This window comes from Scardinius erythrophthalmus (genome assembly GCF_964197995.2).
Source record: "Scardinius erythrophthalmus genome assembly, chromosome: 25".
Taxonomy (NCBI): domain Eukaryota; kingdom Metazoa; phylum Chordata; class Actinopteri; order Cypriniformes; family Leuciscidae; genus Scardinius; species Scardinius erythrophthalmus.
The window spans coordinates 3661961-3806139 of NC_138245.1; the positions used below are offsets into that span (position 1 = coordinate 3661961).

Below are 144179 nucleotides of genomic sequence, written 5' to 3' on the forward strand. Positions count from 1 at the left end.
AAGCTTTTTTTTCATAATATGTTTATCAAAATAGAATGTTTTTGCATTTTCTTTGACTACAGCCACCATTTTGGATTTTAGTATCGCATTATCCACAGAGGACACATGCGATGCTGATTTGGAATTGCCCAAAATTATATATCTATACTGTTCGGAACAGCCATGTGAAAAGCACAGCCGTGATGCCTAAAAATGTTGCCTAGCTGGACATCTCCCTAGTCCTGACGCACTTGAAACATTGCTTGCGTGTGATAATTATTGGGAATCCAAGGTACCTGCAGAAACCAGCACCACAGCCATGAAGAGACCCATCTCATCGGCCTCCAGACCCATGTTCCCCAGCTTCTCACTGAACTCAAACATGGCGTCCAGAAGACTGCCCATGCCAAGCACTCGCAGCGATGCCAACGGGTAGGTCTGACCGTTTAGGAATGTTACAGTCCGTTCCTTGGCGTCAAACAGCGAGCAGAACCTCACCATTAGAACCTGCAATGAAAACAACGATGTTAAATAAACTGTTCGACATTGGGTCGTGTAAAGTGCATCACAATAACTCTCAAAGACTTTATTCATTGAAATATAAGTACTGGACGCTTAGGTATTGAGTGTTGAAACAAATCTGTAAAGATATTAGTCTTGCACAGTCCGTAAATAGTTGTCCGTAACACCATGTGATTGAAACTGCTAGGGATCGGATCCATGATCGAATTGTTCAGTTGAGTCAAATCTTTTCAATTAACCAATTGAACCAGTTCACAAAATCAATCTGAACCGAATCACTCCTTGGGTCCTAAATAACTGTTCTATGAGCTAAATCACAGCTCTTAGTTCACCCTCAATAATAAAACATAGTTGTATACTAATAAACATCAATATGTTTCTACATAGAAAAGGCAAAGACAGTGTGATTGGAACTGATCTGGGGACAGAAGTTGGCGTTTCTCACCTGAAAGGTCCCTGCTTTCAGCAGCATGACCTGATCATGTTGACTCAGTGCCTGAAACCCGGGAATGCTCTTGGCAAACTCAACCACTTCTTTAACAGCTGGAGTGAAGCACTGGGAGAAACTCTCCCAGACCTGTTGACTGGAGTGACTGGCTGGGGAGACGGGACATGCATTGAGAGGACATGCCTAGAGAAATACAGAAAGAGACTAAATTAATCTCATGAAAGTTTTGCGATGTGCAACAAATCATATGCCCTCATAGAAACCTACCAGAACTTTAGCGCCAGGACTCAGTCTCCAAGGACAAGACGTCTGAGTGGAATAACTGTTGTGCTTCGATGGATAGCTTTGAGAAGGTGTGGTTCCCTGACTGGGACTTGAGGATTGTGGGAAGTTATAGTGACTGTTGTCTATGACCTGGATTGTTGGTTTGTTGTCGTGGCTGGCGAACGGGCATCTGGACTGGGAGAGGCAGTTTGTTGTGGAATGTACTGGATGTTCCTGCGGTGAGACGCTTGGCTGAGGATGAGACTGGCTGTAACTGGACTCTTGCATTGGATTATGACGGAAGGAAGAAGGACTGTTGTTGCTGTCATCGTCAATCTTCACCAACACCTTCTCCCCGTTCACAAAGATGTTTCGGTAAGCTTGCGAGATCGCACCGATGGCCTCTTCTGATTGGCCGTCGCCAGGGCTGGTGGGGGTCTCGGTCGGTGAAGAACAGTTGATGTCCATGGACGCCGATTCATTAAGGCTGTTCATGTAACTCTGCATTTCGTCCAGTAGACGTTGTTTCTCACGCTTCGGAATGCGTCCAAATCGCACAGCTAGGAGAAACGGGGGATTAAATGTCACTATGTGTATAATCCAATCATACAATGCAAAGGTTTCACAAAATTTACAACTGTCAATAATGCAGTGAGGTCCGAGAGGCTGTGCTGTATTGTGAATATAGTCACGGCTAAAGGGGATTGTTAGGTCATGCACTGGAATAGCTTTATTGGTTTATCCTTATTTTACTGACAAATCAGCATTCAGGATCCATTTTATAAAAGACATGAAACAAGATTACATCACAGTGACCACTAATCGTTGATATCACATTATAACTGGTCTACAAAGCTTTGTTCTGTTCTACTTCCCCCTCCTCTTTCTCATCCGATCTCTCCCTACTCTGCCTCGCAGCTATTCATAGATCCTTCAGCTGTATAATACACCTCCCCATCCTTCTGTTCATCTCTCTCTCTCTCTCTCTCTCTCTCTCTCTGTGTCTCTCTCCCATTGGGAAGTGGGTTAGTGAGTCACCCGAAGCAGAGGTGATGTCGGAGAGGGAATGAGTGATGGAGTGATTGACAGCAGGTGAAATGATACAGTCATGAGGTCAAGGGTTAGCAGGTGACAGGTGAAAAGGGCAGAGAGATGAAGGCGTTAGAATAGTTGAGTGGTGCAACGTTGTAGGGCAGAGGAACATGATATGGTGATGAACTAGACTGATAAGGAGCACCAAGTGTTGAGCAATGTGAAGTGCCTTCAGCAAGCAAGGTTCGGTTGAAACTGCTAACACAAGCACTAATGCAAAACCAGATCTTTAGGCCTGTAATATAACAAGGCTTTGTGTGTCTTGGGGTGTCATATAGCACCCTCACGTGAAGGCGTTGACCAGTGTTAAAGGAGAAGTCAAGGTTTCTGGTGACAAGCTCAATGACATTATAAATGGAGGAAGATATACCATCTACTGTAAAGCAAGCGACATACAGTATTAGCTACGTTTTTTGGATTACAATACCCTGAGAAGTTAAATCCATAAAGGTTCTTTATACATTCATAAACTTTCAAATGAATTGGAAATCTTGTGCAATTACAGCGCGAGTTGCAACAAGGGAGGAAAACAAGGTCAAGTATGTCATGTGACGTTGAAATATGATGGTGCATGCGGTATCACTTTACTTTCCCGCTTTTTAGGTCACCTAAATATGTACACTAGCCCCAGAAAATATGATTTATTATCAGCCCAGTTTACAAAGCTCCCCAGAGACAGCAGTGTCCTGTATGGGCAAAGTGTGCTAGAGGACAAATCGAAAAGATATTTTAGTGTATTTATGCATTACATCCAACTGAAATAAATGTTCTTAGCTTCTGGGTTACAGCGACAAAGCACTTTATTAAATCCCAGCGAGCGTTTAGATCTTAATTAATCCTGCAATACAGCAAACGAAGACCTGGAAACACATTAAACTGCAGTGTACTAGGAGCTCGGTGTCCCCAATTCCCCAAATTAACCTGATTTGCAGCAGATTTTACAGTGAGCGATGACTTGTGGGATTTCGGCGTGCCCGCGCTAATAAATCAGCGGTGAAAGGAAACTGTCAGCCATAGGAGCAAACATTACAGAACAGATGGTGGATGCTGGGTTGAGGAAATAAAAAAGGAGAATCGAAAGAATGTTTTAAATGCGCTGGAAAGGTGTGATCACATTAGCGAAATTTTGGAGCAAAAAGGGCAATTGTCCATTGTCAATAGCAGTGATGCATGAAACACCACTCACCCAGAGGTCACTTTCAAACCAAGCAGCTTTCTTTTTTTGGTTGGTCAACGCATCACATTTGCGTAACAAATTTGAACCTACATGGGGACATTTTTTGCCCTTACTCGAAACGCGCAGATTCTACTTGAAACCACTGGATTATGAATGTGATACTTAGAATTGCTATGCAGTTACCAATCGACAAACTGCTAGTGTGTTGTGTGTGGTTGTTAGGTGGGTTAATACTGGACTAAGACCCTCTATATTATGGTCTCCAGATCGGTGTTAAATTGCTTAGAAAAGTGCAATTACTAGAGTCTACTTGGGGGTTGCTAGGTGGGGGTTTACTCAACCAACAGCATTCTTAACACTGTTTGGTAATACTGATGTTTCCCTCAACAAACACTTTAAATAATACAGTCATACCAAGAATAATAAGGTTTATTATTAATAACTGTATGTTTAAAGCTCTTACCATCTCTGGACATGCCGACAGAGAGGCACTTCTTAAAGCGACAGTGCTGGCAGCGATTGCGATTCATCCTCATGATCAGACAGTTTTCATTCTTCACACACATCTTATAATTGATGTTCTGCTGGATACTGCGGCGGAAGAAACCCTGAGGATAACACAAAATCAGAATGAATGTGTGTGTGAGTAAAGCAAGCAACAGGCACATGAACTGACTAGTGACTTCTGCTCAGTTTAGAGGCCAACACTAAGCACATCAGTAACGCATTTTCAGAGTGAGAAGTGTGCATTTGCGTGTCCTTACCTTGCATCCTTCACATGCATGGACACCATAGTGAAATCCTGACGCAATATCCCCACATACTTTGCAGAGCAACACCATACCTCCGGTTTCTATAACACAAATTTGAAATGAGTTAGCAGTGGTCAATGTCACAGAATTTGAGACAAAATGATCAAAAATGACTCCAATAATACTCACTAGTAAAGGTACCCGTGAATCCAATGGGTCGCCTGCCAACCATTGGGTGAGAGTAGGAGTTTTGCCCTGATGACGTTACGGTTGGTGTAACGGTGTTGACAGAGGAAACACTGCTTACTTCTGGAAATTGGAAAACCAGTTTGTTGCCCCTTGCAGAATTGCCACTGGTTCCAGCTGAGTATTTTTTAGGGGCTCCAAGATCAGTGAAGGAGACCTCCTCGGGGGATGAGGGTTGGGAGGATGGAGACTGGGTCTGGTACCCACTGGATGGGCTCCCTGGACTGGGGCTGGCACTTCCGGTTGAGCCAGCATAGTGAATCACTCCTTCACCTGCGTGTGTGTGAAGGAGAAGAGAGAAAGAGAGGGAAAAAAAAGAATATTTCATGAGGATAAGTTTGTCTTGTTATTATAAATATCTAGTTCAGTCATGAAACTCTAGATGGAGCAGATTCTTAATGCAATATGCTAGCCATCACATAGTTCACTACATGGTTCTTCAAGCTGATTGGTCTCTGGTACATCAGCAGCCAATGAGCTCGCATACTCAACATTTAAATAGTCTGGTGTAGTGTTTGCTGTACAGCAGCACCAATAAAAGTCTGCCAAGACCATATACATTAACATTGTCATATCCATTAACATACCAAACTCTCCCGAGTGTTGTCACGATAAATGAGCAGAATGGGAAGGCTTTCATTTTTAGCTTACATATCCATTGCACTCTACACAGTTTATTAAATGTGACAAATTTTGTGTATATTCACTTCAGTTTTACACAATTTGCATGTTTAAATCCATTCTGCAGGATTCAGCAAATCTGTCATTTAGCTGAGGCTTTTATGCAAATCTTAAACAAAGATAAACGTGCAACTTCTTAGTTACCAGCCACATTGTTACTCTCTGAATCAGTTAAATGTCAGCAATGAACTGAATGGTATCGTAAACTGAGTGGGTGTGGTCTATTCAGAAATGTGTGTATTTTTTTTTTTTTTTTTGTCCAGAACAGTAAAATGTTCAAAAAGCTGTCAAGCTTACATTGACTTCTATGTAAAATGTCTCACATGTTTGAACTCTTCACTACTTTCAATCTGGCTAGCTCATCCGTCATCATGAATCACATGTTTCAAGCCGCGCCAGGAGAGGGCTCAAACATGTGAGTAGTGTGCCAGACTGCCAGGATGAGCCAGACTGACTCACGTGTATAAGTGTAATGCTTGGGAATCGGATTTATTTCAGAGAGTCAGTTCACTTCAGTGATTCGATCCGTTCGTTTCTCCACAGCTTTCCAAGAATTGCATGCCGGTTTTCACGAGTTCAGTGTTGGATAAATTAATACACCTGTTTGTTAATATGATTGCGTTTTACATTTTTTGTATCTTCCAGTTTAATGTTGCCAAGTGTTTTTCTCAAGCGTGTTTTTCTTGCGTGTTGTCTGTCTCCATCGTTGCAAAGTTCTCTCTACTAACCTTCCCGAGTCTGTTAAACCGAATCATTCAAAAGAACCGACTCAAAAGAACAATTTGTTTGTGAATCATAAACTCGAAGAACTCTCACACCCCCGCCTCACGCGCTGCGCGCTCCAGAGCTGCCAGCCACCTGACCGTCGACTCACATGCACTCCTGACACAGTGAACGCCCCGAAAATACAAGCCTCTTTCCGCAGTCCCGTGTCTAAAACAGCCGCAGTACGAGAGAGAGAGAAACGCACACACTGCCAGCCTGCTGCTCACGTTTGAAGAGGACTTAAAAACAGTAACCAGGGCCAGGTTTATACGCCCGTGTTTGTAATACTTGAGTCACCGGAAACTGGAGTGCATGCATGAACGTGCACGGTCACGTTTGCTCGACATACGAACTTGTTTTTGTTTGTTTTTTAAACGCAACTCATTTCACCTCTGCTAGCTCACTTGTTTATATGAAGTGCATGGATGAAATATAGATATTAGACTACATTAACTGCTCTTCCCAATTTCATTTCATCCTAGTTAAACATTGTTTTCCACGACTATATGACATTTTGTATGACACATAATTTCCCCAAACACAAACACATTTCCTTTGTATTGTATCTCACATGCACAAGGGTGAATGAGAATAAGAGGAAGAATGAAGAAATGAATGGGTTATTGAGTTTGTGAAACCTGCTGTTCAGGAATCAAACATCCCTCTTGATGACATTCTGAATGCTGACAGGAGTGCTGTGTTTGTTTAATAAGGTAGATTTTATGTTTAATCACTTATTGACTTTAATATTTCAAAAACATTAGTAGGCTATAAATGTACACTTCATATTATACTATGTAGTATTGTATAGTAGCCTACACTGTAAACAAAAATCAACTTGGATGTTTGTCATTTCAACTTAAATTACATTAAACTGCTGTATTGCATAACTTGTTGTAATGTACTATAATAACCACTGACATTTTGTATCACCTGGAGTGTGATACTGTCAAATAAAAGAATCCTATGCTTCCCCTAGGATTATCTGAGTGTGTTTCTTATGCATTATTTATATATTCTTCATGTTAATGTTTTCTAAAGGCAGTGTTGAATAATTAACAGAAAAATGATAAACGCTAAAGGACTGAACTATATTTTAAACCAGCCGAATGATCATTAAGTTCTGTGTTGAGACTCTGTGTTGTGAGGCTTTAAAGGTTTGAAGGTTTGTTCAGAGAGCTGGATGCCCTCAGACATGCGCTGCCTGATGCTGAAAACTAGGTCAATATTACTGTATCTTTTTGGAGACAACACATATGTGCGGCACAATGTAAATGAAGACTCAGTGTGCTACAAATGAATAATTCGCTTTGTAATATATTTTATTTTTGACATAAGGAACACTCCTGGATCATGTTGTATGCGAGTTAGGCTACATATCTGAGCTTTCTGTTTTTACGTGACGAGTCAATCTCTTAGTCTGTGTCTAGGCCTGAAATGCACCAAGCATCTTCTATCACATAAGGCTGTGCTTGTTATAAGCCCGTGTGTGTTGTCTAATAGAGATCACGCAGGCAGAGAAGAACGAACGGAGCTGAAAGCTGTGCCTGTTTGACTTTGACCCAGTGACCAGCCTCCCTCCCTTCAGAGACCGGATGAGATCGCTGCCGGAACAAAAACACAGGCAAGGAGGGGGTGCGTGTGTGTGTGTGTGTGTGTGTGTGCGCGCGTGTGCCTGGGAAATCAAATCACGCGTGGCACGTGGAGTTCCGAGTTGATCCTCGTGACGGTGAAAGTGAAAGTCTGTCTGATGACAAGCAAAACGTGCAGCTGGCAAACAGAGCGCTTTCAAAGAAATCACAAGCGCCAGAATCAGAAGAATAACACACTGGCTATGACATTGACAATATGTGTTTATGTGTCAATTATAAAGGTTATTTCTAACCAATCCGAAAGTAGCACACTGATAATTGTAGTCTGTATAGTCTGTATTAATAACAACAACAATAATAATAATATGTAGGCTACAATAAATGTACATATCTGTGCATTATCATATACATGCACATATCTTATACATGTCTGTTTTAAAGTTCCCATGTATCATAATTTTACTTGCTGCCAAAAAACTACAGCGTCACAATCACACTGGGATACATTCGTTCTGACGGTAACACTTTACAATAAGGTTAATATTATTAAGTAGTATATATTATTATTAGTTAACATTAGTTAATATATTAATAACATGAACTTACAATGAGCAATACATGTTACTATATTAGTTAATCTTTGTTAATGTTAGTTAATAAAAATACAGCTGTTCATTGTTTGTTCATGTTAGTTTACAGTACATTAACTATGTTAACAAATACAACCTTTGATTTGAATAATGCATTGAAAATAATATCAACTAAGATTAATAAATTCTGCAGAAGTATTGTTCATTCTTAGTTCATGTTAACTAATGAACCTTATTGTAAAGTGTAACCGTTCTGACTTACTAATAAATATCTGATTAATCAGTAATTACTAGTAATAAGTAATTACTTTATTATGACTCTTTAATAAATGACTTCAGATTAGCCATCTAAAAACACCATTGGTTTATAAGAAAGGTCATGTGATGCCAGTAAACAAAACTCTGGTTTATTGCCTTCTGTGCAGTGTTAACTGTCAGGTTTTCCTCAGATGATGTTGACATGCACATCACGTGTTTGAGTGAATGTAAAGGAGGAGCGCTTATAGATAATGGCCAGTCACTGGCGCACGAGCGTGACTCGGTTAATGAATATAATCACACGTGTGAACACGTTCCCTGTTCGAGAGGGAAACACCTTGACAGTAGATAACCCAGTTTCCGATTTCACCCACCTCTCCACTGGAGATCACGCTACATGTAAACAAAACGCTACAGAATCGCGGCAGATAGCTTTGAAGTTTTACGATTGTAACTTTGTCATAGCAACAAGTCGTTGGTTGCTGAGGTCGTGCTGAAAAACAACTCCCGACTGATTTATGAGGATGATGTACACAGTCTGTTGGAAGAGCGCGCGAGGAGTTGCACGTGAGTTTGTTTACGCGCCACGCGAGACCGGAAACATTTGTCAAAACATCGGTATCCGTAACGCAGGCACGCGATACAGTACAGAATGTATTTCACATCAAAAACGCAGCGTGCAGGTTCAAAAACTAATCATGTCATTGTAAAGTGAAAAACATTTAAAACAATTAGGCTACAGTCCTTCCTTGGCGATATCAAACGTGAGCGTGTATTAATTTTATCTTGCAGTGCATTAAAATACCCAATGTCTCATTTTACAAAGTTCAACAAGATGTTATATCAACATTTGCTAAGATTAAACAGTGCATACAACTCTAATCGGGTGATTAAAAGATGTCTACATTAACGTAGAACAATCTAGAATAGCTAATACTTATTATAGCCAATACATCGCTTTAACTCACCTGGACTGCCGTCCATAGTGTCTGTTCCTGCTGTTGATGAAGGAAAAGCGGGATCTATTATAATATTCAGCGTGTTTCAAATTCCGTCCACACAAGTGAGAAGACAACTTCAAGAAGTATTTTAAGGAAAAGTCTCGAAAAAGAAGAAGTTGATTCTCAAAAGTCAGATGTCCTTCAGGTTAGCAGGGCAATGTGCCGTCCTCAGTGTCAGAGAGCTGAAACACTGTGTGCATTACTGTAAGAACAGGCAGAGCTAGTGACCTGGCATCAAGGCAGAGATGTGCAACTAGTTTGAGACGAGCACAAGCATCACACCAAACACGTTTTCAGGTGCTTTAGAAATGTGACTGAGCTAGCTTCCCCCCACTAGTCTCCCCCCTCCTTTCTGTGCCCTTTAAATTGTTTGTGGTATTGTGTGCCAAGGACTGTGAGTCCGTTTCACACGCCCTCTGTCCTTCCCTGTAGTAGCTGCTGTTCTCTCTCTCTCTCTCTCTCTCTCTCTCTCTCTCTCTCTCTCTCTCTCTCTCTCTCTCTCTCTCTCTGTTGTATATGACTGACTGAATGCGCGTGCACTCGGTTGACATTGGAATGCCTCATGCGCGCGCTGCATGTGAGCGCTGTCCTACTGACACAGATTTTATGCTAATGTTCGGAGAGGCGTGGGGAAGCACATGCAGAAGAGGAGGAGCGCACCGTGACTGCTGTTTGTTCCCCCCTCACAGCTTTATATTGCTCGAGTTCCTCCTCTCCACACACGCGCTGCTGATAGGCTTCGAGCCATCGAGGGTTTGCCCGAATGAACATCGCATCAAACCGCATGAACTCAGCTCGGAAAGGCATCATGTGGGTCTCACGTTTTTAGCCTGCATCACGCACTGGCTTGGATGTAGGTCATGTGCCTAAATTAGCTATACACATAATTTGGTGAAATTATGTTTGGAGAACTCTAACTAAACATTGATCGGGGTATTAATACTGATACGAAAAGCATGTCTATATAACACTGTTACTGAAGAAATGTGCATAGGCTACACGTCAAAAAATTAAGGTAAGTTTTTTTTTTTTTTTTTTTTTTTAAGAAATGTATTCTTATTATTCAGAAATAATGCGTTAAATTCACCAAAAGTGACAGTGAAGGCGTTTATACTTACATATACCTCCTGAGACCCCGAAAAAACGTTTTTTTTTTTTTTTTTTTTTTATCTAGTATTTTTCAGGTCATTACATTGAGAGCATCAAATGGAAAATAAAATATATTTACATTTTTAGGTTTCAGGATTTTTTTAACCAAAATCTGTATAAAGATGATTCCCAGCTATGTTATGAAAATATATAATGGAATGAATTGATATACCATTTTACTTTATAACTGGCCATAAATGTGCAATACAATGTATCTATATAGCCTACACTGTATCTAATTTGCATATTAATGTGTTCTTGGGCCAACATGTAATGGAAAAAGAAGTGTAATAATGGGAGTAATAATTGGCAACATTTTCATAATAATATCGTATTTCACAGGAATTTTGATATATAATTTCATTTGTAAACTAAGGCAGCAAATCAATCATTTTTTTCTGCATCTGTGTCATAGCTCCTCCCATGACAGCTACGTCATGTGATCCCATGAGCATTCCCAAAACAATATTTCATAGTGTTATGGTTTTGATGAGCAAGAGACTTCTTTCAGAAACATTAAATATCTTACTGATCCCAAACCTTTGAACAGTGTTGTACTAGTTAAACATGTGGCGTTAACTGTATCATACACCCTAATGTTCAGCCTTGCATAAGCATTTTCCATATTACACTGTTTCCTAGAATATATGGCCATGTTTTCTTTGTGTTATTTTGTTAAAAACATGAGGTCATGGTGAACAGAATGTTAGTGTAGGTCACATCAAAAACTGCTCTCTTTTATAAAATGATTATAAGCCACTTTATACAGCCATCTAGTGGTTACAGCATGGCATTTACATACGTTTTTCTCTCTTTTTTACTCCCACCAGATTTACCTTCAAAAATTGGATTTGAAATGCCTTGTCTCTATTCTAATATGGAATATTGCTTTAATGGAAAAATTATGTAAAAATATATTAGAATTGTTTTTTATTATTTTCAATGGGGGAAATAGCTCATAAAAACTGTGTAAATATTGCATAGTGTCATAAATTCAAAAAAATATTATTTAACAAAAATATATTACATTGGTTACATTTCAAGCCTTGAGTCACTTTTGACCTGGAAAGAGACGAAGAGAGCCGGAGGGTTCACATCAACAGGAGCCCAATGATCTCAGCAAGTGCCCAATGAACTCTTTCTGGTTTATAGATGTTTATATTTTCCAGGCCTCACTATTGTTGTACATCACATGACTAAAATCATGTGTGATTTATGATGGTCATTCACTAAAGAAGAGGTGTGCACACAAACACAGCGGATTGTGTTTACTGAGTCATGTTACATTTATCACCTTCATATCAAGGCTTAAAGGGATAGTCATCTACTCACCCTCATGCTGTTCCAAACCTGTATGAGTTTCTGTCTTTGTCTGAAAGCAAAAGAAGATATTTTGAAGTATGTTGGTAGCCATCCATTCGGATGGAAAATACTATAAGTGTAACTGTTTGGCTTCCAACGTTCTTCAAAATATCTTCTTATATATTCAGACAAAGAAAGAAATGACAGAATTTGAATTAGTGTTCTCAAAGCTTATTTGTTTTTTTTTTATAATGTTAGCAAGGATTAATAAATACTGTAAAAAATGTATGTATCGTTGTTAGTCAATGTTTTTATTAACAGACGTTAACTAATGAGACCTTATTGTTACCATTTGTCATATGAATCACCAACAGACTTGCATATGAGACAGTGATTCATATGTTTATGTATTCTTAAAGTAATTTCAAATATATAATTCTAATTAAAACTATAAGTAAAACTAACAAAAACATTACAATATAATTATAGACCACAAGAATCAAAATTTAATCTGATAATGATGATGGTTGGGGAGAATTATCATAATAGGCACATTTTGCTTAATCTGCTTTTTGTCCTTAATCTGACAACTGTTATTTCTCCATGGCCTTTGAATGTAATGTCGTAATATCATGTCTGCTTGGTCTTCTTTCTGTTTCTCATCTACTCTGGCTTTTTATACTGCTGTTCTGGATCATTGTATATTCTTTGGCTGTTTTGCACATTTCAATAATAAAACTGAATTTAAAAAAGGTTTTTACTCTGTTATATAAATACAGTCATTATTGAGGATTTGGAGATGTATGTATTCAGTATATAGTTATTTTAATTCGAAAGAACTTGCAGTTGTGCTCATATGAACCCCAAGATGGCGCTCTTACATCAATAAAAGATAGAAATGCCTCTATTTCAATTAATGAGTTGGAATTTTAATTGAAATGCCTGACGGGAATTTGAATTAGAATGACAGAATTAGGATTTTTTTTTATTTTTAAAATATAGGCTAATGAAACATAATTTAAATTAAGTTATTGCCAAGCCAATATTTAAAGTTTGTCTTGAAAACCTTTCCTTAAAAACATTTCTTGCGATTAAATATATATACATATATATATATATATATAGAATAGCAGAATATAGCAGACTATATAGAATATAGAATATAATATAGAATATATTATTATAAAATAGCATTGACTGTATCTACAAATACAGTATATTCAGTTGAAGAGAGAATGTCTTTTAAATACCACCTTAAGTTTGACATGAATTGAGGTGATAAACAAAATACAGAATTGCATAGTTGTAAAATAATTTGGTGGTATAATAACTAAGGTGGTATTTAAAAGACATTCTCTCTTCAACTGAATATATTTGTAGATACAGTCAATAACATTGAAATCCTAAAAATATATTTGTAATTTCTCATCTAAAGCATTATCAGAGATTTTTATTAAACACCGATCAGCCCATTTTAATGAGCATTCTGTGTATTGCTAATAGGCCTATAGTAGCCTACTGTGATCTCACAATTATAATCTTGCATAGAATCTGTTTCTACGCTTCCTCGATCCTCCTGAAATGAGGCATTTGCCTGAAGTAACTCTGGAATACAGAAGCAGGTCAGTTTCATTGTCAGTTTCTATGGTTTCTAATATAGTAACCTGATTTTTGGAACCTTAAACTGAGGTTAACACTGTTTGCAAAATATCCTTTCACTGCTCTAGGGATGAAAAGATGAGTAAGTAAAGCGGAGTTTAAAACTGACCCCTTACCGTGACTCACAATGGTATATAAGGTAATAATAATGATTATGATTTTGAGCTGTCGGATCCACTCGCGTAGCTACGGGTGGGCCTGGGTGGGCCTGGGCCCACCCACCTGTCAGTCAGGCCCATCTAGTCACTCAGTGGCCTCACAAGGTAGCCTAGGAAATTATGTTGCGATTATAACAATTTTGACCTATAAAAATAAATCTTAATGTTTCTTGATTCTTGTTTGGTTGTCATGGTGATGACGAAATGCCCGCGTAGCGCGCAGACTCGGATGATTGCGAACAGCCCATCCCCCCTTCACAACGACGAGCACATTTCACAGAGGGACACTGAAGTTTAGCTAAGGAACGTTATGTTAAACTAAAATGAAACAGAGCAACAAGTTTGTGTCAAAAAGACCACGGCCACCAGCCACCACAGGAGGAAGATAATGCAGATGTTCAGGAGAATTGAATGAATCGTTGGACTATAACGAAATCATTGCAGTGTTCAACTCTTAAGGGGGTCGCACACTGGACGCGCAGCGCCGCGTCTAGGACAACTCTCACCTGAAAATCCGAAAATGTCAGCAAATTTAATTCAAGCAGCTGATTTCTGTACATGAATATAAAACTAAACGTATATTGCAGCCCAGGGTGAAGTCAGATTCATTAACTACGATTTGAGACAAATAAATGTAAATTTAATATAAAACTATGTAAATAGCGCTCTGTGGCGCGGCAGGATTTTGAACAAGGTCCTGAGCCGTTGCTGGGCGCAGCGGACAGACACCGCCGGTGTGTGTACACTCAGAGAATAATGTGTTCGAATTTAAAACTGTGTGCGACCCCCAGCCCCATCGTCTCCTGTTATAAGCTAGTCATCAAAAGTAAGCCAATCTACGTTTATGTAGTTGCCTAGTCAATGTTGTTTATATAACGTGGTTTATGTGGCCGCTGAGCCAGACTATGACCAAGCATTGTTTTTGGTTTTTACACACTGTCCACTACTGTCCTGCTGCTGATTTGATGATGTTGTTTCGCATCTGTCAGATGCGCGTGTGTGTGTGGTGTGGCCTGGCCGCGCGCAGTGGAAATGCTGTTCTTATCGTTCTGTTCTTTATTAACACTGCTTATGATGACTTACATGCTTGTGCTCTGATTAAACTGTGGTGTATTCAAGCAGGTGTAGTTGTGTTGGCCTATTTTGATAACAGATGCATTTTAGGCTGTGCCCACCTGATTTTCTCTGGGCCCACCCACATTGTGATTCCTGGCTACGCTACTGGTCGGATCAAGCGGGAAATGTCAGAATTCTCTGCGAGTGACTTGCAGTTTTACACCTAAACCGCTAGAGGGAAGAATCTTCCGTCCTTCATCGTCTACAGTTAAACTGCTTTCTGGATCACCCCTATTCACTTTAAGATTATTTTTTTGGATAATGATGCTAGTGATGTGCAGTGTGCAACAAAAATGTAAATACATGCGTACAATATGTCTGCATGTGTTGAGGTGAAACTGTATACAGAAAGGAAGAGAGAATTAAACAAAGAGGGATCCAGAGAAGAAAAAGGGTTTTTGTCAGGACATGTTGTGATGGGCATGTTGGTAATTACAGAGTGAGCCTGGTGTTTGGAAACTCAGCATACAGCTCTGCCAACACACACTTGCAAAATACCTTGAGCCTGGAGCGTTCAACGCCCTAATTCATCCCGACACTCTTATAAACACAAGCATATGTGCATTCACACACACACATGATATCAGCATTATTGGCAAACCACGTTTAGTCAATGTATATGCAAGCACACTACAGGTTTGAACTGCCTGAATGTTGATGAATACATTCCCCCCCCCCCCCCCCCCCCCCCAAAAAAAAAAAGCTTGTATGCAATGAAAGGAAATATTATATTTTTAAAAGTGTGCATATAATACATCTGCTTTTTTATTGATTTTTTATGTTTTGATCCGGAAACATCATAAACAAAAGACTGGAGTCTGTGGTTACAGTCAGACTGTTGCTCTGGTGTATGACGGCTCACAGTTCCCCTACTTCAGTAGCTTCTGTGAACTGAGAGCTTTATCTAATGGAATGCCCACGATCCTCAGGCTAGACATGATCGGCAAATTCGTTTAAAGTTCTGTCATGAAACTCCAGATGGCGTAGGCTGATAGGTCCTCAATTCAATCTGCTTGCAATCACATCATTCTCCATAAGGCACAGCTGATTGGTTCCTGGTGTATCAGTAGCCAATGAGCTCGCTGCTCAACCCTCAGATACTGGTCAGCATTTTCTGTAGCAGTTTACAGTGTGCTTTCAGAAACCCTCCACCTTCCCCAGCTCCACCTGTATAGATCTGCTTGGGGTAATATGTGTACTCTATATACAGCATCAGCATGTCTTACTTGCTCACAGCAGTGTGTCGTGTGTGTATTAGCTGTAGCAAATCCCGTTCCTGCTCTGCAGCAACAATAACAGCAGCAGCGAAGCAGATCTAAGACCAAACATATCAACATTGTCATATCTATTACCATGCCAAACACTGCAAGAGCTGTCATGACAGAACTGCCTTAGTGACTAAATTTATTTATTTATTTTGGTGCAGATATTCAGAATGTGGAGATAATTTTAATCAAGAGATTTTCAAGGCTCAAAAAGGATCAAGTGACAGCAAAATTATGCTGAATTTATTTACCACGATTGCTTCAGAGATTGAATATTTCTGAACTTTATTTCGTTATTGGGATGGATCTGAATAAAACAGTTTCATTTAGGAGAACTGTAACATTATTTCACAATATGACCCTGTATTTTGGATGGTTTCCTGACCACCTGACCTCGTCTTGGAAATACATGTTTCACTGTAGCTCTGCAGAAGTCATCATCACAAACATGTTCATTTGTAAGTGCTTTGATGTAAACATATGCCAGAAACAGAATATTTACAAAGCAGGTATGAACAAAACACTTTAAGCACAGACTATATAGACTCAGTTTTCTTCTTAATCTCTATATCATTCTAATGATCCTTTAAATCATGTTGATCAATAAAAACAACAATAATAATAAATAAATAAAAAACACCAGTATTTGTAAAATAAATGAGTTTCTGATCAGAAGGCCTGAGGCAGTGGTTAATGGACTAATGGATTAGAGGACAGAGTCTCTCTAGTGGTGATTTTAAACTCATGCTCCTGGCAGAAACTGCAGAAATTGTACAATTGTTTCCATATGTGCATCAAACTGCTTTTCCATTATTCAAACTCCTCCTTCTCCTTTTTTGTTCTTTTTATCTTTCTCTCCCTCTCTCTGTTTTCTAATAATTTCGAGTTTTTAAAACTTTTATGATGTCTCTCTTAATCAGAACAACCTGGCACATTTTGGCATGGCTGCAAACCTATGGAAATTCAAACATTGTGAGAGAGACAGAGAAAGAGAAAAAAAATTTCACAGAGAGAGAGAGAGAGAGAGAGAGAGAGAGAGAGAGAGAGAGAGAAAAGAGCAGAGTAAAAACAGAAAGATTGCGGTAACCATCTTTCCCTTTCAGTCAGTCACTACGAGTTACGTCAGTGAATGACGAAATGGGGATTTCGCTCAGAAGCCTATCACCTTCGAGTTCTACAAAACGAGCTAATGGCAAAACAATTTGCATAGTGAAACTCCGCCTCACCTTGTGGGTATAAAAGGAGCTGCACGTGCAATCTCGCATTATGTTTCTGCTTCGGAGCCGAGTGTTACTTTACTCTCCACTGCAAAGCTGTCTACGAGTTCGAAAGACGAGACGAGCGATTCTGTTGGTGTTACGGCGTGTTCCAGCGAGATCTCATTCCTGCTGCTGGTCTGTGGAGTGATCTGCCAACAGTGTTTTCTCCCTGAGTGCTTCAGGACTGCTGTTGAGTTTTTTCCTCTCTAAAAGAGCTGCACGCGGCGCGCCTTTTTAAAGATGTCTCGCCCGTGTATTTCTGGGTGCGATAGACGGATTGATTCCGCTGATGGGCACGAGCGCTGCCTGGTGTGTTTGGGCTTAAATCATGCTCAGGCAGCATTCGTGGATGCGTCATGTTCCCATTGCGGAAACATGACCAATCCCAATGTTGTGATCGAGACTCGATGACCTCCGTAGAAGTAGAGTCCCCTCCGCCACACCCTAATCTATTCCCTCCGTGAGAGGGGATACTTTGGCTGTTGGCCAGGGTGATTTGAGGGTGACGGTGTGGAACATCCCGACGAATCTTCCTCGGGCCACACCCCCCTCTAGCACATTGGAACCTGTGAGGTTGCTGGATGAGGTCGCTAGCCAGTCTAGTGGTGGGCCCAGCGTTTCATTCGGCGCCCCAGCAGATGAAGTCATGTCTATCGCCGCATTACAAGGTGGGCTTGAGTCATCTGGAGATGAAAACTCGGCTGTGATGCCTCCTTTGGCACCCCCAGCATTGGCCGAGTCTGATCCAGAACTGACTGCCATGCTTTCCAGGGCAGTCGCGAGCATCGGGCTTGAGTGGAACCCTCCGCCATGTCCCAAGTGCTCAAGGCTTGATTATTGGTTTTTGGGGGCTTCTCTGCCCTCGATGAGACCGCGGCCAAAGGGTACACTGGGGTCCCCCCGGTGGAGCGTTCTGTGGCAATACAACTGTGTCCCCAGAGCGCCTCCACCTGGCGCGGCGACCCATAGCACCCCTCCAAGGCCTGTAGGTTTTCGTCCACTCTTGTGGCCAAAGCCTATAGAGCTATGGGGCAGGCTGCCTCCTCTTTGCATGCTATGGCCATCCTGCAAGTATATCAGGCACGGGTGCTCAGAGACATGCACGAGGGCAGGGCTGATCCAGGGCTCATGCAAGAGCTGCGTACCGCCACCGACCTCGCTCTATGGGCGACGAAGGTGACGGCACGCTCCCTGGGTCAGGTGATGTCCAGGAAAGGCAACTTTGGCTCAACCTTGCAGATATTATCTCTGAGCCCCCAGAGGCCGCGGATGACAGAGTGCGATGACCCGCCTCGCCACTCTCGTTCCCCTCTGTCACCACATCCCTGTCAGAGGAGGTTGCCGCGGAACGGTCGTCCTTCCCTGTCCTCCTCTGTCAGGGCACAGAACATGACCGCGCCCCCACTTCAGGAAGCTCCGCCTCCCACGTCTGGGCCAGTCAGTCCGCTACACTGCTCCATCGTGGGTACGCCTGTAGTTCACATGACCCCACTGGTTCAGTTTTTGGGAGCCTGGCTAGAGCTTCCCAATCTGTCCTGTTTGGCTTGAGAAAACTATCAGGCTCGGCTATGCGATTCAGTTCCTACAGTCTCCTCCCCGCTTTCGGGGAGTCCGCTATACCTTGGTGGGTGGCAATGCCCCTGACATGCGTGCGGAGGTCGCTGCCCTACTGGCGAAGGGTGCGATCGAGACCGTCCCTCCAGCCGTGATGAAGTCTGGCTTCTACAGCCCCTACTTCATTGTAGCCAAGAAGAGTGGTGGGTTACGACCAATCTTGGACCTGCGCATCATGAACCGAACCCTTTGCAGGCTTCCATTCAAGATGTTGACAGCCAAACGCATTTTCGAATGCGTTCGTCCGTTGGATTGGTTTCAAGCGATCGACCTGAAGGACACATATTTTCATGTCTCCATTCTTCCTCAACACAGATCATTTCTTTGGTTTGCATTCGAGGGGCAGGCATACCAGTACACAGTACTCCCATTTGGATTAGCCCTGTCTCCTTGCGTCTTCACGAAAGTCGTCGAGGCAGCCCTTGTGCCACTCAGGCAACACGGGGTTCACATCCTAAACTATCTTGATGACTGGCTGATTCTAGCGCACTCTCAAAAGCAGGTTTGCGAGCACAGGGACCTCGTGCTTCGGCACCTCGCCCAACTGGGCCTTCGGGTCAACTGGGAAAAGAGCAGACTCTCCCCTGTGCAAAGGATCTCTTTTCTCGGTACGGAAATTGACTCGGTTGCCATGTACGCGCAGCTTACGAGTGAGCATGCGCAGTCACTGCTGAATTGCCTGAGTCAATTCGAGGGCAAGAGTTGCGGTCCCACTGAAATTATTGTGGCAGTCACGCCACTCGGACTGCTTCACATGAGACCGCTTCAGCACTGGCTTTGCGATCGTGTCCCGAGATGGGTATGGCAACAGGGCATGCTCCGGGTACCAGTTAGAGCCCTGCACGGGCCTCAAATCTAGGCCCAAGCCCGGCCCTGGCCCGAGACGCTCAGGCCCTAGCCCGACCCGTGTCCGACAGCTCATCAGAATTATCAGCCCGAGTCCTACCCGAGCCCGTTGTGACACACAGCGGCAGCCTGCCCTATTTGCAGCCATTGATATATGTCCGTTTTGTTAGTTATGTTTCTTTTCTTTTCATTTCTTTATTAAGTTAATTTAGACAAATGTTTGGAGCATAAAAAAAAAAAAAAAAATGACGACCAAGCAGCCGAGCCGACAGCGAGTAAAACATGTTTGATCAATTTAGCCTCTCAAATCAACGCTAATACTTTACTTGGCTACAATAAAATCCATAGATATAAAACACTTCAAGCATATCACACAGACAGTTAGTTTACAGTAATGTTTATTTATTAAACCATGTGAGTCAATTTTTTTGAAATACTGAGGCAGGCTCAGGCTGCTCGCAACAGCGCTAGCAAACGAAATGAGCAATAGCCAATCTAAACAAATTAAATTAAATAAATCAAAAACAAACTTGCAGGTTATCTTACCTCAAAAATGCACCACAGAACATGGCCATTCTTTTTTCCAGTAGTTTCCAACAGTTAAACGAAAATAAAGTCCAATCAAACGAAAAGTTAGAACAGTCTCTTACAGAGCATCATGGAAAAAAAGAATAGCATCCACAGTGGAAGATTTTAACCCAGTCCTCTCTTCAATCACTCTGCGATTTTTCTCTTAATATTCTCCATTATTTGCACGAGGTGAATCGTTGGTTGCGCTGACGGGAAACCTTCTGTGTGTGTGCATGTGTGCGTGTGTGCGACTGTCATGTCAATCATATGTCAGTGTAATTATAAGATTATGAAAGTTATGAGGTTATTAAATGTCTTTCTATGTTTGTTTTTCTATCGTAGATGTCAACTTCTCATATTTTTTTAATTAATGTCTAAAAATATAAAAAGAAGGATAACCCAAAAAAGGCCCGAGGCCCGGCCCGCATGTAAACTATGACGTGAAAATTGGCCCGAAGCCCGGCCCTAGGGGCGTAAAAAAGTCAGGGCCCGTCGGGCTCGGGCTGAAATGCAGGGCTTTAGTACCAGTCACTCGGGCTTGCCATCAAACCTTTACCCCGTGGTCGAACCTCTTCTTTCTACAGGCCGGAGTGCCTTTAGAACGAGTGTCCAGGCATGTTGTTGTATCAACAGATGCCTCAGCCACGGGTTGGGGTTCCATGTGCAATAGACATACTTCCGCGGGCTCCTGGACAGGACCCCAGCACCTTTGGCATGTAAATTGCCTCGAGTTGCTGGCAGTACGCTTAGCTCTGCACCGTTTTCGGACGTTGCTCAAGGACAAGTGTAACGGAGGCCACTAGAGGCTGCAGTCTTTAGCCTCCTTGTTAGAGCGCCTGACTCTCATGCCGGAGACCCGGGTTCGAGACCCGCACGGAGAGGGGTGTGAAGGACCCGGTGAGAGGGGTTACACAAGCACGTACTAGTCAGTTTAGACAAAACGGCGACAGTAGTGTACATCAACCATCAGGGTGGTCTACGCTCCCGCCATATGTTGCAACTCGCCTGCCATCTCTTGTTATGGAGTCACAAGCGTCTGAGGTCGCTTCGTGCCATTTACATTCCGGGCGAGCTCAACTGTGCAGCTGACGAGCTCTCACGACAATGCTCATGTCCCGGGGAATGGAGACTCCATCCCCAGACAATTCAGGTGATTTGGGAACAGTTTGGTGACGCACAGGTAGATCTGTTTGCCTCCCCAGACACTTCTCATTGCCGCTGGTTTTATTCCTTGACCGAGGGGACCCTCTGCACGGACGCACTAGCGCACAGCTGGCCGTGGGGCCTCCGCAAATATGCGTCTCCCCCAGTGAGCCTTCTCACACAAATCTTGTGCAAGATCATGGAAAACGAGGAGCAGGTCCTTTTGGTTGCGCCTCATTGGCCCAGCCGGACTTGGTTCTCTGAACTGGTGCTTCTCGCTACAGCCCCTCCCTGGCCAATCCCTCTGAGGAAGGACCTCCTTTCTCAGAGACGGGGCACCCTCTGGCACCCGCTTCCCGATCTGTGGAACCTGCATGTGTGGGTTCTGGACGGGACGCAGAAGGTTTGAGTACCCTACCACCTCAGGTGTTGGCTACCATCACTTCAGCTAGAGCCTTGTCCATGAGACACGCCTACGCTCTGAAGTGGAACCTCTTCGTCACCTGGTGTACTTTTCGCCGTGAAGATCCCAGAAAATGCCAGATCGGGTCTGTGCTCTCCTTCCTCTAAGAAGGGTTGGAACGAAGGCTGTCTCCTGTGCGATCTCTGTACACCACGACCTTGTGGAGTCAAAAACGGTAGGACAGCATAACCTGGTCGCCAGGTTCCTACTCATGCCCTCTTGGGACCTCGCAGTGGTACTATCTGCGATGCAGAGAGCTCCCTTCGAGCCATTGCAATCAGTCGAGCTTAAATACCTTTCTATGAAGGTGGCGCTCCTGGAGATTCTACAGTCTCCGAGTGGAGCCAGTGTCCTCCCGTGTACTCGCTTCCAGTAACTAAGACCTGCGCGGTGTCATCGCTTGCTTCGCCATTCCACTCCATGGACTGGATACTTGCGTTATTTACTCAGGTGAGCTCTCTGTGAAGCCCTGGGCTCCTCCAGCACTGTTATGTCGACACCTGAGTGCATGCCTGTGGCAGCCCTCATGTCAGGCTAGGTGCCTCCATGTGCATGATTCCCCCGTTGGGTAACCCCCACACGTGTATTTCCATGGTAAGTCTCTTGAGCATGTGTCTTTCCCTTGGCAAGTCCACCTTACCACCCCTGGGGTTGAAACTTTCACCCTGCGGGCTCAGTGTTTTCCGTGTATTCTGTAAGACCTCCCTACGGGCAGGCATTGTGTTGCATATTTCCATGGGGATATGCGTCCCAGTGTACCTTGGTATTCCTGCATTAAGCCTAGTCCTTCATCAGTGCTAGTCGCATGACAGGGAGCTCAGACTTGCGGAGGGCACTGGAAGACAGCCGCTGTGGTGTGATTAAATAGGGACCCCCATTTCGTCAGTCACTAACATAACTCGTAGCGACTGACTGAAAGGGAACGTCTCGGTTACGTCTGTAACTCTCGTTCCCTGAAGGAGGGAACGGAGACATTACGTCCACCTGCCACAACCGCTGTACCGTTGGAACAGCCGGACGTTCAGTCTAGGTTCCTCAGCAGGTAACATAATGCGAGATTGCATGCGCAGCTCCTTTTATACCCACGAGGTGGGGCGGAGTTGCGCTATGCAAATTCCGCAGACCTATGTCATTGTTTTGCCATTGGCTCATTTTGTAGAACTCGAAGGTGATAGGCTTCTAAGCGAAATCCCCATTTCGTCGGCCACTGACATAACGTCTCCGTTCCTTCCTTCAGGGAACAAGGGATACATACGTAACCGAGACGTTCTCTCGACTGTGAGGCGACTCAAGCAAAAATAGATGTTCCATTACAGATGGAGGAGTGGAAAGTAGTGGAGGCTTAGGTGAGGGAAAATGGCAAGAAAGAAGAAGAAAAAGAATGACTGCAAAGCAGACGTGAATCTGACAGTAATGGTAGTTGACAGACGTGAGTTCATGGCAGGTTCGTGATGACATCACTGGCTAAATTGAGAAAGTTTTTTGTCTCACCAAACACATGTAGATGTACATGTAATACCAATGTTGAACTGTAAACTAGGGTGAATTCAGGGTGATTGGGAAACTTTTTGCCATTGAGGTGATTTGGAAAAAATGTCCCTATCAACCTGAATTCACCCCTTCTTTTTGTGAAGAAAATGTGAGTGGTGTTTGCCCACACAAAAACTCAACCATATGATGCCACGCTGTTGCTAGAGTGTATTTGTGGTTACTTGAACAGAGTGATTTATTTGAACGTTGCTAGAGTGTTGCCAGGTGGCTCTCTGCTCAAAAGACTAGCTTAGACCAGCATACATTTCCAGTCTAGTTTCTAATCTAGCTGGTGGATGCTTGTTTCCAGCAAAAAATAAAACTTATGGTCAACCATCATGGTATTTCTGGTGAAGCTGGTTGAGGTATTTCAGGCTCAGCAGAAACCCGGACAGGACATTAATATCCAGAACACATCAGATGCGGGTGATGACCAGCGTTTTTCAATGGATTTGCAAATCAAAAGAGCTCTCTAAAAATATTCTGGACCCTTTGGATCTCTTTCAGTGCTTATTATGGAATTCTTTCACTCATCCATCAGGAGAAAACCACCTCTAATGTTGCAAAATTTTATGGGTGACAAAGTGAGAACTTTGTCTGTGTACATGAGGGATAAACCTTCATTTTACACTTATTGGGGGGTAACAATACACAAAAATGAATGGTTAGGTAAATACTTTGGTTTTGAAGTAATATTTGGTATGTTTTCTGTATGCGGGGGGGGGGGGACAAAACATACAATACTGTCAATACAGCTGCAACACACTCTTCGTACTGTATTTTTTTAAACACTTTTTGTAATACTGGTTGAAATCCTTTTCATATCTTGAGAGCAATCAATAATAGAAGTGGTCTAAATAAAAAAATACATATCTTTAAGGACCAAAAAATGTTAGTCCAATCGTTGCATTCGGTCCGATACGATGTCCTACCCACCTAGGTGGTACAAGTAAGAGCTCTGTAAGTTCTTTACGCTCATTATTATTGTGTGCTTTGAGAAATTAGGTAATTTAATGCCATCTTTTGGGACGCTTTGCAGACTCTGCTGTGTGTTCATGTGTTTTGAAGGAGGCGTAGCTTAGGAGCGCTGTGAAGGGAGGGTGGGATTGTGTGCTTTCAAAGCTAACTTACTTTTACTAAAATCTCCAAAATTGCCTACCCTACCTCTAAAGCCCGGGACACACCAAGCCGATGTCAAATTACTAGCGGCGACCAAAGCTGACTGTGTTGTCGCCTCTCATTTGCCAAAAAGCTGCTGATAACTGTCTATATCAGCGGGCATCAATACTCTATTTGTGTCATTCAAGAAGAGAAACCGGAACTAGGACTGCAGATATAAATACAAAACATGACAAAGCAGTGCTTGCTTATCATTTTGAATGTCAATCATGCTGATCCCTTTCTTCATTCCAGTCAGCTCATGTTATTATAAAAATATTTGTGCATTCGAAAGGTCAGGTAAGATGACGAACAGCCTTCTGTCTGTGCCGTCTTGACTTCTTTTCTCGCTTTCATTACTTTCACTTTCACTCTAGAGCACTGACTCGTTCGTGAAGCTGAACAGCCAATCAGAGTTCTCTCTCTCACAGAAGGCCCGAAGCCCATTCAACATGCTGAATTGGCCGGAAAAAAACCTGATGGCGTCCGACTAGAGCCAACGGTGCGGTACAGAGCGGCAACCTTCCTGTCTCTCTCTTGAATCCAACACAGAAGTGACTTAAACTGCAATTCATCGACTGGCCATTAGAGACAGGCTGCAAAAGAGAGTCAATCCCATAGACCCCCATATTAAAATGCACAATTTTACAGCAGAAAAAAAATGTTTTTACAGCCTGGTGCAAAAAGTGGTTTTGGTCTATATAGCTAATTTTGCCCTTAATGACAACTGTGAGGGGGGTGAATTTTTTTATAACTCATCCATTTAAATTATATTAAGTCTTAAAGTTCTGCATAATTAGGGGCGTGGCCACTTGAGTGACAGATGGATTGCCACTGATGTCACTACTAGCCGTTTGTCTGCTGTCTGTTAGCGTCACGTCACCTCAGCTAATCCGCCTCGCTGCTTGTTTTCGTTTATCTGGGAGTGACGCGCTGCCAAGATGGCGACCCACTTTGGGCTTCAAAAACACTCTTCAGAAACCTATGGGTGATATCACGGACACTATGTCCATATTTTTTTACAGTCTATGTGTGGAACACACTGGTCACTCAAAAATGGCCCGAAATTCCCTTGGTGCATCCCGGACTTGCTTGCTGTCAGAATGAACCTTTATGCAAAATGTAAAATACTCATGTGAATTTCTAACATTTACAGATAAGGAGACAACCATAAGATGTAGGCTTAAGTTAAGACTACGCTGCATTTGTTCGGTAAACGTGTGCTGAACCAAAAATCAGAAACAGAATGCGTGCACCGCTCACCCCTGCGCTTACATTAGTGTATGGGACTGTGTGTGAGCACATGGCCTTGTGTCAACATGCATGCATGAAGTAATTAACGTTTTGTGTGTGTTTCCATGGCACTGGAAATGTATAAATGACTTCACATTTGGGCGTCTGCACAATGAATGTGCTCTTTCATTGGTTAGGATGTGAGCTTAACTTTATAACCCAAAACTGAAAACTCTCTCTCTCTCTCCATTTCTATCTCATTTTCTCCTCTTGTTCTTGCCAGGTCCATTTAAACGCAGCACAGTGTGCTCTTTGTGTGTTTGCCCCGACTGTGCTTTTGGACTTTTGAGTATGACACACGTTTACATTCTGCTTAAAGTCTTTGTCTATGTCTGCTTGTGTATTGTTGTCGGTGTGTTGATGCATATGCCAACAGACAGACAGACAGACAGACAGACAGACAGGCAGGCAGACACACACACACACACACACACACACACTCACACACACACACACATACACACACACACACACACACACACACACACACACACACACACACACACACACATGCACACACAGAACTTCACATGACATCAATCTGTGTGGACTGTGCAGTGATCTCATTACAGACAACTTGCTGTTGATTAAAGCCTACTGTGTCTCTCTCTCACACACACACACACACACACACACTTTTCCTCCTTCAGCCTGAGGCTCACTCCATACTGCGGTTTCTCCTCCGCTTGCTTCCAAACGGGGCCCCATTTTATGTTCTCTAAAAACTCACTCAACCGTACTTTCTTTTTTTATGTTATTTTCCTTACTTCGTTGCTCTCATGCCCTTATATATTTATTTTACTGATCTGTATAGATCTGATATATATATATATATTCTTTAATTTCATAGTTATGCCGCAAGAAATCTTTTTACTTATGATGATGTGTCCAGGAAAGCTTCTGTCATGCCCAGTTAATTCACTCTGCAAACTAGCAGGCACTGTATATGCAGAGGTCCAAACGCCTGAGACCGCTTTGAAGAAGAAGAAAAAACTAAACCTAGAAATAAAAAGAATAGTTTTGATTTTTAAAGGTAACACAAATACATTTTTTAATGTAAAATAAATAAGAAATATTTATGATTTATTGACACAAGATGGGAGTTTGACATCTATACTCCTTCTAAAACTAGTATTATGTATGTAGATTTGAAGATCATATATTGTTCAAATGACAACACGGAACACTTAATTCGACATTCAAGAAATTCATGAAACTGAAAGAAATTCAGTCACAGCATATACAATACAGTGAGGAAAATAAGTATTTGAACACCCTGCTATTTTGCAAGTTCTCCCACTTAGAAATCATGGAGGGGTCTGAAATTGTCATCGTAGGTGCATGTCCACTGTGAGAGACATAATCTAAAAAAAAAAATCCAGAAATCACTTTGTATGATTTTTTAACTATTTATTTGTATGATACAGCTGCAAATAAGTATTTGAACACCTGAGAAAATCAATGTTAATATTTGGTACAGTAGCCTTTGTTTGCAATTACAGAGGTCAAACGTTTCCTGTAGTTTTTCACCAGGTTTGCACACACTGCAGGAGGGATTTTGGCCCACTCCTCCACACAGATCTTCTCTAGATCAGTCAGGTTTCTGGGCTGTCGCTGAGAAACACAGAGTTTGAGCTCCTTCCAAAGATTCTCTATTGGGTTTAGGTCTGGAGACTGGCTAGGCCACGCCAGAACCTTGATATGCTTCTAACAGAGCCACTCCTTGGTTATCCTGGCTGTGTGCTTCGGGTCATTGTCATGTTGGAAGGCCCAGCCTCGACCCATCTTCAATGCTCTAACTGAGGGAAGGAGGTTGTTCCCCAAAATCTCGCAATACATGGCCCCGGTCATCCTCTCCTTAATACAGTGCAGTCGCCCTGTCCCATGTGCAGAAAAACACCCCCAAAGCATGATGCTACCACCCCCATGCTTCACAGTAGGGATGGTGTTCTTTGGAAAAAGTCCCATCATTCTTCTTCCTCCAAACACGTTTAGTGGAATTATGACCAAAAAGTTCTATTTTGGTCTCATCTGACCACATGACTTTCTCCCATGACTCCTCTGGATCATCCAAATGGTCATTGGCAAACTTAAGACGGGCCTTGACATGTGCTGGTTTAAGCAGGGGAACCTTCCGTGCCATGCATGATTTCGAACCATGATGTCTTAGTGTATTACCAACAGTAACCTTGGAAACGGTGGTCCCAGCTCTTTTCAGGTCATTGACCAGCTCCTCCCGTGTAGTTCTGGGCTGATTTATCACCTTTCTTAGGATCATTGAGACCCCACGAGGTGAGATCTTGCATGGAGCCCCAGTCCGAGGGAGATTGACAGTCATGTTTAGCTTCTTCCATTTTCTAATGATTGCTCCAACAGTGGACCTTTTTTCACCAAGCTGCTTGGCAATTTCCCCATAGCCCTTTCCAGCCTTGTGGAGGTGTACAATTTTGTCTCTAGTGTCTTTGGACAGCTCTTTGGTCTTGGCCATGTTAGTAGTTGGATTCTTACTGATTGTATGGGGTGGACAGGTGTCTTTATGCAGCTAACGACCTCAAACAGGTGCATCTAATTTAGGATAATAAATGGAGTGGAGGTGGACATTTTAAAGGCAGACTAACAGGTCGTTGAGGGTCAGAATTCTAGCTGATAGACAGGTGTTCAAATACTTATTTGCAGCTGTATCATACAAATAAATAGTTAAAAAATCATATATTGTGATCTCTGGATTTTTTTTTTTTTAGATTATGTCTCTCACAGTGGACATGCAGCTACGATGACAATTTCAGACCCCTCCATGATTTCCAAGTGGGAGAACTTGCAAAATAGCAGGGTGTTCAAATACTTATTTTCCTCACTGTATATATGTTCCCTTGTACAGACATTATCTGCATATGTACATTTTAATTTAAAACCATGTTGATTAAAAATGGTTCACTGACACATTATTTGTTTACTGCACATGTACAGTATAATGGAATTTTTTTTAGAAAAATGACAAATAGAAGCACAATCACTAGTAGTTTACTCCACTATATTTTCCTCTTTCATTGGCAAGAAAACCAACCTAAGATCGTACACATTTACGCTCACTGCTCTGTTTCTCTGCACACTTCTTTGACACAACACTAACAGGTCTGACCTCTGACCTCTAATACTGCTGCCTCAACCTTTCAAACACTGAACACACGCATACACAGTTACAAATGATTTCATTTTCATTGGTCACTCACATCTATTTCCTTTGATCTATTACCTTTTGTTCTGCTCTAATCGACCATGTAAGCGATTTGCACATGCAAACCATAGCCACCTTTTTAGATGTTTTAGACTGACAGAATATGCAAAGTTGAGGGAAAAGATCAAACGCTGTTTCTAACATGCAGTCTTCATGACTACTTTTTTATTTTACTCTATTCTTTTCTCTCCCTCATTCAAGCAACACACTTTTAGACTTACCAGCACTTTTCAGTTTTATATAAAGCTACTGTATCTCTTCATTCTCCCAGGTTTATGTTATTATAATAGGCATGATAGGTCATGTCTAACAGCACAGTGGTCACAGTAGTTCTCAAATCCGAACATTTTGTTTAGCCTTGTTCAGACTAATCAGTCCAAATTCGATTTTTGTGCAATTGGAATCCAAACAAATTTAGCAAGTGGGAACAGCAAAAAATATCACGTGAAATTCAATATTTACAAATCTATTTCAAACTACCTTCATATGTTCAAATCAGATTTCTGGAAATGTGCTTCAGTCTGACCGCTCTAATCGGATTTTGCTTAGCTTTTCTCATGCCATGTAAACGTTGCTGTAGAAAACATGCTGAAAGTCATTGCAATTAGAAGGTTGTGTTGTTGTGAAGTGCATTTCGAGCAGAAAATCACTGCCAGTCGGCTTAGCATACACGTCTCTTTGAATCTTGAGACCAGTGAGACGGTAATAAACCTGCTCAAGCCAGCCTACGGTCTGCCAATACAGTGTCGTTGCCATAGAAATCATGAAAATGATGAATGAAAAATGGAAAATGAACGACCGCCACGGCACACACAAATCGGACACAGTGTGGACAGTCACTCATTTAAATCAGATTCTAATCGGATACACAAATATTTGGACTGACAGTGTGAACGTAGCCTATGTCTTTCTTATCTGACACACCTCTAACGAGCTGATGATTGATAACCAATACTAGCAAGTACAATATATATATAACATTCTATAGAAAATGCACTGCCTTAAAATGCAATGCTGAAATCAATCATCTAACCAGCCACACAATCTAAAAAGTCTGAAGAGGAAAAAGGAGACAACACCAACTCATGATCAGCCTTACAAGGATATGAAAGTCATCGGTCTTTGAAACTTCTGTCAAACTGAAAAGGTTCCAGATGCTTAAATAATATAAAAGACTTCATACTTGTGTATCATATGCAAACAAGTAATTGTGTTAGTTAAGAATTAATTTTGGTACTGTAATTGCATGTGTGGGTTATAAGTAGGTATGCAAAAAAAAAAAACCTGTGTTAAACCTGATTAGGATCAGATTTGAGAACCACTGCCCTAGACAACAATCCATTACTACGTGCTGCTGAATGACAATAACCTTCAACCAAAGTTGCCTTCTGAAGACCAGAAATCCAGAGCTAGTCCTCCAGAGAGCAGAAATCAAGATCTAGTCCTCCAGAGAGCAGAAATCAAGATCTAGTCCTCCAGAGAGCAGAAATCAAGAGAGCAGAAATCAAGAGCTAGTCCTCCAGAAAGCAGAAAACAAGAGCTAGTCCTCCAGAGAGCAGAAATCAAGAGCTAGTCCTCCAGAGAGCAGAAATCAAGAGCTAGTCCTCCAGAGAGCAGAAATACAGAGCTAGTACTCCAGAGAGCAGAAATCAAGAGTTAGGGCCAATCTCATTTCTCTGTCTTACCCCTTCCCCTTTCCCTACCCCTACCCCTTTGTCTGCGTCTTCCCCTTGCCCCTCGATACCGAGTGAAGGGGGGTAGGGGGAAGAACGCTTCTCTAAGAAATGAGACACCACTCGATTACCGTTTGCGTCATCTTCCCTTTCCGCTAGCTGGCTGCTACGTCAACAGAGGCGATACGCGTTGACATAAACAAACGAAGATGCCGTCGTCTCGGGTTGTGATATCGATTGCCTGGTCTCCCTTTATCTTTGCACGCTTGTGTGCCATCAGTCAAAGACATTGTTTCATTGTATTTAACGGCGGCACCGGCGACACCATAAGCAAAACATTAGCAAACGGCAAATAGCGCATACCTGCTAGCTAGCGGTTAACTAGTGATTCAAAACAAAAACATTACAATTAAAACCGCTTGAACGTTTTATTAAAGGTATCATAAAACACAAGTGTCATTAAACTGCTGAAAATACATACATTTGTGCGACTCCTGAGAAATTCCCACCCCTCTCTTTCAAGTGTGGTCCTCCGCAGACTTCGTTTCAAGGGTTATGTAGCCCTACGCCTTGGCCCTAGCCCTTAATCAAAATGAGAATTGGGACACCACTTCCCCTCACATGTACGTGCAAAACCGAGGGGAAGGGGTAAGAGTAAGGGGTAAGACAGAGAAATGAGACCCAGCCTTAGTCCTCCAGAGAGTAGAAATCAAGATCTAGGCCTCCAGAGAGCAGACATCAAGAGCTAGTCCTCCAGGGCAGAAATCAAGAGCTAGTCCTGAGAGCAGAAATCAAGATCTAGTCCTCCAGAGAGCAGAAATCAAGAGCTAGTCCTCTAGAGAGCAGAAATCAAGAGCTAGTCCTCCAGAGACCAGAAATCAAGAGCTAGTCCTCCAGAGAGCAGAAATCAAGATCTAGTCCTCTAGAGAGCAGAAATCAAGAGCTAGTCCTCCAGAGACCAGAAATCAAGAGCTAGTCCTCCAGAAATCAGAAATCAAGAGCTAGTCCTCCAGAAATCAGAAATCAAGATCTAGTCCTCCAGAGAGCAGAAATCAAGAGCTAGTCCTCCAGAAATTAGAAATCAAGATCTAGTCCTCCAGAGAGCAGAAATCAAGAGCTAGTCCTCCAGAGAGCAGAAATCAAGAGCTAGTCCTCCAGAGAGCAGAAATACAGAGCTAGTCCTCCAGAGAGCAAAAATCAAGAGCTAGTCCTCCAGAGAGCAGAAATCAAGAGCTAGTCCTCCAGAGAGCAGAAATCAAGAGCTAGTCCTCCAGAGAGCAAAAATCAAGAGCTAGTCCTCCAGAGAGCAGAAATCAAGAGCTAGTCCTCCAGAGAGCAGAAATACAGAGCTAGTCCTCCAGAGAGCAGAAATCAGGAGTTAGTCCTCCAGAGAACAGAAATCAAGAGCTAGTCCTCCAGAGAGCAGAAATACAGAGCTAGTCCTCCAGAGAGCAAAAATCAAGAGCTAGTCCTCCAGAGAGCAGAAATCAAGAGCTAGTCCTCCAGAGAGCAGAAATACAGAGCTAGTCCTCCAGAGAGCAAAAATCAAGAGCTAGTCCTCCAGAGAGCAGAAATCAAGAGCTAGTCCTCCAGAGAGCAGAAATACAGAGCTAGTCCTCCAGAGAGCAGAAATCAAGAGTTAGTCCTCCAGAGAACAGAAATCAAGAGCTAGTCCTCCAGAGAGCAGAAATCAAGATCTAGGCCTCCAGAGAGCAGAAATCAAGAGCTAGTCCTCCAGGGCAGAAATTAAAGTGTAAGTTGCAGGTTAACCACCACAGCCAATTAATGTGTACATTAAAGTGCTCTATATGTATATATTTAATTATTTCTGTCTTAAAATGCGTTAAAATAACATTTATTAGGGTTTCTTCAAACGTAGCGTGTTTTTCAGTTACTGGGTGATGACGTCACAAGAGGAACTCGCAACCCATACTCTGCTAGATTCCTACTGTATTATGGCTATTTGGAGAACGACTGAGGATGTGGGAAACCATCAAATTCTTTATGGACCACAGCCCTACAATTTTTAACTGGTCAGGCGTGAGAGAGGGGAGCCATGGCACTCAAAGAGTTATTAATGCTTGGTGTGAGGAGAATGAGTGGAGGGTTAGCCAGGTGTCCCGGTGAGTAACGTTAGCTACGTTAGAGCAAGTCTAGCCTGGTGCAAACTTAACCCGGATAATATAACAGAACAAGCAAGTCTTTTCAAAATATTGCCGTCATGTAGAATAGCAAGGAGGGACAACGACTGAAGACATTATTTACTTACAGTAACGTTAAGTCAGTCCAAATCAGAGCTGCACGTTAGAGATGCACGTCAGGCGCAATCGCTAGTCTCATCGACGCCTCAAACGTCATGTAATACCCTTCCTCAGTCCACGCGTTATCAATTTCTCACGATTTAATTAGCGATGTTTATTGTCAGAAAAGAAAAAGAGAGATCGATGTTTAGTGGAGCAGCTCGACCCGCGACCGGCTGATCTGACGTGCCTGAACCCGTTTGTTTTGCGAATAGCTTATTCTCATTTCAGGCAGGATCACGGTCCCCTTGAAGTCAGCACACACGAGTATGTTAACAGTTGAGTTATTTTATCCATAATTTTTTTATCAAATAAAACATACAACCAACTTGTCTGTAGTTATGTAAGGCATCTATAGCTATGACTATGCCGGTAACTCTACTAGTGAGTTCCTCTTGTGACGTCACGCTCCATCTAGTGGAAGGGAGCGGGAGCGGTTAAAACCACTGTTAAAAGTGCCAACTTTTCATATTATATCAGCATTTTGGTATAAAAAACAATGGTGGGCAGTTCTTATCTTTATGTTTAATAAACACATTGCATTATCTTCGTGAAAAATTTAACCTGCAACTTACACTTTAAGAGCTAGTCCTGAGAGCAGAAATCAAGATCTAGTCCTCCAGAGAGCAGAGATCAAGAGCTAGTCCTCTAAAGAGCAGAAATCAAGAGCTAGTCCTCCAGAGACCAGAAATCAAGAGCTAGTCCTCCAGAGACCAGAAATCAAGAGCTAATCCTCCAGAAAACAGAAATCAAGATCTAGTCCTCCAGAGAGCAGAAATCAAGAGCTAGTCCTCTAGAGAGCAGAAATCAAGAGCTAGTCCTCCAGAGAGCAGAAATACAGAGCTAGTCCTCCAGAGAGCAAAAATCAAGAGCTAGTCCTCCAGAGAGCAGAAATCAAGAGCTAGTCCTCTAGAGAGCAGAAATCAAGACCTAGTCCTCCAGAGACCAGAAATCAAGAGCTAGTCCTCCAGAGACCAGAAATCAAGAGCTTGTCCTCCAGAAATCAGAAATCAAGATCTAGTCCTCCAGAGAGCAGAAATCAAGAGCTAGTCCTCCAGAGAGCAGAAATCAAGAGCTAGTCCTCCAGAGCAGAAATCAAGAGCTAGTCCTCCAGAGACCAGAAATCAAGAGCTTGTCCTCCAGAAATCAGAAATCAAGATCTAGTCCTCCAGAGAGCAGAAATCAAGATCTAGTCCTCCAGAGAGCAGAAATCAAGAGCTAGTCCTCCAGAGCAGAAATCAAGAGCTAGTCCTCCAGAGAGCAGAAATACAGAGCTAGTCCTCCAGAGAGCAAAAATCAAGAGCTAGTCCTCCAGAGAGCAGAAATCAAGAGCTAGTCCTCCAGAGAGCAGAAATCAAGAGCTAGTCCTCCAGAGAGCAGAAATCAAGATCTAGTCCTCCAGAGAGCAGAAATCAAGAGCTAGTCCTCCAGAAATAAGAAATCAAGATCTAGTCCTCCAGAGAGCAGAAATCAAGAGCTAGTCCTCCAGAGCAGAAATCAAGAGCTAGTCCTCCAGAGAGCAGAAATATGGAGATAGTCCTCCAGAGAGCAAAAATCAAGAGCTAGTCCTCCAGAGACCAGAAATCAAGAGCTAGTCCTCCAGAGAGCAGAAATCCAGATCTAGTCCTCCAGAGACCAGAAATCAAGAGCTAGGCTGTTTCTCAATTCCAAGAACGCAGAGAACGGACTTGTGTTCTCGTGGAGACCGGTCTTGCCAAGCTTCCTTGGAAGAACGAACTCGGAACCGGCCGCAATGACTTCTGGGACACCAGGCGAGTACTAGCTCAAGTCTGCATTCGATGCATCCTCGGTATCAAGAACACATCCGGGTTCTTTCATGCGTCCTCTGTACTTGCGTTCTTGAGAATTGGGTCTGAACTTCGACGGTTATGATGACGTAAAACGAGAACACAAGGACGCAAGATCGCTGAAGAACGCATATTGAGAAACACCCCTAGTCCTCCAGAGAGCAGAAATCAAGAGCTAGTCCTCTAGAGAGCAGAAATCAAGACCTAGTCCTCCAGAGACCAGAAATCAAGAGCTAGTCCTCCAGAGACCAGAAATCAAGAGCTTGTCCTCCAGAAATCAGAAATCAAGATCTAGTCCTCCAGAGAGCATAAATCAAGAGCTAGTCATGCAGAGAGCAGAAATCAATATCTAGTCCTCCAGAGAGCAGAAAAACAGAGCTAGTCCTCCAGAGAGCAGAAATCAAGAACTAGTCCTCCAGAGAGCAGAAATCAAGAGCTAGTCCTCCAGAGAGCAAAAATCAAGAGCTAGTCCTCCAGAGAGCAGAAATCAAAGGTCAGTCTTCTTAAAAACAAAACAAAAAAAACATCTGTGGAGGCAAGTGTTTGTGATGATGACATAAAGGTAATTTATGCATGTTTGTGTGTGTGATTGCATGTTTATGACCCTTCATTGCTGGTTTAGGACACCCAATTTTTATAAAACATCTGTGAAATGCAACAGCAAGGAATAAAAAAACGGTTCACAGCAAAATATTTTATTCTCCTTCATGTCATTCCAAAAGCATGACTTCATGTCATCTGTGGCACACTAAAAATCTGAAGAATTGTTCTGCGGTCTCTTGCATGGTTGTTTGACTTTCAAGATTCAAAAAGGATGCAGAACTCCATAAAAGTAACATAAAAATTGTCCTTAGGCTACATGTCACAAAATCTGCTCCAAGACACGAGAGTAGAGGATCCAAATGCAGCTTTTAATAAGGAAGGTCGTACAGGCAGGCTCAAACAGGGCAGACAGAGCAATGTAGATCAAACAGCAAGGGTAATCCAGATAACAGGCAGAATTCAGGGCAGGCAGCAATAATCAAAAGTCCAAGAACAGTCCAAGTCAGGCCAGGCAGATAACAATCATACAAATGAGGAAACAGTCCAAGATCAAAAACCAGATAAACAAAACACAGGATAAACGCTCAGAAATGCAGGGTGACACAAACAAGACTTCGCAGGGAATGATGAGGTGAACCAGGCTTATATGGGGTGAACTAAACAATATAATGAGACACAGGTGAATGTGATAATCAGGGATGATGAGTCCGGGCAGGGAATTATGGGAAATGTAGTTGTGAGTGAATAATGATAGTCTGATGTGGAGTGCCCTCTGGTGGCACTCAAGGGCACTCCAGCTGGTGACGTTACACTACAATTGTGCCATATTACAAGTCCTCTGAATAAATACAAGCTTTGTGTAAAGAACAGAACAAAACTTAAGTCTGTGAATGGATCAAATAATTAATTGAAAAGAAATGACTCAAAAGAAGAATTTGTTCATGAAATTTTGCATCAACTCTGATGAACAAGCTATAGTGGATGTTATGTTGTCCAGTGAATGATTTACATAAGCTATTATGGTTCATTTATGCTCGAAAACCTCAGTCCCCAGTAACTGTATTTGGATGGAAAAGATCAACACATTTTAAAATTTTCCTTTTGTGTTCCACATAGACGTCACACATGTTTGGGAAAACATGAAAGAATTTATATTTTGGGTGAACTACACTCTTAAAGATAAAGATTCTTTATTGGCATCGATGCCTAGAACTTTCATTCAACAAAATTAAATGTTTTGTTTTTTTTTATAGTGAAAAAATGTTCTTTAGATTTTAAAAATGTTCTTCACACTAATAATAATAATAATAAAAAAAAAGGGTTTTATTAAAGGTTCTTTGATGAACCAAAATTGGTTCTTTTTATACACTATAACCAGAATAAGTTGGCAAAACTTAAGAAATTTAAAAGTCTTAGTAAGCAGGACTTGCAGATTTTTATTTTGAACTCATACATTTTATTTGCTTAACTTGAAAATTTTTGAGTAAGCTAATTAATGCCTTTAATACGGTGGCCGGGAGAGCTCAACGCGCAGCAACTGAAGAAAACACATGCAAATAGAAAAAAACACCCGCAAATTAAGAAAACATCTTCATCAGTTTCAGCTTCATCACACATGTGTGCTCCAAATACTCACAACACAACCAAATACAGAAACACACTGCACATAACACAGACCACAACAGGTTTCCAGGGGAACCAAATAAGTGACGAACCCGGCTGGGACGTGCTTATTGCTCGTGAGCATCCCTATGCCCTGCTCCCTTCGAAGGGCAGAGCCCTTGTAGTGGGCACTTTGGAGTGAGCAGAGCACTCCTGTGGCATTATGTTTTTTTTTTTTTTACAAAAAAGCTTTTAAAATATGTGTTATATATCTGTGTGTGAGTGTCTCAACTTTAAAACTTTGGACCCTACATTACCTAACATTTCTTATGAAATTTTTCTTTATGAAAATTTAAACATAACATGAAAACATTTGTACAGTGTAACTGATGTGTAGATTAAGATGTGTAATCTTTTTTATTTATTTATTTATTTATTTATTTATTTATTTTAGTTTTCAGCTCATTGTGCTTTTCTCATTTGTATTCTGATGACATTGAACATATTGTTAATACATTTTGTATATTGTATACAAGTTGTTAGTTTTCTTCAGTTGCAGCGCGTTGAGCTCTCTCGGCCACCGTACTTTAACTTAAAATTGTCATTTAATCTCAATTGAAATATTTGTATTAGTGAAAACTTGGCTAGCTTTAACTAGTTAATTCAAAACATCAGCCGCGGCTAGTTTGTGTGGGCCAAATATTCATCCAAACATACCTCTATGCTACACTCAATTAATAATACATTATAAATGTGTTCAGCATTCGGCAACAAATATTTTTCGGATTTTCTAGACTATTTTAATTCGTAAAGTGAGCAGGATATATTTAAATGAAGCGCATTCGACAGGCAATTTACTCTTATTACAGTATAATGGTACTAAGAAGGCAGCCGGTCTCGGAGACCTCCCCAGCTCTACAGCGCCCCACACATTTCCATTGCAAATCTGTGGTGAAAAATGGAACTGCAGGAACCGTAGCGCGCTCTATTTCAGAGCCGTTAGGGCAGATTTCAGGCTGCCCGTCCCGCTTATTTTCACTAAACTAAACCTCGCTCTAGACCAAGACGACATCAGTCCGCTTCAGATATGTTTCTTCATCAGGTCAGTAACTAGTTGGCATGTCTGTCTGTTCTTCCTATGTATGTGGACTGTGGAGTAGTGTATAAAATTAATGAAAGTAGCTATAAAGCCTAACGTCATGTGAATCGGCCACTAGCCTTTATATACAGTAGTTCTGTTGTGTTTATTTTATAGACACTTGTTTTCCTCACTGGATTTCCTACACAACTCGCAATATTCTAAAACAACATTAGGACGCAATAAAAATAGCTACTACATGAAAGCAATTTTAGGCCCCGTCCACACTACTGCGTTTTAGTTTAAAAACGGAGACCTTTTGCAACGTTTGCACCTCCCGTCCACACTAAAACGGCAAAAACGGAGACCCAAAACGGAGAAGTTTAGAAACGCTGCCGACCCGTTTTTCGTTTTGAATCTCCGGAGGGCGTTTTAGTGTGGACGGGTCAAAACGGAGGACTTTAGAAACGATGACGCAGAGGCTCACACTCGGCTCTATGATTGGGTGTCATCAGTCATGGAGTACACAGGTAATATTCAGTAAACTTCACCCGCTGGAACAGTTTCTTACAGTAATAAACTGCCGCGTCTCAGGCGCGGCTCGCGCGGTAAACGCGTGCATATGTTATAAATAGAACCGACGCCTATTTTTCATGCGACACGTGTTGGAAGCGTTTCCAGGCAAAATAGAATAGGAAAATATGTAATTTTGACACAAATACATATTAATAAATGACATCTTGATGTTTGAAAGCATTTTTTTACAGTCTATGTCTGAAAGTCTCTATGTTTACACCGGCACGCGCATGCCCAGTGTTGGTGAATAGTCACGTGATCCGCGTTTTCAGTCGTTTTAATGTGGACGGAGATCAATTCTAATACGCAGCTAAAACGCTGGTGTGGACGGAGATCGTATTCGTTTTAATTCTCCGTTTCTAAACGAAAACGCAGTAGTGTGGACGGGGCCTTAGACTGCATTCAATGCGTTTGTCTTGATACTAAAGTCTGTCAATCATCATTAGAGCGCCACCCTCAGGCTGAATAACAATTCTGAATTCTGAATTCTGCCAAAAGTGTGTCTGATGTGTTCAGCGATTAGATATGAAGCTTAAAAAATGTTTATTAACTAGCGCTAAGACTCAGAATCTGCCCTACCTAAATTTACAACAGGAGCTGCTATTGCAATGAATGCTACCATGCTAATTAGTAACACAATGCTTTGATAGCATTAGCATAGCATCACTTTCTGAAGGAGTACAGCTATATAAAACACTTAACATAGGCTATATCTGTTCTCAAACTAAGCTCATGTTCCTCTTGTCATGATAATTGTTTGGAAATAGAAATCCCAGGCCAGTTTCAGTTAAATTTAAGTTTGTCTAAATTAAAAGAAAGAAGTTCATAAAACTCAAAACAATGATACAATTCAGATTACTTAAAATGTGTCAGTTTATTGAACTCAAAAGAAAAATAAATTTCTAAATACTCCAAAAGTTATTAATTGGCCCTACTCTAACCAATTAATTATTTTGAGTGTTAAGGCCTGTACACACCGGGACGAATATCGGCGCGCGTTATTCGCCAGCGTTTTTCAACGCGTTTTTTGTGTTCACACCCAAACGATTTTCGCTGACGTTGAGCCGAGTGAACATGCAAATTCATTCCCTGACATTAGATGGCGCTTAATACCACTCCATAACAGTTCTCTTTTATCGAGATTTTTGTAGTCGCTGTCGCGTTTGTCATAGTTCTTTATGTTCCGACACCAACGAGACCAGCAGCTCTACATTCATCTTGCCTTGCATCTTCCTCGTCTTATTTCTTCCCAGAAGTGTTTAGACGCTACTCGGCATATATCTTCTTCGCCGTTACGTATGTGTGCTCGGCAAGACCGTTTTGTGTTTGAGCGCCCCCAAGTTGTGTTTTACTGTAACTTCAGAAGCTCCAGACACGTGAGCAAAAGCGCCAATCTCATTGGTCGGATAGTTTTTGACGTGGCGCGTCAAAACCAAAAAAACGAACCTGAGGCATTTTTAAAAAAATGACGCTTTTACGCGTGGCGTTTTTCGCGTCGGTGTGCACACTCACATTGGCGCCCTTTGTTTAGTTACGAGGCGTTAAACGTCGGCGAATATGGCACGCGAAATTCGTCCCGGTGTGAACAGGCCTTTAGGGTTTACAGTGTGGCATCAATGTGAAAAAAACATTTTTGGAACCTTTAGTTTTAAGAGTGTAATTCTTTAAGTGGAAATAATGACATAAGAGATTTTTTAAGGATATAGAAAAGCTGTCTAGTTGTGAACCTGAAATGTATAAAAAAGAAAAGTATGATCTAAAGGAGGACAATAGGCTTAAGAGACCATGATGGCATGAGAGTCGACGGGGGGATATAATTAGGGGGAAGAGAAAAGCAGAGCAAGCAGTTTGTCGAGGAAAAGCAGAAGGAGATGGAAGGATAATGGGATGTAGAAACTGACACCCAGAAGAAAGGGCTGGAGAGAGATGCTATAGGGGGAGACATATAGACGGATACAGCAGAGAGGGGGGGCAGAGAGAGGGAAACTTAAGCTTTCTGGCCATGATTTTCCATCCCTAAAGGCATTCTGTGGTTTCTAAAAAAAGCCCTGTATATTTGAAGTATCGCGTCACGTGACCAGGGCTGTATTTATGAATCAAAGAGTATCGTGATGTTCTGAGGGAAAGAGAAAAGTAGAGACGGATACCGTACGCAAGACAACAACTGTTGTAAAGAAGACATGCATGGCAGAGAAAGTTTGATTGAAAGAGGGAGGGCAAGAATGCCAGAGAGCGAATGAGGAGGTAGAGTGAGTGAGTGAGAGGGGGGAGCGAAAGAGAAAAGGCAGAAAGCAACAGGCTCCTTTATTCACACAGAGAGACACATCTGACTTACACAAGTCAACTGAGCCGCTCTCGTTCGCTCAGTTCAACCCTTCACTCCAGACCTCCGTCAGGATCACCAGATCAGGTAAGCCTGATCTCCACAGCGCTTCAACACAACACACAGTAAAACAAGTCTTAGAAGAGTTTTCTTTCGATTCCCAGCGTTTCCCCCCAGCGTACAGCTCATAAAAGCGAAAGAGACGGTGAATGAGAAAGACATGTTAGAGCAGGAATAAATGTGTGCAATTCCTGCTTACAGTTTGAGTGTGATAGTTTTGGCGAGTTTGAATTTAAGACAAGATTAGAGGTATTGGAAGACACAGCAAAAAAATGTCCTTTTCAATGACTGGTTTCATGAGTTTGCCTTTGGTTGTGAGTCTGTAATTTTTTGTCACTCAACTGGATGTGACATCTCAATGAGGCGAGCTGGCGGCGTCTTCTTATCAGGATCATCGAGTTCAGACAGAAACGGCTTCAACCTGATGCTAGGAAATGACAGACTACTGCAGTTCTCAGAATTTCACCAGTACACTAAACATGTTGCTAAAAGGGTTTCTCTGCCTTAAAGCATTTCAATTGAATGCAACAATTCAGGCGATCTGATGAAGGCATTATTTTAGGACAGGAATATCACAAAGAGTGTTGTGCTTTTTTATGCCATGTGTTTGAGGTGACTTGTTCACATGGTGTATCACTGAAGATCTGGTCAGAAAAGAAATCTGAAGACATGAAGATTTGTTATGAAACGATTGTGTTGGCATATCCTTATCAAAACAAGCGCTGTTTCTCTTTTAATTTTGTCAAATGGTTGTTTAACCTTTACACACACTTACTATATCCACTAACAATAGGCTTCTGATGAACGCTGTGTTTCGATTTGACTGTAATGACGCAATATTCCTAATCATAGTCTCACATGCACAGACAGATTTGTGTTTGATTCTTCTGGGTGGCTGTTATAATTTAATATATATATTTCTTTGCTTGACAGCCTTTTAAACAAGCCAATCAGAGTGATAAGGGTTGTTATTTTTTGATAAATAGATGCACTGATATCACAGATGGGACCTTGTCAATAACGTTGTTGAAGGTTACGTAAACACCTTAAACTGGGTAATTATCCAAATGCAATGGAAATATTAAAATCAGCTGTTTTGAATATCATAAGTGATAAAATGTTTGTGTTGGGATTGCTGTAGCTTCCTTACTGGAAATATGTCATGTGTTTGTACAGGGAGGTCAGGAAAGAGCTACTCTATAGCCGTTCATTCAGATGGAAAGATCAGAATTGAGATCGCTTTTAAATTTCAGTTTTGTCCTAGACAACAAAGAGATAAACGGAGGCCAAAGGAAATTTTGCTCCTGTGTGTCAGATGTTTTTAACAAATGTAATTTTGAAAAGAGACCTACAAAATGGCCCAAACTGTTCTCAGATTTGCCAAAATAACTCAAATTCTTCCAAGACCAATTTTTTTAACTCTGCTATTCACATACACAGCTAACAGGAGCGTTCTAAAGTTGAACAAACATTCTTCTAGTAACAAAACATTTGTTCAAAGTTCTGGTCTTTAGTAATAATTTAGCACGTACATCGTTCATGGAACATTTTTACCTGAAACGCTCAGTTAACGTTTTTTAAATGATACTACTTGTTTCAGAACATTCAGACAACATTTAAAAGGATCAATCCCATTAATGTTTGTGCAGTATGCTAAAATAGAATGTTCCCTTTAACATTCATATAACCAGGAAAAAAACATTTTTAAAACATTAAATATTTTTCTTTTTTGAACATTCAGAAATAATGGTTCTGATAACTTAATGGGAACGTTCTCAGAACATATTTTTGTTAGCAGGGTGCTCTCTCTTACTGTATAATACAATAATACATAATGATTCATAATTGCAATCTCCAGTAAGTCTCCCAAGTTTTCACATGTGAGCAGTGAAATCTTCCCCTAGGCTCTTGAAAATGAGGATGGCAATTATCCAATGGCAGTCAGTCCAACTTTTTATTCTTTAGTTCTTTAGAAAATCATCCATGTACTAGTGCTCTAAAGTTCCCAGAAAAAAACACTAATATGAAGAAAAGGTACTTTTAGGATACATTTTATTTTTAAGAGTGCAGACTAAGCAATGTCTTATTATCATGTACCAGCCACATATTTAATGATCTCCAAAAGCATGAAGTAGGTCTTCGCTCTCAGACTCGTTCTTGTCACGGCCTGCTGTGATGTGCGCTGCTGTAACTTCTGGGTTTCATGGGTTTTCGTCAGCATTTATTTGGCTAACACACACTTTCAGAAGTTGTGCAGGGACTCTCCAGAAATGTATATATTTAGACCTGCTTAAAACCAACTTTTACTTAACAAAACTTTGGTCACCACAGTTGTATTTACATACATATAAAATCAGGTATGTGCATTCCTCGCGTTGCTGTGGTTTATATGCACACTGAAAAGATCCAAGTAAAATAGAGGAATATATCATCAAGAATTTAACATTTTGTCCACAAAATGGCATAAAACGGTATTAACCACCAGTAGTTTACATGTACATTATGGTCAATTAGACAAGTCATCCAGGCTTACACGCGTCATTATCTCAAAGGTTATACGACTACATTTCCTAAACAATATTTTTTGACGATGTGATTTACATTAAAAGTCAAGCCCTGAAACCCTTATCATTAACGTTGAGCTGACTTTAAATGTAGACATGTTCATAAATAAAGCCCATCAGTAATGCATCATGTTCGACAGTCCGCTGTAAGTGATAAACACGCCTTGTAAACTGAACATTTCTTTTAAATTGTGTTTGTGAGGAACAATAACTAGCGCATAAGTGTGTGTGTGTTTCATAGATCATCAGTCAATCTGTCGGCGCAATGTCTTGAGCTCTGCTCGTCTCACCTGTCAGGCTGGCGTTGTTGGTCTAGCCTAGTTTTCTTAAACACATTGCAGTGTTTGTGTGTGATTGACAGAGAGAAAGAGAGAGAGAGAGAGGAAGCACTGTATTTAAATACTTTAACTGCACCTCCCTCAGTTTCTCATTGTTCTCAGCTTTTTGTGAATGATAGTTCCTTCAGGCAGAGAACGCTGTCTGTCTCTCGACTTCTCACTGTCTCTGCTTCTCCATCAACATATACTGTGAACACACATATAATTACCCTAACCTTACCATAAGCACAAACCTAACCCAACACTCTTGCAAATAAAGCTTCTTAATTGGCATTTATGCTTCCATGAAGAACCTTTAACATGCATTGAAACTTTTCAATGCACACAAGTTTCTTAACAATGGAAAAGAGTTCTTCAGATTATTAAAATGTTCTTCACACTGAGAAATAAATACAAACTGTTCTCTGGAAGGTTCTTTGGGGAATAAAACAAAAGGTACTTTTATGGCATCACTGTGAAACCCCCTCCTTTTAAGAGTGTAGCCGAAGAAGAAAGCATTTCATCTTTTTAGAATAATAAATAAAAGTAAATTATGAAGATTTTTGTCTAACTTCTGGAGCCATTTTTCCCCACACAGCTCATGATGTACATGTAGCACCTGATATAGGAAACTGAGCAGGTAATACAACACTGTAAAAAAAAAACCTGTAAAAAAACGGTATTATTCCGGCAGCTGGGGCGCCAGAAAATTACCGTAAAATAACGGCAAAAAACAATCTCGTTAAAATACAGTAATTTTCCATAATTAAATAACAGATTATATCTTTAATATTACATTAAATCTTATGTAATTATTGGGATTTTTAATGTTTTAAAAAGTCATATACACCTTTAAAACAATTAAATACTGTAAATTTAAGGTTTTATAAAATTATTTTATATAATAATGCTGTCTATCTACAGTAATTTTCTTTTAATATAGTTTTTATGTGTAAAATAACAATGAAATTATGTATAAAAAATGCACACAAGTACATAAATTCAAATACAAATGTTTGTAAATTTACAGTTTTATTTTTTATTTGTACAGATCCAATTTCACAACATCTCTAATTAAGTACTTAATAATAGCAAATTTACAGCCAATTTCTTTTAAATTAACTAAATGTATGAGTACAAATTACCTGCATATTTACAGTATTAGTAATTGAACAAACACTAAACATCAAGATAAGTGATTGATAGGAAATAGAAGCTTAGTATATAATTTAGAACATGTAAAAATATCCACAATAAAAAGCAATTACCGTATACCTTTACAGTATAACTTATTTTAACATTTACAATTACATTTTATCCAAAGTGACTAACCAATTAAGATAATAATTAAAGATAATAAAAAGCAACAAGTGCAGTGACAAGTCCCAGTTAGTCAAGCACAGTACACATAGAAAGGTGTTTTTTTGTTGTTTTTTTTTTACAAAGATTTAGTATTATTGGGTGAAGTGTTTATGAAAAAGATGGATCTTTAGCAGTTTCTTGAAAATGTGTTGCGTTGCGCCGGTCATTCCACCACCAGGAAACAGTCCAGGTAAATGTCAGTGAAAGTGGTTTTGTGTCTCTTTGGGATGATGGCACCACAAGGCGCCGTTCACTTGCAGAGCACAAGCTTCTGGAGACACACAGATCTGAAGCAGTGAGTTTAGGCATAGGGCTACCTTTAAAGACAACTCTTGCTGCAGCATCTGGATCAGTTGCAGAGGTTTGACTGACACTGGAAGAGCTGCCAGGAGAGCATTACAATAGCCCAGTCTGGATAGAACAAGAGAGTTGTGTAGCTCCGATAGGAAGGGCCTGATCCTCCTAATGATAAGGCAAATCAGCAGGATCGCAGCAAGTATGTTTTGGCTGAAAGCTGAACCATAAGCAGTTCTGTCTTGGCAAGGTTGAGTTGAAGGTGAAGGTCATTCATCCAGCAAGAATTTTCCATCAGGTAGGCTGAGATGCGAGCAGCAACCGTCAGATCATCTAGCTGGATTAAAAGGTAGAGATATGTGTCATTAAGATAGTAGTGATAGGAAAAGTCATGTTTCTAAATGACAGAGCCCCACTAAGCAAAATGATGTCCGAAAGACTTCTTTTCAATGTCTTTGTTACAAAAATCAAAGGTTGAAATGCCGTCCACTGAGGAGCCAGAATGAAAGTTATGACGTCTTTTTTTGACGTGTTCTGCACGTCCGATATAGACGTTCATCGAACCTTCGTACAAGGTTAAAACTAGTTCAGATGTGGCCATTGTGGACATATTTCAACATCATTTATGGTCTCATTTAGACATAATTACTTTGATTATTGCTGTCAGATGATCTTAGTGAGAATGAACAGAGGTTTAGATGTTGATATTCGTTTAATTTGAAGTGTCACCATTGTGGCGATCCGTGTTTGCTTTAGTTGGGCTCTTGGTCACCGTTCCTTTTATTTTAACTTTTCTTTGGCTGCTGTAACAGTGTGTTTGTGTAACACAATTGTTGTGGCAGAGAAAGCCTAGAAAAAGTATGAGGTGTTGATGATGACATAATTATCACAAAATGGGCCTTTAATATTGTGTTTAAAGTTTTGTGTTTATATTTGCCATTAATAACCAACAACCTTTTGGAACTGCATTATTGGTGCCAAAAACATTAAAATGATCCCTTATTTGAAGGTGTATAAAAAGCATGTGCACATGTTTTGAGCAAGAGTATCATACAGTCACACACAGACATCAAGATTGTGCATATGATTTCCAACAATGGTGACAATTTAAAAAAAAGCTTCATGCTGCAATGCATGATGGGTAGCTTTCATAGTACAAAACTCATCCTTAATTCCCAAGCTTTTTTTGGTTGTCACCGTTGTTGTGATTCATATCCAAAATCTTGATGTCTGTGTGTGACTGTATGATACTCTTGCTCAAAACATAATGTGCACATGCTTTTTACACACCTTCAAATAAATACACCTTCACCAATAATGCAGTTCCAAAAGGTTGTTGGTTATTAATGGCAAATATAAACACAAAACTTTAAACACAATATTAAAGGCCCATTTTGTGATAATTATGTCATCATCAACATTGAACTGATAACACCTCATACTTTTTCTAGGCTTTCCCTGCCACAACAATTGTGTTACACAAACACACTGTTACAGCAGCCAAAGAAAAGCTCAAATAAAAGGAACGGTGACCAAGAGCCCAACTAAAGCAAACACGGATCGCCACAATGGTGACACTTCAAATTAAACGAATATCAACATCTAAACCTCTGTTCATTCTCACTAAGATCATCTGACAGCAATAATCAAAGTAATTATGTCTAAATGAGACCATAAATGATGTTGAAATATGTCCACAATGGCCACATCTGAACTAGTTTTAACCTTGTACGAAGGTTCGATGAACGTCTATATCGGACGTGCAGAACACGTCAAAAAAAGACGTCATAACTTTCATTCTGGCTCCTCAGTGGACGGCATTTCAACCTTTGATTTTTGTAACAAAGACATTGAAAAGAAGTCTTTCAGACATAATTTTGCTTAGTGGGTAGTTAAAAAAAAATAAAAAAAGAAAGAAAGATGGGTGGAATCTAACACAATCGTAATCTTGCTGTAGCAAATCCAAACCTTGTGCATACTTTTAGTGCAATCATATGGAATCAGAAGACTGTTATGAACATATGGAATCAGAACCGTTATGATTTTTATGTTTTAATGAATTCTTCCCATACCTTGTTTGCCATGATCATCTGCTTTCCACGTGACCTGAAATCACACACACACACACACACACACACACACACACACACACACACACACACACAAGTTATTTTAAAACTCAGTATTAGATTTACACATGTCAGAATATGTTCCATTGGGACAATGCAAAGACTCAAATGACTATGATCTTGAAGCTGAGCTGGAAAGGCTAACAGTAATATTTTGAGCTGCCATGTGATTTTAGCTAAGTTACATTTATAGAAAGTAATGTTAAATGAATATGATTTACTGTGACCTAGCTGCACACCTAGTAGGCCTATTTTTAGTAAAACTGTGGCTATTACAATGGTAAAAAATCAGCTAAAAACGTGTTTACTACAATTTTATTATAGTAAAATAAAGTATGTTTTTTAAGAGAAAAGTTTTCAGCTTCCAGACAGTGTTTCAAAATATCCCGCCATTTATTGGTTTAATGTTACTGACTATCATAACGAAGATTTTATACACAATTATGGACTTTAATATGAATAACAAGTCTACTAAAGATTGTTTTAGGTCTTTAAGTTAACAAGTAGAGATGTGGGTTGGGTTCAACTGATCTTTCTTAACACAGATCGATAATTAAAAAACGCATGCTGCATTTTCAGTGTTTTGCCCTGACCCAGTTATAACTGAACATCATTTAAGAATGCTAACGTTAGCATGGAAACTGTCTAACCACTTAACACAAATGTAATATAAAATATCGTACACACATGTAGTATGAGACTCTTACCTCAGCCGTTGATCGGTCGGGATGAGGTCCGCTGTGACGACGAACCAGGCTCACTGAAAAAGGGCGCGTTATTTCTAGACTGACTGACACCCAGACTACAAACAACTAATATGTGTTCAGCGCTCCTGCTCACGGCTGGTTGCTTCTGTCGAATACGATTATAGCTTTGATCCACTGTGATCACAATCCACGACTACTTCACGAGCGTAGACTGAAACTTCAAATCTCCCGCTTGCCCTTGACACAGATCGACGACAGAGACAGATCTGTAGGTAGCTAACTGTTGTGGGCGGGACTAGCAGCAACGAAACGTAATGGCGGATAATTTGAATCTGCGCGCGCGCGCGCGGGCACACACACACACACACACACACACATACATACATACAAACGCACACAAAGCCACGCAGATTTGGAAAAACGATTCATAAAAGACATAAAATATAGGCCTAAATGACATTTTCGGGCAAATAGCCTACAAATGATGATCAAAATGAACATCTATTTGCAAGACAAAATTAAAAGACTAAATAATTAAATAGGCTTGCCTAATGTGTGTACAAATCTTAAAACTCACTTTAACCCCCACATGCTTAATAATCTTTAAGGAAAACATGTTTAGTGACTGCTAATTTCTGCAGTTATACCTTATTTTATTTGTTTTCTAATTCCACAGAAATAATCTGTAAAATATTACTTAATTTTGTATGTAAAATTACACATAACCCTATAAAATTACAGAGAATTTCCTTTAAAAAAACGTAAAATTAATGTAAAACCAAAATAAAAGCAATTACCTGTAAATTTAATAGTGGACCTTTAAATTACAAAAAATATCTGTAAAATAACAGGTATTCACTGTATAATGACAAAACGACAAAATTCTGTTAAAAAATACAGACCGTTTCCTGTAAATTTACAGTCTTTTTTTACAGTGAATAGTGAAGCTCACTGCAGCTGGCATAATTCATGGAGAGGACATTCATAATTCATGCATAAGTTGTGTAGAAGTGTTCTCCATATGCGCTGGCAGGCTGTATGGGCCGGTGTTAATATGTTACGGCTGCCGCATCCGCAGTGCATTTGGATTGATTATTTGTGAGAAAGATGGTGAGAAATAGAGAAAAGGAAACATACAACAGTTGGTGGAGATGCCAGAAAGAACAAAGAAAGTGACTCGAACCATTCGGAATTTTAAAAACTGTTTACATCCGGCTTATTAGAGAAATATGTTGGGTTAAGACATAACAGATGACATGCTTATGAGTTAAAAACTGTCCAGACATTCTTGTTTATTTTAAGCAGAATTAAGTATTTCTATAAAAATATGTATTGTATGGTTATATTAGTGCTGTCAAATCGATTAATCGCGATTAATCACATATAAGAAAAGTTTGTAAGTATATAATATGTGTAAGTATGTATGTATATATATATATAAATGTTATACAGTATATGTACTGTATGTGTGTGTACTGTATATGTATATATACAAACTTTTAGATGCGATAAATCACGATTAATCGATTTGACAGCACTAGTTTATATGACATATTTATAAGTTACAATTTTAACATACATTTAATGATTATTAAAAACTATTCTCATGAGTGAAAATCTGAGCAGTTCTGTTTTGTTTTTCTATAAAGAAGTTAAACCTTTTTTAAGAAAAGAGCATGCGCTTAATACGTCTAACTCAAACACAATCCACACAGTAGTAAACAAAGATGTAATTTAGCCAACTATGTGTTGAGTATGTGTGAGTACCTGGCCACAATCTCAATTAGACGTGACCTCTGACCCACACTCGTTGCCTCAGGCACTAAAAGGTGACTACAGCCGTGACCTTTCCACTTCTTGGGTCAACCAACAGAATCTGCTCAATATAACGGCACCATTGTCTGGTTCATATTCAAAGCAGTTGTCATCTGTGTCAGCACTTATATAATACCAACAATTTAACTCTTTATGAATGCAAAGTGATCATTCAAAGCCCTGGTTTTGGAATTAAGCCTCTAAAAATTTCTGATCTAAAGTGAGAAATTTGATTATAGGAATAGCCAGCAAACAAAAATAGTCTAAGAACATGAAAACGTTGTTTTTTTTAATGTTCTCCCACCATTCAAAATTGCCATTGCAAATGTATTATATAGGAAACATCCCATTTTATTATTCATCAAATGTTATGGGATTGTTACTTTTGAATGTTCTCTGAAAGTTCCGAAACAAGTCGTAACATTTAAAAACTGTTAGACGAACATTTAACTAAAACATTTAAGAAAAAAGTCCCATGAATGATGTATGAATACCATGTTTTTAGAACATTATTAAAAACCAGATAATTCTATTAGTTCTATTAATGTTACTGTAAAAACTTTGAGAGAACGTTAGCTAAAGTTCGGCGAACGTTCCCTGTTGGCTGGGCAGTCGTTGCTGCAGTATCAGACATACTTTTTATGTAAGAACTCAAATGCAGATGTTAAGTAAGTACTAGGAATGCACCGATATGAAAATCTTGGCCGAACCGATAATTTGTTATATTTGAAAGCCGATAACCAATATATTGGCCTATAAATCCAAATTTTGATATAATTTTTGAGAGTCTGATTACAAAAACAAGTCTCACCATTAAAATCGCTGTACCAAGCACACAATTATAATATTCTCATTATAATTGTATGTAGCCTATATGACAGACTTGTTTGTGCATGTTGCATTTGACTGTATTTTCCTTTTTTAAAGTGATTCCAATCATATTTCAAGCAATTCAAAACCATCACGGCAAACAGCTTGCATCTGAAGTGTCTCAGCTGAAGGAAATAATCCATTATTTATCGGCTTTAATATATCAGCCAGATTTTCTTATTGGGCCGATAACGATAACATTAAAAATTAATATATGTCGGCTGATACCGATATGGTGGCCGATATATCGTGCATCCAAGTACTCAAAGGGGGCAATATAGTTATTTACAAATGACTGTGTTATTAAATAGCTAACTATATTAACATGTTGATGGTTTAAAAAGAGATACTTTGAAGATTGTTTAAGCTTTTTGAAAATACAATGAAAGTTAATGGGGTCCAAAACAGTCCCATTAATTTAGACCTCAATGACTTGAAATTGATTGAAAAGAATGTGGGTAAAAAAATAGTAAATGATGACAGAATTTTGTGCTCAGAATTTTTGGGTGAACTATGTTGTGGTTTACCCTGTTCGCTGTACCAGGACATATAATTAGAGCTCTGTAGTGTCTACTAACTGTATACAATATTGAGGCCATTAAGAATATTTACGCATATTCTGACCACTTTTTTACAACGCAGCCAATGACATAATGACGTTCATAAATTTAAGTTATTGTGCACCAACAGTGACCAAACGCATAAAAATATTTTAGAGGGAGGAAAGTCTTGTGCTCCAATTTATTAGAGGATGGAAATTTAAGCCATTACCTGCATCTGTACGTTTCTGCTTTAAGTTTGAAGCAGTGAGTGTAAAATTTAAAGCCTCAAAGAGTACACATGCTGTGAATAGAGTATAAAAACATTCATGAGCCGGCTCACACCTGCATGCACTGGCATTTAAAAATTCCGCTTTTATGAAATATGTGGCTCAGAGTCTCAGTTTTGACACATGCACGCTTGTGTACAATAATGGCCATCTGTATTTGGTGAGCCCATGTGAAAATCCCTGTCTTGCATATGTGTGTTAATATGTCTGTGTTTTAATGCACCACATCCTTTGGTTTGAAGTTCACAACCTCCCTCAAGGCACCTTGATTTATGGCTCATATTTCAGCAACGTAATTATTCCCTCTTAGTCCATGTTTTTCCAGACATGTTTTGCCTTAGTGGCTGTTCATGGTTTCTTCGGGGAACTGCAGGGCTCTGGTTGAGGTGCCAAACTCCATTCATTAGCACACATCAAAGACACGCCGTCTCCAACCTGGAGCAATGTCAGCGTGTGTCACACATGGCCATGACCAGCTGAGGTGGACCTTTGTAAAACCCACGTTCAAAGTGACATAAAGACCTTGTTTAATGTGAACGAATCATTTCATTTTGAAGTGTTGTACCCAAGAAGCACTGCTCAAATCCAAAGAGAGCAGTTCATAAATATAGTAAATTTTTTCATGTGTTCATTTACTGAGAAGTTTGCTTTGATGAATTCTCACATTCTGTGCCAGGGTATTACATACAGTGTGTTATAATGTAATATTCCACAGAAGTTCAAATTAACACATGCAGTTTATGTGTCTAAGGCAATTGCGTATTTTGTTGGCAGGGAAAGCTAATAAAATGTTATCCTAACTCTTTTATTATGCACTAGACGTGGCTGGCCGAATCCAAAATGCCATTTTTTTTACAGCTAATTGGATGTTCCTACACAAAGTCATAAATTAAGGTGATTCTATGAGGACTTCAGAGCAATTAACAGTCTGTAAAATTGGCTATGTGTTGTGTGGCTTTTGGTTTGCATTTACAGAGTGCATCACTGTTTAAAAAAAAAAAACATTTAAACTTCATTCGGCTCAAGAAATTGTTTAGTAGACCTTGGCGTGTGTGATTTCTGTGCCTCTATAGCATCACAAAATGCTAAAAGAATTACTTTTCACACAAGTTTTTCCGGCACTGCCAATGTCTTCAATTGGTCGGACAAACAGAACCTCCTACCTACAATTCACGCCATGAGCCAGTTTTGCTGTATTGGGCTGGATGCTCAAAAAACCGACCAATTTTGATATAACTGTAATATCTTTACAGTTTTCAGGATGGCACCCTACAAATGCACCCATCCATTCATATTTACATATAATGTAAAGCTGTTGATCAAAGACAATTTGTTAACTACCAGACACTTATTTTCCCCAGATATTTTTATATTACATTTGTTGTATAAAAATCATAATATACATGTTACCAAACAGTTTGGTATATTCACAAAATTATGTTTCATGGGGTGTGGTACTTTATACTTTGAATCCAAAGCACAGTTCAGATTTTAGGTAAGGAGGGATTATCTATTTAGACATGCACGCACACACACACACACACACACACACACACACACACACACACACACACACACACACACACACACACACACACACACACACACACACACATACACATACAAAGTCAAACACACACACTTAAAATTGGTCATTGAGCAAACACTTTTATCCAAAATGGTTTACAGATGCAATTCTCATGCCAACAATATTTGCTTTTTCTAATATTTTTTGCAATATCCAAGTTTCAGGAATAGTAGTACACAAGGAAGAAAGAAGAGTAGTAATTGTCTTGTTTATTTTAGCTTATTATTTGGTTTTTGATGAGGAGAGGTGGACTCATGCCACCTGCCCATGTTGGCATCTACCTGTTTTGGCGAAATTCTATCATAGTGATATTAAAGGGATGGTTCAGAGTAAAATCCCTTTAATTTGTACCCCAAAAATAGTACAAATGTATTTGAAATCCAGAACTGGAATTGATTTTCGTCTCCAACCCTACCAGAAAATGAATGCATTATCAGTATTTAAAAAATAAAAAATAAACCTAAAAGATAAATAAGGATTCATATTATGCTGGATTCTACCAATGCTGCTAACAACCTTGAATTCGCACCACTGTTGCGCCGTTATATGGCAAATGACAGACTTTCAGTAACAGTTTTGTCAGAAGGAGGTCTCAATGATTCATGTTTCAGTCAGTGTACCTGCGGTCTCCAGTAGGTCTTGATGCTTGGCTGTGTTGTCCATCTGTGTGACGTGGGTGATCATGTGAGCTTCAGTGTCTGCACTCCCATTGGTAGTTCATGTATTGAGTTGAATGAAGTTAACTTTGTGATATCGCCAACTGTCTCAGCTCCTCATGTTGCTAAGTCAAACTCTCTTTGGACATGAATGACTTTGTGTTTCTGCAAACTGCTGTCAATGTGAATGCCATAGTGACCCTTGCGTTTCATATAAAGAGGGGAACAGGTTGATGAGATGATACATTTGGTAACAGTAACAGTACACCCTTCAAAATAAAGGTTCCATAAGGGGATTTTCACAGTGATGCAACTGAAGAACTATTCTGGAACCTTTCAGTGAACAGTTCGTAAAATATGGAAGTAAAATAATGCCAAATGTTTTTGAAACAAAAAAGGCTGTTGAATTGCACTACTTTTGCATAAAACCATGCTTGCATTTTAATGCATTGTATTTTTAGGGCTTGCATTTTTATGGGCTGAAATTCAGCATGGTTGAATATTTAAGCTGTGAATATTTAAATTCAAAACATTTCAAACACACTTTCATTATAAAAAAATTCAATAATCCATATTCACCTTTCATATTTCACTTCCAAAATATTCAAACTGATTCATATTCAAACTAGACAACGATATGCTTAAAACGGAGAAGTTTTCCCTTTGAGTTTTCCACGAACAGACGATACCATTATCAAAACGTTCCCCATTCACACGGATCCGCATAAACGACCAAAATTGCTATATTCTGCTGCCAGGCCATTAGATGGCGATGAAACACTATAGACTAAACACGTACTACGCATATGCATGACGTCATAGTCTCCAGAAATTATCGTTTCCCTTTCGAGAGCGGTCACTTCTTATTGCGTAGCTAATACACAGTGGGGAAACTCCTTTCCTAGAGAAAAATTTAAGCAGCTGCACAGCGAGCACAGCAGAGCGTCTAGCTCGCCCATTGGCTGTGCTGCAGCAACTGCACACCCTATGGCGAAGCGCCTCTGACGCGCAAACCAATCAGGCGACTGCGCGCCCTATATTTCACCATGATATCAGATTTGATCTCCTTCAGCGACACTTCACGTCTCTGTCTCCTCTGAAGCCTTCACCATGGAAACAAGCAGTCTTTGGCTTCCTCACCCCGACTTGTGGGCCCTCCATGTGTGGGCCCTCAATGGGTATCCGGGGACCTCCCTGAGAAGGTCTTGAATACTTTCACTGAGGCTAGAGCTCCGTCTACTAGATGCCTCTATGCCCTAAAGTGGTCAATGTTCACCGGCTGGTGCACAGCTAGGGACTTCGAACCCCAGTCATGCGAAGTATCAGTGGTACTCTCCTTCCTACAAGAGCTGTTGGATGCGGGTCGCTCCCCATCCACGCTCAAAGTGTATGTGGCAGCCATAGAAGCCTATCATGCTCCTGTAGCTGGCCAATCACTGGGGAGAAATGACCTCGTCGTTTGTTTTCCCAAAGGAGCCAGGAGGATGAAACCCCCCAGGCCCACTTCTATACCGGCTTGGGACCTCTCCACGGTTTGAGCCGCTGCAGCCGGCTTATCTTGAGCCACTTTCGCTTAAAACTGCTCTCCTACTGGCTCTGGCATCAGTTAAGCGAGTGGGAGATCTGCAGGTGCTCTCCGTGAGCCCTTCCTGCTTGGAGTTTGGGGTTGATGACTCCAGAGTCACACTCAAGCCAAGGCATGGATATGTACTAGGGATGTCAACGATTAATCGACGATCGATTAATTGTCGATAATACATTTAATCGATAAAACTTATCGATCATCGATTAAGCAGGTCTTCATGCGCGTGTGCGCTGCTCAACCGCGAAACATGTAAAGCGAGCGCGCCGGAGTTATGTTTGGGACAATTTTACACCTTCATCATGACTATAAGTTTGCGTGTGCATTAGCAGCCTTTTGTTTTGTGCAAATGTAAGTTGTAATACTTTTAATTTTGTGTAGGCCTATCTATATCTGATTTATCTCATATTGGATGCATTTGGTTAAGAATTAACTCTGTAGTAAAGCGTCAGCTTCAGCGCGCGCAGCTCAAACGGCAGTGCACGACTAATAATGACTATTGGGACTGTAATATTACATAACATTATAAAGAGAACAATATTGTAATAAAACATTGTGAATTATTTGGGTTTAGTTGCCGTGTCGCGTTGCTCCAGGAAGCGCGCGTCCACAACATGAGTAGTTCTGAATGAATAGCACGTAACGTTAACTTAATTCAAGTTCACTTGTGCATGAATTTGCGTCATTTTGTGCAGATATAATTTGTAATATTATGTTTATTTTTAATATATCTGATTAATCTCATATAGGATGCGTTTCTTTTAGATAAATAACGTGCTAGCAAAGTGCTCCAGTTGAAACGGTAGCAGATTCATTCAGCGTGTGTAGTTGTTCCAGGAAGAGCGCGTCACACATTCTAAGCGCATATGAGGCGGCGTTGGTGACACATTGTATTAGTAGTTATATTTGATTATTAAATAATTAATTTAATTATCAATCACATCGAAACATTTTACAATCCTATTAGCCCTTTATTTATATTTAAAACCATTCTCATTGATTTGGTGAGGATTATAGCGTTCTGAGCAGCATTTGCACACCCTGTCATGCTGTTGGCCATAGCCACTGCAGTAGACGCATATCGCAGTATTACGGCTAATGATTAATCGATTAATTGATCGTTAATTTAAATGACGATCGATCATAGGAATTTGTGAAAATTGACATCCCTAAAGTGCTCTCACCTCCGTTCAGAGCAAAGGTTATTACATTATCAGCTCTTCCACCCTCGGAGAACGACGGGGAGGCTAATTTGCTCTGTCCCGTCAGAGCTCTAAATATTTACCTGGAGCGTTCTGCACTATTTAGGCAGTCAGTACAGCTCTTTGTTTGCTTCAGTGGCCACACCAATGGGTCTCCGGTCACAAAGCAGAGACTATCTAGATGGATAGTGGACGCCATCTCTCTAGCATACGCCTCTAGGCATGGCCTCTTCGTGGGCCTGGTCTAATGGTGTACCAATTCAAGACATTTGTGCGGTGGCCGGCTGGTCCTCGCCGTCCACATTTGTGAGATTTTATAACATGGAGGTTCCTTGTCTGAAGGCTCGAGTCTGATAATTAGACCCGACGGTGTCCGGTATTATCAGTCTAACATATTACTGTCCATAAGCACAATTGTCCTGGGACTCATGTTATAGAGCTAGCCTGGTTCAGGTGCTCCAGCCCCCTTATTCATGAAACCCGACTCAGGTCCGGTTACTGTCACTTATGTTGGGATTTTTATTATGGCTTGTTTCTGTGAGCTTCGGGGTGCTTCCCTAGGCTCCAGTGTATTCAGCCAGTTGCTAATAGTGTGGTGTGTTACATTGCGTCCCCCCTAGGCGTATTAGCTACGCAATACGGTGACCGTTCTAAAAAGGGAACGTACTCGGTTACTAATGTAACCTCGGTTCCCTGAGAGTAGGGAACGAGTATTGCGTAGCCTGCCGCACTATTGCAATCTGTCAAGAGTTTGTCGTTTCAGTCGATTTAAACCTGATATCATGCCGAAATATGGGCTTTTTATAGTCATAAGCCCCGCCCATTCTGGCAGGCTCTGATAGGCTTCAATATTTCTCGAGGAGTTTCCCCACTGCGTATTAGCTACGCAATACCCGTTCCCTACTCTCAGGGAACTGAGGTTACGTTAGTAACCGAGTACGTTTTGTTGTTTACACGGAGACCGTTGTCAAAAACTTGCACTTTTTCAAAAGTTTGCAGTTTCAGGCACCCAGAATGCTGTTGTCGTGTAAATGAACAGCCAAAACGCATGAAAAGTTTTACGTTTTTAGTTGAAAACGGTGTTTAATCCTTGATCTAGATCACACAACTTTATGGTGCTGCAAAGGACATTTGAAGTACCTTTATTTTTTTAAAACCGAGGCAGATTTTCCTAACATAAATAAGTAAGTAGCATTAATTGATGAATTGCAGGAAATGTTTTCAGTTTTGTCCTTTAGAATAGATCATGGATCGATCCATGTGTTACCCACACAAGATAAATTTTTCCATCATATTACCTCTGTTGACGCTGGTAAACCACAAGAGCAGACGCTGCCAGGCGCTCGTCCATGAAGGCACATGAGACAGGACACACACAGGCTCTTCTGTTGACAGTGTAAAGGTGTGCACCCTACCGAGGGCCACAGGAGACACAGACCCTACAGTCCATCTGGAGGCTTAGATGAAAAGAACACAGAAACTAGAAGCTGAGCATAATAGACCTTAATAGCTAATAAGTGTAGCCTTTGTGTGTGGAAAATGTCTTAACCAGCATTTTTTTTTTTAAGTTGCCAGCCACCGCCAGCATTTGTGATTATTTTCACAAGAATTTCATGACCCCCAGGATTTTTGTTGAATATCTGAGCAATATATCAAAAGAAAGAACAGAGCCTCCAGTTTTAAACAAAAAACTTGCTTTATTCTAACTTCATGCATTCTTTTTTATATAAACTGCCTAATTGATTTTATGGATCTTATGCCTAATTTTATGTATGTCTATTTATGCAACTGCCTACTTGAATGTGGGCCTACTCGATTTGAGCAAAAAGCAGTGAAAAATATGTTTTTGGCAAAGACTATTGGAGCGTCGCAATTCGTATACTATCTGTCCTAAATAGTATTCGAAAATAGAATTAGTACATCCCAAATAGTAGTATGTTGAAATGAGTGTTCCAAAAATACCCGGATGGTCTACTATTTCCGAAGAATCTTCGGTCAGAATCCGAAGTGCAGATCGATGCGCACTCTAACGGCTAATATTGCCCACAACCCATCGCGCGTTGGATGAGGATTCGGTTAGAACTACAAACACGAGTGAAAAGTGTTAAAAAACTACAGACATGGAGGACGCGTGAGTCCGGCGGTTATGTAGAGAGGTTTAGATAAAGGGGTTTGAGTGATTAATTATCAGTATCTAACCTGATGAAAATATATTTATTCAATGTTGTCTACATTATATTGCATCTGCATAAGCATTGTGAACTTTTGTAAAGATACGTTTAGACACTTTTTAAATGCATCATTATATTCAAATTGCAAACACATGAGGAGTCTCCTCATGAAAGACCCACGACTGGCAGATGAACGTGCAACTACATTTAAAACAGTAAGAGATTAAATTAGATTGAATGGAGGATTTTAACTGTGACAAGATGATTGACAGGGCAGTTTACGGTGACAGGATGCACGCGACAGATCCGTCCGATAAAGATGGCGAAGTAGTCTGTCCCAAAGCTTGCCTACTCTTTTGCTACACACTTCTCAAAAAGAGTACATACTTTTAGGGCGTAGTATAAGTAGGCGAACTGGGACGCAGCCTATGTGCAGTTCAGATTCAGAACGATGAAGTAAACCGAGTCCTTTAACACTCCTGTAGCTCGTCCTGGGTCGACATTTCATTTATTAGGCAGTTTTTGATTTATATGCTGTTTAATGTTGATGATTGTGTTATTTTACGTATCAATCTGCTTACAAATGCTATTTCTTGTTTCTGCTTCTTCTTCGCCTGTGTTTTGATCAGGAGATTCTGTACTCTTCTGTACATATAACAATATAAATTATGGAAATTTCCATCAATGGCGGGGAAAGAGTTGATAAAGGGGCTAAAAATGTTTTGTAACAAATATATATCCAGTCATGAAACTGTAGATTGCACAGACTGACAGGTCTTACACGTAATGACATCATTAGCGCATGGCACAAGCTGATTGGTCTCTGCTGATCCCGCAGCCAATATGATTGCTTGCTCAACATTTAAAAAGTGTGTATAATTCTTTGCTGTAAGCTAGTCCTGTTATACGCCATCAGAGTTATCTGAACGCCAATCTGAACCCCTCCACTTCCCCCAGCTCCACCTGCCTAGACCTGCTATGGTTTTTATGTATTAGGGGTGTAAGAAAAAATCGATACACTTGAGTATCGCGATATTTTATTTTGCAATACTGTATCGATTTTCAAAAACGCAATATCGATTTTTTTTTTTTTTTTTTACGTCCAAAAATATTCATGGTAAGACAGTGGTTCACGTTTATGTTGTTTAAATCCCTACCACTAGATAGCTATGCTGAGACGCACCACTAGTGTCCTCGCCAGGCTCGCCTATAACGGTGCGTGTCCACTGGACATTTTAGGATTGACAGCGGACCGGAGAATGCGTTGAGAGCGACCGAGAGCGTCAAAAAGTTGGGCAGTTCCTTTATACAAATATCAAGCGAAAAACGCAGTCGGCAGCCAATTGCTGTGAGGTTCGGGATGTGACGTCTGTCTTGAGAGTTTAAACATATGCAAATTGTGCCGGAGTTTATGCTGGATTTAGTGCGTAAATCATTTTGTTTACAAATTAGACGTTGTGCAGTTGTTATAAAGCCTATATGTTAAATATTTCATTTTGGATGTGTTTATTGTGATTATATTGGCTGGTTTTATAAAAGTTTATACAACTGAAAGGATATCTTTGCTTGGTGCATTTGGAAACAAAGCTTGTCTATTTCTAAATGTAATCGCGTGCATCGTTCACATCAAACGCGAAGAGAGCATCTGGCGCGAGTGATTGCAATGTTAAGTCAATGCAAAGACGCGTTTACGCGCGTCTGGAGGTCCTGCGGCACGAGGCGTTTAGTGCGGCGCGGTTCGCCTCATTCGCGCGTCCAGTTCTTTTAAAATCTTTTATCACATAAAACTTGATTTCAATATGACACATTTATTTTGTTCACTTTCATCCACTTTCATTCATTTTCGTCCAGTTCACGTTGTTGTTTTGTATTGTGACAGGGGCTATGTACCTATTTTCTTTTATTATGGCCTACTTGAGCATATAAACATTTGCTCACTAAGAACCTGTAAACCACAAGCCCAAACTGGCAGTTTGATTTTCTGTGTACTGAATTGTTTACCTAAAGTAAACTTCTTTGACTTTTATGCACATCATGTCTTTTTTTTTTAAATATTTTTAATATATTTTACTTTTAAAAAATCCCAATATATCGCCTTATGCACAGTATCGAAATATATTGCAATATATTGAATCGTGACCCATGTATCGTGATGCGTATCGTATCGCCAGATTCTTGCCAATACACAGCCCTATTATGTATGTATATTTATGCAGCCGCAGCGTAGCAGATCTACTCCACCAACACCAAATACATGAACATTGGCATACTCAATAACATGCTAAAACTATTCAGAGAGTTGTCATGATTGAAATGGGTTTAGGATTGGCTACTGTTGTGATATAACAATATAATTATATACATTTACATTAATTCATTTTGCAGACGCTTTTATCCAAAGCGACTTACAAATGAGGAATACACCAAGCAGTCATTTTATGATTATTGTTGTCAGCAGGATGCAGAAGTGAGCTTTCAGAGTTTTCAGCTGTTTCTTGAGTATTTTCAGGGATTCGGCTGTAATATAAAAACAAACATGTGTATACATACAATTGCATAATAGATTAAATAATGTCTTGTTAAAAAATGCTACCCAGGTTTTTATAAGGGTTAGTTTTAGGGGTTGTGTTTGGCTACGGTATAACAGATGTGATGTATGGTAGTCTGTGTGTAAATACTGGGTTCATTCTGCTGACGAGTCATTAACCCGTATAGGCAGTTCTCCTGCATTGCTGCTCATTATTTTAACATTTTACTGCTGGAAATGAAACCTTTTTATTTTATATGCTGCAGAGGCTCATTCACCACACACACACACACACACACACACACACACACACACACACACACACACACACACACACACACACACACACACACACACACTCTCTCTCTCTCTCTCTCTCTCTCTCTCTCTCTCTCTCTCTCTCTCTCTCTCTCTCTCTCTCTCTCTCTCTCTCTCTCTCTCTCTCACACACACACACACACACACACACACACACACACACACACACACACACACACACACACACACGCACGTACACTCACACCCACACGCGCACATACACACACTCACACACACTACTAGACTACTCTTCTCCTTATGCCCAATGTGTATCTAATTAATGAGCAAGTACTGCACAAGAGAGGAATGTTTCATTCCTGCCTTTGCTTTTTCCACTTTTGTTTACTCTTTCATTCTCATTTTCATCACTTTTTTGTCCTTAATTGTGAATTTGTTTGATTTTATAGTTTTACACACAATGCTCTCCCCCCAACTTCTTTCTTTCTTTCTTTCTTTCTTTCTTTCTTTCTTTCTTTCTTTCTTTCTTTCTTTCTTTCTTTCTTTCTTTCTTTCTTTCTTTCTCCAACCTTGAATTTTTTTCACTCTTTTTGAAAACACATCCTCATTGTTTTTTTTTCTTTCGTCCTCTTCTGTTTTTTTTTATGATTGTTCTTCTCATGGCTTTGTTGAAAACATCTTGAAGACTGTCATCTCGAATGAGATGAAGAAACCGCTGAAGACGAAAACATGTCAAACGGGGATTTTCAGAGGACGGCGAGTCAAAGAGGGAGCGATAGGGGAAGATTTAAGGAATTCAGTTTGGGGGAATTTGTGCCTTTAATAGATAATAAACAGGTCGTATATGCCACTCAGTAGAGCGCATGAGACGGTGAGGTGTATTTCTCTCTCTCTCTCTCTCTGTGTGTGTGTGTGTGTGTGTGTGTGTGTGTGTGTGTGTGTGTGTGTGTGTGTGTGTGTGTGTGTGTGTGTGTGTGTGATCAGAGCAGGACTGAAACATGGCCATTCTGCTCAGGCCTCACATGTGGAACAGTTTACTGAAGCTCTGCTCCAAAATGAACAGAAAGCAACAGACGGCAATTAAAAGAGAGACAGACACAAAGAGAGGGAGAAAGACTGAGAGAGAACAGTCGACTCATAAGTAGATTGAACTTGTGTCTTAGTTTAAATCGAAAAATGCAACCAGGTAATGCACCTTTAAAGTAAAAAAACAATATGGAAACTCCGAACTGAAAGCATTGTATGCAAAACAGCCGACTGTAAACGTGATTCTTTAAACATGCAATGCATTACTGTCATGTATGTGGGTTTATGAACATTTGTGTTTGCAATCTGTATGAGGATATGGAAAGTCAGCTTGCCATTTATGGTTTGTTCTCTGTAAGTTTCCATCAGTGGTGATGGAGGCAGAAGGAGGGGTTTGTGCCCTCCACCCTGGGCATGTGGCAGTCGAACAGAGGCAGCTTTATTGAGCTGTGTCTCTGATTTAAATCATATGGCATCGCCTGGAATCACTTCATGGCTTGGAGGCCGTTCAGATGAATGCCCCAACAAGAGACTCGCTCTGTTTCTCCCCCTCAGTTCATCTGTTTGTTGGCTTTCGATTTCTTTCACAGTGTTTCTCACTAAAACCAAATGGCGTCATGTCTGTTTGATTATGCTGTTTCGTCTTTATATCTCTTCAAGGTCAAATTTCTCATCTGCCAAAATCAGTCGTTCAAAATCCAAAGCAATACTTACTTTTATAATGGATGGATGCACTTTTTTGGGCTTCAAAAATCTCAGGTACCATTCACTCCCATTATGAAGCTTGGAAGAGCTAGGATATTAGTTAATATAACTCTGATTATCTTTTGCTCAAAGAAGAAAGTAATTTACACCTAGGAATGCTTGAGGGAGTAATTAATGGGATAATTTTCATTTTTGGGTGAACTAACCCTTCAAGTAATAAAACTCAGTGGTTTCTTTCCCTTATTAAAAGCATATTAATTTATGTCATGTGTCAGAAGTGATCTGTCGTAACTGGTTTAGGAGCTTCAAATGAGCCATGCACTGCGTCTGAAATCGCATACAATAATATAGTAGGTACTTCCTTAGGTTTGAAACTTACTTTAGGAGCATTTTAAAAAGTATGTATTAAGTATAAATGTGTATGAATGACAACCCGACGTACTACATTCACCATGTTGTCACGGTCATGTGACTCAGGGATGGACTGGGACACAATTTCAGGCCGGGAAATCCTACACCTATTCAGGCCATCCTATGCACCCAAATAAATTTTAGAAACACGGACAACCCTATTTTTTACTAAATTAGATTTATTGGTCTAAATCCTTAGGCTGGGGCCGTGTAAAATAATTAAAGGCTTTCTCTTGAACGGTATCCTCACTTCCCTTTTCCTTCTCTTAATTTTCTCTAATATCTCTCTGTCTCTCCCTTCCACCAGGATCATCAGCCTCATACACTAAGTAAAGTGGAGGACTGTTATATATGTATGTATGTATGTATAAAGTGTGCGTATTTTTCTTGTACCTGTCTCTTCTTCACCTGTCACTTGTTCTGGCCTCATGTTACAAACAGAACTGTCTCCACCTTGGTGTAAAACAACCACCTCTTGCCCAGAATCTACATTTATTTTAGTAAAAAATCAAAGTATTATATTTATGACAAAATGTTGTTGTTTTTATCTTAAAATTACTTAAATATCCAACATTTAGCAACACTATATGTCATACAATATGTAAAAAAAAAAAAAATTTTTTTTTTGTTGATGTCTGCACTGTCTATCACTCCTGTCTCCCTGCTCCCAGTACCACATAAATGTTAATATTTGTCTGCAAAATTACTAATGTAACTTTACACTAAATAATATTAATCTCCTTTAGCATACAGTATTTTGAGTGACGATAGTAAAAGGGGCGCTATACCGCTTACATTTGCTAGCATTTCAATACTAAGTTAACGAAGAAAAAAGTACAGTATTTACAAATGAAACTGACCTGCACTTGAAGCCATGAACAGGTCATTCATTTTGCAACATTTTGATGCTTGTTCGGGTGCTTTCTTTTTCGTTGTCCTTTCCCTCTCTGCTCCACCTGGCCGTTTTCTCTCCATCATCGGCTGCTGCTCGCATTTTCTGTTTAATCGTTTAGCTGAGGCTTAAAGTCGAATCGTAGCCTTGCCAGTCAAGACTTACAGATTCATGATTTTATTTTATAATAATAATTTTATTGAATGACAAATTCGAAAATGATCACTGGTAAATGTAGTAGTATAAAAAAAAAAGAAGGCCAAATTAGTCGCCAGGCCACCGGGAATTCTCCCGGTGCTCCCGATGGCCAGTCCGGGCCTGATGTGACTTAGGCTACTGTGTCAGTTGCGTCGTGTCACTGTCATTCATAAATCCTCTCCTGTGGCCTCATGGGATAGTAAAGTGTCCATCAGTTGCACACTTCAGAATCTCAGCAGAACTAGTTTAGTTTCATTTCATTTCATTTCATTTCATTTCTCTACTCTTTTATCATCTAAATGACCTTTTTTTTTTTATAAAAAGTCTTTCATCAGGCAGTCGGATTTTTTTTCTTTTTCTTTTCTTATCCAGATCAAATCCGTTTCGTTGTTTACAGTTTAAACAGCAGAAAACCACATGAAATATGGCTTTTAAAAACCCCACTCCAAACCACATTCATATGTGGTCTGAAATCAGATTGCAATTTCAGATTCTTGGAAATGTCTTTCGATCTGAACTGTCAGATCGGATTTTTTTCTTCTTCCCCCATTCAGTTCGCAACATCCTGCACAGTAAAGAGTGAGCAAAATATGTGTGAGTTTAGGAACAGTTGTAGATGGCATATTTTATTGGCAAATTTCTATTTTTCCAGAAATCAGCCATTTTGCACTCTGCACCGCCATCCACAAACCACTGTCAGATATAGACAGTTCAGAATCTGCATTATTCTGCTTTATATTAGCCTGACTTCGTCATACTCATATTCTAGTCAGAATGTGAGTCTGATACCGCTCCATAGAGATTTGATTATGGGGCGTGTCTCAACCGAACTAGGAAAAAAAAAACCTCTGCACTCAATTGGATAGACCTACAACCAATCAGAGCAACGGAGTAAATGACGCATGTCCTTCATTCATATTTTCAACCAACAAAATGTCGCGGGCGCGGCTTTCTGTTCCTCTTTTAAAATGAATGCGCTGTCGATATCTTCTATAACAGACGCGATGGCGGAATCTACACATGATGTTTCATAAACAAAGTTCGGGAGGAGCACGTACAAATAATCAATCCAATATCAACTTGTCATCAAACAATACCATGTCTAAGGTTACCGAGGAAGCATATTCGCTCTGTCAACTTACCTAACACTCCTTGACAGTTTTTCAGCATCCCTCCACCACCCCGAATCCTCACTCTTGTCTTGTTCTCTCACAACCAGGAACACGGGGGGAGTATGGCTACCGAGCCCACAGCCCTCTCCTCGGACAGAACGTCATATACGCATTTATTCTATCTTACTTATTTGTGTGAACTCGTGACATCTCATATAGCCTACGCATTTATTCTATCTGACTTATTTGTAAATGTGAACTCGTGAAATCTCAATTCTCCAGCTGCAGTCGTCTTTGTTGTAAACTAATTCAAATCAAGCGCTCTTTGGTGACGTAACCGCAGACCATCTGTCCATCATCGATTAAAGCCCGCCCTGGCAATTTGATTGGCTCGGCCTTCTAGGAGCCGAGCATAATTACTCCTCAATGGATCGAGTCCAGACCGAACTTCCCGACCAAAAAATATTGTGGGCGGGGTTCGGGCTGGCACCCAGGCTAGCTTTATATGTTAATAATGTCCAGTACTGTATAAGTCTTATGTTTGACGTTTGACCCTCAGGAATTTTATGAGAAGGCATTTGTGCTGAACTGTTGTAAATAGTGCATAGTGGCCAATTTACTAGATCATGCTGACAAAAAAATATGTGAACTGAAATGGGTCAGAGGTAATTAACAAGTATGTGTTAAACTATTTTTTCCCTCTTGTGTTTTTTTCCAGGCACCTGTTGGATTTTACATCAATTTTGGATCACTTGCTGAGTTCATCTTCCCTCCAAACCAGTGCTACGCAAACCAACAAAAGTGTATAATGGATTTATGGTTAGCGCATAGAGTTTAGTAAAATAATTCCTTTAATAAAAAGTGCCTGAGTGAGAAGTGAGATAGTGGTAAGAGACAGATAATTCACCACCTCAACGATAGCACCATCTTTGGACGCTGGAGGAGCGCCATCATCAAAATGGCAACCAATAGGGAGAGGCCTGTGAGTCACATGACAGGGTTCTACCCCTTTGCCTTCAGCTCAATGCGAAACCACTCCCCCTTTGATCTCCTGGCCAATGGCAGCCTCTTTGGACGATTTGGGGCGGACCTTCCCAAAGAGATGGCAGCTCTGTGTAAGTAGCTTTCAGAATAACCCCATCTTATGAACAACTACACACACAGAAACTAATAGCTTGTGTCTGCAGTAGCACAGACAATCTATTTCTTCTTTTTTATGTTGCAGATATTGTTTTCAGTGTCACATGATCCTTCAGAAATCATTCTAATATTCTGATTTGCTGCTTAAAATCAGTACATTTTCACTGTTGACAACCATTTTTTGCTGCTTAACATTTTGAAAACTGAATTTTTTGATGAAAATATTGTTCAAAAGAATATATTTTTTTTAAATATAAATATTTTCTAACAGTATAAATGTCTTTTTTTTAGGGTTATTAATTTCTTTCTTTTTTTAATTGAACTTTTTGATGGTAGTCTATCACAGTTTCTACAAAAATATTAAGCAGTAAAAACTATATATATATTATAATTATAATAAATAAATCTTGAGCAGCAAATCCTCATATTAGAATGATTTCTGAAGGATCATGTGACACTGAAGACTGGAGTAATGATGCTGAAAATGTTATAATATATTCACATAGAAAACTGTTATTTTAATATTTAAAAAAGTATTTTTTTTAAGTATTCATATTTAATATTTTTATATTTAATATTTAATGTAATAGTATTTCAGAGTGTTGCTGTTTTTACTATATTTTTTATTAAATAAATGCAGCCTTGGTGAGCAGAAGAGACTTTTTTCAGAAACATAAAAAAATCTTAATCATTCCAAACTTTTGACTTAAAGTATATAAATATGGTTTTGGTATAAGGAACAGTAGAATATATGAGGCTAATATATAAGATTCTTCCAGTAAAGTGTGATTTGAATTTGTGCAGTTTGCTTGTGTGATTCAGGGTTTGTTCTTGATGTTGGTCGTGTTCAGACACGCACATCTGCTGAATCAAGCAGACCACATGTCAGTCACCACCTCCTGGAATAATCCAGCTGAAACACGCGCACACACACACACGCGCGCACACACACACACACACACACACACACACACACACACACACACACGCACGCACACACACACACACACCCACACACACTTACACCCACACTTGCACACGCACTTGCACACGCACGCAAACACCCACACACACACACACACACACACACACACACACACACACACGCACGCACACACACACACCCACACACACTTGCACACGCACGCAAACACCCACACACACATGCACACACACACACGCACACACACACACACACACACACACACACACACACACACACACACACACACACACACACACACACACACACACACGCATGCACACAAACGCACACGCACGCACACACACACAAACACAGGCAAATTCAAGTCCTTTGAATAAACAAAAAATGTCAATTTACAGCCAGGAAAGAGTGAAAGGGCATAAACCACTAAACATCGACCTGAACAAAGATTACATTTTATTAAAAATAACACAATAAAAACACACAGGAAGTAGCGGATGTTTGACGTATCATACATGAAATACTGCTTTTGTTTTCATGATGAGAGACAAACGTATTAAAAGTAAAGTGGTTGCATCAACAGTTCTGTAAGTACCGCATGTGATTATCTCATTATGTGGTGCCTTCATACACACACGTCCATTAATATGAGATAACATCTACTCATCCCTCAATCTATCCTTTCTTCTTTCAGGGTGGGAACAGACAGAGAGACAGATGGGCTAGGCGGGCGGGACAGGCTGTTTCTTTTGCATTACACACAACAGAGTGTTTTAAAGCCTTCACCATCTTAAAAATAAGGCCAGAAGCTCATGAAAGTGTGCAATGCAGATATGAATAATGGTCCAACCCACTTTCTACCGATCTAACACTTTTAACACTGTACTCAAGAGTTAGATTCAAATGTATAGGCCACTAAACTGTGTGTTTATACAGTATCTGAATAACAACACGTTCACTGTAACTGACTTTCTCAACGTTTTTTTCAACCTGTTGCTGTATTATGACAGTAGTTGTGATGAAAAAAGTAAACTAACCATAGAAGAGGACAGTTTATGTTAATGCATGCTATAGTGCCCCTTGTGGCAGCACTAAAAATGCATCTATAGCATAATGCAACAATGTAAAAACGTCTCGGTTACTAATGTCACCCTCATTCCCTGAAGGAGGGAACGGGAGACATAACGTCAACGTGACAACGTAATTGGGGTCACTTCAGGGAGCCCTATCATCTTCGAGTGTCTACAGAACGAGCCAATGACTGTTGGTATGCGTGATTCGCGTCACGCGCCCTGCCCCGCAGTGCGGGTATAAACAGGAAGCGGGCGCACACACATATAATTTTTCGCTGAGGAGCCGTAGTGATGGCCTTCAGGGAACGAGGGTTACATAAGTAACCGAGATGTTCCCTTTCAGTCGCTCACGTTCGACGTAGTGTCGACGTGGCGACGTAATTGGGATCCCATGGAAACCGCCACGGTTGGTGCCACATCCAGCGCCCTATGCAAGACTCTCATTCTGGGACTGAAGACTGGCTGGGGCTGAAGACCTGCGTAGAGGGAGTTCGAACTGCTGTTCCGTTATAACCCACACAGTGAAACTCTTGGATAACACTGGGAAAGCGTGCCTTTCCAAGGGAGAGGTACACTGCGGAGCCACATCCTGCCACAAGGAGAGGACACATACGGATTGGCCGGTCAGGGGCAGTGCAACATATGGAATGTCACTGGGGTGGTTCCAATCTGAGAAGGGGGAGGCAACACCAGACAGTGACGGCAGAGCGGACTTTGCCAAGGGAAAGTCACGGGCTCACCGCAGGGAGCTAATCGTTGAAGAATACGCATATGGGATCGCTGCAGGGATCACCACATATGGAACCCAGCCTAGCACAAGTTACACAAGCATACGAGCACTAGGCCTGGCATTCCTTCGTAAGCCAAGGCGATGGCATCCACTAACCAGTGGGCCATCCTCTGCTTGGAGACAGCCTTTGCCTTCTGCTAGCCTCCATAACAGACGAAGAGCTGATCTGAGGTCCTGAGACTTTGCGTTCTGTCCACATACTGACGCAGAGCGCAAACGGGACAGAGAAATGCCAGGGCTGGGTCTGCCTCCTCCGAAGGCAGCGCTTGCATGTTCACTACCTGGTCCCGGAAGGGAGTGGTAGGAACTTTGGACACATATCCGGACCATGATCTCAGGATCACATGAGAGTTAGCCGGGCCGAATTCTAGGCACGATTCGTCGACCGAAAATGCATGCAGGTCCCCTACCCTCTTGATAGAGGCCAATGCAACCAGGAGTACTGTTTTACAGGACAGAATTTTTAACTCTGCTGACTGCAAAGGTTTAAAGGGTGGTCTCTGAAGTGCCGAAAGGACTAGAAACAAATCCCAAGAGGGTTTAGAGCGTGGGCGAGGTGGATTTAGTATCCAACCTGATGATCAGGTCGCGCTTTCCCAGTGACTTACCTTCAACTGCATCATGATGTGCGGCAATAGCGACAACATAAGACTTTGTACTGATATGCCCGTCCCTCGAACGCAAAACGATGAAATGGTCTGTGTCGAGGGAGAATCGAGACATGAAAGTACACGTCCTTCAGGTCGATCGCTGCAAACCAATCTTGGGTACGGATGCACTTGAAAATGCATTTCTGCATAAGCATCTTGAACGGCAGCCTGTGAAGGGACTGGTTCAGGACATGCAGGTCCAAGATTGGCCATAACCCACCACCTTTCTTGGGTACAATGATGTACGGCTGTAGAAGCCGGTCTTCATATTGGCTGGAGGGACCGGCTCGATCGCGTCCTTTGCCAGTAGGACTGCGATCTCCACCCTGAGCACAGGGACATTGTCCGCCAGAACACGGGTGAAAAGAATGCCCCTGAATGCAGGGGGACGCCAGGCGAACTGAATCGCGGAGGAGGAGCTCTGGGTCAGAGCACTATACGGTGGAGACCACGACCTGGTGAGCTCCTCGTGCACTTCCGAGAAGAAAGGCACCGGGGCGGCGCGCTGAGAACCAGCACGGGCCGCCCCGAGAAACCAAACATCCAGCCGGGAAGGTTCAGGACGTGTTGGAGGGTTCCACTCAAGCCCGACCTTCTCGGCGGCCCAGGAAAGCATAGCTGCCCACTCTGGATCGGACTCGGGCAACGCTACACTTCCCGAAGGAGGTAACGCAGCCGAATCTTCATCTCCAGAGGAGCGAAGCTCCCCCTCTGATGCTGCTATCAACATCTGGTTGTCAGGAGGAGCCCCAAAAGACACAGCTGGTCGTTCAAGAGAAGGACCATTAGGTTCTTTTGGAAGCTCCAGTGGCGGCCGCGTTTGTGATCCTCAGATCACCCTGGCTAAGCGCCGAAGTAGGCCTATTCGGGGCAGAATAGACGCTAGATCGGGGCATAGGCGAGGGGACTGCACCTCCCTTGAGGTAAGCGAGTCTCGATCTTAACGCGGTCATAGTAATATTCCCGCATTGGGAACATGAACTATTCACAAAAGCGGCCTCAGCATGCTGAATGCCCAAACATGTGAGGCAACTATTGTGGCCGTCTGCTGGCACCAGGGAATGACCGCACCCAGAAACACACAAGCGAAATGACATCCTGAAAAGGATGCAGGGTTCGCTTGTGTTGCTCTTTTGTAAAGAAAAAGAAAGAAAAGAAGAAATACACTCTTTCCGCTACTCTCACAGTGCTTAGGCATCCAGGGAATGGCCGCAGTGTACAGCAGTGCTGTAAACACTATAAGGGAAACGCCCACCGATACCGACACAGAAATAAGCTTGCTGTGAAAACAGCAGTTGTGTGAGCTTAAGCTCGCGGCCACTCGCTGATCGCACCGTCACACCAACACCGAAGAGAGAGAGTCTTGAAGGAGTCTCCAACACAGTAGCAGTCTGTAGATTTCGGAAGACAAACAGAAGCTCAGCTCCGAGGTGAAAGACGATATGTGCGTGTGCCCGCTTCCTGTTTATACCCGCGCTGCATGGCGGGGCGCGTGACGCGATTTACGCACGCCAACGGTCATTGGCTCATTCTGTAGACACTCAAAGATGATAGGGCTCCCTGAAGTGATCCCAATTACATTGTTACGTCAAACGTGAGCGACTGAAAGGGAATCCAAGTTTCCTAGCTAAAAGCTTTCATGTATTTGAGTAGCATGTTCCAGGCCTTAAGGTTGTTCAGTGGGTCTTTGCAGCATCTTTATTCATGACACTGGAAATTAAGTGCAATGTGGGAAACATTATACCATTTTTTCATATTTACCATATACCATATAGAAAATTTGCATATAGTGAATGGTAGCCTATAAATATTATAAAATATTACGAGTAATATGGTAAAATAAACAACCTTCTAACTAAAGAGCTTTGTAAATGTGATTAGGATGTAAGTACAGTTTTATCTTATTGAATACATGCAGTTGATGGTGGATTCTCTGATGTTTTAAGGCCAGAGGTTTGGTATCACAAATGTTTGCTGTTATTTCTATGATTTTGGCATTTACTCACCCTCAAGTTGTTTCAAACCTGTATGAATTTCTTTCTTCTGTTGAACAAAAAAAAGAAGATATTTTGAAGAATATGGGTAAACAAAAAGTTGATGGACCACATTGACTTTCATAGTATGGAAATAAAATAAAAAATACTATGGAAGTCAATGGGATCCATCAGCTGTTTGGTTACCGACATTCTTCAAAATATCTTCTTTTGTGTTCAGCAGAAAATAGAAATTCATAGAGGTTTCGAACAACTTGAGTAAATGATGACAGAATTTCATTTTTTGGGTGAACTATCTCTTTAAGGACACCTTAAATAATCAACTCTCCCTCTTCCAGCTCATGACATCAGCGCTGAAACATTATTCAGCCTCAGTACTGACAGCAACTCTATTAACTGTACATAAAAGACCACTTTACTTTTTTATTAGCTTCAGATTTAACGTCCTGAAATGTTGGACGAATACGGAGAAAAATCCAGTTGAGTTTGTACACTTTTAGTCTGCACCTAAAACCTGTGAGTTCTGTACAGCTACAATTTAAAATTTGACATTCACAACACATAGAAGAGAAACACTGACATTGCAAAGTTGGGAGAAATTTGAGATATCAATATATCAGGTCTTAAACTGTTCTTGTGAAATATAGAATATAAAAAATATGTAAATGTGACATTTAAAGTCCCCCTGTAGTCGATAATTTTCTCCCTTAAAACTCATCTTTGATCACCAAAATGACATATTTAAAAAAAAAAATTATTCATGCCTTAAAATACCTTGAATGCAACTTTACACCCTTGCCTCATTTAGTAAACATGGTTCTATGAATATGCAAATGAGCCCCGCCTCCACTCACTCACTCAGCTCAGAGATCCACTGGTTGACGATCACACGTTGATCTGATTGGTTACAAGGTAGTTTGTGACGTCAGAAACACCAGCGATTTCAAACCGTGTTTTTGAGACGTGGTTCACTGCAGTTTTAAGGAGAGAAAATAATCAGCAATGCTGTCGACTTATGAATTTACACATGGTTTGTCTTAAAGCATATTAAAAACACCACATAGACATATAAACAACATTAAAAGCTGCATTTTCACCACATGGGGACTTTAATATTTAAAATATTGCATTTGCACCAAGGCAAAATATATCATTTGAAATATAACATTTTCAAAAATATGGCCCTATTTTAACGATCTGAAACGCAAGTATCAAGCGCGAAACGCAAGTAACTTTGTGGGCGGATCTCGGGCGCTGTTGCTATTATACCGGCGGGATAAATGACTCTTGCGCCCGACGCAAATCTAAAATGGGTTGGTCTGAAGTCGCTTCATTATTCATAGGTGTGGTTTGGGCGTAACGTGAAATAAACCAATCAGAGCATCATCTCACATTCCCTTTAAGAGCAGACGTGCTTGTTCCATGGCGTTCCATGGCGTCCATTGTTCCATATTTTTCCTTGTAATAATGTATGGTTTTCTAAAAATGAGAACTGCTGCGTCTGTGTGTAGATGAGATAAGCTTTGTTGTGCACACGCTATATTGATTATGGCCAAGCATGCGCCCTTAAAGGGACACTTCACCCATTTGCATTAAGCTTTGCATTGTTAGAAACCCAGTCATACTATTGAATGGTCGTGCAACACTCTCTCATTTTCCCCTGAGACGGGAGAAATCTGTTATTTACCTCTTACACTTCCTCCTACAATGACGCAAAAATCGTCATTTTGCGTCATTGTAGGAGGAAGTGTTAGAGGGGGGGATTTCTGTTAAGACTACAGACACTAGTTCCGCATCTTTCCCAGGGTGGGGCGCGCTCACGCTACAGACCTATTATAGATCAGTGGGTGGGACTTTACTCTCTGAAACTGAAAGCAATATCCTCCATCTTGTTTGAAGCTAAGCTAACAGGCGCTGTGGAGACAGATGTAAAGTTATGACAATAGCGGAGGAGAGTGCTCAATATGATATAGAAGAAGAGGATTTCGGAAGTCTGATGCTTGAATCAGGTGTCTGTGGCTACCTTTACAAGCCGCATTATAGCGAAGAGCAGCCGAGGCAGAAGACCTGCCTGCCGCGGACGAGGAGCCCGGACTGGCTCGAGTTAGGGCGGACTGGTGGCGCCGGTGATCTCACAATGCAGCTACGAACCGCTACGAACACAGAGATAGAGTCCGTCTGTGGCAAAGAATTTCAACGATGACAATTTCTCCTGGACGAAATCTCTGAATCAGACGAGGACACGGACGTTTGTGTTGAGAACTATCCTAGTTTCGCACCGCATATGTTCTGACTGAACATCCAGGTACCATGCAATAATTCACCTTTTCGAAAGAAATACAAACGAGGAGTAATGCACTATATGAGTTCGCCAACTAACTAGACATTTTGTGTGAATGTGAAATGAATTTCAAGCTCTGGTAGTAGCTAGCCTTGTAGACGGAAGAGTGATTTCTCTTATAGGCAGATATGCGCTTTCTGGATTAGTGGGAGTGGCTTGCGGAGCTGTGCAATGTGGTGCATTGTGGGAGTTGTTGTCTTTCATACAAATGTGTTCTGAAGTTATTTTTTGTCTTTTCTCGGTCACGAAGGCACCAAATTCAAAAATTATTTTACATTTCGACTACATATATGACCCACTTTAAATAAAAAACAATGTTCAAATGGGTGAAATGACCCTTTAAAATAGCATATGAATAACATGCGCAACTGACTTTAGACTAGGTTTTTCCTGTTCAGTGACGGAATTGTTTTCTGAAACTGCAAAATAGCACCAGGGAACGTTTGCGGCGGAACACGCCTCCTCTTTTTCGCTGAACCACCCCCGGGAGCGCAAGTTCATTCCCTAATTTACCGACGTGCGTCTGTGGAGGGAAAAGTCCGCTGTGCACGGGTGCAAAATAGGAATGATACATGCGTCGGTGTATAAAGTCAATTGCGCTGGGTGCAAGATAGGGCCCTTTATGTTTCTAAAGACTTTAGAAATACAAAGATGTTGCACTAATATTACTTAAGAATACCAGAAGGAAAGCACAATATGGTGGAATAAGTCTCACCTTCTAAATAAAACAGCCAATCGCTGATTGGTAAAGACATTCATTTATGAGATGCGCTCTTATGCCTGCACATAACCTGGTCTAGACTGAAAAATAAGCTATTAAGCTATTATTTTAACATCATTTGAGCATATGAAACAACATTTAGACAGTTCATGTCAGATTTTGTTGCTGATTTAAAATATGTTATTTAATTGTGATTTCGACAAGCAGTTTTTGAGATTTCAGGATTCCCCCATTCAAATAGATGGGATTTGGACTTGGATGTAGAGTTCTCAACGGGCCTGAAAATTACAACCCGACCCGACCCGGCCCGTGGCTTTTAAAGCCCGGACATGATGTAACCCGACACATCAACATGAATTATCAGCCCGAACCCGGCCCGCGGCCCGACGCCGATTCTGTTTTTTTTTTCCCTCTTTTTTCTCATACACGTATTATCATGACCAGCAGACGGGAATTCAAATCAACCTTTAATGTTCATGCCTTTTAACAATACAAACAATACAAACAACTGAAACAATAAACTTTAAATATATAAATAGGCTATATAAATATGCCTTAAATAAAAATCTTCACACAATAATAGCACCTCATCAGCACCTTGCATTTTGAGCATTGCACATCACATTCCATCAGAATCCAGCACCACTCCAAACACTTTCCAGACCTCTGATTTTCCCACTCCTGTAGTAGCGACGGTGAATTCACCTGCGGCAAGTTTACTTTTCACCAACTCCATCTTCTTCTCTCCTGGCTAAAGGCGTGCACGCAGCGGCGTCAGGTCTGCCTCCGCCCCTCTCCATGATGCACGTTGCACGCAGCAGCCAGACTTTCTTTACGGTGAACAGCAGCGATGATTAATAAATGTTTTTTCACTGAGCGGAAAAGATTAAGCCCGAGGTCCGACCCGACCCGAGTCATTTGCTTATATTTTCGACCTGAACCCGCGGGTCCCGTCGGGTTTGTCGGGCCGACCCGACCCGTTGAGAACTCTACTTGGATGCTCGAGGCGTTGCAAATATGGCTGGCGAGTGTACAGACTTTCCTTGAACGGCACTTTGATAAATAAAAAAGGACAAATATGGTATATTAGTTTAATGACATCATTATCTGTTATGAAGGGTTTTTCTCTCATTGACAAATATTATTGAATGCATTGGGAAATATGGAATACTTTTCAGTCACTGAGGAATGTAATCTCACATTCTCGTACAAATAGTAGTGCACAAAATGGATCACATCTATTGTATTGCACACACACACACACACACACACACACACACACACACTTATCTGCACATGAGTTTGGGAATCTCGTGGAGCTTCTGGTTTCATAGATGCAGAATGTGAGATGAAAAAAGAGGTAGCATTTGAAACAAATGTCAAATTCTTCTAGTTTTAAGAGCGAGGCAGAGGATGGCCAACGCTGAGGTTATGAAGGACTGAGGCTGGGAAAGCACAAACTACACATTGTGCCTCGCTATTTATTTATATAGAATTGGAGTGGAATTTCTGGGGTTTGGCCCAATTCTTTAAACCACCAGTGGTGTGTGTGTGTGTGTGTGTGTGTGTGTGTGACAGAGAGAGAGAGAGAGAGAGAGAGAGAGAAATTGGAAGTAGTGATTGAGTGTTTGCATGATGGAGGATTCTAGTAAACTCATTTGAGTAAAATTAACATTGCCAAATTATACAGGATTATCTTCTTAATTTGTTCAACTTTAAAGAAAGAAAGGCACATCGACAGACAGAGGAATGTGTGGTGATAGAGATCAGCCGGCTTGTGCACATGCTGCAGGGAAACTGTCCCATCACAAGTTAGCTGGCATGACTTACTGGCATTAAAAAAGTAGCGAGTCGAACGCTTTTATGCCGGTAGCGTTTGTCGAGCTGTGCATGAATCTTTCTGCTTGTCCAGTTACAGGAATAGTTCACCTAAAAAGGAACATTTCAACATTGTTTAAAAATATAACTATGTAACTAACTGTTTATAACTATGTAATAATAATTAAATGAATTACTTGATACAATGCACTTATTGTGTAGTTGTGTTTTTACCTTAGTCTGTAAAAAAATATGGACGTAGTGTCAGTAACGTCACCCGTAGGTCGCCATTTTGGCAGCGCGTTACTCCCGGATAAATGAAAATGGGCAGCGAGGCGGATTAGCTGAGGTGACGTGACGCTAACAGACAGCAGACAAACGGCTAGTAGTGACATCAGTGGCAATCCATCTGTCACTCAAGTGGCCACGCCCCTAATTATGCAGAACTTTAAGACTTAACATAATTTAAATGGATGAGTTATAAAAAAATTCACCCCCTCACAGTTGTCATGAATGGCAAAATTAGCAATATAGTCCAAAACCACTTTTTACACCAGGCTGTAAACATATTTTTTTCTGCTGTAAAGTTGGGCATTTTAACATAGGGGTCTATGGGATTGACTCTCTTTTGCAGCCTGTCTCTTGTGGCCAGTCGATGAATTGCAGTTTAAGTCATTTTCTTGTTGGATTCGAGAGAGAGACAGGAAGGTTGCCGCTTGGTTTTAACATTGAACTTATATTTAAAAAAAACATGTGCATGTAATTACATCTGTAAATAATGTCTGTAATTACATCTATAATTACCGTTGACCCTTAACCAACCCTTAACCCTACCTATACCACCAAACCTGTCCTAACCTTACCCATATCCACATCAGTAGCAGCACAAGTGCTCTGCAATACATCAACACAATAAGTGTATTGTGCGTAACAATTATTGTTACTTTTTATGTAGGTACATGGTAGTGAAAGATACTTAATATAAAGTGGGACCAAATTAGGTGTAGAAACAATTTCCACTCAGAAATTGTTAGTAAATCTACTTACTCCAGTAAATTGTTTTATTTTTTTTATTTGATTTACTAACAGCTTGCATCAGTGCAAACCCTCTTTCTGCGTTTAAAACTACTGTCGGGATTTACTGAAGACACGCAGTGAAAAATTAGCAATGAAAAGGCTTGGACAGTTATTTTTGCGGCTTATGCATTTGTAGGAGTTTCCCTTTCAGGTGCAAAATTTATTGGAAGAGAGTACTTAAATGAATCATGCGAGGTGATTTACTAAGGTTTGCATTAATTTTCTGGTGTTTGGCACAAAAAAAGCATCTCTTAACCCATTTTGTGCCTGTTAGTAGATCCCCCGCACATGATTATCAGAGGACTACGCTAATCTGCGCTTGGTAGATTGTGTTTATCTTTATGGAAATGATTCGGCTGCATCTGTGTTCTTTCATTTGCGCGTCGTCAGTAGACGTCAACTTCTACATAGCCGACTTCTCCTTTGAATGAACTTTTGCAGATTTATTAGCAATGGAAATGTAGTTAATTGCACATTTGCAAATGTTTGTATGTGTACATAAGTGCCCTATAATGCAGAGAAGACTGTTTTCCCCCTTGAGGGTCAGATTACAATTCATGACCGGCACACACACACACACACACACACACACACACACACACACACACACACACACACACACACACACACACACACACACACACACACACACACACACACACACACACACACACACACACACAGACACACACACACTACAGACCCCCAAGGAACCACACATTCCAATACAAGCAAATCCAGCACACATGCAGTCAGAAATCCAAACCCAAACGCTGCGTAGCTCCAGCCACAAATGATGAGGTCCAGGTTTATGTTCCTCGCTGGAAGAAGAGCGAGTCGTTTGAACAGAGCAGGGTTTGTTCGGTCTGTCTGGGCATCCCATGACGCTAGTGTTCGGCAGTAAAAAAAAACATAAGTTTGATTCTGCAAGATCCTGCAGATGAGCCACTGACGCCAATGGACAAAGACAGAGACAATATACAAAAAATAAAAAGATAGAAAGGGAGCAGAGGCACAGATGGACAGGAATGATTGGCAGATCGACGAAAAGCAGGAAGGCCTGAGAAAGAGACAGAGAGAAAGAGACAGAATGGGGCACCTTTTCCTGTCTGCATTCCCCTTTCCTTTCTGCAGTCCTCAAGCCTTGGCCCGCGAGTGTGTGTGTGTGTGTGTGTGTTTGAAGGGGGTGTAATTGCCTCAAGGTGTGGAGAGAACAGAACTGGCTGAGACTGTGCAGTGCTGCTCCCTGCTGTGTGTCACTGAGGAGTGTGTGTGTGTGTGTGTGTGTGTGTGTGTGTGTGTGTGTGTGTGTGTGTGTGTGTGTGTGTGTGTGTGAGTGTGTGAGAGAGAGAGAGAGAGAGAGAGAGAGAGAGAGAGAGAGAGAGAGAGAGAGAGAAGAGAGAGAGAGAGAGAGAGAGAGAACAAGAGAATGAGAAAAGCAAGAGAAGGAGGGGGACGTGTTGAAAGACAGGTGAAAATGTTGAGGCAGAGAGAGCAAAGGTATGGGGTGAAATAGGGGGTAACGTATGTGCGGATTAACAGATGTCTACAGAATGGGAAGGCAGGAGAAAGAAAAGCATGGGTGTTTTTGTTCCATTTTAGTGAAAATGCATTAAAAAAAATTTTTTTTGGTACAAAAATGACAGGAAAAGCACATATCCTGTATTGTGTATTGTGTACACATTGTATATTGGCTGAAAGGTTTTTTTTTTTTTTTTTTTTGTCGTCTCTGCATTGCCAAATGTATGTAAGACATCTGTAGACTATATAAACATGAACAGATATTGACAAAACAAGAATGTGGAAAAAAGAAAAAAGTTTTGAACGTTACATTTTTCTACAATGTAGTGTTTCGATATAAAATTTTTTTTTTTGTAATTCTCTTAGGTAGAACATACTGTATTTATGCTGCATTTCCCAAATATAAAATAACTCTGGTTAGTAACCTAAGAGACACTTTTTCCCCCTCAAATGTCTTGGAAGAATTTTATTCATTAATTATATGTTAAGATGAACTAACAATAAAAAAAAATACCTGTGAAACTACAGCGAAGAGTAACCCTGCAAAAAACTCCACAAACACATTCTCTTACATGTAAAAGTCATGAATAAAATAATGAATATAAAAAGAGGATTTAATGGTGACATTTTTTCAATGGTCCATTCTACTAACTATAAGTAACTTTGCAACTACATGTCAACTGTCTGTTTAATATCTGATAATACTTTTATTTTGATGATCCCAGCACACATTCTACTGATTATAAGTAACTTTGCAACTACATGTCAACTTATTCTGACCCAAACCCTAACCTAAAAGTCTACTAATACTTTAATGAGAGTGAGGGGCCGTTTACACTGCACCGTTTTCAACTATAAACTGAAAACCTTTTATGCATTTCATTTATGCCGTTCATTTACACGACGGATTTTGGGAGCCTGAGAATGCAAACTTTTGAAAACGAGTTTCAAAGTGCACGTTTTTGAAAACCATACAATTATCGCCTCCGCGTTAACTGTGTATATGCAAATTTGTGTAAACGGCAACATCATGCACATGTGTGTCTATAGTCATGTACGAGTACTTGACAACCACAACAAAAAGTGTTTATTAACACTTTCACAACATGAAAATGAACACAACATGCTTTCACCATCTTGATTGTTTCTATTCACCACTCTGTAGAAGAATGTTTCTTTACAAATTGGCATTGCTGACTTCTGGCCTGGCATGCATAATACAGCGTTTTTAGTCGTTTTCGGGATTCCATCTCAATGGGATTTTTTTTTGTGTGTGTTTGTCTTTTCAAAATGCGAAGGAAAAACGTTTCCATTTTTAGTACATTGTTGTCGTGTAAACGTACCCTTAGTTGACATACATGTGCAAAGTTAGTAGAATGCCTAAATTGGACCATCGAAATAAAGGGTAACCAATTGGGTATTAGGAAAATTAGGGGAATAAACAAGTGGCACAATGAAAAAACAGACAAAGGGCCCTATTTTAAGGATCTGAGCGCATGGTCTAAAGCACACGGTGTAAGAGCACTTAGTGTGAGTCCAAATAAAATGATCAAATGGTCGTCGCCATTTGGACGACGGGAAAAATGGTCGTCGCTCCCGGCGCATGGTCAAAAAGTGTTGTCCATATTCTCTTAATGAGTAATGGGTGTGTTTTGGGCGTAACATAAAATAAACCAATCAGAGTCTCTTCTCCCATTCCCTTTAAAAAGCCAGTTGCACTTGCGCCAAGGCGGATTCACTATTTACATGACGGAATTAGCAAGCAGAAAAACTGAACGCTTCTCTAGCGAGGAAACGGATCTGCGAGGAAATGGATCTGCTCATGCACAAGGTTAAAGCTGTGTGTGTGTGTGTGTGTGTGTGTGTGTGTGTGTGTGTGTGTGAGGTTAAAGCACAAGCAGACCATCTACGGGACAAGCCGGATTCCACCATATCTTTATGTACACAATAATAATCTTTTACATTGTAATCCTTTTATTTTTAATATTTGCCAAATTTGTGTGCTGCTGCGCATCCCTGTGTGTGTAATAAGCAGAGTGTACGCACCTATAGGTGCACATTACACTAATGCGCTCTTTAAATAACAAAAAAAATACTGTGCCCTTGACTTTAGACCAGATTTCAGTTGGTAAATGGCGCAGTCTATTTCTGATTCCTCAAAATAGCAACGCTCCAACAATGCGCCAGAACACACCTCGTTTTCAGACCAGCAGCCCATGGGCGCACAAATGGGCGCAAATTCATTTGCTATTTAAACAATGTGGCGCAGGACGTGAAAATGAAAACTGCGTCAGGCTGAAACAGCAAAACTCACTTTTGTCACGCCTGGCACTGCATTGCACCGGATGTATGATAGGGCCCAAAGAGTTGAGTGAGGCAAGCATAGAGAACCAGGCGCCAGAGAGAGTGAGTGAACCAGAGAGAGAGAGAGAGAGGGAGGGAGGGCAGAAGTTTTGGGGGAATGTTAGCACCCCACTGGGGCTGGCTTTAAGAGTTCAGTCCTCGTGAATGAGGGGAGGAAAAGGGAAAAGCATGGAAGGTGAATCATATAGGCTGTGGGTTTGTCTGAATTTCATGCCACTCTTCTTCTCTCACACTCCTCTGGAGGAAATGTGATTATAATGAGACTCATGAGTCAGCGATTACATTTGATTCAAAGTGCTATGCTGCAGAAATGCAACAAACAGGGGAAATCGCTTATTTCAAAAGACTAACAATTAGTCTTAATATAAATAGATTACATGTTGTTTTACTTAGAAAAATGACAAGCTGCAATGTCTGGACATTACATAAAAACAACACAAAAACATCTCTGTCATCATTAACTCACAGTTTCCTCTGTAAATATGTGAAACGTTTTTTTCATCCTTTAGCACTGCTTTCTAAATAATGCACAACACTATGAAAAACATGTCAAAGTAAGAACATTTGATGCAGACTTTGGCTGGGTCAAGTCAAGTTTAGAAGAATTAAGAAATGCAATACAGAGTCAACAGGGACAGTTGACGTCGATTTCGGCATATTTCAGTAGCGACGGATTGGAAGAGTTACCGCAGATCTGGACAGCATTAAGTTGTGGTGCACTTGATGAAATGAGAGAAAAATAAAGATGATGTAGTAAACCCATGGAGGAGAGGTGAGGTGAGGTGAGGTGAGGGTTTGGGGCGATGATGATGATGATGATGAAAACATCGCTGAAAGACAGGCTTGAAGAGCTTTTGACTGGCTATGAGTCTCTTTAATGTGGCGAAAGTCTTCAAATAGTTACACTGTACATCCATAACCCTTCACAGTCAAACCAAAACACATTTCTTCTCTGTAGAACTGGATGGAAACTTTCAGTTAATCTATGGCCTTTTATTGATGCACTTTTATTGAGAAAGGACAGGAAGTGAACAGCAGAAGAGGGAGGAATGCGATCTGAAATACTGTAGATGGAAATATTCCTCATGTTAATGCTTTTTTTTTTTAGCTATATGAATATTTTAATTGTTATAGCTGACTGTTAAGCAAAAGGCTATCACAGCACATCATGTAATGTAACATCTTTTATCTATGTAATGTATTGTATTTATGCCTATATTGAGTAGCCTGGCAAGCCAGACCTACATCAAGATGTTAGGTCTGGCAACTCACCACGGCTCAATCCGAGGGGCGGGATAAACGGCTGTCTTTCAAATTCACTCTGCATGCAATAGGACAGCGCATCAACCAACCAGAGCGTTTTCCCAACAGCGGAGCTAACGTTAGTTGATAGATTCAACTTTTGAATCTGGCCGGCAAAACTACGAACACATCTTGCTGTTTTAAGAATGACTTAAGTCCCGTTCTTTGCTCTTTTCTCAAAGAAAAACTTAACTCCAAGTCCTCCAGAGTCGCGGCCAAAGCCGATTCGAAAGACTGTTCGCCAGCAGCAGCTCTTCTTTGTATTCAAGTAGCAGGGAACCGTCGCAACTCTGTCGTCATTATGTTAAGCCCGCCCCGCCTACTCTATACACGATGTGATTGGCCTGACCCAATTTAGGTTTTTACAGCTCCAAAAGTCAATGGAGAGTTGCTAGACTACCCTGGCTGCAAAATAAATTTTGCTGCCGCTAGGGTGCGTCTAGATTTCTAGGCTATATATTGAGACCCATTATTAATAAAATCGTTGTGTTTATTTGTTTAGAGATCAAATTTTTGAATTGGAAAAAAAACAACTACAATATAAGATTAGGATAACATCAAGACATATTATTAATTTCTGTTCCGTAAGTTAAAATCATTTAAAGGGTTACTTCAGGATTTAGCATTAAGCTTTGTATTAGTAGAAAACCTGTAGTATTTTTCGAATTACCATGCTTTCCCCCCTCATATCCCCCTGAGAGGAGAGATTTATGTATTTTTTGTCTGGAAAAAATCCTCCGATGACGCAAAAATCGTCATTTTGCGTCATCGGAGGATTTTCTGTCCAGAGGCTAAAGACTACAGCCAGTAGATGGCGTTGTTCCGCATGTTTTCAGCCCGCCCATAGAGGGTGGGATCTCACTCACAGAATGTACACAGTATCAGCCGTCTTTCTTTGGAAGCTAAGCTAGCATGCTCTTGTTCTGTGGAGAAAGCTGAATAATAGGAGAAAGCTGAGTAAGTAGGGGTTACCATCTTCCTTTTCCCGGACTTGTCCGGCGGGCGAGACTGTTAAAAATGTCCGGGATTCGGCTTTTGCGTTCTGCGGTCGCCATTCATTGTTTACATGCACACCTCTCGTTTCAATCTAACTGAATTAATTCCGATCGGTGAATCTGACTGTAGTGTTTACATGAACGCTAAACAAGTGATTGGTTGGTTGATGTGCGTTTTAACATTGCTAAGAAAATTCCCGCTCCTTCGTGAGATATGCGAGACCCGGCGCGTCTCAGTAATGAAGCCACCGGCCTCGCGCCGTTCTCCCGCGGCCGTCAGCCTCGTCCTGCTCGCCACAGTAAACATGATGAATGGCGACTGTAGAACGCAAAAGCCGAATCCCGGACATTTTGGGTCTCTAAATCCCTGGCAAACTCATCACTTACTTAGGCTAGCCTTGTTGTTTTCAACTGTGCTCTCTAACCGGTAGGCGTGGCCTCCTAAGGCAGCGAAGCAAGTGCATTCTGGGAGTTGTTGTCTTTCATCCACATAAGCCAAAAATACATTTTCTGGCTTTTCTCAGTCTAGAAAGCTCCAAATTCAAAAATTTCTCCACATTTCTTCTACTTAAATGACCTATTTTAAATACACATTCATCTTCCCAGAGGTGAAGTATCCCTTTAAAATCATTGGCCCAAAGGTCCAAGACCACTAGTGAAAATACTTTTTGTGTTTTCTTAGTTAAATACAAATTGTTTCATTACAAATTATATTATACTTGAGTGAACAATCTGAGTGAAAAGTTGAACTGAATTAACATGAATTTCAGCAGTATGTCACACATATATTTACATATACTAACATATACTGTAAATGCAAGAGAATCTTAAATGTTTTTTCTTCATTAAGTGTCTTTTGTTTAAAATGTTCTGTATATATGATTTTTGAACTTTTTTGATAAAAGTCAGAATTGAAGAAGTGTCTCCTTATTACAGTAATTCAAAGTTGTTTATCGATTTCCGTAAGATAAAAAAACCATACAACTTTAATATTTAAAAAAAAAAATTCAAAACTTTCATAAGTCTTTTTGACAAACTTAAAAATTAGGGTTAGATTTCATTTAAAGTCCTCCTGTAGCCAATAAGTTGATCCCTTAAAACTCATCTTTGATCACCAAAATGACATATTTAATAGTTTTTTTCCTTGAAAGAAATTCTTCATGCCTTAAAATAGCTTGAATGTAATTCGACACCCTTGCCTCATTTAGTATGCGCGGTTCTATGAATATGCAAATTCTCCCCGCCTCCACTCACTCACTCAGCTCAGAGATCCACTGGTTGACGATCACACGTTGATCTGATTGGTTACAAGGTAGTTTGTGACGTCAGAAACACCAGCGATTTCAAAGCGTGTTTTTGAGACTGTCTTTGGTTCACTGCAGTTTTAAGGAGGAAATACTCAGCAATGCTGTCGACTTATGAATTTACACATGGTTTGTCTTAAAGCATATTAAAAACACCACATAGACACATAAACAACATTAAAAGCTTGATTTTCACCACAGGGGGACTTTAACTTATTGTATTCTAATTAGAATCACATTCCTGCATGTCAACTCGTATTCAGGAAGTGTAATTTAAAAGGCATTCTTCAATTCAGTTGCACAGCCCTGTGAGTATCAACACTTTCGCATGAGCGAGTGCGTCTAGAGAAAAAGAAGGCGATATATTTCAAAGGAACAGTGCAAGAAGATTGATAGATAGAGGGAGTGAGAGGAGGTCATGTTGTTTGTTTTCATTTGCAAAGGTATAAAATATGATGCAGGCTGACAGATTGCTCTAGCAGAAAATGGAAGGGAAAGTTTTCGTCTTTCAGCCAACCACAAAAGCACCCGCCTCCCTCCCTCTTTCCCTCCCTCCTTCACTCCCTCACTCCCTCGCTCTGTCATTCCTCTCCCTCTCCCTCGTTGTGGGCTGAGCTAAAGCCGAGGCGAGTGAAGGTTGTGGAGACTCAGTGTGTTAGCTGACATTCAAGAGTCCTGACAGGTTGATAAAGCTCATGAACTCAGACAGCAGAGAGGTGATGATCACTGTAGACCAGCACTGGAGCCGCTTGACTCGACAGAGGGAACAGAACACAACAGTTCCAGTTACTGAGAGAAAACCAGTCGGCTAGAGTGACAGCTACACCTGAAACAGAAGTCTCAAGTCCTTGAGACTTTCTATTGTGATTGATAGCTTTGGCAGCCGTGTCAGACTGACTGGAGGACTGTGTTTGAGTGGGTCATCGTCTGCTGGATCTGCAGTTCACCGACAGCTTGAGACTCAGCGTTTGTGTTGAAGACTGGACGTGATGTTTGACTGTGTGGAGGCTCTCGGGGTCGGGGCCAGACCCCTGTTCGACGTGAGCGCTCAGAGTTCATGCATGCTCAGGAAAGCCAGCTCCTTCTTCCCTGCACTCGAGTCCTTCTCATGGAGCAACACCACGAGCCTGCAGTGTAAGTGTGAGGAGTCTCTACTCTCCCCAGCTGCACGTGTTCATATCTCTGTGTCCTCTCCAGCATGAGCATTAGTTATTCTTGGAGTCTGAGTGAGTGTGGTGTGTGTGCTCAGCATCTTGTCATGCGCTAACTGGCTTAAATGGTACTTTTGTTAACTTTCTAAAGGCTAGACCTTTTGCCTAGTCGTCAGAACAAATTTACTGATGATGATGATGATGCTAAAATGCTGATCCTTTTGCATAATAATAATATTTCTGAATACTGTCATTGTGATAGATGCTTAGTAATTAGTGATGATAATGGCAACAATTATAAACAGTCGTTGTCCTATAAAGTGACGTTATTAATATTCATTGCGATGACTGCAAATTGGAGTTTCATGCTCATATTTGGTTGAAACAGTCAAAAATTAACATATAAATGCAGGCCCAGGGCTTTTAAACGCAGTATAACCTTTAATTGTACGCAGAAAACGGTGGTAAAACTATGACACACAAAATATTATCCTGATTATTAAAGAAAATATGTATTTATGGTATATGGTGATAAAATAAAATATATACAAATATGAATAATGCACACACTCTAGTTTAAATAATGCACGGAAATAATGTAAGGTATTATATCTTTTCACAAATAATTGCAAGTTAAAATGCAGTATATTTGCAGATTCTTGTTACATCTAAAATTTGTTTGTCGTATTTTAGTGCATTATACTTTCTAAAGGTGTAACAGAGAATCAGTAAATATTATAATGTATTATAACTGTGGCTACAGTTATTCATGATATCATGCATTGCCTTATAAGGTGCATTACAAAGTATAATTAATTCATTAAAACACTTTTATAATGCATTATTTATATACAGGCTTCAAGTCAAGTAATCTCTCGTGTGTGTGTGTGTGTGTGTGTGTGTGTGTGTGTGTGTGTGTTCAGAGTCTCTCAGCATCATTTTGACTTTAATGGATGTCTTTAATTATTTAATTATGAATACAATGAACTCAATTAAAGGATTAGGGAGCCCGATGGAACAGAAACCAGGAGAGAATGGGAGGATTAGGGGTTTTCTGCTTAACATTTGCCTTTCACAGGAAAATCCTTTGGCAAGGTCATTCAATATGGAAATGCTCCACATTTATAAGGTTATTTAAATGTCACATAATGAGATCCAAGTTATTTAGTTGAAAGTAAATAGCTGAACTGAAATATGACAGTGAGCAAGAGTTGTGATTATCTTAGTGCACCTACATGAAAAATATTCAGTGTCCTTCATGTTGTCTCCATCTTTGTCCAGTCATTTGGAATTCATTACATATTTCAATGAAGAAATAACTCATTGACTCTTGCAATGTCTGTCATCAAGTTTAAAGCACACTCAGGGAACTAGAAAGAAAAATACAGAAACAAGAGTCGTATTTATATGAATCACAGCCCATGTGTCTGCGTCTGTGTCTTATTGTATGTGCGCGTGAGTGGATTTCACACGGTCCTGCTGGAATTTGCCTCTATGCCGTAATGCCATTTTATAGCCAGACTGACGGCTTGAAAGAACATCGCACCCCACAACAAGGCCCACCTCACAATGAACCGTTTACAATAGTCTGAAGTGTCTTCTCACCCTCAGAGGAGCAACAGCTGAGTCCTACCTCTCCATCTAAACTTGAACTTGTTCGCTTTTGCTAGTTCATTACCCTTAGTAGCGATGCACAATATATTGGCCACCATATCAATATCGGCTGATATATGTTCATTTTTAATGTTATCGTTATCGGCCAAATAAGAAAATCTGGCCGATATATTAAAGCCGATAGATAATGGATTATTTCCTTCAGCTGAGACACTTCAGATGCGCAATGTTCAACATGAGGGTTTTGAATTGCTTGAAATATGATTGGAATCACTTCAAAAAAGGAAAATACAGTCAAATGCAACATGCACAGCACAAGTCTGTCATATCGGCTACATACAATTATAATGAGAATATTATAATTGTGTGCTTAGGACATGGCTTTTAATGGTGAGACTTGTTTTTGTAATCAGGCTCTCAAAAATTTTATAAAAACTTGGATTAAGGTTTATCGACCAATATATCGGTTATCGGCTTTCAAAAATAACAAATTATCGGTTATCGGTATCGGCCAAAATGTTTGTGTAAACACTTAAGATATGTTGTTGTAGAAAGTTTGTTAATAACTCATAGTTCTCGTCTGCATGCTTCAGTTGATACATTAGATGCAAGTTTAGTTTCCTCTTTTGACTGTTGGTTATGGCTCGATGTTTTGTAGACCTTCACATCAGCAAACACTTCAAGACCAAGCTGTGTTACTAAATGCAAAGTGATTTACTTCAACAAAGTATGGTTTGCTAACACTGCTGAACTAACATGGATGCATGGAGATTCTTCATCATACTCTTTGAACACAGTTCGGTATCTTTTTTAAAACAAATTGTGATGTTTTGTCAGGCTGAAGTTCATGTCTGAAGGTCAGGTCTTGTCTGGATTGGATGATTCTCTGGTCGATGTTGGGTTCTGGTCAGTGACCAGTTGTCTTAGTCTTTCGGTTGTGTGGGGTGTAATAAATGTGAAGGTGGCTTGGGAGGGGGTGGCCAAATGTTGGTTCAGCTTCATCCTGAAAAGGCAAAATAAAAAGGGTCAGTTTATGAGGTACTATAAAGAAGAAAGCTTTGTATGCATGCAGTTGAATGAAAGGGGCAATCCAAGTTTAACAACTTGCTTCTAAGAAAGACAGCTCCTGTTTTACCAGTCTGCCTTCATCCCATCAGGACGTGTTGGTCCATGTGTGCAGGAGATGCTGGTTAAGCTTTGAGCAAAGCTGTTCTTAAACTGATACTTTTAAATGAGAAACTGAAACCATGGTTTACATTCTCTGATATAGTCAATCCTCATTCGATCAGCACATTTTGCCAAAGATACCAAAATTGCATGTCTGACTTTACCACATATATAACCTAGTTTTAGGATGCTAATTTAGAACAAAATGTCTTTTAATGCTACAATGTCTGTTTTCACCTTTTTCTTCCGGGGTCATTGCATTTCAAGTGCTCCAAAAATGGTAAAGTTGCTCGGCCATTTTTAAATTAGGCCAAATTAAATTCAATTTAAGGATTACCGTTTATGTATTGGTATTATTAAACCACTATTTTAAAATTTTCTTTTTAATTTTAATCCTGAGCTACGATATTGAGGTTTCTGTAAACATCTGTATAGCCCAAAGTTTGTTGTGTGCCATCACACAAAGATGGCCGCTGTGGTTAAACCAAGCAAAGTACAAATGCATTTTTTTATAAAAAGGTGGTTTTGCTGTACAAATACCTTAAGATAATCACAAAAATCAAAACTTAGACCACTTGAGATGGATTGTCAACCAAACAATGAAGTCCATAGAAAAGAGATCTGCATATGCAAATGTATGCAAATGTCTCACAAAAAAAGAAAGAAAATGCTTTTATTTAATAATAGCCACAGAGTGATACATTCAGATGTTTCGATCTTCTTGAGTCAGGACTTACCACTAAATCATTCAAACATGTCGACATATTTATCAATAATGATCAGTGATGGCTTTATATATGGGTTAAATAATAGATTTAAATATGTGTGCGCCAGATTAGGTCTGACAGACCACTTTATTTATTTATTTATTTATTTATTTATTTCCTCTTTCTCATCTGTAAAAATGTTTTTCATATATTACAACTTAAATTATTAACTATAATCAACATGGTTGTACATGTCATTTAAACTTACATTATATTAAGCTGATCGTTTAATCTTGCATAACTTGAAATTGCTTAAATTATTTCGATAAGTTACAGTAATGTAAAAACACAAGTTGCCATGACATACTGATCATATATTTTTATCACAGTAGCTACAGTACACTAAAAAAATCCCCTAATTCAACTTAAAAAAAAATAGTATAATCAAATTGGCTGTACAAGTCATTTCAGCTCATTTAAAAATTTAATTTAATTTAATTAAATATTGTATAACAACAACAAAAAAAGGTTAAATTATTTTTATGAGTTAAAGTAATAGAAAAACATTTGTTGTCATGACTTATTGATCATATCCTTTTTTTTCAGTGTATTAATATCCATCAGTATTGGTGCTCGGTGTGGTCATATGCAGACAGCAGAACAGGTCGTGTGCATTAGTGCATGTTTAGTATGTAGTTTCACACAGGTGCTGGTTTGACTCGAGCACAGCTTGTTACAGGATTAAATGAGCTTTTAGTCTCTCCAAACACTGTGGCCTTTGTTATGTGTATCTCCTGCGAATGTGAAAACAGGAATCGGCTCAGTCCACAGGCATGAGCATTATGTGTTCTGAAATATTTAAGGGTGTTATTTTCAAAATGGTGACATGCCAGGGCAGGGAAAAGCCTATGTGTGTGTGTGTGTGTGTGTGTGAGTTCACTGGGAAAATGCAAAGACATGCAAATAATAATGCTGGGAGAGACTCCAACACCCCGAGACCCTACAGAGGACAAGCGCTATAGATAACCCTGATCTAAACCTTACCCCTAAAACAATCTTATGCCAGGTTTTATTACAACAGGATACACACACACACAGAGAGAGAGAGTGATTATGAGTAATAATAAATTAATGACAGTATTAATATTTCAAACATGCAATGTTACATACAGTAATTTTGCAGAGGCATTTAGTGCTATGCAGCAGTCATTTACATTTTGTAAAGTGTCTTGCAGTAGTCTTGCAGATCTTCAAAGAGATCTGCAAGTAATACGGAAAAATTATGTTTATTACTATTAACACAATATTGATGTAAATGAATGTGACAGTTAATTGCAATTACAAAAAAGAGAATAACTTGATTGCTGCTGCATTTCGCAGAGTATGTTTGTTAAATATACGCTGTTGCACTATTATAACTATTACAGTCCTGGAAATATTTCAGACCTAATAACAATTTGTTATTTAAGGATTAGGAAATCAAATGAGGTTTTAATGCCTCAATCCCATATCTAATGTTCAGAAGCGTCCAAGCGTTAGGTTTTGGAAGCAAACCTGAATTGACCCAACCTGTTAAATTTCTCAGCAACGCTTCAAGTCGAATGTTGGTGAGATGTTATAAAATCTAACAACATGCAGAAAGCCTGTAAAATCCACTGTGTCAGCATTTGACTAAAAAAAAGAGTCAGAACAAATACTGTTGTCTTACCAATGTCTTTTTTTTCTTGGTAAAAAAGAGAGAAAAGAAGTTCTGTTTAATGTTTGCTGTATTCAAATACATCCACACAACTGAGTTTTCTTCTTCATTCCTTTATAAAATCAGTTCACTTAAAGTCTGTTTATGCACTATTTGCTTTCACTCCATATTGGAATTCAGAACATCAAGAGTTTCATGAACGCCTTTTGTAGTTTTTAGTGACTCAATCATGCAGTTCAATCCATCCACACATACAGTACAACCACGCAGAAGAAATGAAAGAGCCATTCATCTCTGCCCTCAGTCTGCAAACCATTATGTGTGTGTTTGGATCCAAAATATGCATGACAAATGTATGAGCGATTTTGCATTTTGCTTTAAAAACAACATCCTTTTTTTGTGCCAGTGCATTCATTATGACATGAGGAGCACTTTATTTAATTATATACATAAGAGAGGAAAAGATGTACTGAGAAATAAAGTTCAAAGAAAAGATGATAAATTCAAGACTTAGTGAAGTTCATCAGGAACATAAAACACAAGTGATGCACGCTAGATTTATTCTGTTCATCACCTGCTGGAAAAACTAGGCCATTTATACTTGTATGTAATGTGTACACATACATATTTGTATGTTTGGATAGACACTGAAGCAACCTTTGCACAAATATAGTGTATGTAGCCATATATGAATCTATTACTAATTCATTAAATAATAATAAAACATCAGAAATGTAATAGTCTTGAGCAGATGTTGCATTACGTGATGCTTCTATTGAGTGATGATTTGCTTCTTTCTGATTATGTCAGAACCAGTTTACTCCTGGTATAAAGATGATTGATCACAAGTAGACGAGGGAGACAGATTCCTGTTTACACCTGGTGATTTAATGCATCTCTTTGTCCACTTTCAGCCACTTCTGAAAAGAAGTTCAACAAAGTTTAAATCCTGTCTGGCTAGCGCGCTTCCCATAATGTTCACGCATTCAGTCAATAGGCGGAGAGAAGACAGTCTTTTTCTGCTGTTCAAACACATTTGACTACATGAGCCTCTACAATATGAGAGTAATCTGGTCGGATGCGTTTTCGACTACCTCTGGAAGTCGTTGAAAGTGACCGAGCTCAAAATGTTTTAGACCCTGTTTACACCTGCATTTTTAGTGTTGTCCACTTGTGATCCGATCGACCAAAACGCATCTTAAAGGGGTCCTATAATGCTCCTTTTCACAAGATGTAAAATAAGTCTGTTGTTTTCATGACAAAAGAGTGTGTATGTGAAGTTTCAGCTCAAAAATATGAATATATTTTTTATAGCATGTTAAAACTTTCACTTTTTGAGGGTGAGCAAAAACGCTCTGTTTTTGTGTGTCCCTTTAAATGCAAATGAGCTGCTACTCCCGGCACAGAGGGCGGAGCTTCAAGAGCTTGTGTGTGTGTGTGTGTGTGTGTGTGTGTGTGTGTGTGTGTGTGTGTGTGTGTGTGTGTGTGTGTGTGTGTGTGTGTGTGTGTGTGTGTAAATTTCAAAAACTTTTAGCCTTTTATGTTCAAACCGGAGTCGGCCAATAATGGAGAGACTCAAGAGGAAGTGACAACATGTACTGTAGAAGCAACAGGACATTTCTGAATGATTAGTTGATGAATTTATGAAGCTGATGTGGAGTTAACTATCTTCTAGTCATTGATAAGCCTATTCTGTAATTATAATCTATAAATCGCGTTCTGTGGGGCGGGGTTTATTTAAATTTTACGGTTAGTGATGTCTCTAACCCTGAATAAGCTCATTGTAGTCCTTACCAGCCGTTTGTTGTAGTCCTTATAAAGCGTTTTCTGTAAAAGAAAATATCTCCCTTTGCTTTGAACTTTGAGCATTGTAACTTTGCAGATGTTGTTTATGCTCAAACAGCAACATTACACACTAGCTAAAGTTGAAAAAGTTCAGTCATAATCAACCACCCCTTTAATAGCAGGTGTAAACAGGAGCTCACAGAGACGGTATCGCCTGATAGTGTTGCTGAGTTTGCTGAAAGACATGGATATTATCAGCGTTTCCATGCAATTCGAGCCAACAGAGAGAACTTGGATTGTCATGCTGAAGCCCTCGACTCCTTTACTGATAAAACCTGCATCACCTTTCATTGAGTTTGTTGTCTAAACAGTGCAGACACACAGTAATCTGCAGAAATGTGGACTGAGACCACTTACAATACAATCATAACAAATAAATAATTTTCTTTGTGTGTATTTCAGTGATTTAAAGCGCCCCTATTATGCATTTTCGAAATTTCCCTTTCATGGAGTGTGTAATAGAGCTGTTTGTGAATGTAAAAGATCTACAAAGTTTCACAGATCAAAGTGCAGATAAATTGGGTTTTTGTCTCCTGAAAGAAAGAAGTGATTCTGAACTGAAACGAGTCGTCAGTAACTCCAGTCTCACTTCCTGCTGAATCTGCGTAGGTTTGTAACAGATTTGCATAATGCCAGTCTATGTTCTTCATTGGCTGCCGTGAACAACGTCTACTTTGACCCTCAAACACTGTAGTGTATCTGAGACTGGAAGAGTTTGGTTCGTGTTGTTCATGTGGAGAAGACGCTGTTTTCTGCTGACAGCAAATCCACTTTGATGAGATTGATACGGTAAAACCGACGGCATCGTTACTGTTCGTATCACTGAGTATCAAGAGCTGAGGAAGATCCGGAGCTGAAATTCAGATATGATAATGTGTGTTTGGTTTCTGACACGGTCGACCAATCACAACAGACTGGGCCATCTGACCAATCAGAGCAGAGCAGCTCTCAGAGAGGCGGGGTTTAGAGAGACTAAATCTTTAATCAAACCGTTTCAGACACTGAGAGAAAAGAGCTGATGCTGCAGTGGATATTATGAGGAAATTAAGTGTTTTTTGAGCTTGGATGCATGTAAACCTGTTGTAGGAGACGCCAAAAAAATAAAAATAAATCAGGAATCTTTAAAATAGCATAATAGGGGCATTTTAATGGAAGTCTATAAAATTCATTCCAGTTCAAAAATCAATGGCAAGTCATTTTTTTCAGTACATTTTCAGTTAGTTCTGAAATCTTATTATGCTGTCAAGTGCCAATTCAGACAATAAAATACATTTTATTTAACTGTTTCTTCTGAAAACTCCACCTGCTTTACTTCCAAATCGACCATAGACTACTTCATGTATTCTCCACAAGTCATGTCAAATATAACAAAGAGAGAAAATGGAATGGGAACAGAATTGCATTCCTTCGTTCTTCCCCTTTACGTCTGTCAGTCATTTCTCTGGTGGCGCCAGGTTTCCACTCCTCCAGCACAAAAGAGGCTGATGTTTTCAGAACCGCTCTGTGTCACTCGAGCATTGCTGCCATATAAACACATAAAGCCAATTCAGACCAAGTTACTACATAAACACAGTGATCAGGTTGCGTTCTCACCCACTCACTCGCCCATCACCCCGACCTTGTGTTTCACAGAACATTATGTGCAAGAACTACGTCTATCAGCATTCCAGAGACCTAGAAGTCTTGCATGACAGAACCACACAAAATCCAAAGAAAAAAATAAACACAACAACACACAGTATCAGTACTTGATCCTATTACCTACTGCATAATGCACAATAATACACACACGCATCAGACTGATGTCTTTTCCAGCTTCATGAGTATTGCTTTTTTAAGATGGTGTGTCAAGCTAAAATTAGTTAAACTTTTAAAACCGTGTCTTGTGACCCTGCGTTCTGTTCCATTGCGTCTGTTTGTGAACACAAGAATGTCCTGTGTGAACACACACTTGTATTGTAAGAAAATATGTTCTACAAGTTACACAATAGACTATTATTCTTAATAATAAGTTAAAAAGCAGGTCAAATCTCAAGGTCTTAGATCATGTCTAATTTGAACAACTAATGTTTACTGTTTTTTGTCTGTTTGTTTTTTGCTCACTGGAATTCTCAGTGTTTCAGCAAATACATTTTTGTGCCTTATTTATGAAACGAGAACAGAATGAAATGTGTATTCTTGCATACACATTTGTAAAAGTTCGGGATTTTGAATAACGTCTCAACAAGGCTGCATTTATTTGATCATACATACAGTAAAAACTATAATATTTTGAAATATTATTACTACTTAAAATAACTGTTTTCTATGTGTATATGCTGTAAAATGTAATTTATTCCTGTGAATTTTTAGCATCATTACTCCAGTCTTCAGTGTCACATGATCCTTCAGAAATCACTCTAATATGATGATTTGCTGCTCAAGAAAAATGTATGATTATTATGAATGTTGAAAACAGCTGTGCTGCTTCATAATCCCATGGAAACCATAATGCGCTTTTTCAGGATTCTCTGATGAATAGAAAGTTCAAAAGGACAGCATTTATTTGATTTTTTTTTATAGAAGTCTTTACTGTCACTTTTGATCAATTATATATTTGATCAACGTATATATATATATTTTTTTTTTTTTAAATGGTAGTGTAAGTATATATTTATTAATGTATGCATCTGTTTAATAGTTCTATGAACAATTTACACAGAAATGTGCTTTTGCTTCATGAATTCGGTCCATTGAATGCATCGATCTTCCTCTCACAGCTTTGTTTTCATTCCAGTCAAATTAAATATGGCGTCTACCCGGAATAAGGTCCATATATTTTGAAGTTCGAATATCTTCTGTTCACAACAAAACTGGGTTGTGACTTTGGAACGTCTCTAGCACAGATTTCCATGCTGTTTGGAAAGGAAATATCCTTTCATAGTTTGCCAAATGTCAGATCATCAATGTAGCATATTTTATCTCAGAGGTCGCGATTAGATCACTGGCAGTATTTGTGTGACTCTCCGTTCATGTTCATGTCTTGAGAAGCCAAAGCCAAGGTCAAAGTGAAACTCACCCTCTCTCACACATTCTTCATCCGTCTCCCCCAACCCCCTGGTTTTTATGAGATTTCTCATCTATACCTTCTCTCATTTTGCTCTTGTTAAACGGTGCCCGTGGAGGGACAGAGGGAGGAGAAGAACGAGAGAATGAGAGGCACATATGGGGGATTCACTCCATTCAGTAGGAGGAATGACCAATAAAATCTGCCCCGTTTTAGCTGTTTTTCTCTCATTTTTTTACAAGTGGAGAGTGAGGGACAGCTGGTGCTGGTGTGAATGGCTGGCCAAGGTGACTCTGCCAATAAAGAGCCGGTCAGGCAAGCCTCGGGCTTCGGTCAGACCACAGACGGGCTTTACGGGGGATCTCGAGACTGGACCTCTAGTAAAAAGCCAGTCATCCAGGCCTGAGGAATTTAGGGTCCAGGAAACAAGAGCATGAGGGGGGAAAGGGTGTCTAGAGGTGAAAGTTGAGCCGAGTGACAGCGTGGACTTGCACAAAATATACAACACTGGATTCACACGGTGGTGTTTAAACTGGGCAAAGCGTGTTATATTATATGTTTGTGCCTGTATGGCTGCTTTCCAAGATGTTTCTGAAACTGACTGGTGCCATTTGGGCGCGTGACAGCGAGTTGAACACATGCTGAGGTGTCAGTCAAAGCATGTTATTCATTCATCCAGGAACACTTTACAAAAGGGTTAACTTTAGTGCTACATTAGTTAACATTAACTATCAATGAACTATAACTCTACAGCATTTCTTTATGCACTGTGAATAACACGAACAAACAATGATCAATTGTATTTTTATTAACTATAACATATTAGGGGTGTAACGGTGCACAGGAGTCACGGTTCGATACGAGTTCGATATAACAGGAAAAGCTATTCATTCATCTGTCGTGTTAGGTCATTTTTCTCATCTCTCTTCTCTTTCGGCACTCAATGTGCTCTCATAATATTTGTCTTTGAGCTCTGACCCCTGGACAGAGGCTTCCTAATGCATTTGACAACTTCATCCTTATTCCCTTACATTCTTGATAAATTAAAGAGGACATATTATTGCCATTTTTCAAAGTCTTGATGTTGTTTTTGGGCTCTACTAAAACAGGTTCCCTTTCGGGGGAACTCGCGCTGCGTCGAGAATCGACACATTGGGGAACGCCTTCAGCGTGACATCACAACAGCATCAGCTTCTGATTGGTCGAAGCAAGTCGTTCTCAGGAGCGCAGGAAGTGTGGCCGAGGGACCCAGCGTCTCGTTCCCTTCTCAGGCGTAACCTGAGACGTTCCCTTTCGAGGGAACGAGACGCTGCGTCGAGAATCGCTTGAATGTTCAAAAATATTTTCCTAATATTTAACATTGTTGCACATATTCTCTTCCTAGTCTTGGGTGTGTTTCCCGAAAGCATCGTTGGCCAACTATGGTCGCAAGTTCCGTCGTTATCAGCAGTTCAACGAATCAGTGTTTCCCGAAACCATATTTCCAACAAACATTCGCAACAAAGTTGTGTGTTTGGAACGACAGATCTCGACCTGTAGAAGCAGTTTCTTGTTTGCCTGACCTGTGGACTTACATAGATCATGCTCTTGAGCCAAATGTGCAAGCTGACATTCAGTACAATCTATATCTTATATTTTCAATATAAACACATTTAAATGACATTCTTTAGTTTGTCAAGAGATTTAAAGCACCATTTTTGAAGACTGCGCATGTGTGAATGTGCTCTACTACGTAAGAACGAGCCTATTAGTGAATCTGGAAATAAAGCAAAATAACTGAGAAAAATGATAATTAGTCCTCAGATGCCATGTCTGTAATTTATAGCAAAAGTCTACTCCACCACTTGTCAAGTCAAGTCAAGTCAACTTTATTTATATAGCGCTTTTCACAATACAGATTGTATCAAAGCAGCTTCACAGTATTAAATAAAATAGTACATCAGTGTTTGTTTCTGGTGTAAAACATCCACGTTTGGTAATGCTGATCAATAGCACTGTTGAATCGATTAATCAAATTAAGTATCCCCAACTGAGCAAGCCAAAGGCAACAGTGGCAAGGAACCGAAAAACTCCATCAGGTGACCTAATGGAGAAAAAAAAACCTTGAGAGAACCCAGGCTCAGTCGGGGGGCAGTTCTCCTCTGGCGTTTATGAAGTAGAGACCGGATTAAACTGTAAGATTAAAAATGTTATATAAATGCCTGGCTGAAGAGATGCGTCTTTAATCTAGTTTTAAACTGGGAGAGCGAGTCTGAGCAACGAACAGTATCAGGAAGACTATTCCAGAGTTTTGGAGCTAAATGTGAAAATGCTCTCCCTCCTTTGGTGGATCTGGATATCCTAGGTATGACCAAAAGCCTCGAATTTAGTGATCTTAAAGAGCGCGATGGATTATAGGGCGATAGAAGATCCGTTAAATAAACTGGAGCTAAGCCGTTTAGGGCTTTATAAGTCAGTAGCAATACCTTGTAATTAATACGGGACTTTATAGGTAACCAATGTAGTGATGATAAAATTGGTGTTATATGGTCAAATTTTCTTGATCTAGTAAGAACTCTAGCGGCGGCATTTTGGACTAACTGTAGCTTGTTTATTGAGGATGCAGGACAACCAGCTAATAAAGCATTACAGTAATCTAGTCTTGAGGTCATGAATGCATGAACTAACTTTTCTGCATCAGAAACAGATAGCATATTACGTAGCTTAGCAATGTTTCTAAGGTGGAAAAAGGCTGTTCTTGTAACATATGAAATATGATTTTCAAAAGACAAGTTGCGGTCTAATATAACACCCAGGTCTTTTACTGTAGAGGATAAAGTAACAGGACACCCTACTATGTTAAAGTTGTATTGTGAGAGGATTTGTGGGTGGTTTTTTGAACCGATGATTAGTACCTCTGTCTTATCTGGATTTAATAAAAGAAAATTGCGCGTCATCCAATCTTTTATATCTTTAACACACTCTGTCAATTTGGATAATTTAGCGTTTTCATCCGGCCGTGATGAAATATATAGTTGAGTGTCATCAGCATAACAATGGAAACTAATTCCATGTTTCCTTATAATATTACCAAGTGGCAACATATATATTGAGAATAATAGAGGGCCTAACACAGATCCTTGCGGCACTCCATAGTTTACTGGAGTTATGATCGATTTTTCTCCGTTTAAATAGACAAAATGGTAGCGGTCAGATAGGTATGATCTGAACCAGCTTAATGCTTGTCCTTGAACACCGGTATAGTTTTGTAGTGACAGACTTGTGTGACATCATTAACCAGTGTTTGAACAACTAATTTGTGACAATACAGTTTCCGAAAACAGCTAGTTGACTAGTTGGTTTCTTCAACGATGCATCGTAGTTAAGCAACGAGTTACGTTGTTGTACTGGAAACGCACCCCTGGTTAGTTCCTGTCTCTATGAAGCCCCTCCTTCTGAAAAGCACACTGTGCTCTGATTGGTCGGCTGGAGCAGTGTGTTGTGCTCTGATTGGTCGGCTGGAGCAGTGTGTTGTGATTGGTCAACCGCTTCAAGTGTGTTTGGGAAATGTCCCGCCCCTTACCATAACCGCCAGTTTAACACACTACTAACTAACTCAACCAGGCCCCGCCCCTTTACTCTGCGTATGAATTATTTAAATGAGGAATATTGTGACGTGTTCGTTCCTGGAAGAAACTCAAGACTACAATAGAGGCTTTTCAGAGAGTTCAGAAACACTGACACTGATATAGAGAAGAACTCCTGCTGGAGGGACTTTGTGCTTTGTAACTTTGCAGAGCTTTTTCATGCTTAAACAGCAACATTACTCACTAAAGAAAAGTTGAACTTGTAAAAAAAATAAAAAAAATAAAAAAAGGTTTATAATAGGTCCCTTTAATATTCTTTAAAATAGCAATCCACCTGAATTCAAGTCTTTATTTTTGACGATGCACCCAATAATGTTATATAATCAAGAATGCTCCACAAACTCACCAATCAAAAATATGTGAAGGCTAAAGTGGCTTTGTTTTTTAAAGAGTAAGTACATGTTTTGAAGAGTGGGGGAGTGATGTTTGCCAGTTAAAAACTTGCCTGTAGGGCTTGAGGATTTGAAAAACCAATAGAGATTCTTGTCTTAGTAATCATCTCTAAATATCTTGTCCTTTTCTTCCTGATGTCTGCAGCGGTGGAGACTCAGAGCACAAGCTCAGAGGAGATGGTTCCCAGTTCTCCTTCTCCACCTCCTCCTCCTCGCATCTATAAACCCTGCTTTGTGTGCCAGGACAAATCTTCTGGCTATCATTATGGAGTGAGCTCTTGTGAGGGCTGCAAGGTACACACTCTTAGAAGAGACCAGTCTGACTTCTGGCCTTTTAGACAGGCTTCCCATCAGGAGATCATTTTGTGGATTTAGTTTTCATTCATTTGGTTTCATTTTTAGTTTAAATTAAATTTTATGAATTAAACAGCTCGTAAACATATTTTATCGCTAGAAAAAAAATAAACAACCCATTAAACATGAAAGTATTATGCAATCTTTCAAGTTTTTTCTCATTATATAGAACCTTTTGGCATAAAAGGTTCTTTAATTTTGAGTAAAGAACTCTAGGATTCTATTTAGAATATTTTTCTCAAATTATTGTAATTATGGTTTGTTGCAAACCTTAAATTTTAATGTGAACATTAAGCAAAAATGCTATTTCTTTTCACAAAGACATTCAAAAAAGTAAAAGGAGTATTTCTTATAAAGACCATATCATACTTAATCAATATATTTTCTTTAGACAGAAGCCAAAATGTTAATTAATGTAGGTCAATATAATTATTCTTTGGCTTTTTACAACTTAATTTAACCATTAACAAAAGCTAAATTAGCTATATATTAAACTTATGTTAAAACTAACAACATTTTGTTTAATTTCATTTACTTGCTAAAAATAAAGATAACTCAGAAAAACCTTTTTAAATATGCATCATATTTTCTGTTATGTGCCTAAAAAAATGAATTTCTGTTACCAATGTTCTGCACATCAGCACTCTGGTGTTAAGCTAAAATAGTATTTAAACAAAATGGTTTATTTAGATTTTTCAAACTGAACAAAACAGGTTTAAAAAACATGACCAGTATTATAATGCACTTCAAAATAAATGACACATTCACTAATCAAAACCTGAGAATGGTTAATTATGTTAGAATCCCATATTGGCAAAAAGATTTGGGTCAAATACAGCATACCATGAAGACAAATAAGACAGTTCTATTACACTGTGTTTACATTATAACAGCACATGATGCAGAACAGCGGGCAAAGGTCACGGTTTGAGTGCTGCCATCTAGTGTTACTGTCAAGTTGCAGAATGTTGATTTCATTCACACATCTATAGTGCCCTCTGCTGAAGGCTCTGGTGAAGTTCATCAAATCTGGTCACTATTAGACAGAAGATTTTGAGTTATTGTCATGACCTCAGCTCCATGTAAATCGTAATGTAAATACTTATGTTTCTCTCTCTCTCTCTCTCTCAGGGTTTTTTTCGTCGCAGCATCCAGAAGAACATGGTGTACACCTGCCACAGAGACAAAAACTGCCAGATCAACAAGGTGACGCGTAACCGCTGTCAGTACTGTCGACTGCAGAAGTGCTTCGAGGTCGGCATGTCGAAGGAAGGTAAACCTCAGAGCAGTTTACATCACTAACTATACACTTCTCAGTTGATGAAGACAAAGGACAGTCAGTTCACAAGTCTATGACTATGTCTTGGCATGAAGAACACTGCACTCAACTCCAAGATCAAATCACTGCTTCTTCCAACATGTGTTTTTTATATACAGTATATTAAATTTGTGTTTGAACACTCATATTATTTTTTGTTGTTCTTCTTCTTTTAGCAGTGCGGAATGACAGGAATAAGAAAAAGAAGGACGTAAAAGAGGAGGTGGTTCTTCCAGAGAGCTATGAGCTGAGTGGAGAACTGGAAGAACTGGTTAATAAAGTCAGCAAAGCGCACAGGGAAACCTTCCCTTCGCTCTGTCAGCTGGGAAAATACACGACTGTGAGTCCTGAGTCACTTCATCCTCACACACCTCCTCCTGTCTGGCAGATTAACGAACACTGCGGGTCTGCGTGTGCAATATTTCAGAACATTACACATCCACTGAACCACAGCAAAAATAAAGAGTGTTTTTTTATTGAGAGACAGAGACTCCACTTTTTTGTTAACATCAAGATTTTGGTTAACATTTTTATGAATGAATAATGGCTATATTTGATGGTGTGACTAACCACAATAACTTTTAATCACTCTATTTAATCATCTTTTGCAGTTCAGGTAAATTCTGTGTGACAAATGAATTATGAAATATTGAATTATTTCATAAATGAATTAATAAATGAATTATGACAAATAATTATTACTGACTTAATTATTATGAGGTCACAGATAGACTTGGACAAATATATTTCAATGTCAAATATGTCCCACATACTCACATAACTGTGTGTAATTGTTTATTTAGTGCAACAAAATAAATGCAAATAAAAAGTGGAGTAGAACTATGAAGCGAATACTAGTACTATTACTGCTATAAAACTAAACAATACACATAATCTCACATTCAAATACAAGTAGAGTATACATACAGAAGTTGTAAGAAGTGAGTTCTTATGGGAAGTGAGAACTTTTTCTCTCGTTATATTGACAAACTGTGACAAAATTTAACAAGCATTATGATTCCCATGAAAAGTGCTTTAAACACTGAACATTAAGCATATGCATCCATTTGGAAAAACATAATTATATTTTTGCTAGTAAGAATTGCATTGTGACTAGTTAAAACCAGATGCTTAAACCTTAACTGATAACATATAAAACATACATCTGTCTGTCTATCCATATATCTATATGAAATATGAAACATATGTATATGGTTACTGCTATAAATGTTTTGAGTTACACTCAGTGTCAGATGAAAGTATAAACTCAGCACCAGATGGGTAATAAAACATTCTCAAATATATCAAATATATCTATATATTTGACCTGTAATTGCTAATACGACTAGACATAATTGCAACTGAACAGGTCTTAAAATACATTATTACTAGATCGAAGTAAAATTAATAAATGAAATAAGGATTGGGATTTTCGTTAGTTAAAATTGCATTGTAGATTTCCTCCATGTGAATTATTAGTCAGAATTTCATTATAGATATCTGAATTGTGAATTATTTATAGTCAAAATTCTCAACTGACTAGTCAAAACTGAAATGTGAATAGTAACACTGAATGCATTAAAAATGCCCTGTTCATCTTCTATACAGTATATCTCCTATACATTCACTGCTGCTGTACATCCACACACTCATGTTTTTATTAATTATCTATCAGTGATTTACCAACGATTACTGTTTAAGAGATATTGGTTCAGTTGTATGGGAATGCATGGAGAAGTGTGCTCAGTTTTCCTGTTTTACTCTGTTTCAGAACTCCAGTGCGGATCACAGGGTTCAGCTGGATCTTGGACTGTGGGATAAGTTCAGTGAACTCTCCACAAAGTGCATTATAAAGATTGTGGAGTTTGCCAAACGTCTGCCAGGTTTTACTTCACTCACCATTGCAGACCAGATCACCTTACTGAAATCTGCCTGCCTTGATATACTGGTAAATACAACAAAAACTATATCATTAACAACCAACAAAGTTGTCTCATCTTAAAGGTCAATTCGGTTTTTTAGGGGCAGCGGAAACAGACTCATTTCGTTTAGATGCAACCTCTTAATTCAGTGCATATGGTGCAGGATTCTGAAAAAACAATGACACATTTCCTCATTGTCAACTTCAACTTTATTAGGTTGACTTTGTCTTGATGCTTTGTTTCCTGCAGATGTTGCGTATTTGTACTCGCTACACTCCAGAGCAGGACACTATGACCTTCTCGGATGGGCTGACCCTCAACAGAACACAGATGCACAACGCTGGTTTTGGGCCACTCACAGACCTGGTGTTTGCTTTCGCTGGGCAGCTCCTGCCTCTGGAGATGGACGACACTGAGACCGGTCTCCTGAGTGCAATCTGCCTCATCTGTGGAGGTGCTGCAGTCTCGCCTTTAGGAGTCACTTTAGTTCTTCTACTTTATGAATAGAAATTGAATTGCATCGGGAAACTTTCAATTGGGTTAACAATGCATAATTGTAAAGGTCTTTGCACACTGAGTCCGAACTTTTCGTATGCGTTTTTTCATATTCGTCGTTCGGTGGCTCTGAATTGTTAAAATACCATACAAAATGCTTGCTATGGATGCGAAAAATACAGAAAAATGTGTGTAAACGTGATTGACATAACGTGAGGTCGAATTTATTTTTTAACGTGCAAAAATTTCGGACACGAATTTCGTGCAAGGACCTTTATTGTGAAAATCTTTTGAGTGAGTGAGTGAGTGAGTGCCTGAGTGAGTGAGTGAGTGAGTGAGTGAGTGAGTGAGTGAGTGAGTGAGTGAGTGAGTGAGTGAGTGAATGAGCGAGTCAGTGAGTGAGTGAGTGAGTGAGTCAGTGAGTGAGTCAGTGAGTGAGTGAGTGTGTGAGTCAGCGAGTGAGCGAGTCAGTGAGTGAGTGAGTGAGTGAGCGAGTCAGTGAGTCAGTGAGTCAGTGAGTGAGTGAGTGAGTCAGTGAGTCAGTGAGTCAATGAGTCAATGAGTCAATGAGTCAGTGAGTGAGTGAGTGAGTGAGTGAGTGAGTGAGTGAGTCAGTCAGTGAGTGAATGAGTGAGTCTTTCAATTGGGTTAACAATGCATAATTGTAAAGGTCTTTGCACACTGAGTTCGAACTTTTCGTATGCTTTTTTTCATATTCGTCGTTCGGTGGCTCTGAATTGTTAAAATACCATACAAAATGCTTGCTATGGATGCGAAAAATACAGAAAATTGAATCCGATCCAATTTTTTTTATGACAGATGAAAGTGTCGGAGGCAGTGTGTAAACGTGATTGACATAACGTGAAGTCGAATTTATTTTTTAACAGGCAAAAATTTCGGACACAAATTTCGTGCAAGGACCTTTATTGTGAAAATCTTTTGAGTGAGTGAGTGAGTGAGTGAGTGCCTGAGTGAGTGTCTGAGTGAGTGAGTGAGTGAGTGAGTGAGTCAGTGAGTAAGCGAGTCAGTGAGTGAGTGAGTGAGTGAGTGAGTCAGTGAGTGAGTGAGTGAGTGAGTGAGTGAGTGAGTGAGTGAGTGAGTCAGTGAGTGAGTGAGTGAGTGAGTGAGTGAGTCAGCGAGTGAGCGAGTCAGTGAGTGAGTGAGTGAGTCAGTGAGTGAGTGAGTGAGTGAGTGAGTGAGTGAGTCAGTGAGTGAGTGAGTGAGTGAGTCTGAGTGAGTGAGTGAGTGAGTGAGTGAGTGAGTGAGTCAGTCAGTGAGTGAGTGAGTGAGTGAGTGAGTGAGTGAGTGAGTGAGTGAGTGAGTGAGTTGGAAACTCAATTCGCGTATCTACCCCGAATTGATAAAATGAAATAAAATTCTGTATCAAAAATTATAAGGAAACACCAGTACTTTGTTTAGGCTTGGTCTGTAGGGAATTATAAACCTGCGCACATATATTCAAACGCACATAACTACAGAACCAATTCTTAATGCACATGTGAACGCCATCAGCGTTTCTCACAGGTTCGCGTTTAAAGTCTGTGTAGAGAGAATGGTGTCGTCTTAGCGGCCCCAAATTTAATAACAAATGATCGTTGCGACGGAAGCGAATCAATCAAAACTTACTTTAGCTGGAAAATAACTTTATTAAAGAACCGCTATAAAGCCAAAACAATCTCTGTTACCTTAAATTATACGTTTATCTCTGTAAAGCTGCTCTGAAACAATCTACATTGTTAAAAGCGCTATATAAATGAAGATGACTTGACTTGACTTGACTTGACTTGAGTGAGTGAGGAGTGAGTGAGTGAGTGAGTGAGTGAGTGAGTGAGTGAGTGAGTGAGTCAGTGAGTGAGTGAGTGAGTGAGTCAGTGAGTGAGTCAGTGCTATATTCATTTTATACACCTTCAGTAGTAGCTGCTCCAGTTGCCCTGTTTCTTTTATAAAAATTTTGACTCCCTGGTTGGTTTATTCCTTGTGTTGTTGTCAAACTCTGATTGGCATGTCCTGCTCTTCTCTTACTGGTTGAATGAATAGACCGCATGGATCTGGAAGAGCCTCATCGTGTGGATCAGCTACAGGAACCTCTGCTAGAGGCGTTAAAGATCTACGCTCGCCGTCGACGTCCCAACAAACCTCACATGTTCCCACGGATGTTGATGAAGGTCACTGACCTCCGAGGCATCAGCACTAAAGGTAGGCATTGTTCATGTCTGTATGGTTTACAATATTGTTTATGTGGTTAACTCAGTGTGATAAAGTCATGGAACTTAAAGGAATAGTTCACTTAAAAATTGAAATTCAACATTTCATTAACCAAACAGCTGATGGACCCAATTGACATCCATAGTATTTTTTTTCCTACAACGGAAGTCAGTGGGGTCCAACAACTGTCTGGTTACCGACATTCTTCAAAATATCTTCTTTTGTGTTCAGCAGAAGAAAGAAATTCATACAAATTTGAAACAACTTGAGGTCGAGTAAATAATGACAGAAGTTTCATTTTCAAGTGAACTATTCCTTTAACATTGTGATATGTTTAAAGTGTGCTTGACAGCACCTGCGTTTTTTTTTTTTTTTTTTTTTTATTAAAGGGTTGGTTCACCCAAAAAGGAAAATTCTGTCATAAAAAACTCACATGTCATTCTGAACCCGTAATGCATTCGTTCATCTTCGTAACACAAATGAAGATCTTATTAATTAAATCTGAGAGCTTTCTGTCCCTTCATTGACAGCTACGCAACTGTTTATAAACCCACGACAGGTAGTTAAGACAAATTGTTTGATACATTCATTTTTTTTTTTTTTTTGCACAAACAAAACACTTGCTTCACTTTTATAAAATTGAGGTTAAATTACTGGAGTCACATGGATTACTTTAATAATGTTTTTACTACCTTTCTGGGGCTTGAAAGTGGTAGTTGCGTAGGCTGTCAATGGAGGGACAGAAAGCTCTCAGAAGTATAGAAGTTTACTCAACTATGAAGACTTCTGCTTCTGAGGATCCTGGAAATGAGAAAAGGGTCGACTAGTCGTACTACCTACCTACTTGCTGCAAACTCTACCACAAGCTCATGATAAATAAGTAAAATATGAACCTAAATGAAGAGATTAAAACCTCGAAGCATAAGGTCGATCATGCCTGTGTGTCTCTGTTCAGGAGCGGAGCGAGCCATCACTCTGAAGATGGAGATCCCAGGCCCGATGCCTCCTCTGATCCGAGAGATGCTGGAGAACCCTGAGGCCTTTGAGGAGAAGTCTGACTCTAAAGACAATGAAGCTGCCGCCCCCCTGCCACCTCCCGCCATCCAGGCCATCAAACGCGAACGGGACGAGGAATCTGCCCTGGAGGACGAAGAAGACGAGGAGGACGAGGTTGTGGAGGAGGGACGGGACAGGGCAGGGGACAGTGAGGATGAGGAATGGGGGATCCTGCAAGTGGACATGAGCGGAGCTAGAAAGAGTGTGTCAGGACGAGCACAGTGACCGCTGGACGACAGTATGTATGCGGGTCTGAGACATACACACAACAGCAGTCAACTTTAGATTTCAGTTGATGCGAACAGATTTCCCATCATTCAGTCAAACAAACAACATCGTTTCCCATAATGACTTTCTATGACACAAATAAGCATGCACAACTTTGCACATCAAGTTTCCCTCAACCATCCAAAAGCAGTAACAAATTACATCTTAAAAACTGAGAAAAACATGCCAATGTTTCTTTAGACAGTGTTTCTCTAACTGAATAGAGAGAGAAATTAAAATGAGTGCGAAACTAGAGAAAGAAAGGCCATTATGCCATATCTGGATGTTACTTGGTATTTGCATATTTTGTACTACATTTGGAGATGCCAAATATTTGAGAATGCATCCCAAAGCCTTGTTCTCTATAAGGGAAGCGATTTTCACGACTGTATATGGATGCATAATCAGAGCTGATCAATGAGAAAATAGAAAAAAACAACAAACAACCACATGACCAATTCAATGGTCTAAAAAACTTTTTTTCTAGACATACATTTACTGCATAACTTTGTACTCTTGATGTTGCATTGTCTGAGATATATTACATTTTGTATATGCATACTTTTCAACAACTCTATTCTTCTTTCAGTGTGTTTTTATGTGTTTTTGAGTACTTGCTTTTTACTAAACGCTCCAACAATATCCTACAGCCATACTCTACATCTGAATTTACCATTTATACCAATTTTAGGGTTTGGGGCATTAGAAGATTATAAAATAATTGTTTTTAGGTGGATATTTTGAATTGAAAGTAAAATCTTTAGATTTATAACATTATATCACATTATTCATTACATTATTACAAATCAAACTTTTCACTCAGGGCAAATCAAGGACCAAATGTGCTCTTCAGTCTCTAGATCAGAGCATGCGTGCACTAGCTATTCACGTACATTTAGATCTTTAGTTATACTGTATCATTACGCAAAAATGACCATTAAAAGCTGAAATGTAACATTTTACTCTGGGATCTAGAAGACTTGCGTGATTAGGTATTAAAAGCAATAAAAGCTACACTGATATGTTGTACAATGTAAGAACTCTATAGTAATGTGTCAAATATGAGCCGAGCACATGTGGCGTGTACAAGCGATGTGCATTTTCAATCCCATAACTGTCAAAAAAGTTCCTTTTTTTATAGGTAATGTGGGAAAATGCTAGTTAAGCGAATCTACCCTACACAGATCCAGCAGGGCTTCAAGAAAGTGTTTTGCTCAGTTCTTTAACTCTTTCCCCGCCATTGACGGAATTTTCCATCTTTCTGTGTTTTCACTGTTATACGGTAGGGGGCGCTATTACACATCTTCTGAAAGAGTACAGAATCTCCTGATCAAAACACAGGTGAAGAAGAAGCAGAAACAAGCGCTAGCATATGCGTTCATATGCATTATGTAAAATATCGTGATCATCAACATTAAAGTCCGCGTGAACCGGAAGTTGCAAACGACTTTTCTCCAGTGTTGTGACGTATTTCCAAGTGAAAAGGAATATTGAACAGAGGGCAGGGTTTTACTCTAGCGCTCCTCCTCTCCATCTCTGCTCATAACAGACTAACGGTTTGAGGGGAGTGGTTAAGCGTTTCCCAACCCAAGCCGTCAAACCTACGTCATCAGAGAAGGTCTTCCAATGCAGAGGGGAGGGGCATTTTCAGATTTTGATTAAAGATTACGAAGCCAAAAAAAACTGACTTGCATGGATGAATTGTTCACCACAAAACGATCAATTTAGGCAAACAAAGTAAATATGGTCAGTTTTGATTTCATGTGGACTTTAAACAGCATATAGCCTAAATCAAAACTAATGAAACCCTAATGAATGAAACGTCGACCCAGGACGAGCAATAGGACTGGAAAGCTTGTTTTTTATTTATTTTTTATTAAACTTACCCACATTCAAGTATTGATAAAAAAAGAATGCATGAAGCTAGAATAAAGCTGGTACCTTTTTTTGTTTAAACGCAGAAGGTCTGTTCTTTCTTTCGAAATGTTGCATGTTCAGATATTCATACAACAAAATAAGTTGGCTGGCAACTTTAAAAAGAAACGCTGGCGGGGAAAGAGTTAATATCTGTTTGTCAAATTATTATATAAAAATGAATGAAACAAAACTGGATTTTAGACTACGTCAGTCAGTCGACATCATTATAAAAATGTAATCTCTCATAGGATACCCATACCAAAGAATACAATCTAATCTTCTTTTTGTTAAAACTAATGAACAAAAACCAACTATAACATACTAAAATGTACTATGGTAAAACCATGGCATTCTTTGAAGTGTGTTGGAGCATCATGCAAACAGACTAATGTAAGACTATGGTAATCATTCAGTATCATGGGATTACTGACTGTATATGGATATTACAGACCTAAATATTAATGACAGAATATAGTAAAATAACATTTATATAAAAATGAGATGAGATAAGACAAAAAACACCAACTACTGTGGTGTTATTTATATACCGTAGTAATCCAAGGGTCTTTACAGAATACCATGTCTGAAAAACATGCAACCGTATTTATTTGTTGGTGAGAGAGGTTACAGAGTAGGGTGTTTTTTTCCAGTGTCCTTCTTCATCCTTCCATCCCTGTTGAGGTTTGTGTGCGCCGCTGATGACAACATTATACCTCCGTACATGACAGAACAGTGTTGCCAAAGCAGTCATAAGCTTCTGATCGCTGCGCATTCTGTGAGATATTGGGGATAGAGCCATACGGTTTAATGTGTAAAGATGTGTGCATGTATGCTATTTGCTGAACTGTAAAGATATCTTCTTTCTACTTGTATCTTTCTACCGTTGTGTCACTGCAAACTGTTTCATTTGATGCATCAACAGGACATCTCAGTTTTTTTTTTTTTACAATGTTGTCTTTTCAAATATTTCAAATATAAACACACACATTATAGGCTTTACATGTACTTTTATTTATTACTTATTTATCCTTGTCTTGTTACATTTTTGTTTTATCTGTAATCAGTGATGCATGTAATGAACTGTTTTTTTGACTGCTCCCATAATTCCTTGTGTGTCTCTATAGAGTGTGGAAGAGTGTGTACCACCAATGTCATGATCAGCCACTATTCAAATGTGGTTAGACAACAAAAATGAGATCATTTCAACTGACCAAAACGAATGCATGATTACCACATAGTGTGCTGGATAAACCTGCAGTGATCATCGAGTCTAGCAGCTTCATGTAATGCACTGATCCGGATACGTGACAGGGTAAATATGACCTGCAGCAGTAAACCGTGGTAAACATTGGCTGAAATGATCTCTTCTAGTGTCTATACTTCCATTTCCACACCAAAACCAAACGTGCAGTTTAAGTTCAGGCACGTACACGCGTCCAAATGTGTTGTAAATACCGAGGGAACACAGCCATATCTCAGAAAATATGATAAAAGTCCCTGGAAATGCATTAACCATTCCGTGTCCGTTTAATTTTGACAAATGTATAAATGTAGCAGTCCATGGCAAAGTGTAATTCAAGAAGGCCGGAGGATATTACTGTTCTTGTGAATTATCAGAGCAAATGTTTTTTTTTTTTTTTTTTTTTTTTTTACATTAAACATGAGAAATTGGGTTTAACATCTGAGACTTTTGTTCTTTCTTTTATTTTTCTTTCTTAAATAGTGTTTACCTTTTGTGCTTATATTTTGTCATTTATTGCATAGAGTGCAAATTTTTCCTTGATGAAGAATGATTTTTGTGGTGGTTTGGAATATGTGTAGATTACATGTTTGTTCGTTTGCATTATTTGTTGCTGAATTTGTCATTTTATTTGTGACTTTGTCTCTCTTTTGGGTTTTGAATCATAAGAAACATGGTGGGTCGTTTAAGGCTTCCAACTGCTAAGGAGAATAAACACGTTTATGTTTTAATGCACATTTGTAATTTTACAAAATGATCTGTTTTTATATTATTTTGTTCTTTGTGCTCTTAATATGGTGTTACAAAAGCAGCCTAGATGGGTTATTTCTTGTAAAAACAATCCCTGTTTCTTAGCAACACTTTTTAAATATAATAGCATTTAACATTTGTTTTTATTCTCCCCATATGTGTTTCATTGTTCTTAATATTTCTCTCAGTTATGTGCCTTGCAAAAACGTGTCAATCGTCTTGCACAAATCTCATGGAAACTGTTTCAAGAATCTTTCTGTACATCCTTAATACAATGACACAAGTGGTATTGATGACTGTAAATGATGTCCACATCATGTCTGGACTTCTTCTTTAAATGCATTTTCTGTATGTTTTCCAAATGTTATGATTTTATAAAGAAATTTCTCATCATACTCTGTATTGTCATGATTTCATGCTGAACTAATAGAGGAAAATCTGTACGCTCCCTTATTTAATCTTTACCTTCGCCGTGAGTCTTTCATAGATCCAGATTTTAATTCAAGATGTCCTCGTCTTATGCTGTGCCATTAAAGAATGATTCCTTTTAACAAATTTACCACACAATCAAAGATACAATTATTTTGTCTGTCTGATAACAGGAGCCATCATTCTCTTATCAGCTTGGAGAGGTGTTTATTTAAAAAATAAATATTAGAGAATATTCAAAAAGTGAAAATGATTTGCCTACGAGGTATTTAATAGTGGGCATAACGTTTAACGGGCAGGGTTAGAAGAACTTTAAAGACAGGGACAAGCAGCATCCATTTACAGTATGATTTTAATTAATATAATCATGTACACGAAATATGTTGTTGTTATTGCATACTGTTTTATATATACTACTATACACTGAGGTGCAAATGTCACAGGTCGGGGTGGAGCGCCAGCGGGCCGCCCACCCCTTCGCTTGCGTGCCGCCCCTGAGGAGCCGGCCGTGGGCACGAAGGAGACAGGCAGACACAGAATTCAAAATAAATATACTTTTTTTTATTAAATAATAAAAACAATATTAAAAGTCTCTTCAGTTCAGGTTCTCTTCATGTGTCTCTTCACATTTCTCAGCACCTTCGGACAGAGAGAGGAATGGACATAATCCACAGCTTCCGCATTCTCTTCAGCGTTCTCTTCGCGTTTCCCAGCACCCTCGGACAGAGAGAGGAATGGACATAATCCACAGCCCCCGCATTCTCCTCGCGTTTCTCAGCACCTTCGGACAGAGAGAGGAATGGACATAATCCACAGCTTCCGCATTCTCTTCAGCGTTCTCCGCGTTTCTCGGCACAGCATTAGCAGGCTCTTCAAGCATTAGCAGGCTCTTCCAGCATTAGCAGGCTCTTCAAGCATTAGCAGGCTCTTCAAGCATTAGCAGGCTCTTCAAGCATTAGCAGGCTCTTCAAGCATTAGCAGGCTCTTCAAGCATTAGCCGGCTCTTCAAGCATTAGCCGGCTCTTCAAGCATTAGCCGGCTCTTCAAGCATTAGCAGGCTCTTCACTGGACTCAGACAGAGGGAGGAATAGACACGTGTAACTCACAGCATTAGCAGGCTCTTCCAGCATTAGCAGGCTCTTCCAGCATTAGCAGGCTCTTCCAGCATTAGCAGGCTCTTCAAGCATTAGCCGGCTCTTCAAGCATTAGCAGGCTCTTCAAGCATTAGCCGGCTCTTCACTGGACTCAGACAGAGGGAGGAATAGACACGTGTAACTCACAGCATTAGCAGGCTCTTCCAGCATTAGCAGGCTCTTCCAGCATTAGCAGGCTCTTCCAGCATTAGCAGGCTCTTCCAGCATTAGCAGGCTCTTCCAGCATTAGCCGGCTCTTCAAGCATTAGCCGGCTCTTCAAGCATTAGCCGGCTCTTCAAGCATTAGCCGGCTCTTCAAGCATTAGCAGGCTCTTCACTGGACACAGACAGAAGGAGGAATAGACACGTGTAACTCAGAGCATTAGCAGGCTCTTCAAGCATTAGCCGGCTCTTCACTGGACTAGCATTAGCAGGCTCTTCACTGGACTCAGACAGAGGGAGGAACAGACACGTGTAACTCACAGCATTAGCAGGCTCTTCAAGCATTAGCAGGCTCTTCACTGGACTCAGACAGAGGGAGGAGAATATGTATAACTCACAGCATTAGCAGGTTCTTCCAGCATTAGCAGGCTCTTCATTGAGCTCAGGCAGAGAGAGGAATGGACAGCTGTGATTGCGAGTGAACAGCAGAAACAAATCCCACACTCACATTTCCACCACACACTGTAAGGTTTCACTCGTGCTCATTTCCACAATAAAACTGCAACTCAACAGACCCACAGTGCACCAAGGCCTCCGCCCGCCATCCAGCCGAAGTTCTCTCTGGCTCTCTCATCTGTCTCTCTCTCGTCCTCTCGTCCTCTCTCTCCCGCGGCCTCCCGCCGCGAGCGCGGCCACGGCCGCTCACGTGCTGCGCGTCCCACCTCTCATTCTCGTCGTGTCCCCCTCTGCTCGTGCCTCTCTCTCCCGCGGCCACGGCCGCTCACGTGCTGCGCGTCTCTCTCTCACAACCCCCGCGGGGAAGAACCACCCACACTTTCTCTTCCTCTGACTTTTTATCCTCTCATGAGCTAGTGTGGCCCCATTCAAACGCTCAGCGCAAATCACCCACACCTGCTGTCAATCCGCCACTAGGTTACCATAGCGACAGGCACTCACCCAGGCTTATTTGTCACCCCGTGACACAAATAGTATCTGTCAATATTTCCACTAAGTAGGCCTATATACAACAACTAAAATACTGCTATTTTTAACTATTTTCTGCCAAATCGAAATGATTCAGATAATATTAAATATTATTAAAATCAATCAATCCAACACACTTCACAAAGGAGAGGTAAAACTTACTGGACAAAAATTCAGTAGTCTTAATATGTCATGGATAAATACACTGTTTCACTAAAACAAAGCCATAGAGAAGTAACAGGGTGACTGAGACCTATAGTTATAGAGGAACTGCTAGAAATGAACCATTTTAAAACACCAACCGAGTTGACTCTTAATTTCAAGTAGGATTTATCTTATTTGAAATATGCAAAATTTGAATACATTTTTTAGCTCTGCAGGTCTCTAAATACAATCACTGCGTTCGAAATCTCATACTGTATTAGGTCACTCTCCCACCGGAACTAGACTCGCGTTCGGCTGTTACCAGAAGCCAGTGATCACTGTAAAATCCAACAGTGAATCTTTTTAGTTAACTTAATGTCTTAACTTAATTGTAAAAAAAACTAGTAATCTGTACTACTAGGATTTGTTTACTCAAAAAAAAAAAAAAAACCAAGTAAAGATTCATTGATTAGTTTGAGTGCATTTTTTGAGGCGGAAAAGTCTTAATGGATGTTTCACTCATTTCCTCCACTTCTGCTGTTATTTTTATCTGTTTGCAGTCACTCATTTCCCAAAGTCATCTTGAATGTTGAATTGTCAATACAACTGAAAAATTTAAGAGAACATCACATAAGCTGACTTCATAAATTGATGCTTATTTTCCTAAAATGTTTTAGTCACCGTTATGGCGATTAGTGTTCCCTTTGGTTGGGCACTTGGAACTTCATTTACACTATTGTAATTCTCTTCTCATTGATTCAGCGATGCAACAAGAAATCAGTTATTCGGTTTCAAAGGAAGATACAGTAAGTAATATACATACTGTATATATATTACTTATATGATTGTATATTATTATATATGTTTTAGTATGAATGAATGATGTATAACATCTGAAACTATATTTCATGTCAATTAATGATCTTTTATAATTTTGCTGCTAACACTTATTTCCTAAACTTTTAATTGGGTTTATATGATCCCTCTATATTTATGACCGCCGCTAGCGTAGCCTGCGAAAGCGGTCATATAGGGATTGTCAAAGTTTTTTTTTTTTTTTTTTTGTCACCTTACTGAATTTTTCGTCAACGATACCAGGGACACCGAAGCACCGGGGAACATGAAATTTGGTGGGCATGTAGCCCCACTAGACTTCTACGGAAAAATTTCGTTTGGTCCCCGGGGGCCACTCCCCCCCCCCCGCACTGGGCCCCCCCAAACCCAAAAAAATGCAGTTTTTCCTAAATAACTACCTGAACCGTGGCACCGAGGATGAAGGCATTTTTATGGTATGTTGGTCTACTAGACTTTTACGGAAAAATTTCGTTTGGTCCCCGGGGGCCACTTCCCCCCCCCCTGCGCTGGGGCCCCCGTAAATTTTTCGTCAATGATACCAGGGACACCGAAACACCGGGGAACATGAAATTTGGTGGGCATGTAGCCCCACTAGACTTCTACGGAAAAATTTCGTTTGGTCCCCGGGGGCCACTCCCCCCCCCCCCGCACTGGGCCCCCCCAAACCCAAAAAAATGCAGTTTTTCCTAAATAACTACCTGAACCGTGGCACCGAGGATGAAGAAATTTTTATGGTATGTTGGTCTACTAGACTTTTACGGAAAAATTTCGTTTGGTCCCCGGGGGCCACTCCCCCCCCCGCGCTGGGGCCCCCGTAAATTTTTCGTCAACGATACCAGGGACACCGAAGCACCGGGGAACATGAAATTTGGTGGGCATGTAGCCCCACTACACTTCTACGGAAAAATTTCGTTTGGTCCCTGGAGGCCACTCCCCTCCCCGCGCTGGGCCCCCCCAAACCCAAAAAAATGCAGTTTTTCCTAAATAACTACCTGAACTGTGGCACCGAGGATGAAGAAATTTTTATGGTATGTTGGTGGGCATGTAGCCCCACTAGACTTCTAAGGAAAAATTTCGTTTGGTCCCCGGGGGCCACTCCCCCCCCCCCCCCCCCCCCCCGCGCTGGGCCCCCCCAAACCCCAAAAAATGCAGTTTTTCCTAAATAACTACCTGAACCGTGGCACCGAGGATGAATAAATTTTTATGGTATGTTGGTCTTAAGGGCCCACATCAACCTAGCCCATAATCACTCATTTGTGATTTGCACCCCTCCCATAAAAAATGAAAATGCAATATTATTCGGCTTTAATCGCCCCTATCTTCAGTGGAGATGTTCAGAACTGCACCATATTTCATGTGTATGATTAACTTGACATCCTCTGGGGGTATCCTCTGCTAAGTTTTGTAGAATTTCATCCATGGGGGGGTATAAAATAAATTCATTTATGTGCACATTTAGTGACTGTACACTCATCGGCCTGTAGATGGTACTGTTGAGCGAAGGGTTGCTGGTTTAGGATGATACTGTCACACACACACATGCAGGAATACAAACAAACGCAAGCATGCACACACACTGACATCCACACGCACAGACACACACCCATACACACACATACAAATCCACATGCACAGACACACACACACAAACACACACGCGCACACATGTACGCACACATACATACACGCACAGACACACACACACACACACACACACACACACACACACAGACACACACATACACAAACACACACACATACACACACACACACACACACACACACACACACACACACACACACACACAGACAGACATGCACATACTATTACTTTTTTTAGGTATATACATAAACACGCAATACAGCCAAATTACTCCACGTCATTTATTTTTGTGGAAAGCCAGTGCAGGCCTGAGCGGCGGTCATATTTTGTACCGCGATGCGGTACATCTAGTTGTGACAATCTTGCACTTGATCATACTTGAGTCACACAGACTTCAACATTCAGCGTGCAAACACACCAGTGGTAACTGTGGCGAGCAGGACGAGAATGCGGCAGCACTCTTCTTCCTTCCTGGGTTTCGACACCAATGTAACACGGTTCGTTGTTATGGGAAGAAGGAGGCGGGAACCGGCGAACATTTAAAGACTTTAATAATAAAATAAACAAATACAAAATGAAAGTAAAAGACAGCAGTCGTCCGTCACATATAATAAAACATAAAACACAGCACAAGTCCAGGCCTGGTCCTCTCTCGATCTTCACTGTCGTCGCTCCTCCTTAATGCCTCCGCTCCTCCACTCATCATTAATCACGCCACCACTTCCTGCTCGCCACAGCAACAATTATATTTTATCTAAAGTAAATTATCAAGTACTCTCTACAGTTCTTTTTTAGTCACTAGAACTCTTGTGTAAGTGAACTATACTAACTAGCATTTGTCAATACCACATACTAATCCTATTTCACTTTACCACTTGTTTTTTTAAGGCAATAGGTTTGCATGTTTTTTTTAAGTAAGTCTTACTGATTCGATTTTACAGTGTATAAAGTTATAAATATGGATATTTTTCTAACAAAAACGCATGGCTTCTCTTCAGAAGGCCTTTATTAACCCCTGGATTCGTATGGATTTCTTTTATGATGGCTGCGCTTTTTGGTCTTCAAAATCTAAGTTACCATTCACTCCCATTATAAAGCTTAGAAGAATAGGATATGTTTTAATATAACTCTGATTGTGTTTGGCTGAAAGAAGAAAGTCATATACACCTATGACTTGAGGGTGTGGGATAATTGGGATAATAAATGGGATAATTTTCATTTTTGGGTGAACTAATCCTTTAAGCACAACTTTAAAAGTTATACTCTTGAAGTGTCACAACAGGACAAAGCAATATTGAATTGATCCACATTATTATTATTATTTAATAAGAAATATGACAGAAAGAGTTTGCTACTATGCTGGAAGAGATTTTAGCAAGAATAGGCAGTCGGCATAGAGTCCTTGAATGCTTCTGTTGAAATTAAACAGACTTACACATGATATATGCGTCTTGTTTTAGACTCATTGGCACCACAGGAAAGATGATTTTGGTTAGGAAGATCATTATAATGAATAGAGAACACAAATACAGAGTAACAGGATAAGACTAATTAAATCACTGCCATAATTAAGGTTCTTTGAACAGAGATCAATAATGTGCTAGGTCCATACATTATACAGTTTTACAAGCTATAGCTTTTAACAACCTCATTTATCTGACCACCGCAAGGGCTGTTTCCATGGTAACTGAACATGTTAGAGGGGTTCTGCTGTGTATTTTATTCCTTAGGTTTATGTGCTTCTGTCTTCATGTATAATTGATATGCTAGATATAGCGCTATACTGTAATATAATGCAAAACAGTAAGGACCTCCTGAGGACAAAAGGTGCTTTTCTTGAACCTTGTTTATTGCCTTGCTAGCATTTTGTGCTTGAACTTTAAATATATCTGTGTGCAAGATTAAGTCTCAAACCTGTTTACAGTATTTTACATTAGTAATTTTAGTCTTCTTGTTTCAGTGCTGGAAAGGTTAGCCAGTAGATACCTAGAAACTTAAAAATGATGGAAGGAATAAGTTTGGCATAAATCTGCTGATCAAGAAAAGGACAGATGCTCGAGGTTCAAAGATATAATAGATATCCTGAGGATATGCCTTCTGTGTGTCTGATGGTTAAAGGTAAAGGAGCGGAGGGCCTTGTGTTTAAAGGTTCAGAGGAGACAGTAAAACCACAGTTTACCACAGCTGATTTCACAGTGAGAGAGAAAGAGTTCAGGACAGGAGTGGAGGAGAACGAGATGGCAGATAATAGAAGGGGAAAACAAAACAAAGGAGAAAGAGATATAGATAAAGACAGATACTATGTAAAATCAAATTTCTACAAGAGACTGACTATCAAATTTATTCATAATTAGTCATAAGTTGGAGGTGGTTGAATTTGTAATGTTTCTATGTGGTTTATCATCGCATTGTGTCAGTGCTACATAGAAACACTCCTGACTTGTTTTCAATCGAATTTGAATTTAAGTCATTAAGCATGAACCAATGCATTTTTAAGCCTGATCCATTATTTAAGCCTGATTCATTTTCTTGCCTTTATCAATTTTTTTTTTTCTTAAATCCGATAGACTACAAATTTACGACAAATCCCTACTGTCGAAATAGAGGCATTATAATTAAAATAAATAAATACACAATATACACATGCATGTTGAAAATGACAAAAACAACAGCATACAATAGCATACTATATATACACCATTGTTGTTTTTCTTGGAATTTCAGGTCCAATCAGTCTGAGGACAAATGAGATTAGATCAAGGATGGATAGCATAACAGCATCACAAACTGAGAAGAGAACAAACAGTGACAAACTCTTAAGATAAAGTGTTTATTTAATAAATAAATTAAAATCTAAAATGGAGAACTGATCATTTAAATGCACTTATGTAATTGCCAGGTAATACAAAACAACCAACCCACAACCGGCACACCTATCTGAACAAAGAGATCACTTTCTTAACAGAGAAAACTAAAGTGAAATCAAAAGCTAAACTGTCTCCCGTGTAAAGATCGGAATCAGTCGCATCTTCCCCCCCCCTATCAACACATCTGATCAGAAACACTCCACTTGCTTCCTCAAAATCCAAAAAGACTAATTTCTGCTACATCAAATATATAACAGTTCATTCCCATTATTTTAAATGTAAACTTTGTATTATAGCACTCTGTAATGGCATTTCTTTGTCATACGGAACTGATTCATGCTGAGCGCGCTATATATGGCATATCTAGACATCATCATTTACATCACCTTCCTCTTAATGGAGACTCATACTGACAGACACTTTCACACTACTGGAACTACCACAGACTTAGCATCTATCAAAATACATAATAAGCCAGCTCAGAAAACTCTTTTGATATTACACACTGATGATCTTCATGTGCTGATGTAAACACAGGTTTCTTCTGTCCATCTCTGCTTCGCCTCAAGGGGGCGTCAGTAAGACCACTGTAGGAAAGACAGAGAACATGTTGTCTGAGTTTGTTTTCACACCCAGCTCGCTTGGAGCATTTCAGGAACCTAGTGAGTACTGAATACTAGTATGCACTTCCAAATTGAGCAACAGGTCAGAGATATTGATGTGACGAAATACACAATGCTACAAGCCGTACCTGTCAGGGTTCTGTCACTTCTGTCTAGTCTATTTCTTGGTTTTGTGACAGAGCCCTGACACTCCTGTATTGTCTTGTCTGTGTGCCTTGTTTCATGTGCTTTCATGTCATGTTTTGTCTTGTGTTGTGTTGCATGCAGATTGTGTTTATCACTGGCTGTGTACTTTCATGTTGTCATGTTTTATGTGAATACGTGGCTTATGAGTTCTCATTAGCTTTGTGTTCATGTCTTGTTTTGTTGGGGCACATGGCAGGTGATTGTGTTTGCTGGCTATGCGCTCATGTGTTTGTCATGTTTGGTGTGAGCACATGGATTGTCATGTGTTTCCTTGTGCCATGTTCTCTCCTGTCGATTGTCTAGCCCCTCCCTTCTTGTTACCTGATTATTGATTCATTTGCCCCACCTGCCTTCCCTCGTTACCTGCTTTGTTTGCTTCCCTATTTAGTCTCCCTGTGTTTGCAGTCCTGTGCTGGTTTGTTGTTGTAACTTTACCCTGTTATGTTAGTCCAAGTCCAAGTCCAAGTCCAAGTCGTCTGTTTTGTTTTATTGTCATTAAATACCCATTGTCCTGCACTTGAGTCCTCGTTCCTTTCACCTACCCAAACCCTGACAGTACCCTGCAATGGAATAGCGCCATAAGACTTACCCTACCCTACACCTTCACAGGCAGCTTTCATGACCGATTGTAAAGAGATTTCAGCATGCACATTACTCTGACCTGCAGATAAACACACTTGGGCCCTGTCCCTAATGGCACACTTCATGTGCACTAGTGGTCTTTCAGTGGCCGCTGTGTGCACGTGTCCGTTAAGTGGGTGTCCCATTTGCCATTTTAGGTTTCAGAAGTTGTTTGCGAGCGCCACGATATACTCTCTTTTGCCGTCACGACAGTGTGGATTCGGAGGAAGATTGCGAGGGCTTATGGTTCCATTTGGGACAGGGCCTTGGTTTTAATTGCAGCAAAATTACAAAGTGACCAAAAAAAAAATAAAAAATACATTGCTCTGTTAAAGATTTGAAATTGTAGTTAGTCAATTCTTGTGATGAGTTGTGGGAAATTTAAGGAGCTGATGGTGTGAGATGTCCCGGTTTTGTAATAACATTACAACATTAAATTATAAAGAATGTAGTGAAACACATTACAGATGCAACTCATATAATTTCCAAACACTTATTGTTCATAAGGAACACAAGAGCACAGGAACTAATGTTCCTTTAGTATTAATATGTTCACAGGCTTGAGTTATTCAACAGAAAAACTCTAGTTCACTGAATCTGTGCATCATATTACCTGAAGACTGTCTTTGTGTTCAGAAAGCAGTAAAGGTTTGACAGCAATGACACTGGAATAAAGCTCTGCTTCTAGATCCTCTTGCTTTTTATAAGTAGTTTGGTACAAAAAAAAAGTGAATCACATGTTTTATGTATAAACTTTCACAATATATGATGAAAATGTCATTATTTATGAAGATCTCAAACCAAGTAGCATTTATATGAAGGTAAAAGAGCACAAAATGCTCTTTTCAATTTAAATAATGCACAAATTTTAAGCACTAAATTATTCTAAAAATACACTTTCTGGGTGTTATTAACTTGTTGGAATTCCATATTAATTTGAGCCTATAGTTCATGTTGCAAAGGTAACATCATTCTTATTTTGTGGTTAAGATCCCTTTTGAGGGCAATACTGTGTTTTTGGATGTCATGCTTCAAATGCTTTTGTTAAAGGAACACTCCGACTTTTTGGGACTTATTCACCGTATCCCCCAGAGTTAGATAAGTCCATACATACCTTTTTCATCTCCGTGCGTGCCGTAACGGAGTGATTTGCTCGCAGTGCCTGAGAAGCCCCGTGGTGAGGAGCAGAGAGTTCGCTCAGAGTTGGAGTAAATCACTCCGCAGAAGTAGCAGTGCTTCGCCTTCTGAGAATATAGTTCCCAGTATGTATACGGTTAGAAGATGGCTGTGTGTCATGTGACCTTGTTATTTGTACACGCTGTGACTATACAAATCACAACATGTAAATAGGAAAATGTTGGCGTTATTTTGTCACTTATTGGGAGCAGTATGCTAGCTGGAGCCGTTTACCTCCAGTCTTTGTGCTAAGCTAGGCTAGCGGTGGGTGCGTCAGACAGAGTTACGGCACGCACGGAGATGAGAAGGGTATGTATGGACTTATCTAACTCTGGGGGATACGGTGAACTAGCTAAAGTCCCAAAAAGTCAGTGTGTTCCTTTAATCGTTGTTTTTCAGTTTAGTTGAATATTAATCAAGCATATTTCATTTTTGTGGTACTTGCCATCATATCGTTCTCATTATCCTTTTGGCTTTGCTCTGTTGACCCATGAGAGCTGAACTGTTCACCGTCTAGCACACTTAAACACAGCTCGGGTAAAGACTCTTGTTGTGGCTTTTCTTCAGTTGATGGAGGGCTATCAATGCAAGCTGCAATAAATAAGATTATGATTTACTGTAATATCACAAGCACTACATCCTTTTATGTATGTCTGCATTAAGAGAAGAAATGATGGATCATGTGAACTGACGTGTTGGAGAAGCCGCTGCCTCCGTCCACTTGGCATCTGTCTCAGTGTCCAGTCTCAGCTCCAGCACATGGATATGATCCAAGAGCTCCTTTTTGTGAATAAAACACAAGCAGTCAGCAAGCATGACATCAGTTCAGATCAGTCAGACAGATTCAGAAAGCTTTGACCTGTTTCTCCAGCTGATTCTGCTCTTGCTCCTTCTGCAAGGCTCTCAGACTAGCTCTCAGTTCCTATGATTTACACACATGATAGAGAAAACTTCATTCAGTATTAGAGGAGGGATTTAATCTCAAAGCGTTTGTTAGCAAACTCCATCACTTATCGGATTCATGCCTGTATTTGCCTTAGATGCCTGTATAGGAATATGGTCATCATTGCCTTTTGAATTATAATGTCTTTCATATAAGTTTTATTTATAAGTATACATTATAAGCAGACTCCTTAAGTGAGTTTTCCTTTTCTGAGAGAAAGAAATTGAGAACTTTGGAGGAAGTTCTTTTCATTTTATATTGTGTGTGTGTGTGTGTCTACTGTTGATTCACTTACAGTACATGTGTTTAATTCATGGCTGAGTTTATATATTTAGTGTCTGCCTGACTTCTTGTATGTCTGAACTTTGATTTAGTGTTACACACTGCTATGGTTGTCTAATGTCATCTCTCGCTCTCTATAGGAATGATACATTAATTTGGTGTTGATGTGCTGTTTCTGAAACAGTCAGATGTAAATATCTACATGTGACATCAATGTGGAGGAATAAAAATTTAAAAAAATCAATGTGGCAGCTTGGTTTCAACTAATTTTGTAAGTATGAAACTTGCAGTATTTTTTTTTTACCTCTTATATGTCAAAAGAAAAATGTATGTAATATGTCATTAATGAATCCTTAAACTATTTTAGCTTGCAAATTAACTTAAAGACACCGTGAAATTAAAATAGACAATTCAATTTTTTTTTATAAAATATCATATTTATTTTTAAAGATTTATGATGATTTATCTGTGCACATTTTTTAAATTCACGTGGCTCATAATCTGTATTCAAAATAACTTCCCCTCCCTCTTGGTTCTGAGCAGAACCTGAATTGAAATACAACATGTTCCTGGATCAACATCTTTGTTGATCCTGGAACAACATTCCAGTCAACCAATCAGATTTGAGGGACAAGTTTACATTTTGTCAAGTTTAGGGTTACACCCAGGGTTAGGTTCTTCTACATCAGTGTTATTCACACATCATTTCCCTCTGATTTTAGGGAGAAGTTATGGGGTTAGGTTTAGGGGTAGGGATATTGGTAGGACAAAATATATGGACAGGAATGTTGTTCTAGGATCAACAAAATATGTTGACCAGGAACGCGTCAAACTCAATAACATCTCTTCTCTTCTCTAATGACTAGGGTGGAGAAACCTGTCACTCACATGAGATCCACCAATAGCAAACAACAACCAGCCTATCAGTTCCCCACAGACAAAATCAAGCTCCGTCCACATTTGTTTTTGTTCCAGAAGCGTTTCACTCAGATATATGTCACAATAGCGAAGACGATAGCAAATTCATGCATAGTTTCATGCCGTAATTAAAATACGTTTCCACATTCAATATTTCAAGATCAAGTGTTTTATTAAGTTTCTTATCAACCAAGTTAACTAATCTGTCATGGCATCCATTCACATGAATAATCGGGGGTGAAAACACTTCTGTAAACATATACATGTGCAATTTATAGTGGTGTTTCAGATCTATTTTGGTCAGCTTATTTACAGTTTTTTTTTAAAGCAACACATGACTCATACTGGTGTTGCTCCAAGACCAGTAACCTGACCCACATATGTTCTGGGTATACAGAAGGCTCTGAACGGGGTGAAAGTTTAATTATAGGGCCATGCATGTGTCATGGAATATTTACCCGGTTACAATCCTTCTCATTCCCAAGCTCCACTTCCAGTTTCTCTCTTTCCGTTCTCTCCTCCTGGAGCCACTCTTCCTTCTTCTGAAGCTCACGGCTCAGTTTCTGGACACGATCCTTATCCAGCTTTAACAAGAGCACAAAGATTTTGAGTCACACACTTACTAGTAAGTGTTATGGCTGGACCATCCCGATCTCACAGCATTCATACACGAATTCATACGACCTCACTCGTACGAATTCGTACAATATTTGCTAAATCATACATATTTTACGAGTTGCCCAATTCGTATGAATTTGTACGAATGACTCCGCCCCTAAACCTACCCCTCACATGGGTTTCAGCCACCTATTAGCCACCTTTTACTCACTCGTACAAATTTGTACGAATTGGTCGTGAGATATAAAAGAGTTAGTACTGTAGTAACCTCAGCACTGTGTCTCAGAGCCTCTCTCTCCTGGGCCCAGACGGCTTGTCCCTCACGCAGAGCCAAGTTGGCCTGGGACAGTTGTACATTCATCTGTGCCGACTGCAGTCGGACCTGGTGCAGCTCTGCATGGCTGTGGCTCTGCATGGATCCCAGTTCACTCAGATCCCTGCGGAGGGCATCAGTGCTGCGCTCACTGGCCTCCAAACGCTCCTGTAGGGTCTGCAGATCTGTGTGTATCTGCTGATTCTCAATCTGCAGAGGAAATACTCATTCTCATACAAATCATGCCATTTTACAGCATCAGTCCGAGATATCAATTCTGAAGTCCACGTAAAATGTAGCACCGTTTTTTAAAAAGATACACCATCTAACTTTTTTTTTAAATCATTTTAACGAAAAGCCAATACATCAATCCTTCTTCCAAAGGTGTGTGTGTGTGTGTGTGTGTGTGTGTGTCTGGTGTGGGATTTTCAGAGGTTAGTTGTCACAATGAGTGAGAAAGGTTGACATGGAGCCTCTAAATCTCCAACCTTCAGGGAATCACCCGTTTTAACCAAATGCTGAACAGAGGAGAGTCTGCTGGAGAAAATAAAACGAGACAGAGTTCTTAATAAAACAAGAATCAACATCGGCTTGGTTTTAGGACATGGCCAGAACTGAGGGATTTGAAATGTTGTAAAAGAGACGCTGAGATTATGGTGTTTAATTGCTCTACAGATGAGTAAGGTGTTTTATTGAACAGATAAACTCATATGTATCTCTCAGAGTTCACTGTAAAGCATTATCTATTGTGAAGATCATTTCATTATGTTGTTGTAGCGCTGTGCTGAATGGGTGAAGCTGCAGTAATGTCTTCAGCTAATCAGCTTGAGATCCTTTTTAAACTGGTTATATCTCTTAAGCTTAGTAGTGAATGTTTAATGAGCAGTAGGAGAATCATATTCATCCACATTGTCACGTAGAGCCGAAGCACAACCAAAACAATGTTCCTCTAAAAAAAGCATGAAGTTTTGTTTTTGAACCGCTACCTTTAAAAAATGTGATGTGATCACAGAATGTAGAAAATATTACAATGACGAATGTATAAAGTTATAACATTCCGATGTTGAATTTCATACTCATTTCTTAATTTACAGTTATTGAACTGAACTGAACTAAATCAACTCTGAACTGAATAATTTTCAGTAATATTATTGATTTGACTGCACTGACACTATTGGATGAGAAGAAAGCTGAATTGAGCTGAATGATGACACTTCTGTTTTCTGTAGAGCTGCTTCACACCTGAATCCACTTTGTTTCATAATTTGTTTCATAAACCGAACTGAATCAAAACTGAACTGACTTGAGCTGAATAATGACACCACTGTCCTTTTTAGAGCTGCTTTACAGCAGAATTAAATTCACTATAATTAGATTCTGTTTGCATAATTTATTCTGTTGTTTTCCTCTTTATTGAATCTACTTTGAAACAATCAGCGTTGCATGAAGGTTTAAATAAATTAAGATGAATTGACCAAATTTATATATAATATAATTCACCTGCAAATCTTTCTTCTCCTTTTCTTCATCTCGCCTTTGTGCGGTCATCTTTTTAACTCTTTCCTTCATTCTGCAGAGGAAAATGGCATGTTTCTATCTTAATGTGTTTTCTTTTCCTTAACCGCTATTTGACTCAATCAGTTAGTTATGCAAAGTGTAATATAAGTCGTAAATCACCTGTCTAGCTCGGCCTCTATGTCCTGTTTTTGTGGAGTCAGAGTGGCAGCCTCCTGTTCGAGTTCTCTGATCCGCTGATGGTTTTCAGCTCTCTCTGCTAGTAGTCCATTAAGTTCAGCAGACATGTTTTCATGGGTGTTCTGCACATCCTGATGGTAAATGGTGTTTTTATTTTTGCTTTTCTGATTACAAATTTGTGGTGGTCCAGAAACATGCCCAAAAGATTTATTGGGTAATACTTTACAATAAGGCTCCACTGCATTAGTTGAACATTTCTTCTAAAGCATTTATTTCTCACCCATGTCGTTCAAAACCCGTAAGACTTTCGTTCATCTTCGGAACACAAATGAAGATCTTTTTAATGAAATCTGCTCTTTTTAATGAAATCTGAGAGCTTTCTGTCTCTCCATTGACAGCTACGCAACTACCACTTTATTTACAAAATATCAATCTCCAATGCGCGTTCACACAACAACATCTGCTCTTGCATCAACACAACAAGCATGTGTCGTGGTGCTATATGAACACCTATTGGAGATTAATATTTTGTAAATAAAGTGGTAAATTTTGTGTTTTTTGTGTAAAAAAGGCACTTGTGATAATTTAATGCGGTCTTAAATAACTTTCTGTGGCTTGAAAGTGGTAGTTGCATATGATTTCAATGGAGGGGCAGAAGGATTTCATCAAAAAGATCAGATTTCATCAAAAAAAAATCCTCATTTGTGTTCAGAAGATGAACGAAAGTTTTACGGGTTTGTAACGACATGATGGCGAGTAATTCATGACAGAATTTTCATTTTTTGGTGAACTAACCCTTTAACTTAAACTTTTATGAATCCATTCTTAAAATGTTAATACAAAAATGTTAATATCATTTAACAAATCTAAGCTAACATGCACTAACAATGAACAGTTGCATTTTTATTAAATAATGTTTAGAGAGATTATTAAATACTGTAACAAATGTATTGCTTTTACATTGCATTAACCAACATAAACCAATGAAACCTAAAACTTTGATTGTACCTTTTGTTTTTGCTCCAGTTCCTCAATTCTTTCAGTGCTTTGCCTCAGGTTGTCTTTTAGCTCGTCAATCTTTATCCTCATCTTATTTCGTACGCTTTCAAACTCATCTCTGTCCATCATCCATTTCTCCCTCTCTTTCTCTACCTCAACATCTGCATTCTCAAACCTCTTATGCAACTCATGAATATCACGCTGACATCCTTCCAAGAGACTCTGTGGAATTTTTTTTTTTTTTTTAAAAAGGAAGAGAGTAAGTAAAATATTATGGCAGAAACAGTGGCATAAAAAGTGGCATAAAGAGCCTGAATGTCATTGCTAAATAGCATAGAATATATCAGTAAATGATACTAGAGCTAACTCACTTTTTTAACCTATATTGCACCATTTGAAACTTTGCTTTGTGAAACTTTTGTGATATTTTGTCATAAGATGCAATGACAGACATGTTTTGCATGTGTCTTCTTAGGTATCCAAATATGAATTGTGGTGTTTGAAAAGCATTGTTACAGTCAGATCTGTTCTCCGACCTCTCGTGTTGAATGAAGCCTCACCTGTAGGATCTGAGCCTTCGGCACCACCAGCAGCAGGTCGTCTCCATCCTCCTGTTCCTCGCCGTTTTTCTCCTGCTCTAGCATAACAAGTTCATCCAGAGGTCTTGGAGCACAGAAAGAAAATGGAGAACTGACTGCAGATACCTCACCATGTTCATCCACATACACAAACTGATACGCCACCCCACCGGGTTTTGGTAGATAAGATGCTGAAAGATGGCAGGAAAAGTGGAGTAAAGATCAGAAAACAAAAAACATATACACATAAATGGCCTGGTACAGCCTTGTAGTGACTGAGACAGTTCAGACGCACAATTATTTGTTAAATTTAACTAATAATCACCCAACGAGTGAAGGTTTACAACTCAAAGAAATCATAATCCTATAACCTCTATATATAATCACTTGAGATATGTACAATCTCCCTATGTAATCATGCATGTTCCTTTATCTATTAATCTAAACTCCTTGAATGAATGCTTTACTTAATCAAGATCACATGTATATCATGTTTGGTATCTATGATTTTCTATTTTAATTTCTTGAATGATCATGTACATTATATGTCAATAGTTATGCAGCATATTAGTATTATAAGAATCTTTAATAGTTTCTCAATCAACAACCAATCAAATTATCAATCAGCAATCACCATACTAGAAGGCAAAGGATCGTAAAGTTTCCCTCCAAAGAAACAACACTTCATTGGCTCACTCGCCTCTCACTCGTGACATCTTCACTTTAAAAGATCTCTGATCACAAGATCAGGCCCCCTTTTTCCCTTTGCTGATTCTGAGAAATTGAAGATGGACTAGAAGTCTTCTAAGGAGCCCTAAGTTTGTGCCAGGCTGTGGCCTTGTCTTTCTATCCACCAAAGATCATCTGACTCCAACTGGTTTTCTCTCATCAAGACAACTTCAGCAAAGATAAACTGGAGCCTCAACAGATTGCATCAGGACAGTTTTATTCAAATGGCTGAGACATGCAATTATCAAATCATTAAGTATCCCCTACTTCTTTTAATGAAGTGTGCATTATAACTAAGAAGCCGATGGTTTGCTCAAGGCTGTTGATCTGCTGAACAATTTCAAACAATGCTAATTAACTTCTTGCTTTCCTGTATTCTACCTCAGCTCTCTTTCCATTGCTAAACTGTATGCATGTGTGTTAAGTATTTAGTCTGTTTACTAAAGACTTGTTTTGTCACACGTAAAGTTGTTTGTGGCTCATGCTCACATATATAAATCATGCAGATTTTGGCAACATGCTCTGAGTAGTACTCTGGAAATTGACCCTGGAAATTAACATTTCTTAGAATTAAAAAACGATTAACTCTGATTTTTCATTAGTTGATTGTGGAGTTAGTTCTGCTACATTAAGTTCATTCTTACAGCTGATCTATAATATTTATAATAGTTATAACTACTCATATTTCCTTAAAGATGTCAGGCACTTGCAATCGTGTTGCAATAGTTATTAAGTATCAGATAACTTTAGTGTTCTTGTTCTACCAAGAACTGCAGTTGTTATTTCACTGGTGTAGGACATGTGACAGCATGCATGCCCAGCAAATGTATCAACTAGGCTATAAACAAACATAAATAAAATAGTATATTAAATATCAAATATAAACATACAGTAAAAGGCCACACTACAGTTGGCATCCGTTCCGGTTTGGTACCCTTCTGGTGCTAGAGCCCAGGCAAACGTGTGGTAATCTTTCAATGTCAGCCATCCCACCTGTGAAACAAGATGAGTTATAACAAAAAAAATAATTTGCTTTGCAGGTTCATCCTTTCCACACATTAGCTGCATCCAAATTCAGAGGCTGCATCCTTTTATACGGAAGTATTAGGTTTCAACTTACTCAACAGTCACAGGCTTGACCGTCCCATGTAACAACGCCGGTTCGAACTTCTAAGGATGCGGCCTTACAGCTATTGTGTACTGTAGTGAATAAACACTGTGTTTTACCTTAAATAGACCTATCCAGTCATGACTGCTCCAATCGTGTTGACTACTTATAGTGTAGCGACAGTCCACCCTCGTATCTGAGAAATAGTTCTCTGCAACATCTCTGAAGTTCACAGTTCTGTTTTCCTCCATAGTTATAAATCAGCTCAGATGTCTGCACTGACAAAGAAAGCAATCAAAAACAAAAACCTACTTTGAAAACTCTTTTGGTTATGTATGTTCAGCATCCAGGACCATAACACTGCTGTTCGCATGGATCAGATGTACGGTTACTGAACATTTTCAGTCCTTCCAAATAACTCAAGTGTCTGGAAATACGAGTCAGCACAATCGTGTTTGTGTAGTCGGCTATATTTAGTGTCTTTCCATTAAACTACAAACTACAGGAATGCTTGCACTGCAGACGACTGTATTAGATGTCCATGTGTTGTGAAACTGCATGAGAGATGGGGTAACAGAGTTCTGTGTGAATGTTTACACAGCAGAAGTAGCTGTCAAATCAGATCAGACTAATCATTCTCATTTCATGATCTTCAACATTTCTAATATTTTAATTTAATCATTGTATAGGTTATTGTTAACACAACCACCGGTGTCCTTCTGTAAAAATCCATTACAGTTATTAAATATAAAGTCTGGTATTGACAGCTGAATTTTTACTTATTGAGAGCTTTTCAATAAGTAAAATGCAATATTTCACACATTAATTTACATTTATGCATTTGGTAGACAGTTTTTAACAAAGTGAGCATCACGTTTTTATCACTATGTGTGCTGCCTAGGAACTGAACCCATGACCTTTGTTCAACTACAGGAACTCTAATAATGAACAGCAGAAAATAAGCATACAAACGAACAACAATAAACACTACAAGGTTTTTCATGGTCTAAATCTGCATTTTAAAATGTCATTGGAACACCATGGCTAAAATATCAGGGTAAATTTTTACTCTTACCTTAATACAAAGATATGTTTATTGCAGAATCAGATCACCTGAGACCGTTCACATCCCTGTACGAGTGCTTATGATCTTGATGAGACTTAAACTGACAGTGTGAGAGCAACAAACAATAACAAATGCACATGTTGATGAACTGCCCCCTCTGTTGCACTCTGGGAAGTGAAGTCCAAAACAGCAGCAATCACTCAGTGAGATCACATGATCTCATTGCCACATTTATCTGAAAACATTTTGATTGCATATCACACATCAAGTCAATTCAAGTCAAGTCATCTTCATTTATATAGCGCTTTTAACAATGTAGATTGTTTCAAAGCAGCTTTACAGAGATAAGCATATAATTTAAGGTAACAGAGATTGTTTTGGCTTTATAGCGGTTCTTTAATAAAGTTATTTTCCAGCTAAAGTTAGTTTTGATTGATTTGCTTCCGTCGCAACGATCATTTATTATTAAATTAGGGGCCGCTAAGACGTGTGTGTGTGTGTGTGTGTGTGTGTGTGTGTGTGTGTGTGTGTGTGTGTGTGATTGTATAACTATCTTTGTGAGGACCAGTTTGAGTTTTAGACCATTGGAGTGAGGACAAAGAGAGTAAAGTGAGGATATTGTGGCCGGTCCTCACTTTCTGAGAGCCTTTAAAGGCCTGTTTGAGGGTCAAGACTTGGTTTTAGGGATAAGGTTATAATTAGGTTAAGGGTAGGTTTAGGGTCAGGGTTCGGGTTAGGCACTTAGTTGTGATGTGTGTGTGTGTTTCATATATTCCCTACTATGTGGAAAAAAATTAGATTTTAGATCTTGTTTGGACTGTAGGAGTGGGCTAATGTGGAACAGTGATAATAAGGACTACAGAAACGGATGATGGGAAATTTTGAGATTATGCATAGAAAGACATAAATCATCTATAAATGATATGGTAGGAGAGCAAAAGGAACAGGAGCAGTCGGGGAGAATGAGGAAGCAGTGTGTGAGTGACAATGTTGTTGATGAATGCCATAAAAAGCACTGAGAAATTAACTGGGGGAAATGTTGTAGTAAGAGCAGTAGAAAGAAATGTTCCCTATATGACAAGAATGAAACTGTAGAGAAAGTATAAACAGTGAAGAATGAAAGATTGAGGGGCTGAGGTGGTGGTGGGTTAGAATGAGGGTTGAAGGTACTTAGTATGCAAAGCCAAGCTTCACCATCTGCCTAGTGCAGCGATTCTCATCATATAACTGTCTCTGCGCTTACAGCCAAATGAAGAATGTTCTGGGTTTAGTCATTCCACAAAATTAATGACAGCTGTGTGCTTGGTGGGCCAAGAGGGAATGAGGAATAGTGAGGAAACGGGAATAATGATTGATTGACCAAATCCCTTGTTTTTTTAAGGAGATTTTCTCTTGTCAAGAATTTCACCCTCAGTTTATCTTGTTGTTGTTTTTTTCAGGCTACACCAATCCTTATTAAAGACACACTGGAGAGCTGCATTAGAAATTGAAGTGGTACTTATAATTGAAAGAGACACTTTCACTGTTATTTTCATGTTTAACATGTTTAACCCACCAGTGTGTGTTTTTTTAAGTTTCCCGCCACTGCCAGCATTTTTGAAAATGTTCACAAAAATTTCATGGCCCCAAGAATATTTTGTTGTATGAATATCTGAATATATTATAGCTTCATGCATTCTTTGAGTGCCAAATCGCAAAAATATTGCTGTGATCAGATGCTTTCTTAACTGCTGTTTTCTCACTGCTGTCATTTTTGTTGTGTGTTTATTTTGTTTTTGAGAGGAAAGTGCACAGCAAGCATTTACATTTTCATCTAAACGCTGTCAGGATGGTGTCAGGATGTGCACTAACAGAATACCTCTTAAAGGTACTTCACACCTTCGTTTTACCCCTAAGCAAATAAAAGAAAAATAACTTTACAGTGAGTATACAGGTCCTTTAGAAAAAGATGCCATTCACCCCATTATCACCACATCACCTAATCACCAAACAAATCAATAAAGACTATGATGATGGACAGTATCACCCAGGCCCAGAGTATAAAGTATGAAGCTCAAAAGATATTGGGTGCTAAAAGGACAATCTTCAACAGCAACAAAAATCTTTGATATAGACTGCTTTGGACCATAGAGATGGGAGGTCGGAATGATAAAAAATGGGGGTCATTTTCAAGTGTATGATCCAGAGCAGTGCATATTGATATATGCAGCATATTGAACACATTTATACATATTGAAACATGGACACTGACTCGTTCCTGATGGCCAACAGCTTTATCTCAAGCCAAAAATAACGCTTTGAAATCCTGTCAGACCAGGGAATACTATGGAAGCTTGTTTCCGCCACTGAATACTAAATAAATAATAATAATTGCGACTTTTTATCTCACAATTCTGACTTTTTTTCTCACAATTGCGATATATCAAGTCAGAATTGTGACTTTTTTTCTCAGAATTGCAAGATATGAAGTCAGAATTGTGAGAAATAAAGTCACAATTCTGAGAAATAAAGTCGCAATTCTGAGAAATAAAGTCGCAATTGGGAGATATAAAGTCGCAATTGCGTGTTATAAAGTCAGAATTGTGAGATATAAACTATTCTGAGGTTTTTTTTCTCCTTACAATTGGACTGTATATCTCACAATTGTGAGTTTATATATAACCTCGCAATTATGTGTTATAAAGTCAGAATTGCGTGATATAAAGTCACAATTGCGAGAACAAAAGTCAGAATTCTGACTTTATAAGACGTAATTGCGACTTTATTTCACGCAATTCTGACTTTATATCTCGCAATTCTGACTTTATAACACGCAATTGCGACTTTATTTCATGCAATTCTAACTTTATATCTTGCAATTCTGAGAAATAAAGTCAGAATTGCGAGATGTAAACTCGCAATTGTGAGATAAAAAGTTGCAATTGTTGCAAATGTTTTATTCTGTGGCGGAAACATACATTTCAAATGTGGGAAAAAAAGGAGTTAAAGTCCCCCTGTGGTGAAAATCAAGGTTGTAATATTGTTTATATGTTTGTAGTGTTTTTTAACCATGTGTAAATTCATAAGTCGACTCCATTGCTGAGTATTTTCTCCTTAAAACTGCAGTGAACCAAAGACAGTCTCAAAAACACGGTATGAAATCGCTGGTGTTTCTGACGTCACAAACTACCTTGTAACCAATCAGATCAACGTGTGATCGTCAACCAGTGGATCTCTGAGCTGAGCGAGTGAGTGGAGGCGGGGCTAATTTGCATATTCATAGAACTGCGAATACTAAATGAGTGAAGGGTGTCGAGTTACATTCAATCTATTTTAAGGCATGAAGATTTTTTTTTTTCAACGAAAAGCGCTTAAATATATGATTTTGGTGATCAAATATGAGTTTTAAGGGATAAAATGATTGACTACAGGGGGACTTTAAGAGAGTCATTTGCTGCACTGCATCCAGAGCTACAAGTTAAATTTGTCACACAGCAGATTTATGTTTTTTTATTTATTTTTTATAAATGTATGTTCATCCCACCCAGCACATCACACTTTGGTGGATCTTAGGAGAGTGAAATACAATCTCTAAAGGCAAACGGTGCTGATAGAAATAGAGAGGTCCTCAGCTTTTAGCCCATCGGCTATCCTTATTGCTGACCTCATATATTGATGATGGGGTGGCGAGATACTTCACTCCCCCAAATAATCTGAACTTCTGAGTCGTAGAAGATGAAGACACAGCCAACTCTTGGCAGACTACTTCTGGAAACATTTCACCAGACACTGCTTGCCTAGCCTCCAAATTCATCAGAAATGGAGATCAGAGGGAACTGATGTTCAGGTCAGCAACACTGTCATGGTTGTTCCCTTTGGCCAGGTCCAAGTCAACCAAGTCTTTTCTGGGTCAGACAACCAAGTCAGATCAGCAGAGATAAGAGTAAAGGATGAGACCTTCATACGAGCAGTGGTCAAGCTTATCTGGATTCCCTTCTGAGAAACGGTAGTCCCATTTTTCTACCATCTGTAATCTAAACCAATTTGGACTGCAAAAACTACAGATGATGCAGGATAGATCATATGACGAGTGATTACATTCGTACTGAGACGTGTGCTACTGGAGTAAATATGTGAAATGTAGACCTTCTCACTTACACACACCTCTTTGCTTTACCCTTGTGTTTAATCCTTCTATGGAAATAAGCATTTTTTTGGTGAGCATGAGCCATAAAGTGGCCCTGGAGCAGATAGGCTGTAAATCTTGCCATAAAAATGCTGTGCGGTCAGTGGTGCCATCAGCCATCAACTGCCTTTTTCGCTGCTCTGATTAAGGAGAAATAGACAATAAAAAAGCAGCATTTTCTGTAAATTGCACCCATCCTTCCATTTGCAAAGTACTGCAGTAGTATGGCACTAGAATTTTAATGATGGACAAGTGCAAAAAGAGAGATAGAGAAAGAGAGGGAGTGTGAAAGAGAAATTGAAAAATAGAAAGTTAGAGGAGAAAGAGTAATTATCTTGTACAGTTTTCCTCTTTATGGAGATTCAAACACTATTGTCTCAGGGTATGTTTACACAACAACAATGAACTAAGAGCGGAAAGGTTTTTCTTCGTGAAAGATTCGTGAAAACAACTAAAACTCTATATTCTGCTGGCAGGCCAGTAGGTGGCGATGTCACTTTGTAAAGCAACACTACACACCTATAGACTGATCACATTTTCAAAAGTTTGTGTTTTCAGGCCCCCAAAACTCTATTGTCGTGTAAATGAACGGCCAAAATACAATAAATGTTTTCCAATTTTAGTTGAAAACCGTGTCATGTAAACGGCCCCTAATGTTTTAGTCTTCAAACACTCTAAGGGGTCGTTTACACGACACCGTTTTCAACTCAGAACTGAAAACTTTGGATACGTTTTGGTCGTTCATTTACACGACAACAACAGCATTTTGGGGGCCTGAAAATGCAAACTTTTGAAAATGTGTTTCACAGTGCCAGTTTTTGGAAACAATACCATTATCGTCTCCATGTAAACAATGCAGTTATGCACATGCATATTACATGTTCAGTCAACAGGACCATAATGTTTCTTTACAAAATGACATCGCCACCTAGTGGCCTGGAATGAATATTACAGTCGTTTTCACAACCCAGCATATTTTAGAGTGTACTGTTATTTTAGCAAAAAGTTTTTCATTGTTCTTCAAAGTTTAGAATTAGAGATTTTGCCAACCACTATCCACAGTTTCCAATTATTATCCAACCACAAAACCGAATCCATTTAGTCAGAGCAGCAAAACTCAACTCCGCATATCTCGATTAACTGAGAATAGTTTTTCTAAAAAAATGTAAATGTATTATATTATCTGTTCTTCCCTACTATAAAATCTCTATACTAAGTTATAAAAGTCTTTTGTCATGATAGATTCTAGTCATACCTATTATTATGGAAGTTCATGAAGCCAGATTTGTAACCAAATGTTAAAAAGACATTATATAAAATGTTGACATATTTCTTTCTTGTTTTATTCTATTTGTAAATGTAATTCTGTTCATTCAGAACTGGAATTAAATGTCTATTTACATTGAGATTTTGGGATCTTTGCTGCCACCTACTGCATTCTGGCTTTCACAAGCCTCCAAACTCTGTTTTTTGCATCTGCATTATGACAACAAAATGCTTGCTATTTTTATTTAATTTTCCTGCTATCCTAGATGTAAATCATATTCAACCATTTTAGGGCTTAGCAAAGGGCCATAATTATACATAATTATTTTAATTTCAGTCATGGGAATAGAGTGTGACTGATCAGAATCTTTTTAGATTGTTTACTCATCATGCAGAAGTCATGCATTCTCCCTAATACAGACAAGTGTATTGTGTACGCCAGTTTGCTCATGTAGAAGCAGCATATCCACTCGTGCAGCACAGCAATAAACCTGAGGGCACACTGATCAACAGACACACTATAATAAATGTCTTTTCCATGGTTAAAGCAGTTTCTCAGGCATGTTGCAACTGAGCTTCATACTTATTCTATATGCATCAAAGAGAAAAACTGTTCTGAGAATGTCAAGTTCTTCACTGTGATTTAATTAGGCTGCCACAGATTTAATTCAGAATCGGATGTGCATGCCTTTTTGTCCAGTTTCTTTAAGCAAAAAAAAAAGCTCATGACCACAGAGTCATGTTAAAGGCACACTATGCAGCTTTCCGTTTTTGTCAAACAGCGACCCCTAGAGTCGCTGTGGAGTACTTGTATTTAACGTTACTGTCGTAAATACCACTCGCACAGAGCCGTCTCTGCACTCACGGTCTGATCCCTTCCGCCCTCTATACCGGTACCTGTTCAGTAGGATAGAAGCTGTAATGAGTGGAAATAAGGTGTGGCCCCTTTAAGAGCTGCGCGCGCCCTGTTGAACTGTCGGCAGTCTGTATTGTATGTGCACCTCGAACACCCCATGTATGCGGGTTATTTCAGTTTGATGCTCATTCTTATCCTACTTTTGTTTATCAAGTAAAGCTGTGGACGGTAGAACGGATGACAGACAGTTACACGAGTTCGATTGGGGAATAAAGTGCAAGATGATTGTGAGATGCCAATCGCCTCCGTGAGTCTGTCTGGCCTCTAATAACTTCATCTGTGAGCTATCCCTATTGTGTATATGTGCAGTGCCATAAAGCAATTCGTTACATCGCGAGACCTGATATCACGCGATACTTCCTGATGCTGAGGCCGGCAGGTCGCTGGCCCAAAGTTGCAAGTGGTTATTCGGCTCACAGGCGCTTTGGGGCTGCGCGACGACCACCATTCAACCCGAAAAAAGTCATATAACTATTTCAGTGACTCCGAAGCTGTTCGGTTAAGGTAAAAAAAGTTACTTAGGTCACCTTTAAGATATGGGGTTATCTAGGCCTATAGTATTTTGAGCCTCTGCCACAATCTTTCCATGAACCAGAGTAAAATGTGGGGGTTTTATGAATGAACAGCTATGGTGTAAAGTGGGGGTTGGGTGAGGAAAACAGACAATTTTATTGTTGTAGTTCTTTTTTGCCTGCAAGGTGGCGCTGCTGAGCACATGGTGGAGTTGGTTTGTCTTGCATAAAAGGGGGATGAAAGGTTTCAGAGACAGAAAATGTGGATTGCAGACTTCTGACTCATTACAGCAGTAAATCTTGTTGTCATTGATAACATGAAAATTTGAATGGTCGCCAAGTTGTAAACAATGAGTTCTCTCTTTAAACACACCAAGCTTTTCTCTGTAGACAGAGATTTTCTGTCTTGAGACGTTATTAGACTGTTCGTATTTAAAGTCATTTTTCAAAAACACTGTTTTTATTGCCCTACATTTCCAAGAACGCTAAGAGGATTGTATTGTTAGACATCCACATGGAAAACTGCCTTTATATCCTCCAAGAAAATGCACGTAAATTTACAAAGTATTGAATAAAATTGATTTTATTCAATAAACTGCTTCTCGTGCTTGAATACTACTGCTAAATTTCGACTTCTACTCGAATGGCAAGAGCTAAAGAAACATTCAAAGTAACTTATATTTTTAGGAGATGTGCTTTCTCATTCTTGGCTAGACTTAGGTGGCCTGGATATGTCTTCTCTTCTTCTCACAGACTGTCTCTCTCTATTTCAGTGCAAGGTCATAAAAGTCTTTTTGAACCACTGTGTAAAAAAGAGCACCTGCATACGAACACACAGTGAGCTGCTCTCTAATGCCACTGGCGCTTTTATGATGCCATGGTTCTCGGCATCCAACACAAACGCTTGCAAATGATTTCTCTCGCACACATAAGCATTGGATAAGTTTAGTCAGGACCACCTCTGTCAAATATTTATTTTCATGAGATACATCATTGTGTAACAACTTAAAAAAACAGAAACAATGAAGTACAAAAACAAATCCGTTTGCCTGCCTGGAATTCCTAAAAGCAGCAGAAGAGGTGGGAGAGCTGAGATGAATGGAGAACTTCAAAAGAACCACTTGTTTTTTAGATATCTTTATCAGCTGAGAGTCAGATAATTGTGAGCTTTAATAATGTTACCTGTCTGAACTAAAGCTATATTTGGCCACCCTCCTTGATTACATTATCCTCCAAGTGTGACAATTGTCTGAAGCCTGAATAGAATCACAGCAATTCATTGGCTGATGGTGCAAGGGCCACACTCAAAGGCACTGGGCAGATATGACTAGTGTTGGGGAAAGATACTTAGTAATGCATTACAACATTGCGTTACTCTCTAAAAAAGTAAACAATTGCGTTACTTAGTTACTTTTTATGGAAAGTAATGCGTTACATTACTTTTGCATTTCTTTTTCTCACCTGGGCTTGTCTGTTTGTTTTTAATAACAACAACAAAAAGTTAATTTTTTGGCAAATGTAAAGGCCCTTTCACACCAAAAGTGAAATGAATTAGCCTCAGGCTAAAAGAAATACAAATTCACACCCGTACAGTAGAGGATGCAGCTAAAACAAACCTTCCAGAAGAATAGGATGCAGAACAAGAAAGTGCAACACTCTTACTTCAGCAATTAAAAAAGAAAGAAATGCAAATGTGATGCTTATCTAAAATCATTTTTGCTTATTATATGGTTGAAGTGGATCATGAAGGTCAGCAGCAAAGATTAAATAAAGTATATTTTTGTATTTTAATATACTTAATTATTGCAGGATTGTGTAATATTCAGAGTTTGCATTTCACTTTTTATATTAATTGAGTAAAACTGACTCAGTTTTTTTTTTTTTTTAAGTAAAATGAGTAAATGCATGCTCACATTGATTCTAAAACTGCAATAACCATCGTTCACACAGCGCACACAACACCTCCACACTTACTCCCTATTTCTCTCAACACGAGGACAGGAGAGCTGTCAGTAAACGGATGAACAAAGTAACATGCATTACTAATTTGAAAAAGTAACTCAGATATTCTGTTGTAAATTTAAAAGTAATGTGTTACTTTACAAGTTACTTGAAAAAAGATTACATAACTCAAGATACTTGTAATGTGTTACGCTCAACACTGGATATGACACAAAAAAATCTTTAAAATCGCTCTTTTACTCTTTCTGAATATTTGTAAGCATGAACTCGTGAATAGCTATGAGAAGCAAAACCAGCATCATGAGGAGGCTATGGCATACAGGAGGGATACATTAGAAATATTACAGCAGGCCAGCAAGCCCTCTTTATCCTCTTTATACCAATTGCATTATACTCTGTATGGAAAGTCAAATTGTGATTTGTGTTGTGTGTGCCTTTTTTTGAAGTGTTTTTCACAGGTGGAAACCCTGGAGTAACCCCTGGTGAAAAAAAAATATGCTAAGTATACTTGCAGCCAGACTATTTATCAGTATACTTCAAGTGTGTTAATGATTAGTTAACTTGAAGTGTGCTATTTTTAAACAACTAATTTTGTACTAAGTATATTTTAGCAGTAATTATTTAGTGTATTTTACTGTACGCATCAAAATTGCAACTAAGCATATAATTATTACCAAACTTGCAGTGTACTTTTTAAAAATATATTAAAAGTATGCTTGTTTTTAGCATATTTCTTAAAAGTATAACTAAGCATATAATTATTGCCAATGTACTTATAGTGCACTTTTTAGAAATATATTAAAAGTATGCTTGTTTTTAAATATATTTTTAGAAAATATACTAAAGTACAATTATTTAAGTGTGTTAATTGTAAAAATAGGTAAAAAGCATGATGCTAATATACTTTTAATATATCTAAAGATAGTAAAATGTTTGTTAGTATATTTGCAATGTACTATTGAAGAAGGGAATATATTTCAAATACAATAAAGTATACTTTTTTTCCACTAGGAACCCTCTTCCTCTGGGTCTGGTAAATGTGGCTCTGATGATGCTGTCTGATGGGACTCCATTTCCTGTTCAATGACAGAGAAGTTAAAAATCTACAACAGTTGAATTGAAATACAAAATGCTTTTCTGATAAACAAAATTGTTAAGTGAATCTGAAGCCATCACTGATTGAATACTTGAATAATGTGACTAATAATAAGCTGATTATAAAGTATATTTATACAAACTTAGAATACAAGTTTAATACAAACTATGTAGAATACAAACGTCTCAGGTTACGACTGTAACCTATGTTCCCTGAGAACAGGGAACGAGACACTACGTCAGAATGACGCATTGGGGAACGCCTCAGGCGTGACAGGTGTCTGAAATCACTATCAAATCACGGCAATCACATTGACCGGCGACAGCCCGTGAATCATTAACGTGAATGATTAACGTGCGACCTGCAAGTATAAAAGGGCGCCTTGCAAACATGACAAACATCCTATCGTCTGAAGGGACTGTTGCAGGCAGGCCCCGAGGCATGGCAGGAAGACGTAGTGTCTCGTTCCCTGTTCTCAGGGAACATAGGTTACAGTCGTAACCTGAGACGTTCCCTTTCGAAAGGGAACTCTACACTACGTCAGAATGACGCATTGGGGAACGATATACCAACGCCACCATGCTAAGGGGAGTGCATGCCAAAAAGCAGTGACAACTGTCAGAACCGGCAATTCAAATGAACGCTAGTACCACTCACCCCCAGGTCACACTGAGCTGTCAGTGACAGCACTCCCTACGGTCATAGCCCAAGCTAAATGACACCACAGAAAACCTCCCTAAACATAGTTTAGTGAAAGGTCTACCTGGGCCTGCTCAAGGGCCTAGGACCACAACTTCATTTTTTTTTTTACTTCTTAGAAGGGGTCCCTTCTAGGGAATGTGGCTAGGGAACCTGTAGGAACCCCAGCCAGTCACTATTCAGGGGAACGTGCCACCTGAAATGCCACCAGGCAGGCCTGACCTGATGTCACTATATAAGACACTACAGTCTGGCCACTTCCTGTCTGTCCGAAGACAGAGCCTCTGGATACTTGCCTTTAGGAAGGCATCCAACCCGAGGGACTGCGAAGCAGGCAGTGAACCACTCGGACCGGATCTCAGAGACGGGATATCCTGGAGAGTATGACTCAGCATAGTGCTTTA

General features: G+C 39.7%; 3 protein-coding genes and 2 long non-coding RNA genes across 8 annotated transcripts in view; 1 reads left to right on the top strand and 4 right to left on the bottom strand.

The window, feature by feature from the left end:
• Window positions 1-9946, bottom strand: part of nr1d4b (nuclear receptor subfamily 1, group D, member 4b) — an 11433-nt gene extending 1487 nt beyond the window's left edge. Inside the window, exons 1-7 of the mRNA XM_081358056.1 lie at window positions 9335-9946; window positions 4424-4753; window positions 4247-4335; window positions 3946-4090; window positions 1217-1773; window positions 947-1132; window positions 276-486 (exon numbers count right to left, since the gene is read on the bottom strand). Coding sequence (XP_081214182.1) covers window positions 276-486; window positions 947-1132; window positions 1217-1773; window positions 3946-4090; window positions 4247-4335; window positions 4424-4753; window positions 9335-9350 — 1534 coding nt within the window. The 5' untranslated portion in view covers window positions 9351-9946. The remainder of the gene's footprint in view (window positions 1-275; window positions 487-946; window positions 1133-1216; window positions 1774-3945; window positions 4091-4246; window positions 4336-4423; window positions 4754-9334) is intronic.
• A 35041-nt stretch (window positions 9947-44987) lies between these two features.
• On the bottom strand, window positions 44988-48759 carry LOC308685522. The gene is made up of 3 exons (XR_014029458.1): window positions 48464-48759; window positions 47700-47733; window positions 44988-45964 (listed from the first exon to the last, which is right to left on the bottom strand). It is a non-coding gene; the product is annotated as an uncharacterized lncRNA (long non-coding RNA).
• Window positions 48760-67041: 18282 nt separating this feature from the next.
• Window positions 67042-109807, top strand: rargb (retinoic acid receptor, gamma b). Of its 2 annotated transcripts, none has more exons than XM_081357835.1 (8): window positions 67042-67438; window positions 101749-101897; window positions 103089-103230; window positions 103452-103615; window positions 105047-105223; window positions 105447-105651; window positions 107730-107888; window positions 108853-109807. In XM_081357835.1, exons 1-8 carry the CDS (start codon window positions 67282-67284, stop codon window positions 109176-109178), a joined length of 1479 nt encoding a protein of 492 aa, XP_081213961.1. In that variant the 5' UTR covers window positions 67042-67281; the 3' UTR covers window positions 109179-109807. The 2 variants fall into 2 exon arrangements, with proteins under 2 accessions (XP_081213961.1, XP_081213962.1); XM_081357836.1 differs by lacking the exon at window positions 67042-67438 and adding an exon at window positions 86972-87493.
• Window positions 109808-114095: 4288 nt separating this feature from the next.
• Window positions 114096-115773, bottom strand: LOC308686202. Its single transcript, XR_014029534.1, has 2 exons — window positions 115250-115773; window positions 114096-114337 (listed from the first exon to the last, which is right to left on the bottom strand). It is a non-coding gene; the product is annotated as an uncharacterized lncRNA (long non-coding RNA).
• Window positions 115774-121248: 5475 nt separating this feature from the next.
• calcoco1b (calcium binding and coiled-coil domain 1b) lies at window positions 121249-133364 on the bottom strand. 3 transcript variants are annotated; one of them, XM_081357581.1, is made up of 14 exons: window positions 133169-133364; window positions 132213-132371; window positions 131876-131978; window positions 130239-130447; window positions 129688-129900; window positions 128662-128810; window positions 128485-128554; window positions 126940-127194; window positions 126512-126637; window positions 124770-124832; window positions 124603-124690; window positions 124356-124501; window positions 123348-123431; window positions 121730-121891 (listed from the first exon to the last, which is right to left on the bottom strand). In XM_081357581.1, the coding sequence occupies exons 2-14, from the start codon at window positions 132342-132344 to the stop codon at window positions 121880-121882; spliced, it is 1650 nt and encodes a 549-aa protein (XP_081213707.1). In that variant the 5' UTR covers window positions 132345-132371; window positions 133169-133364; the 3' UTR covers window positions 121730-121879. The 3 variants fall into 3 exon arrangements, with proteins under 3 accessions (XP_081213708.1, XP_081213707.1, XP_081213706.1); XM_081357580.1 differs by having other exon boundaries at window positions 132213-132366; window positions 133169-133315; XM_081357582.1 differs by lacking the exon at window positions 123348-123431 and having other exon boundaries at window positions 121249-121891; window positions 132213-132366; window positions 133169-133315.
• Between the last annotated feature and the right edge of the window lie 10815 nt (window positions 133365-144179).

Bases quoted from the DNA above. Each gene is read 5' to 3' on its own strand.
- rargb (XM_081357835.1), top strand. From the start codon at position 67,282: ATGGCAACCAATAGGGAGAGGCCTGTGAGTCACATGACAGGGTTCTAC. The intron at 105,652-107,729 runs GTGCTGCAGTCT...TTGAATGAATAG, and splicing joins AATCTGCCTCATCTGTGGAG to ACCGCATGGATCTGGAAGAG. The intron at 107,889-108,852 runs GTAGGCATTGTT...GTCTCTGTTCAG, and splicing joins CCGAGGCATCAGCACTAAAG to GAGCGGAGCGAGCCATCACT.
- calcoco1b (XM_081357581.1), bottom strand. From the start codon at position 132,344: ATGGAGGAAAACAGAACTGTGAACTTCAGAGATGTTGCAGAGAACTAT. The intron at 130,448-131,875 runs GTATGTTTATAT...GCCATCTTTCAG, and splicing joins CTGTAGTGTGGCCTTTTACT to CATCTTATCTACCAAAACCC. The intron at 128,555-128,661 runs GTGATTTACGAC...TTTCCTCTGCAG, and splicing joins ATAGAGGCCGAGCTAGACAG to AATGAAGGAAAGAGTTAAAA.